The sequence below is a fragment of the Cupressus sempervirens genome, chromosome 4 (assembly GCF_028749045.1).
Source record: "Cupressus sempervirens isolate cs-2001-9-10 chromosome 4, ASM2874904v1, whole genome shotgun sequence".
In the NCBI taxonomy this organism is placed as follows: domain Eukaryota; kingdom Viridiplantae; phylum Streptophyta; class Pinopsida; order Cupressales; family Cupressaceae; genus Cupressus; species Cupressus sempervirens.
In genome coordinates, this window is record NC_143121.1 from 281358419 (window position 1) to 281502597 (window position 144179).

Here is a 144179-nt window from a genome sequence, read left to right on the forward strand (position 1 = left end):
TTATAACTCCAAAATACATAAAAACAAACATATATACTAAGATCAAACATATATTTTCCCCCTTTTTACGATTATGTCAAAAGAACTCTTTGCATAGAAAAATACATACTTTGTAGATAATCCAAAATGATCCAAGAAATCGTTTTTATTCTTCAATATTATCTCTAGAGTATTTTCCCAGTTGGACCGTATCGCTCTAGAATCTTCTTTTCAACTCTAATCTTAGTCACAAGATCAATCATGTGATCAGCTATAGAAAGACTCAAGGTGGCTATGAGCACCTTGACATCTCTAATATTAGTTTGTATAACCTTCAAATGAGGTAGTAGCAAAAATATTAAATCCTATTTATCTTGGTTCTCGTATTACTCTCCTCCAATAGCAACTCATGTTGAAGTCCTATGAGAAATATCACTTGGGTATATTGCAATGATGATGTGCTCAGATCGATTTTTAACTCATCTACGTTGGACTTCATGTCTTCATTTATTTTCTATTGTTGGATACAATTAAGTAATTGTGTATTGTCTTTGATGTTACACAAATGCCATATCAGTTATCAGACAGAGTCTACCGAGTTTTGTCGGTCAGGAAAACAGTTTACAGAGTCTACCGAGCTCAGTCGGTCAGTAAAGCCTTTTGCAGTGTATACCGAGCGTTCCTGTATGTCACACGGTGAGTTAGTGTTAACCGAGTTCGCACGGTAAGCTAAGGAAAGTTTAGTTCTTACCGAGATCACTCGGGTATCAAAGGATTTTGTAGCGGACGGTTAGTGTTAACCGAGTTCGCACAGTAAGCTAAGAAAAGCTTAGTTTTCACCGAGCTCACTCGGTAGTCGAAGACAGTTTTTACCGAGTTCTGCCGGTTAACACAGGAAGCAGTTTTTTTTTTTTTTTTTGTTCTGTATTGACCGAGCAGCGTCGGCCAGTGAAGAATTTTGTTTTGATTGTTAGTTCAAGCCGACTTTGGAATATGTTTTGTCAAGTTGGTTGGGCCGACCTGGTATTATGTATAGTATATAAAGAGGTGCTCAAGATGCGGAAAAGTGTGGAATAGAGAGTGTATACGGATAGTGCAAGGAAGTGCAAGGAAGAGACTTGTGTGTGCCTAAGCAGAGTTGAGCAGAGGGAAATCTTGGAGCTGCAAAGATATATTTAATCACTAAGGATCTTGTGGAGCTAAACTGAGATCTGTATTCAGCAAGATAAGTTGCATGTATTTTCAGATCATTCATTGTTGCTTTCTAACCATTGTAACAGTGATTCCAAAATCTCCTAACAGAGTTGGTTTAACAGCCATTCCATAAATCCTTTAACAGGGTGGCAATTCAGTTGAATTGTTCTAAAGACCTCTTACAAGGCCACTCCTAACAGGGTGATTAAATCTTCTAACAGGGTCACACCTAACAGTGTGTTTTGTAACCTTTAACAAGGTTGGCTCCTAACAGGGCTCACTTCAGAAGAGTGAAAATTGGTGACTAGTTGCTGGTGGTTTTTCCCATATTGGGTTTCCACATAAATCTGGTGTCTACTGTGTTCATGATTACTTTTTTTTGCATGGTCGCTTATTTCAGTAAATGCTTAATAAATTAACTAAACATCTATCAAATTTTAAGCAGTAATTTATGTGTTTACCGAGTAGCAGCAGCAACTAAGTTTAAGGCATCTTTGGGACTGTTGAATTTGTTTTTGTGGTAACTGATTCACCCCTCCCCTCTCAGTTACCCCATCTTCATTTTCCAACAATTGGTATCAGAGCTTTTGGTGCTTGCAGGAGGAGATTTCAAAGATCTAAGCCAAAGATCAAGATGTCTTACAAGAGGGAAATCCCAAGGCTTAACCGAAACAACTTCTCAGCATGGCAGGGATTAATGAGACTTCATCTAGCTTCCATTAGTGACACTGGTCTGAAATATCTTGATGAGAAATATGTAGAACCATCAGGTACATTATCAGTCAATGACATTGCTATAAAGAAGACTCATAACATTATGATGATTGATATTGCATCTGCCTTGAGTTATGAAGAGTTTGATGATGTCAAGGACTGCACTACTGCCTATGAAATGTGGGAAAGACTGAAAGAGATCTATGGTGGAGATGACAATGTCAGAAGAGCCAAAGCTGAAAGTCTGAGAGGACAGTTCGATCAGATGAAAATGAAAGAAGATGAAAACATTGCCAAATATGTTGAAAGAATTAAAGCATGTGTCAGTGCTATCAAAGCTTCTGGAGGAAGTATCAGTGAAGAGACAGTCATAAGTAAAGTTCTTAGAACTCTACTTCCAGTTTATGCCATCAGGGTATCAGCCATTCAAGAAAGAAGGTGTGAGGCCAATCACAAGATAAACCTAGAGGCCATAGTTGGAAGATTGACAGCATTTGAACTAGATAATTTTGATAATTATGTTCCGGCTGCAAAGAACATTGAGTCTGCATTTGAAGCCAGGCTTTCACTCAAGGACAAAGGCAAGAAGAAGAAGGAATCTCAATCAGAGAGTGAAGATCAATCAGATCAGAGTTCTGATAGCGACCTTGAAGTAATTGAAGCTCTACTTGCAAGGAAATATTCAAGAGGAAGAGGTAAATACAAAGGTAAAGTACCCCTAGTCTGCTTTTCATGTGAAGAAGTCGGTCATATTGCTGCAAGGTGTCCAAACAAGAAAGATAAAGATGAAAAGAAAGATAATAAATGGAACAGTAAGAAAGATCTCAAATCATTTAAGGATAAAAGTAAGAAATCATGTTTTATGGCTAAAGATTCTAATGATTCTAATGATGAAGAAGAGGATGAGATTGTTTACATTGCTGTAAAAGATGAATCTGACAATGAAGAAATGGCACTCATCTCTCACATAAGTAAGAATGATACATGGATCATTGATAGTGGCTGCTCACATCATATGACTGGAGATAAAACAAAGTTTGATCAATTTGAAGAGTATGATGGTGGCAGTGTAAGATTTGGAAACAATGAACCTTGTTGCATCAAAGGAAAAGGAAGAATCACTCTAACCCAGGAACTTGTATGTGATAATGCTTATTGGGTAGAAGGCCTAAAGCACAATTTGTTGAGTGTGGCACAGTTACTCAACAATGGACTCAAAGTAGAATTCATCCAAGGCAAAGCAAGACTGCTGAACGGTAAAGGAAAGCTGATTGGATCTGGTACTCAAACTAAAGGTAACTTGTTCTATCTTGAACTTGATGAACATTCATGTTTTATTGCTCAAGTAGAAGAGAATTGGTTATGGCATAAAAGGTTATGTCATGTGAATTTTGACAATTTGGTAAAGATAAGCAAATTCAAGAAAGTGAGAGGCATTCCTGATTTAAAGAAACCAGAGGTCGGTTTATGCAAGAATTGTCAAATTGGAAAGATGGGTAAGTCTAGTTTCAAAAGCAAAAATTATCAGTCTGAAGATTTATTAGAAATTGTGCATACTGACTTATGTGGACCTATTGGAACTGAAAGCTATACTGGGGAAAAATATTTTATTCTTTTTGTTGATGATTATTCAAGAATGATGACCGTCATGTACCTAAGGAACAAATCAGAAGCATTTGAAAAGTTCAAATGGTATTTGGCAAGAGTAGAAAAAGAAACAGGGAAAAGATTGAAATGCCTAAGGTCAGACAGAGGTGGTGAATTTATTTCACATGAATTCAATAACTTTTGTATTGAAAGAGGAATCAAAAGACAGGTTTCAGCACCAGGTACTCCTGAACAAAATGGCATAGCTGAAAGAAGGAACAGATCCATCATGGATTGTGCAAGAACCTTGATGATAGAAAAGAATGTTGCTATCAAATACTGGAAGGAGGCTATCAGTACAACAGTTCATACCTTAAACCGAGTACAGTTGAAAAAAGACTCATTCAAAACTCCCTATGAATTATAGTATGGCTATAAACCCAATGTAAGTTATCTGAAAGTATTTGGAAGTAAATGTTATATCTTGAAAGAATCTAGAAAAGGTAAATTTGATGTAAAAGGTGATGAAGGTATATTTCTTGGATACTCATGCAAGAGTAAAGCATATAGATGCTTGAACTTATCTACTCACAAAGTCATAGAAAGTATACATGTGAAAGTTGATGAGTTTGCAGAAAAGACTGAAGAAGAAAGCAGAAGAGAACCAGAAGATTACAAAAGATTCGTCTTCAGTGAACCGGATATAATATCAACTGCATCTGAGAATCAGAAACCTTCTTCTACCGAGTCGTCACTAACCGAGTTGCAGGAAACATCTACCGAGCCAACATCTACCGAGCCAACGTCTACCGAGTCAGAGAATACCGAGTTAGAGATTACTGAGCCAGAGGTAACCGAGCATGTGCATACCGAGCCAGTTGATACCGAGCCAGACCAAACCGAGCATGAAGGTGAAATGCAAGAAGATAACGACAAGATTCATCCAAAAGGAAAAGAAACTGTCCTAGCCAAGTATGTCAGGAGACATCATTCAGCAGATCAGATCATTGGAAATCAATCTGAAGGAACCATCACAAGAAGTAAGTTGAAAGGTACTTGTTTATTTGCTGATTTTGAACCTAGAACTGTCAAAGATGCATTAGAAAATGATAATTGGATTGAAGCAATGAATGAAGAAATAGAGCAGATAGAGAAAAACAAGACATGGACTCTTGTACCCAGGCCTAAAGACAAAAATGTAATCGGTACAAAGTGAGTTTTCAGAAATAAGTTGGATGAAAATGGTAAAGTATCAAGAAACAAAGCTAGATTAGTGTGCAAAGGATATTCTCAAGAGGAAGGCATAGATTATGGAGAAACTTTTGCTCCCATTGCTAGATTGGAAGGTGTTAGAACCTTATTAGCATATGCTGCTTACAAAGGATTTAAAGTTTATCAGATGGATGTCAAGTCAGCATTTCTAAATGGTATACTGGATGAAGAGGTCTACATTGAACAACCTAAAGGTTTTATAGATCCAGATAAAAAGAACATGGTTTGCAAATTGCACAAGGCACTGTATGGTCTGAAACAAGCCCCTAGAGCATGGTATGAAAGATTGTATAGCTATCTTATTCAAATTGGATTTCAAAGAAATAATGATAACAGTAGTTTGTATATCAAGGAAGGACCAGAAAATAAGATTGTCATGGCAGAAATATTTGTAGATGATACTATTTTCACAGGGAATGATGATCTTTGCAAAGAATTTTCAGAACAAATGAGCAAGGAATTTGAAATGTCAATGTTCAGTGAAATCAAATTCTTTGTTGGACTTCAAATTCAGTAGAACAAGAATGGCATCTACATCACTCAAGCAAAATACATCAAAGAGATATTGAAAAAGTTCGGTATGGAAGACTGTAAACCAGTTGGAACTCCCATGTGTACTGGACTAAAACTTACCAAAGAAGATGATTCAAAGGAAATAGATCAGACATTGTACAGATCTATGATTGGAAAGTTGCAATATGTAGTTCATACTAGGCCAGATATTGCTCTTGCAGTTGGAATTGTGGCAAGATTTTCAGCCAAACCAAGAGAAAATCACATGATGGCAATCAAGAGGATAATGAGATATCTGAAAGGAACTGAAGATTATGGATTATGGTATAAATTTGGAGGAAACCTAGACTTAAAAGTGTTTACTGATGCTGATTGGGTAGGAAACCTTGACGACAGAAAAAGAACAAGTGGAGGTGCATTCTTTCTTGGAAAGAGGTTGGTTTCTTGGACAAGCAAAAAGCAAAATTGTACATCTCAATCAACAGCAGAGGCAGAGTATGTTGTTGCAGCAGTAAATTGTTCTAATATTGTTTGGTTCAAGCAATTGCTACAAGGCATGAAGATGGAAATCAAGGAACCAGTTGTCATGTTTTGTGATAATACAAGTGCAATCAACATATCTAAGAATCCAGTAATGCATTCTAAGACTAAGCACATTGCAATCAAGTATCACTTTGTCAGAGAATTGGTGCAGGACAAGGAAATCAGATTGGAATATGTCCATACAAAGGAACAGATTGCTGACATATTCACAAAGCCTTTACCTAAGGATGCATTTTTGTATCTCAGAGGTAAGTTAGGGGTCATTCCCCTATCTGAAGTTCACTAAAAATAAGTTTTAGTGATGCATCAGCTCTTACAAAATTGAACAATCATCAGTTGATGCAGCAAATCAAGGAAATATTGCATATGAATCAGTACTAAAGGTACAATGAAATTCATTGAAATTGGATTGTCTTTGGCATGTGTTGTCAAAGAGGGAGAGTTTTACTGTCATATCTTTCCGAAATTTGATTATGTAATTCCTTCACAGAGGGAGATTACTATAAGAGGGAGAGTTCTCTATCTTAGAGGGAGAATTGTTAATTGTGTTGTGTTGCTGTAGACTTGCTTTCAAATTTCACTTCTGCTATGACATGTTGTGTTGCCATCAATGCCAAAGAGGGAGATTGTTGGATACAATTAAGTAATTGTGTATTGTCTTTGATGTTACACAAATGCCATATCAGTTATCAGACAGAGTCTACCGAGTTCTGTCGGTCAGGAAAACAGTTTACAGAGTCTACCGAGCTCAATCGGTCAGTAAAGCCTTTTGCAGTGTATACCGAGCATTCCTGTATGTCACACGGTGAGTTAGTGTTAACCGAGTTCGCACGGTAAGCTAAGGAAAGTTTAGTTCTTACCGAGATCACTCGAGTATCAAAGGATTTTGTAGCGGACGGTTAGTGTTAACCGTGTTCGCACGGTAAGCTAAGGAAAGCTTAGTTTTCACCGAGCTCACTCGGTAGTCGAAGACAGTTTTTACCGAGTTCTGCCGGTTAACACAGGAAGCAGTTTTTTTTTTTTTTTTTTGTTCTGTATTGACCGAGCAGCGTCAGCCAGTGAAGAATTTTGTTTTGATTGTTAGTTCAAGCCAACTTTGGAATATGTTTTGTCAAGTTGGTTGGGCCGACCTGGTATTATGTATAGTATATAAAGAGGTGCTCAAGATGCGGAAAAGTGTGGAATAGAGAGTGTATACGGATAGTGCAAGGAAGTGCAAGGAAGAGACTTGTGTGTGCCTAAGCAGAGTTGAGCAGAGGGAAATCTTGGAGCTGCAAAGATATATTTAATCAGTAAGGATCTTGTGGAGCTAAACTGAGATCTGTATTCAGCAAGATAAGTTGCATGTATTTTCAGATCATTCATTGTTGCTTTCTAACCATTGTAACAGTGATTCCAAAATCTCCTAACCGAGTTGGTTTAACAGCCATTCCATAAATCCTTTAACAGGGTGGCAATTCAGTTGAATTGTTCTAAAGACCTCTTACAAGGCCACTCCTAACAGGGTGATTGAATCCTCTAACAGGGTCACACCTAACAGTGTGTTTTGTAACCTTTAACAGGGTTGGCTCCTAACAGGGCTCACTTCAGAAGAGTGAAAATTGGTGACTAGTTGCTGGTGGTTTTTCCCATATTGGGTTTCCACGTAAATCTGGTGTCTACTGTGTTCATGATTACTTTCTTTTGCATGGTCGCTTATTTCAGTAAATGCTTAATAAATTAACTAAACATCTATCAAATTTTAAGCAGTAATTTATGTGTTTACCGAGTAGCAGCAGCAACTAAGTTTAAGGCATCTTTGGGACTGTTGAATTTGTTTTTGTGGTAACTGATTCACCCCTCCCCTCTCAGTTACCCCATCTTCATTTTCCAACATCTATAATTTATTCTTGGCCTCTTTTGTGATGAATGGAATGTCACACAATTTTTGAAACAATAATATAAAAAATTGTACAACGGTCTCTAATGCAATAATAGAAGTTGATAAAGCCTTTTGTTCATTAGCAATCTTGGTAGAGACTTTCTCTAATACCTTGCATTCAAATTTATTTTCATTTCTTCTTAGAAACATTGACTAGGTATCTATATCTAGATCATTATTCAACAAATTGTACAAGTTGATCCAAGATAGATGCTTTATCATTTAGTCCAGTCTCTAGCATTGTGTCAAGGAATATATCTTTCACATCATGTAATACCTATTGTTTCTTGGGCTCTTTTCTCAATCTTCTTGTTCTTTCTTTCTCTTGCATAGCTTAGTATAAATTTCCATTTGGTCATCATCCAATGTACTTAAATCCCAACTTGGTATAAAAGATTCCTCTTCTAAAGTAATTGGGTTTGACCTAAATGCATGTGACTCCTTCCTCTTGAGCTTATTTACTTTACTAGAATATTATTTTTTGGTTCTTCTTCATGTTTTCCTAGTTCAACATTAGATATAGAAATTTGTTATAGAAATGGTACAATTTCCATGATCAATGATGTATTCTCTTCTTTATTAATATTTTTCTCATCACTTGGTAGCTTCTATATTCTGACTTTAGGTAATCTTAAAATTGATGTTTGTAAAAAAATTAGATTAATAGGAAAATTTGATAAATGACTAAGAAATATAAGTCCTCTAGTAGATTGTTCCTTTTCAATGGTTAATTATCCTTGCCCAATAATTGCCTCACTCAGAGGTCCATGGGTTGGTGCTTCATCACTTATAGAAGATGTGTCTACATTGTGCTCTATAAAGTCTCCTCCAATTTGAGCATGTTTAGCATTAGTGTTTTCATTTCCACTATTATCTTTTACATTCCCCTTATATATGTTGAGCATGTTTCTTAGTATCTTTAGTCATTTGTTATCTATTAATACTCACAGAAGTATCTTCTAACATATGTAAGGAACCAATAGGTATATCATTTATATTTTATTCCTTTGGCTTGGGAAACTTTTTGATCTATTGAATGACTGGCGCAAATCCAAGTATGTGGGCATGTGTTGGCTTGGTAGTTATTGTGATGTCTTCATCCTTCCTTGTTTTCTTGGCAATAACCATATCTATTTGATCTTCAATTGCTACACTTTCCTAATTTCCTATTATGTCTCCAACCATTTCATGCACTAAGTCTAAAAACTCTTCTAGGTTATGTTGATATAATCATCTTCTTTATTATCAGTTTCAACATCTTTCTTTGTTTGAGTATTGTCAACATCATACTTTTATTTGGCTCTTTGATATTATAAAGTTGTTTCCATATCATCTTAGAATCTCCAGCTAACAATTTCAAATTATTGGATAATGCATAAATAGTTATGTGCTATTGTACAAATTTGTTCTTATGTTTCTCCAAAGCTTTAGTAATATCGTCCAGACCAAATTTTGGTATAATATTTTCCAATGATCTACTTCTCATTTCCTTCTATATTTTAAGAGCATATTTCCACTAACTATTAGTCCTTTGAAATAATTCATTAGGTATTTGATCTATAATTTCCAATGGTGTGTGCTTGAATTTTTCATCATGACAATTAGAGCATCTTCAATTTTTTAAATTTTTCCTCATCATTCATCATTTCATACTTTTAATATTTAAAAGTTCCCAAACCATTACCCTCACTAATAACATGTGCAATCTCATCTATTATTTTAGGCCTTTTGAATGCAAAAACTTGGGTATTTTTTATCTCTCTTGACTCAATTCATTCATTGTCATCAGCATCATCATCATCTTTCATTATAAGTTTTCTTCCCCTTCTCTTAATATATTTTCTTGTTGTCTATTAGCCATATTTTCCCTCCCACCAAATATGTGAGTTTAAATGCCTAAGCCCACCTAATAGTCACTTTCAAATATTTAAATGTTAAATAATGCCAAATGGAAATACGAAACAAATGAAATAAAACTTTAAATATTTCTATATTTTCCTAAGTTTATTTCTTGAGCCCCGCATATTTCTCAACCATCGTATCCTTCAAGATCTACGATTATCACTTTCCTACTTTTCAAAGATGCAAGTTCTTTAGATAATTCGAGGAAGCAACCATGCTCCACATGGATGCTATGGGACCGGTCTTAGTCGTGGGTTGTGATGATGTTGAAATGTGTCAAAGTTTTGACATGTGGTGTGATCTTGTTGGTCGAGGACATTGTGCTATATGTGTAGCTTTGGATTTTGATCTAGGTCATTAGATCTTACATGATCAAGGTTTGTTGCTTTACCTCATTTTAAAGATGCAATTTATTTAGATAATGTAGGGAAGTGACATGTCGATGCATGGACATGTGGGACCTATTTTCGTTGTCAAGTGCAGGAAGAGAGTTGTCAGATGAGTTGGTATATGGTAGGTATCTAATTGGCTAAGGTACTGAGATAAGTCATAAGTGGTTACATTTTCCTTGAGTCGGCAGATCTTGATCAGTCAATGGTTGTCACTTTTTTGCATTTTGAAGATGAGTGAACTTAAGATAATGCAAGGAAGTGACATATTGACACATGGCTTGGTGGGCCATTTCTCTTTTGTGGCTAGTGGTTGTCAAGAAGGGGATGCCAAGTGATGTTGAGATGGACTTCATGCTAGTTGTTTTATTCTAATTTATTGAGGGTCTACGTGCCTATGGAGGTGGATACTAAGTGTTTAGTGGGTCTAAAAGTTTTAAAGGTAGGCATCATAATAACTAGTGTCTTTCATGATTGTCGATCATTTAGTGATTGACAATTGTCACTTTCTTGCATTATGAAGTTACAATAATTTTAGACAATGTGGGAAAGTGACATGAGGACACATGTCCTTGTGAGCCCTGGTGCTAAGTAGTGATAACTTTTGTGGTAACAGTCATGGTTAAGTCCATGGTTTCATACGGCAGATGGTTAGTAAAGCTAACAAGGTAGTCAAACACTAAAATACTTCATGATGTGGCAAAATGGAAAAAAACTATTGGTCCACATGGCTCATCCTGTTTGCTTGACCTAATTGACCTACTGATTTTGATGACTTGTCAAGCCAGGGATGATAGAAAGATGGTTTTTTTGCATGATCCAATCTCTATGATCGATCCCAACCACTCCTAAATGAATTCCATGCTTGGTAAACAAAGGAAACACTCCAACACCATAATTTTATCCATCTACCCAGTCAAAGTGTTAATGGACACCACTTCTCAAGGTTTTGTTGGTGAAATATTTGATTTTCTTGCATCTGGTTGTGTACCAAAGATCTAATTTTCTTGATTTGTAGTGATTGCTCTCTATAATCTTAATGGTGGTATTTGTGCTATGCCTTAGGGTAGAAGCTATCTAAGTTATTCTTGAACTATAAAAGCACATTCTATAATCTTTGTTAGGGTCGATCCTTATCTATTTCTTTGGCATTTCTTTGGCATGCATATTGTAGATTACAATTCTTGTTCCCTTTTAAGTGATTTGAACTACTCAATAAGACTATGGTTTTTCTCCAATAGATCAACTATATCAGCATTAGATTCATTAGACATTTCTTCAACAAATTTCTCTTGGCAGGTTGTCTCATTTATTTTTTGGGCAATTTCTTTCCTTCTATTCAAGGGTTTCTTCAGGTTGTTCTTTATTTCATTGATTTGATTCATGGCTATCCTCAACTCTAGTATCTGATACAATAGCCCTATCTAGCCTATATTTCTCCATGACTCACATCTTTTACTCTTAGATAGTAAATCCATCAATCAAGATCATTGGACATCTATTCTTGTAGCAATTTGTCTCTTGTATTCATCCATCATTTGTGTGTCATCCTCGGCTTTTCTCTTTTGTTCCATTAATTCACACATCCTAGTAGACTATAATTCTAGTTCCCTTTTTAGTGATTTTAACTGCTTGATAAAAGTGTGGTTTTTCACCAATAGATCAGCTATTTCAGCATTAGATTCATCAAACATTTCTTCAATAAATTGCTCCAAGTATGTTGTTTCGTTTATTTCCTAGGCAATTTCTTTTCTTCTATTCATGGATTTCTTTAGGTTTTTCTTTAGTTTGTTGATTTGATTCATGGCTATCCTCAACTCTAGTATCTGATACAATAGTCCTACCCAACCTATATTTCTCCATGACTCTCATCTTTTACTCTTAGACGGTAAATCCATCAATCAAGATAATTGGACTCTAATACCAATTTTTGGAATAGTTAGGATAGATATGATGCTGAGAGGGAGGGATGAACCAGTATCCTCTAAAACTTTTACCTCCAAAAAAAATAGAACCTTGCCTTTCTACCTTTTGTATCTCGGTAATCACTATTCTATTATTACAATACTTATTTAATGAAAATAGCATAACTAGCTCAAGATTTACCAAATTAAAAATATTCTCATGAAACATAACACATTCATTTGGTATTGCAGAAACTATTGGTTAGAGGAAAATACATGGTAGAGATGGTACCCACAAATCCATCACTACTACAATAAGAGGGTGCCTTGATAGGGCTATAATGTTTGTCACATTTGATGACTTTCTCCATTACGAGTATACTATAAGGCATGTAAGGATCTACCTTTTGCAATAATTTTATAACACTCTTCAACTGCATCCTCAATAAAGAGATTTATATATAAGACTATTAAGTCCATCTTTTCCAAGGATTGAGAAAAACTAATACAGTGGTTAAGAAATAGTATCAATGATCTTTTAGTTGCAACTTACTTTTCTTGATTATATCCCTCTTCTACTCTATAATTATCACCTTTTGTGATAGATATGAAAATCCTCTCTATTATGTCCTTAAGCCTAATCTTTGACCTTTGTATAGTATTTCTTGCTTCAATCCCTTATTTAGCAGCAACACAACTCTTCCATAACTCCTTAACAGCAATACTTCTCTCAAAAATAGTGATCATCCAACCTTCTAAGCTCTAAACAAATTAGGGTTTTTTAACTTTCCATATTTGTTCTCTAATTGCAATTAACAGTTAGAATTACATACCCTTTCATTCCTCTTTCACCAACTATTGTCATTGGTTCTTCCAACCATGAATATAGTAACAATCAATTCATGTCTTTCAAGAAAATCATTTCAAATCTTTACCTCAATCATTGTAAATTGTTTCACCTACTTGGTATAATTGTTTCACCTCAATCTCTTAGTAAATATAATTTTCTAATGTATTATTGCTCGATGAACATTTGTTTGATGTCCTTTGTATAGATTGATTTCATGTGTGCTTGGTTTACCCTAACTACTCAATGTTCTCTTACCTGACTCTCATGCTAGATATAAGTACTAGCACTTGCACCTAAAAGGTGTTGCAAGGATTGCACCGATAGAAAATAATTTGTAGTTTGAAATATAATAGATTTATAAATTGTGTTTGTATTTTGTTGATATGATTATAAAATAATTTATTTTGTGATGCATTAGAAAATTATTTGAATTCTATATCTATCTATAGTTAATTAAAGAAAAGATTTCAAACATTTCCAATAGTGAAAAGAAAAATATTTAAAATAGTAAAAGAAACAATTTTTTTTTTTTTTTTAAAGTAAGTTTAGTATATTGATACATGATTTGCCCCACAAAGTAACATGTTTTCAAAGCAAGATATTTGAAGTATTTGCATAATCGTAAATTTTTTCTTCTATTAGATATAAGAGTTTCAGAAAATACAAAGCAACCAAAGTACCACCACAAAAATCAAAAAAGGAGGCCAAGCCTCACAAAGGAAGAATAGAAGCAATTGTACAACATAACAAAAGGAGAAGAAGGACTATCCAACTACGAACATCATAGTAATTGACCATCCAAGTAGTCCAACCTAAGGGACCCTCCATCCAAACGATGCTTTTATGTTCTTGAATCTGCATCAGCCTGAATAAAAAAAAATTTCTAGCATTCACTTTCTTACTGATTTCTCTATTCAGCCTAATGCAAGCTTGCTCAAAAACTTGCAGATCATCCAGAGATCTACACCATTGGTATCCATGCTTCAACTCATAGTAGAAAAAAGCAGCATGTCCATCATTAAGGAACCTTCTCATCTTGTCCCACTCAATTAGCATTGTAGCCTACACCTACAAAGAAATTTGAAAATAAGTGAGTTTTCAAAAAGACTCAATAAGATACCTCAGCTTACATTGGTACCTTTCCTCATTCATGCACTTCCAGATTTGCCAGAGAACGATATATTCCAAAATAAATTGGTATCTTTAAGAAGACCATTAATATGACCAATGATAATATCAAGAATATTAGCATCAATAGGATAAACAATGCCAAACATTCTCCATATTTCTTTAGCAAAAGTACAATCTAAAAGAATATGTCTACCAGTTTTAGGAACTCTACATAAATTACAAATATCAAAATTAGATAAATCTCTCTTAATAGGTAGCTTGTCCAACATGACTAACCATCTAAAGCATCTAATTTTAGGCTCAACAGAATTCTTCCACAAGATATCAAAGTATTTTTTCCAAACATCAGCATCATAAGAAGAGTACTAAACAGCATTGACATGATCAATAATATTTGTATTACAATCAAGGATTTTGTATATATTTTTGGCCTTACGTAGATTCGTGACAACTCCACCAGACCAGTTATATTTAAGGTGCCTTTGAGAATCAACATGGCATATAGTGGGAAGACCATTAATAGCTTGCATAATTTTGTTATAAGTTCTTTTATGGGAATTGGGAATATCATATTTATTTTTAAGCTCATCCCAAGGAGTGATTTAATTCTTCTCAAAGAGATCTATGAACTATTTAATACCTTTCTTAGCCCACAGTCAGGTAGAACACCCTTGGGTAAGGGCTAGAGGTTTACCATTTAGGTGAAGATTCCACCAAATGGATCTTTCATCATGGAGTTGATTATTATAATGAAAATCCTTGTTAGTGATAAATTTCCTAACATGGTCCCAAGCCTTCCAAATAGATCTGAAAACCACGAAACCTTGGACCATGATAGGAAAATTACCAATACTGAGGTCGCAAAAGGGGAGATTAGTCCAAGATTTGGCTTTCTTAGGCACATCCCTCTCAATGTTGTTTCTAACCAACACTTTCCAAGGATAGTCACCCTCCATGGATTGAAAAATCCATTTGGCAGATAGGGCAATACCCTAAATTCTTAAGTCCTTTAGCCCAAGTCCCCCAAGGGCCTTGTCAGTGTGGCACCAAGCCCACTTAACAAAATGAATTTTATTATTACCCTTTCCATTAGACCAAAGAAATTGTCCAATGAACTTCTGAATTTCAGCAATATGATAATTGTTAAAAAACTAGGCAAAGGAATAGTAAATGGTGTAAGAGGACAACATCTTTTGGCAAACTTGAATTCTACCTACCAAATATAATGCCCTATTATTCCATTTGTTAAGCTTCTTATCAATCTTCTCTTTAACCCATGACCACATGTCTTTGAGGGTAGGTTCCACCGAAAAAGGGATACCAAGATATCTAGTGATCTTATTAGGGTCTCCCTGTTGAAAATTGTATTGAGCAAACCAATCTGGGGGCCGCACATCCCACCCCAAACAAACTAATTTGGCTTGAGATATTTTATCCCCAGATATAGAACAAAAAAAACTGAGTTTATATTGCAAAGCCTTAAAATTACTTTCTGAAAGCTCAAAGAATAGCGCGGTATCATCCACAAACTGGCAATTGATGAGCTCTTCATCATTAGGCAAATAGATACCTCTAACATCAGGAGATAAAGAATTATCTCTGAGAATGTAAGAAAGAGCCTCTGAAGCAATCACAAAAAGAGATGGTGCCAAAGGGCACCCTTGTCTAATGGATCTCCCTAGAGAAAAAGGAGCAAAGACAACACTATTAACTTCAACCTAAGTAGAAGCATTACAAAGAAGCACCTAAACAGTATTACAAAAGGAGGGAGGGAAACCGAAGGCCTCTAACATCAGAAGAATAAACCTCCATTCAACCCTATCATAACCCTTCTCAAAATCCAAAAGAAGCATGGCTAAGTTTAGGTGTGAGCATTTAGACCACTCCATTGCTTCCCAACTAGTTATGAGATTCTCAAGAATATATCTACCCTTGATGAAACTAGTTTGGGTAGAGTTAACAAATTTAGTAAGAATATTGACTAACCTAAGAGCTATAATTTTAGCCAAAATCTTATATGACACATTAAGAAGGGTAATTGGCCTCCAATTCCTAATGAGGGTCTTATCTCCATCCTTGGGGAGGAGCTTAATGATCCCTCTATTAACATCTTGTCCCAAGAAGCCAATAGACAAAGCTTCAGAGTATAAGTCATAGAGATCCTTACATATCCAACTGATATTAGATTTATAGAACTCAATAGGAAAACCATCAGGGCCCGGGGCCTTATCATTATTAAGAGCCTTGATAGCTCCCTCAATCTCCTCAATAGGGATATCTTTAGCAAGCACAACAATATCATCCGAGTCCAATTTTTTAGGAATAAGCATTTTGCATTTATTTCTTAAAGACTCAACCTCAAAGGAGTCCTTTGAAGTAAAAAGAGTCTTTTAATAATCAGCAAAAGCTTGAATGATAACCTCAGGGTCTAAAATGTCTTGATTATCAATCAAGAGTCTATCAATGGACTCTTTAATATGTTTATGTTTAAGAAGATTGAAGAAAAATTTCAAGCACCTGTCCCCATGTTGGAGCTAGTGGGCTCTAGATCTAATCTTGGCTCCATGAATCCTAACTTTTTGATGCTTCCTAGGAGCATCTTTGGTAAACATAACCCGGGAGAGAAGATCCATATTGGAGGAATCTCTTTGGATGTTTCTTTCCACTATTTGAAATTCAAAAGATAATTGTTTTTCAACAAACCTATAATCCTTGGCCTTTTTTTGACCAATGGTTTCAAGAAAAATCCTCCATGAAGAAAGGTTAGATTTCCATCTATCAAGATGGGACAAGTGCTAAAGGTTAATTTTATTGATACCCCTAATAATCTGCACAGCAGCAAGAACATCCTCATCCATGAGGAGACTGGTGTTTAAGATGAATTTATTGCTTCTAGACTTGTGTTGAAGGGGACTACTATTAAAATTAACCTTAGTCAAAATAGGGTGATGATTAGACAAAGTGGTGGCAATAACTCAAACAATATTTCTAGTGATGTAAGGAGGAAAAGAGAAAAAATACTTATTGGCATAAAACTTGTCAAGCTTGGAATAAATCCTAGCATTGCCCTGCTGAAAATTGCACCAGGTGTGCCATAATCTGGGGTTGGTTTTCATGTTACCAGCAATAGGATCAAAAAGATAGTTAGAATTTAAAAATCTATTCCAATAGAATTTTTCATTATCCTTCCAATGAAGGGGAATGCCCCCCGACTTGTCATCCTGAGATTCGATCATGTTGAAATGTCCACTGAAAAGCCAAGGCATATCTGGGAGGCCTATAAGCCATTTCCAAAGCTCAATTCTTTCCTTAGGGTCATTTAAAGCATACATAGCACAAACCCAAAAGGTCTTGTCATCATACTGCAAAGTAACTAACACTACTCTTTGTCAAGGAGAACATCCATTATTAGTAATATGTTTTTCCCATTTATTACTAATAAGCAGGGGAATTCCTCCTCTACCTCTCTCATGGTTAGTGCAAAACTTAATAGCACCTTTCCAAATAAAATTGAGATTGGAATCCAAAGTGAATCCCATAGACTTAACATCCTACATCATAAAGAAGTCTATAGAATGCAAAGAGTTTAAAAATTGCTTAGTAACAAATTTTATATTAGGGGACTCTAAACCCCTCACATTCCAAGATAGGCAATTCTTAATCGTAAATTTTTAGAATATTTGCATGCTATTGAATAAAGTTTACAAAGAAGAATAATGGTTCTACTATAAGGGACTTCATTGATGTAATATATATTCTTTTTATAAAATCTAAAGTATCCTATTTTAAGAAAGTATAATCATAATCGTATTAACAAAAATACTACATCTAATAGAATAATAAATATAATACATACAATACATATAATAGTAACAAATATAATAAAGTATAATGTTAAATATAATTGTATATTAAATTTATAATTATAACATTTAACTTTTAGTTTTTTAGTAAATAAAAGACTTCAAAATTTTAATTAAAATTTTATAAAAGTCTAAAAAATATTTTAACTTGGTTATATCCTTGAACCCCTTCCTAGCCCTTGTGATATCTTCGCCTCGGTATCCCCCATAAGCCCACCTTACTCCGACATCGGCCACATGTGATCTCAACTCCCACGAGTCTCTTGACCACCTCCAGACCCTCTTGATCACCCACGCCACTCTTGGAATGCACCAAGCTCCACCAGCTCCCCTTGTTCAACTCTACCTGACTCCCCGAGCCCAACGCTACACCATTTCAACCCTGCATTGAGAACCACCCTGACTCCCTTGCTGAACACTGCATCCACACTGGCTGACTTAGACCCCATGAGTACTCCCTAGCTCATATGCATACTTCCAAAGTATACTCAACACCTCCTTGGCACCTCTCTAAACCTTCTAGCTCAATACGCATACTCCCAGAATATACTCGACACCTTCACGGTACCTCTCTGAACTTCCTGGCTCGTACGCACACTGACACAGTATACTCGACACCCTTATGGCACTTCTCTGAACTTCCTAGAGTCCTCCAGTCCAATCCTGCATGCTACCTCCACATGACTATGCCTCCTCAGCATTCCACTTCTTGTTGGTCTTCCTAGCTCCCCATTGAACCCCTAAAGCCCAACCCTTGTTCCCCATGAAACTACTGACTGCCTTAGTCAAACTCTGGATCCTCCACAATGAGCCCCAATTGCTTCGACACTAAGTCTATGTCTACATGCCCTCGTTGGTGAACACTATGTTCTCGTGCACCCAGTGCACTCGAACCAACCCCTACATGCATCCATGCCGCCTCATACCCAATCCACGGATCCCTTTGCATTGCACAACCTACTTGAGTTCCACGCCTTAGCTCCATGATCCACCCAACCCTGTTGGACGCTGACTTCCAAAGCCAACTCGGCTAACGCATCGTAGCTTCACCTCTGAACCACTTCACTCATGGCCATAAATGCTCAGACAACACTACAGCCAAGTAAAAATTAAATAATATATTCAATGTTCATGAATCTAGATTCTAAACTTAAATTTGATTATATAATGCATTAATTTTAGAATTGTAATCTGTAAATGAGACTAATTGTTTTTGTTTTTTCCTTATTTCAGATAGATGGTGGCAAATGTTTGGGGCCACAACACCAAACCTTCAAAAAATTGCCATCCGCATTCTGAGTCAGCCGAGCAGCGCTTCTGGATGTGAGCACAGTTGGTCCATGTTCGAGCACATCAACTCGAAGAGGAGAAACAGGTTGATAGTGCAGAGGTTGAATGATTTTGTCTTTGTTCATTACAACCTTCGTCTTAGGATCAGACAAATTTTGGACGCTGACTCCTCTCCGATCATTCTAGAGGAGATTGATCCAGAATCAGAGTGGATCACAGAGACCGTGGACCCAGTCTTCACTAAGGAAGACCGTGCGTGGGTTGACCAAGTGGATGTAGAGGCTAAGGTTGTGGCCAGGGCAGAGGAGGCAGCTAGAGCACGTTCAGGCATTGGTAGACGCACACGCGCACGCACAGACGCAGGCCCTAGCGACGTTATTCATGAGCCCATTGCCCATGCAGGGGACATGGCTCGACGGTCCTCTAGGACCTACCTTACATGCCTTTCTCATAGGCAAACTGGATACTCAGAGGCTGAGGTTGAGGCTGCAGCAGAGCTAGAGGATGATGATGAGGATGATGAGGCTTGAGCTGGAGCCTTGCTTTTATATTTTGTTTACACTGTATAGATATTGATAGTGATACTGAATCACTGATAGACATATGTTTCAAACTTTCATGGATCTTCATCTTAGATTTATACATACATTTATGATTTGATGTCTTATAGATCTTCATGATTTCATCTTACTGATTCTATGATTTGAATCATTATGATCATTTGATTTTTATTTACTTCAGCTAGCATACAATTTACATTTTAGTACATAATGATAACATAGTTACGTATGTGATGGATTTTATGTTTTATGTTTATGTATGTTAGATTCTATTTGATGATGTTATAGTGTTTTTAAGTTATATTCAATATAGGGTGCATGAAATAAGTCTTAAATTGTTAAAATCTTTACATTTAAAGGGTTTTTTCAAATTTGCCGATTCATCGCCGATTCACCGGCGATTCACCCCTGATTCACGATTCGATTCGGCCGTGCCGATTCCGATTCACGTTACTATGATTTGAATCCAAGAGACAAGGCATTGAAATTAATAAATGCTCTTCCTTATTTGGAATTCTCATATTATACTTTGATATTCACTATTTTTTAATATTAAATATACCTTTCATACATTCAAACAGTCACATTTTAACAATGCCGATTCGAGATTTGGGTTTGAAATTTGTCCCATTTTTTTTAGGGTGGGGTTCCGTTCATTTTGGGTTCATCCGTACAAAAATAAATGTTTTTATTAAGTATGTCAACAAATAAGTCCTTACATCACTATGCTAATAGTAAAGTAACATAGCAAAATACACCACCGTATCTATGTTTCAGTTCAATAGGATATTAATTGCACCATTTAGTCGTACATACAACATGATTCACTTGCTTGGTCACATGCATGAAACATATTTCCATATCAATGGGACAGTTTTAGAATGAAAAAGAATTGTCAAAAGATAAGTGCAGTTATCTGAATTTTTATTTTGTATGGGTTACAGGATTTCTAACCACGCTAGATCAAAAGTTGACAATCAAATTTTAAGCCTTGGATTCAAAGATATCATATCTTTTTTAAAGAAATTCCTCTATAATTGTCAATTCTAATGCCACCTGTTGTTGATTTGGATTTCCTCTAGCAAGTTTTCATTTTGATTCAGAAATGCATAAATGACATACAAACCATCTTTTTTAGTCTTTTGAGTGGTCACTATAGGGTTGGGAGGATCCAATAGACCAAAGTATGCAAGACCAGATTCAGTCTAGGTTCGGCCGTTGGCAGATAATTCTTCAAAATTCACTGCAAATTCTACCCAGATTCCTCTTACAGAATTTGCAGCGAATTCGTAGCTCTATAGGCAAAGTTGGGAGACTGTGACAAGGACCAGACTTTGCACAGAATCGAACTAGACTTTGAGGGTTGCTAGAGAGAATCTGGTAACCTAGGATTTCAGAGATCATTGAGAGCCCAAAAATTGTATCTAGTGTCTCTCTCAATGAAGGCAAGTTCACATGTACTGATATTAATTACAACACATAAAAAAATGGATGCATTGCTCATGGCATGTCCATTTTCTATTGGGATTTTATGCTATGAGAAAAAAAAATTAAGTAATTCTTTGAGTGTGAATTACAGATTGACTCCACTTAAGTGAAAGGTCTAGTTGTTTGGTACTAGAAAATAAATCATTTTTTAAACTAACCCAATAGTTTAGGATGAGCATGAAAACTGGAGAATCATAAAGGAAACTACAACTAAATCATAGAATTTTAAAAGTACCCATAAAGCATTCAAATTTTTTTATCCAATGGACACATTGTTGAGAATGGCCAGAATTACCGCAATGATATTGGGATCTACACGACCAATGACCTGCATATCAAAAATATTTATCGAAATGATCATTAATGAACAGATAAACAACTCTGTATTATTAAAAAAATTATAGATGCTACATGAGAAACCCTATGCTAATAAACTACTAGAAAACAAGCAGGACTAAAGAATATGTATACTAACTATAATAGTACTCTGTACCAATGGTCGTCTTTTATCATTGTGATTATTCAACTCAGAGCCTTTAGTACTTCTTATATAGGCTAGCAAGCAATAATTTATATCAGGAAATCACATCCACTAGCAATGGAAAACTATATTTTCTCTTGTCCTATAAAAAAGATTAATGATAAATAATCACATAGTGGTATAATAGTAAATCAAGATTAAATCCACAAGGTGAACCATTTGAGAAACACAGAACAAAGTAATTTTTTTGTAACCAAGGTAGCAAATTGTAAAATGATTACTATTCTGAAATAAATACTAAAAAAATGTTAAGATGGATTTGACAGTCAAAAAAGAATAGAAGACATGGAGAAGAAAGGTATTTGCCCGGTCTAGAACATACTCATTAAAACAAGAGAAAGAAAAGGGAAACTATTATATTAGAACAAAATATGTGACGAAATTGTAGTCTCTGGATTAGAAAAGTGATGCAATGTTTACAAAAATGTAAGATGTTTCCTGCAAAAAAATATCAAAATGAAATCTTGTAGAGAAAAATATATTCTAGAAGACTGATGTCTGAAAAGTTTACTGTTATTTAAGATAATAGGTACTTGTCCTCAATGAAAAAACTAAATTTTCTGTCAAAGGATGTGCACCACTTTTCTGTGTTAAGAATTTCTGGCTGTCACAAAATAAACCTTGCTCCATTTACCTCTAGGAAATTAGGTTTTGCGGAGATTCATGCACATGTTTCTCACATTAAAGAACTACAATACTAGGGTCTCGAGAGTTGACAATTATCTAAAATCATAGCTACTTGTCTCCTTCGTTGCACATACCTTCCTTGTCTGTCAAAGAATGTGCACCACAATTCTATATTCAGAATCTGTATATATCATAATACAGAAAACCAAGTTTTGAGGATGTTCATTCCAAAAAAAATCACAACATATAAATGGAACTAAAGATATCTAATTGTACATTTCAAACTCAGTATTATTTGTCAGCTGCATTACATTTGTTCAGTGATATCCAAGTTTTGAAGGGTACAGAGACTGATCTTCCATGGAAAAAAATGACATTGAAGTGCATGAGTGGAGATGATATTTTGGGACACCAACATGTGTCTGAGTTACGTGTGCATTGCAAGGTCAAATGCATTCTCAACTGCCTCGACATAATTTTTGCCTCCTTACAATGAATCCAAACATGTTCAATGTGAAAGAATATCACATTACCTATGAACAACCAGTGCAAGTACTTTACAAATAAGCATCCGAAATCCTTTCAGATCAAGAAAAAAGGAAAGAAAATCCTGTAATAGGTTCTTCCAATTCATATTTCCAATGCATTGCACAATTCTGGGTACATTAAGCAGAAAAGATGCTTCACAACATAGCACACAGCCAGGAAATGTTTCCATTAACATGCATTTGTTAAGTGCTTCTGAAAAACAATACACAAAGCATCCTATCGCTAATGAATGGAATAACATACCAGTCAGCATGGAGCACATTAACATAAGACACTAAATGACAGGCATTCCTAACAACTTCAGACTATGTATGACCATGACTAGGGAAACATTATCATCAGAAGAGTGATAGCATCATAAGTGATTTCACTGCAGGAATAAGCAACTCACATTAACATACCTTGTACAAACTATTACAACAGAGACCCAGTCAATGTTGAAATGCTAATGATCCCTTCATGAAACTGCAAACTTCAAGGATCAAACAAGAAAGATACCTTCAACAAAAGTGCTGCAACAAGAGCTTGCATCAGTATTGAGAAGACATAATGAATTAATAATTGGATATATTACAATGTACAAGCACCTCAATTATATAGGCAAGGTGTGATGAGGTATGACAACTACCCATGATACAAACATTAAATACTCAATACAAAATCATAAATCCCTAAGACAAATTCTAAAAATCTGAATGACTAAAAATATATAATGAGACATGGCCCCATAATAACTAACTTCTAGAAATGACACCAAGGATGTAAGAAAAACTAACTAAGCTCCTAGGTAACTTAACATTATAGATTCCTACTAATAACTAGATGGGAAACATAATTTATACTAACACCCCTCAAGCGCAACTTAGGGAGTGAAATTATGCAAATAATGCAAGACCCTAAATGATGATGCAATATGGGTCCCTGCAACTAAGCAACGTCAAGTACCCGTGCACAACAAATCTCTCAAAAAAAGAGAGGGAGAAAACCTAGTGGGACCAAACTCCTCTCCAAAAGAGAAAATCCATAATATTTTACAAGTGGTCGACTAAGTGACCTATGGAGGTCTCAACATCGGTACCCCACAAGAACTCCATAACAAAGTATCATTGAAAACATTGAAGAGAATTTGAAGCCAAAAGAAAATCCAATGATGACAAACCAAGTGTTCCCTTTGGAAGAAAGAGTTCCAATGGTGAACTCACCCCATTAAAAAGTATCATCAAAACCATTGAAGAAAATCTGGTGCCAATGTTAAGTTTGTAGCTTCAGTCGGATTGATTTGATCATGAGATACATTGTTGATAGTAAATCATCATTTAGAAAAATATTCTTATATATATCTATATATAATAATATATATTATATTATATATATATGACTATTTATATTATTGTTAATATAATATTATTATCTAATGATGATTAACCATAAAGGCATGTCTCTTTCTCCTACTGTCATATTTATAAGTCTTCAAATCTGCATTTGGAAGACACCAATATAATGGCAGTATTATTTCATTTGTAGAAAACAATCTTATAAAACTCAACATGAAATCAGAGCCAAATCTGCAAATGTAAAGAGTTGTATGTCTTCCATCACTTGGTTGCAAGTGAATCGTTGGCAATCAAGTGAAGGTAGGAAGGTTGATGTGAACAGGTTATAGTGGATTAGAAGTTCAAATGAAGAAATGTCTTGACTTAGAGTAATCCCAATGCGAAGAATAATTTTGGAAGGGAAACAATGCTAGGACTAAGAAAGAATCCAAAATGGCCAGAATAGCACCATAGATAACAGAGCATCGAAATAATAACAATAAATTCAAAACTTATTATTCACTGTAGCAAAACTTCAAGATTGCGATCAATGACTCTTATAAGCATTATGATGGTAATATTAAATTATTATGGAGAACTTTACATTTAGCAATATTGACAAGGAAGATTAAACAGTGGAAGTGATATAGATGCTAGCAATGACAACTAGAGTAAATTAAGCGCCCTATAAAACACACACTAGTCCATGAAAGCAACCTCTCACAGAGAAGATTATGCATATGGTCAAGAGCCATGGTTCACAACATATCATATTATTTGACATGAGTCGATGTTGGGCACACCTTCAGCTCAGCAAGTTCTTCATCCATGCCTGAAAGAGAGTCGCTTTAATCAAGGAACTCCTAGGGAGTACAACAGTTTACCAGATGAATCTCTAAGGACCAAACATACTAGAAACAATGGTTCTGGAACTGATTTCATATTGCCCAACAGAGGAACGAATGGTATTTCAAGTCCAAATTACTCTTGTGAATACCCTTGGTGACACAGTTGGTGAATTCCTCAGAGGCATGTTGAATGTTAAGGCATATGCTATTATAAGAAATTACATCATACGATTTAGAGTTTCCCGTATTCCACCCTCATAATGTTTGTGAGTGAAATATTACTCTTCTGTGAAGAAATATGAGTCTGTCCAGATTTACTTCTCTCTATATAGTTATCGTGAAACAACCATTCAATAAATTTATAGATGATGGAGATAAAAAATGGCATATAGCTTATTGTATATCATGGGCAAATACTATATTGAACATCAAATGTTTTGATCAATTTATAGTTGGGTCATTAATAGAGGACTTGACATAAGCAGACAACAGAGTCTACAATAAAGTTTATATTGTTTTCTGGTTCTCATGGCAAGGGAACGATCGTGGTAATGTCTAGGAATCATAAGGAAATACTGGAATGATGTTTTGAAAACAAAATATTACTCTCGAGAATTACTGGAATCAATACGGTGCTAAGAAGTCGCAGCTCATGTCAAGCTATGTTCTGGATAGAAGAGATTAAGGTTTCTCTGAGATAATATTTAGAGGGTAAGAGTTCAATGTGTTGGCACAATGTATATAAGAGATACTATTCTAAAGTTCTTGCAAAATGATTTAAGCACAAAGTTTTTCTAGGTGAAGTGTCATGGGTTATATATATGTGTGTGTGCAGTGAAATATAAAAGGGTCCACAATGAATGTTGTAATTGGTGAAGACAAACTTGTAGTATTCAAGAGGTGTTCGGAACAGCTGAAGCTGAAGCGTCTCAAGACCTCAAATTTCTTTCTTCTTCGCTTCTGCTTTCAAAAGTATGCAAATTTGGATGAAGTTTAAATGATGTGGCCAGGCTTGATGATGTAGCTAAAATTGTCTGGTTTCCGCTACTTGCCATGCTGTTGAAAACAAAGACATAATTATTTTTTTATTGAACAAACTTGCAAACATATATATTCCTATTCACTCAGAGGCTTGAAGACAGCGTGAGTATAAAAGTGGTGATATTATACAGTGTGAAAAATGGTGCAACAAAAAAGAATCATGAAAGCAAACAAAAATTATTTTATTATCAGGATTACATCAGAAGAAGCATAATATTGGATACAGGAATATGATATTATTTCTAGAGGTCATGCACTACTAGGGGTTGTTACCAGAGAATTTCAATCTGAAATGTTGCCATTTGCAGGCAGAATATTATTCAATATTGGCATAGCAACATCTATCTGGATTGGTGAATCCTTGAGTCACTTGTGTTCATATTTGGCTGGGAAAACATTACAGTCTTACCGTTTTACTTTTAACTTCTACAATTTCAGCACATCCACACCTTTATCAGACAGAATTTTATAAAGTTTGAGCGAAATATTCAAAAATATATTCATTAGATGCCTAGTTCAAATATATGGTTGAACAATTAATGTTTTCAACATTACCACTAATGATATATTTGTGTGAGGCCAGTATCTATTTATGTGGCATATGAACATTTAGTTTTAAGGGAAAATAGTATTTGAAGGTAAAAAGATATATGCACTAAACGGATTTGGTGTTGTGTTGAATGACCCAAGTTAGAGAGTTAAATCATATCTGCATCAAAGTTGACTTTGCTAAAGAAGTATTTTTACAAAAGCAATCATATAATTGGCTGGTAGAGAGGCATTGAATCGGGATGTTGGAGATTATGACTAACTGGTCAATGCTGATTTGTAAGAAACGTCGACCAAAGAATAGGGATCTTTTAGCAGGTCGCCATTTCCAAAATTAAGGGGGAAAAAAAGTAAAAGGAAAAAAAAGAAACAATGTTAATAGAGGAGGTTCAGAAGCATGATCCCTGCTAGTGATGCTAAGTGTCGATATTTATTTTTGTACCTTGAATATGGTGCAAAATTGTTTGACAAGATAAGAGTGGGAACTTCACATTGTGTGGGGAAATAGTAATCAATGTTCCATTCCCATTGTTTGCAAACGCTTATATTGAGGCATTTTCTGACTTGACAGATATGGACCTTCATTAAAGCAACTTGTATCAAGGATACACATATAAGTATTCATTCGCTTTGAGTATTACTTTTGTCTACTCACTGTATTCTCTCTTGTAATTGTATAAGTACTATAAAAGTTATTTTATTTGATCTTTTCCTTTATGCTTGAGGATGTTCTTGCAGGAAAAGAAGGTTGGTACTTTACCAAATATTGTGCAGACTCAATCTTATGGTAGTAACTCTAAAGAAGTTGTGATATAGAATTTATTAGTTGTTTGATGATCAGGTTATATATAAAGTGAGGCTCTTAAAGCGATATCCTTAGTGATTGAGATTATGAGTATTCTTCCATGGAGAGGGAGTTCGACAGTTCGACAGTTTATCACAGGCAACCTTGGACAAAGAGAGGGAGTAGGTAGAAGATATGTTTCAATCAAACTTTTGATGATCTTGGTTGTATTGATTCAGATGGATTCTCTAGTGATCAAAAACTATAGCAGTAGAGGGCCTATGCTTCATGGGATAAAGTTTCATGTATGTTGGTTGGAAGGCCTTATGCTATCAATATACCTATTGAACGAGGAAAGCATGACACAAATTACTGCCAGGAGGTTAAAAGGATGATATCAAACTCAGAGACAGTATTGATACTTTACTAGTAACCTTGACAAGGAGGTCAAAAGGTTAGTGTTTCTTCGTGAAGAAGAATTTCCAAGTGCAATCATTTGTGAATGATTCTTCTCTATGAAGGAGAAGTTCTAAGTGAAATTCCTTGTAATGCATTCTTCTCTGTGAGAGAGAAGTTGAGGTGCAAGCCCTTGTTCCACTCTCTAACTTGGTATGGTGGTTATTATTTTGCATATGTGGATTATGTCATGAAAGATGATGCTCTTTCACTGATATATATATATAGAGAGGGTTGCTATTGTAAGGTGACAATCTTATCAATAGCTTGACCTGTTATCATGACAAACTACACTGAGTTGTCCCAGAGAGCCGGTAGTCATGATAACGAACGTATCATGATTGAACTACATTAACTTGCTGTCCCGAAGTGTCGGAGATCATGATAGAGTTACATGACACGTTGATTACTAGTTATCTAATCGGCTTCATTAAGTTGCTGTCCTGGAGTGTCGAAAATTAGTCAACTCATATCCTACTAGGACATAACATATTCTGTTGGTAGGCATCAAGAATTTGATGCTAGTGCACATACCAAAAGAATATAAGTATGATGAATATCATATGATTGATATTTCTTGTTGAAACATACTTTGGATTATATTGAAAGATAACATCTAAGTTGATGGATATATGTTGATATCCTTATTTATGTCATTCCAAGAATATCATATTGAGATGATATCTCTTCATTTACTTTAGAGCATAATGTGTTCTATAACAATCCTCCCTAGCTAAGTTGGAGTGTTAAGCTTGTAGCTTCAGTCGGATTGATTTGATCATGAGATACATTGCTGATGGTAAATCATCATTCACACAAATATTCTATATATAATATATTTTATATATATGGTTATTTATATTATTGTTAATATATTTATAAGTCTTCAAATCTGCATGACACCCATATAATGGCAACGTTATTACATTTGTAGAAAACGATCTTATTAAACTCAACAGCCAAAAGAGTCTAATGACAATAAACCACGTCTCCCTTGCAAAGAAATATATCCAATGGTCAATGCTGCAAAAACTCCATCTCCGTAAAGAAGTAAGAAGTTTCAGAAATCAAATCTTTGAAGAAGACTCAAGTGCCTTTGAAGATGTCTCATCACAAAAAACCCAATCATGGAAGAAACAAAGGAATGAAGAGACTCAAGAACACCCTCCAATGTAAAATATGCAAAGAGAGTTACCCCCTCAATCATTTCCTCCAAACCTGTAGAAAAGGAATGAGAAACCTATTTACCGTATGGGTTAAATGAATTAATGCATACAGACAATGAAACAAGAACATGTAATAGCAGTACTGCTTTTATTATTCGCATATGCCAAAGAGATTACATAATGCTTTCAATGATGATTACAACCATGATCCAAAGTTGTACATATACCATTCCGAAGGGGTTACTCAACCCCGTCAGCTACTTTATAACTTCACCAACAATATGTTAATCTACCCGTCGGCTATTTTATAATTTTATCGACAACATCATCTCCCCCAAAAAGAAAAGTCGTCTCTGGACGACAATTACAAAATATCCGAGATAGATTAACAAAACGGAATACATTAACAAGATAGACCTGTTTCCGTCACACCACTTTCACATTTGTTCCTTGCCTGCATCAAACTAGTCTCCAAAATACATTGTATCTACAACCACCTGTGCCGCTTTCTCTACTTCCAACTCCTCGGTACACTGAACCAAGTGTCGCTGAACTGCCTTCAACTGAATGATCAGCTCCTCCTGAGCTCTCTATGCATCCACCAAGACCGCTTCACATCCAACACCTACTCCAAGTGCCTCAAAGCGTATCACCACTCTCGAAAGGCTTGTGTTGTTAGCCGAGTGAAGCTTTGCAAAGGATTTTGTTGCGCACCTATTCCATACGCCATTTCCTTGCTTGTTTTGTTTTATGTTCCACATGGTCCGTACAGCCCTCCTTCAAGACTTCATGAACAGCTTTTGGCTTTTGCTATCCGCCCGTATTCGTCCAATACTGAAACGTACATGCCGTACGGACCATGTGGAACATAAAACAAAACAAGCAAGGAAATGGAGTATGGAATAGGTGCGCAACAAAATCCTCTGCAAAGCTTCACTTGGCCAATCTTCCTCTCCCAAATGGAATACTAAGAGGGTCGTACGATTCTTTATGAGTGCCTTAGATTTCCGTACCGTGTACGGTTTTTTTCATTTACTTTGGACTAATCTCCCTAAGAGAAGTCGTATGGTGCCATACTATGCAGGGTTCGTACGGTGTTTATAACACATGCACCTAAGCCATTTCCATATAGGGCAATATAAAATCCAGAAGGCAAAACTCTGTCGACTCGTCCTTGCCATACGGTGAAGGTGTCTTACTTTTCCATATAATGAAGGCACTTAAAACACGTACAGTGTCTACTGAAATTGTCGTACGGTGGCTATCTGGAATCGTCGTACAGTGGCTGCCTTAAATCGCCATACAATGGCATTAAAAAGGAAACTGTACGGTGCCAATTCATGATTCTATTTTTCCATATGGTTATGAAACTCACTTACAAGTCCGTACGGTGATCAACTTTTTTCTCTTGTTTTTCAATTTTTTTCTTTTCTTTTTTTTTCACAATGTCTTTCTTCAATTGTTCGTCGATGGGGGAGTATTCCTTTCGTGATAGATTTTTAATTTTGACCCATTCACCGTGTCCAACACTTCCTTCCTGTCGAGCGCCCATAACTTGATCGCCCCATTATCACCAACTTCTCATATCTTGTATGGTCCTGCCCATTTGACTCTAAACTTTCCAAGTTTGATTTCATTCTACCCGTTATACTTCAACCCTAACTGGCCCGGTTGAAACTTATTTAATTTTAGGTGTTTATCATGCCATGCTTTGTGCCTATTCTGTGTCACCTTTGTGGCCCATTATGCCTACAATCATCGCACATCAAGTTTATTTAAATTACACGATCTCCCTCAAGTTTTCCATATTGCCTAGTTTGTTCTCGACACTCGATACCATGAATTCCATCACCTGCCACTCCTTGCCGTCAATAACTGTATTCTTGATTTTATAACCTTCACTCTGTACTACTGAAGTTTTTATTAAACCCTTCCTCTTTGTTTCCTGTGCAGACCGTACGATGTGTTTTCCTTGCTGCTAGCACCTTTCTAGTAAATTCATGGTGCGTTATAACCTTTTCTTTCCGAACAGTTCGTTTATTATGTTCTATACGATGGAAGCTTTCCTTTTTCTCAATTCATACTATATGTTCTTCCCTTTAGCTTCAGTCATAACCGCCTTTCCTTCTTTCGCTTCTCTGTATTCCTTCGGACATTCATTTTCCTCTTCTTTCTCACCTTCGTTGAAACTTAACATATCACAACTCGGAAAGAGCTTGTAATCCTCCATCTGCCAGTGGAAAAGGCCGTTCATCAAATCCAAATCATCGTCCATCAATCCACCTTCCAACTGTAGGAATCCTTCCTCATTGGGTTCCAATCGCTGCTTTCCTTCATCCTCTTCTTCGGAATCAAATGATATGGCTTCTTTGCCCACCATTTGTGTGTGTAAATCAATAGTGAATCATCGTCCCCTACTTTCCATTGATAGTGTATTCTTCTTCCAATCATGCTTAAACTTTGCTTGTACAAGCCATCCTTGGCCCAGAATGGCGTCATATCCTCTCCTCTTCAGCAGAATGACGACGAAGTCAAGTAGGAACAGCTGTGTTCCAATAGTCACTAGTTGTGCCATCAGGATTCCCAATGGTTTGATCCCGTGCTGGTCTGCCATGAGCAACTGGAATGTAGGTGGGCACAACATCGACTATCCCAACTTCTTCCAAGTATCTTCTGGTAAGACGTTTACTCCTGAACCTCTGTCCACAATTGTGTCTGAAAGGACCGTTCTTAATATACCCATTTCTACAACCACCATATGTCATCCATATGTGAGGGCTAGTAGCATTGGGTCCACTGCACTTGCTCCGCTTCCCTTTTCCCTTCCATGTTCTCCTGATGGTTTGGCAGTTGGAGCGATGTTTATGAGTGTCGATCGAAGTTGAGGCATTATGAGCAGTAGATCGTTTATTTTGACTAGTACTTCAGTTTGTAGTATCTGCTGTACGATGTTCTGTTCTGCGCAATTCCTTGTTGAGGTACCCGTAGTGTCCTTCCAATGTGAGTTCTCTAACTACGTTGCTTTCCCAATTTGCGCCCACGCTTCTTCCAATCTCCTCTTTTCTTTCGTCGGGTCAGGGTACAATTTTGCTTGTTTCCATGTGATTGCTAGAACATCCTTGATTTCTACTAATGTTTTCTTTTGTCTATACTCATTTTTTAGTATCTCCTACTTCTTTCTCTCTAGTGCCTCTTGTTCATCTCGATGGTGATCAAATTGACTCCTGATTTCGAATGCTTGGCATCTTCATGATCTCTCGAACTGCACCATCGGCATAACAACTTTGGTACGTTTGTCGATGTACAGTTTCAGGCAAAGTGGCCCCACAAATTATATGCTCGGCATTGAACCATCAGTCGGCCATTCACATCGTACTGAATTCAGCTACGGCCCCCATTATTATTGTTGGTATTGTTGTTGGTATTGTTGTTTTGCCCTCTTCTATTATTTTTGTACCCACCTGAAGTGGCACCATCACTACTAGTGTTTCCACCCCCTCCTAACGCAAAATCCTCCTGTGTGAGGAGCACTTGTTGAGGTCCTCTCATTTTCATATTGAAGGGGCATTCTTTTGTGGAATGTCCCATAATCTGGCAGATCTCATAGAACTGGTTCTTCTGACAGGATCCCTTCGTGTGACCTTATGTCTTGCATTCGGGGCACCATAGCTCGTTTCGCTTTGCCTCTTTCTGCATATTTTTAAATTTCTCCATCATTCGGATCATATCCTTCTGGAGAGCTCAGACCTTTTTGCTGCCCTTTTCGTCATCAATGCTATCTTCTTCCCTACACGCATCATCTGAATCGGATAAGCTACTTCTTATTTTTTATTTTCTATTCACTCTCTAAGTCCATCGCCCGATTGTATGCTTTGGTGTATGATGATGGCGGCACAATCTTCATTTTCTTCCTTAACTCCGGGAGTAGTCCCTCAATGAACCATCACTTTTTCAGCCCATCTGCCGGCTTACTTTCCATTTTATTTATTAATTCTTTGAGCTTTCTAGCATATACACAGACGGTTTCATTTTTCCCTTGCTTTGTGGTATAGATTTCTACTACAATTTCATTGTCATCGCACAACAATTGAAACTTGGTGATAAACTCCTTTTTAACATCCGCCCATGTTGTTAATTTCTGGGGACCCATGTCGGCAAACCAATCAACTGCTACATCCCTTAGGATTACTAGAAATTGTCACACCCATTCATCTGTGTCAGTTATGCCATTCGTCGTCCAAATTGTTTCGCACGTCTTACAATGTCTGATTGGATCAGCCGTTTCATCACCATCAAACTTTGGCAACTTCTCCTTTGGTCCAGCCATTACTATTTGAGGTTGAGGGATTTGTTGTGTATCTGCACTGTTTTGCACTCCCATGTTGTTTCGTACTCCCACGCTATTCTGCACACCCGCCCTGTTTTGGAGAGTCGTTTTACTTCCGACAGTCATGCTATTTGGTGAAGAAGGGTTTTCGTCAAGCGAAGCTATCCGTTTCAAAAGTGTATCTCGAACAAAGAGTTCACTCCACACTCGTGCTCCCTCGGCACTCCAAACCATGCGAGTTAATTCCCTTCCGTCTGGATTCTCTTCCCTCAGCATATGCAAGTTAAGAAATTCCTCCTTTGCTTCTTCCACCAAATCCAACCGTTGTCGAGTCTCTTCCAGCAATTCCTCAGTGCTTCGGTGTCCGTCGGCAACCTATTGAAACCTTCGTCTGCATTCGGCCTATTGTGCCAAAATTAAATTCCCTTATGCTATGTATTTCATCTTTTCCCTTCAACTTATTCTTATTTTTGTTCAACTAATTCAGCATTAATCTTCATTCCTCTACCTTCATTCCAAGTCCATTAGGCAACGGCGCCAAATGTTTACCGTATGGGTTAAATGAATTAATGCATGCAGACAACGAAACAAGAACATGTAATAGCAGTACTCATTTTATTATTCGCATATGCCAAAGAGATTACATAATGCTTTCAATGATGATTACAACCATGATCCAAAGTTGTACATATACCATTCCGAAGGGGTGACTCAACCCCGTCAGCTACTTTATAACTTCATCGACAATATGTTAATCTACTCGTTGGCTATTTTATAATTTTACCAACAACAAAACCCCAAGTCTAAAACACCTTAAATGAATCTATCCTATAACCACAAATTTGGAAATTTAAATATATCCTACTCGGTTAAATTCTCGGAATCCATGTAAACTCTCAACTCTAATGAAGTGTATCATCATAAAATGGAATTACCCATCATTTAAGACCTTTTAGCTCTTGCCCTTTAGTGAATATATGCACCAAGGATGGATTTGTGCTTAATCAATTCTTTCTCATGCTCTATTCCTTCTTTTCTAGTTTCATTGATGCATTTTTTGTGACTTCAAGGTCACCCTTCCCAGGATAACCCTCATCTAGGTGTTGGGGCTAGTGGTCTCTAGGGGACTCAAATTAGAAAATTGGGTGACCCCGTCGGGTTGCTTTGTTTTTGCATCCAAAAACTAGTATAAAAAGAAGCCTAAGCACCTCATTTTGACGTCACTAGACATCACGAGACATCTATTGCATGCACAAGGACTTTCAAGCAAGAAGATTTCCTTAGGCATTTCAAGCTATCATCAAGCATTTACAGTGTTTTCAAAAATTAGAGGATCCTTTGTGAGCATTTTCACTTCCAAATCTAGCATTTTGTTGGCCATCAAGGGAGGAGATCTACATTATGGCATTCATCATCTTCTTCCTCCATTGTGCACACTTAAACCCATGGCTCCATGATTTGGTTTTGGTAGATTCATTACATTTGTAGATATTTCCTACAATATTCATTGCAAAGTCAACATTACAGCATTAAAGTATTGTAAAAAAAAATTGGACAATAGTTTCAATCAAACAAGGTGAATTTTTACATTTGACTTGCTTCCTTACATGTGTTTTACATTTCGTTTCCTTTCAAAGTTAATTCTAAAAAGGGCCTCAACCAAGTGTAAAGATCCTATGTAGCCTCTTACTGAAATGCTCACGAATGCAACTTTGTTTTTTGTATATTAATTGTTTTTTCAATTTTTTTGTGTTTTTTGGAATTTATACTTTTTTTGTCTTTTTGAAGAAATATATATCAATGCAAATAAAGGAATTAGAACATACAGATCTGACTTTATTTATTTATAATTCAAAGAAAAAAAACACAAGTAAAGTGGCATTGATTGTACATATTCAGCCAAATGTTAATCGATATAAGGGAACCTGGTTTGGTTGCTGATTGATGATTACTGCTGGCCATTCCACACATTCGCATGTCTGCCGATTCCAGAGAAATGCTAGCCACTGATAATATATGCAGTTCCCCAATTAACAATGCAGGTCCTGAGCCCCAAACTAACTGATCTGCAATCAAATTACACTCTACCTGATGATACAGGTACCTCTAGTCAAGCCGTGGCTCTTAGGAATTCCAATCGCAGCTCATATTAGCCTTGTGATTTGCAGAGAATGTAATCGCAGGTGTCAAGGAGATATCCACCCAGCCTTGTAGTGAAAAGAAAATACAATTTTGGCACCCCATGGCACCTGTGGAAGCAAAAATGGCAGGCTCCCAACCAATTTGAACCCCAATTCACAGTCATTCACAGTCACACAAAATGTAGAGAGAACTTCGATTTTCTTCACAATTCAGCCAATGTTTCAATTACCAATCTCCAAGGCACATTAAGAAACAGTAAGAGATTTGCAAATTGTTATGCCTCAACAACAATTTGCAACAATCACCTACAGCAATTCTCAGAATTTCACAAACCCTCAGCCAGATGATAAAGAAGAAAATATATAATATGCAAGATGCTTTTTCTTCCAAATGAAGTCATATTTATAACGTTTTTTTTTTGTGCAACCTAGATTCACCATGACATTATTGCTTTATAATAAAAAGTCCAATTACTTTATAATATAAAGCACAATAATAATTACGAGTGCATTAAATAATCATAGTCTCATTATAATTGAAATAAACATGACTTCACCAAAATATTTCATCCAGAGTCCAGGAGCAAAATTGCAGACAACCACCATTGCCACAACTGCCTTGCCAAAAATGAAAACTGCCCAAAAGTGACTTACTAAAAATAGTAAGTCCAATAATAACAAATCCACAACAAAGACCCCTAAAACCAAACATCAACTCACGAGGGTCGCAATGATGAGTTGACAAACCCAAACTCCAAAACTTGCTAAATTGGGGACATTACAGTCCTCCCTCCCCAAGATTGCTTGTCCCCAAACAAAATCATAATCTAGGATGTTGAAGAATATCCTCAGGCTCCCAAGTAGCATCCTCATCCAATAGGTCTTGCCACTTAACCACAAACTCTCTGATCGTCCTCCTCTGCAATTGTCTCTCTCTAGTACCAATAATCGCCTCTGGAATCAACTCAAGTCTTCCCTCATCATCTATGAGAGACAACTCAAGAGATGGCACACATGTCTGTCCAAAGCCTTCTTATGACACAAAACATGAAACACATTATGAACCCTGCTATCCTCAAGCAAATTCAACTCATATACTACCTCACCAACACGCTTCACTATACATAAAGGACCATAATAATGTGGCTTAAGTTTCTCTGATCCACTCTTCTTAGAAGACTGTCGATACGGCTACAATTGCAAGTAAACCATGTCACTCACCTGAAAAGTACGAGTTGTCCTCCGCTGATCGGCATACTACTTCTGCTGATTATGTGACCTCTGTATGTTGTCCCTCAAAGATCTCACAATATCCTAACTATCCTATAACAAATCCCCTGCACTCTGCTATCACCGCATAAGAAATCCATAAAGCTAGGAGGATCATATCCAAATTGCTCTAAAAGGAGACATCTGGATGGTCATATGATGAGTGGAATTATAACAATACTCACACAAATAGATCCACTTCACCCAAGCCCTCTATTGGGATGAAACGTAGCTTTACAAATAACCTTCAACCCATTTGTTCACAATTTCAGTTTGGCCCTCTGTCTACAGGTGATAACTGATAGTAGGACTCAACTCTATCCCGCACACTAAAAATCTCCTACCAAAAGTGACTCATAAACCTTCTATCATGATCACTTACTATAGTCTCGGTTAGACCATGCAACTTGAATATCTTTGGGAAGAACAACTCAGCTAGTTGCACAACCGAATAGGTAGTGGTAATAGGAAAGAAATGAGCATACTTCATGAACCTGTCCACTAGCACATAAATGCAGTCCTTGCCTTAGGCTTTAGGTAAGCTCACAATAAAGTTTATGGAGATACTCTACCACTTCCAGTGAGGAATATGAAGTGGCTCTCACTAACCAGCAGAATAAGTGTGCTCTTGTTTTTTCTTCTGACAAACTAAACACTCTCAAACATAGCATTGAACATCAATCTTCAACCCCTTCCAAGTGAATCTCTCTCATACCTATCTATATGCCTTGATGATGACCAACCATAGGAGAGTCATGGAATGCTCGCAGGATAATCTCACAGAAACTTGACCCTAGAATCAAATATATCCTCCCCTTGTAGATGATCAACTAATCTACAACAAAATAACTATCATCTTGAACACTGTCATCAATAATACTTGAAGCCCACTGATCCCTAGCATACTCAACAATGATCAAGTGTCTCCAGTCATTTGAAATCTCAGTAACTACACATAAATGAGACCTCCTCGAAAGAGCATCTGCAACAACATTCTAAGTCCCCTTGATAAAGATGTCAAAATCATATGAGTGTACCTTGTTGACCCACTCTGCTGCCTCTCATTCAAGTTCCTCTATCCAAGAAAATGTCTCAAGCTAACATGAACAGTCTTAATGTAAAACTTGTTGCCTACTAAATACTGCCTGAACTTGGCCAAACCATGCATGATGACCAACATCTCCTTATCGCAAATAATGAACAATCTCTCAGGTCCCCATAGTTTCCTTCTCTCAAAGGCTATCGGATATTGATACTGGGGAAAGACTACACTAATATCCTCTCCAAAAGCATCACAATGCAAATCAAAGGATCTCAAAAAATCAGGTAGGGCTAACACCAAGAATGATGTCTTAGTAGTCTTAAACCTTTCAAAACACTCTATAATGGGAGTCGCATGTCGAGAGAAACCTGTTGAGTAACATGGAACGTCTTCTACTAATGTGATATGTTCCAAATGAAAATTTGAATCTCATATAAATGAGGAGACATGTCTCATGAAAAGACATGTCTCTAAGGTTTAATCATCATTTAATTAATATATTAAAAATATATACATACATATATGTATGTATGTATATATATAAATATATATATATGTATTATATATAATAATATATATATATATATATATATACTATAATATATATATAATATATACTATAATATATAATATATGATATACTATAATATAATATAATATATATATATAACATGAATAAGTATATATAGGAAATGATGATTTACCAATAACAACAATGTATTTTAGATCAAGTTAATCCAAATGAAGCTACAACTTTAACACTCCCTCTTAGCTAGGGAGGATTTATAGAACACATTATGCTCCTGCTCTCAAGCATATGGAGAGATATCATCTCAATATGATATTTATTTTATTTTATGTTTTTCGGAATAGCATATCAACATATATCCATCAACTTAGAAGTTATCTTTCAATATAATCAGAAGCGTAATTCAACATGAAATGTCAATGATATGATGTTTCTCATGCTTATATTCTTTTGGGATGTGCACTAACACCAAATCCTTGATGCCTACCAAAAGAATATATTATGTCCTAGTAGGATATGATTTATCTGATTTTTGGCACTTCGGGACAACTTAATGAAGTCGATTGGATAACTAGAAATCACTATGTCATGAACTCTATCATGACAAGTATCATGATATCCGACACTCCAGGAAAACAACTTAATAAAGTTTGATCGTGATACATTTATTATCATGACTTCCAGCACTCTAGGACAACTTAATGAAGTCTATCATGATAACAGGTCTACCATTTATAATATCATCACCTTACAATGGTTACCTTATGGTTATATATGTCAATGAAAGATCGTCACCTTTCATTACATATCATATGCAAAATAGACTACCATGAAACAAGTCAGGGTGGTACAAGGGCTTTCACCTCAATTATTTTTCACAGAAAAGAATGCATTGCAAGGAATTTCACTTCGAACTTCTCACTCGTAGGGAAGATATTATTCACAAAGGATTGCATGTCAAAATTATCCCTCTAATACAATGATCCTGGGAAGTCAAATCCGGTAGTTACTCCCTTAGAGGCTCTCTTCCCCCAAGGACACCTATCAAACTCACTCTGAATCTTATATCGATCTTTCAACTTTTTAGTGATAAGTCAATACTTCCTCATGATGCACACAAACGTAGGCTCATCAAAATCATGCAATCACACACATGTATTTGTAGACTCCCTTTGAGTATCAATCTTCTAAGCTCCTACGTTGCCTTGAAAAGGTGTCCGAGTCACTCTTAATATAGAATAATACTCAAAATCTCAATCATCAAAGATGTTTTCTTCAAGAACCTCATTTTATCCAGCCTTATCATTAGATGACTAATGAATTCTAGATCACAGCTTCTTTGGAACTACTATCATAAGACTATGTTTTGCACACTATGCCTAGTGTGTCATTCTTTTGTTCCTACAAGATCATCTTCAGATACAAAGGAAAAGTTCAAGGAAAAGAACTTATATAGTATGTATAGAATTACAAATAAGAGAGAGACTACAGTGAGTAGATAATTGTAAACAATAAGAATACTTATCTGCCCGTGAAGGTTCCAAAATTGTCTTCTTAGATTATTTGTGAATGCAACATTTCCCCTCTAAAGATGGTTTGAGTGGGAATGAAGCATTGAATATTATTCCCCCCACAATGTAAAATTCCCACTCATTCTTATATTGTTGAACAATTTTGTATCAACTTTCTTTCGCTTAATGGATCTCAGAACTTTAGTCTATTTACAATATGAGCAATTTCATCAGATGATCTATCTCATATGATAATAGATATTCTGAAACATGACCATTATTGATTTGAAAACCGACAAATTCGGTTTATTAGATTACTGGCACATGATGTGACTGCTCTATGCAAAAAGACTTTGAGGTACTACCATCACTTTTATTGTTCTTTTGTGATCTACTACCTCTCCAAGTAACGAACCTTCAAATTCCTTATAGGATTCTCTTACTTCAACATATGCCTATGTACCAAACTTTGTTATTGGGTATCTCACTTATAACACCTTAATGTCTTCAAGGATCTTCTATTGTACCATCCAAAACCGTAAATTTTCCCAATATTAGAGTATTGGACTGATTAATATAAGAGCATCGAATATAGTAGTTTGACCATCAAATGCACAATGGTAGATCCTTCCATCTCCAATCCTTGAAAACTATAGGCACCCATTATATTATTTTCATAATTAACAAAAATATCGTCATCCTAAATCCAACATCTTCAAACTCGCTGAAATATTCAGTAAAATTAATTCTCATTTTAATGTAGATTGTCTCTCATTTCTTGAAATTCACAGCTTCTGTGATTATGAAATCACAGTTTCCTTATTTATTCTCATAATCGATATTCCTATCATATTAACATTTCACTTAGATTGCTACTAATCAGGACTGCTAATAATCCATTTGACCAATGCAAATAGTCTCTTAACAGCTTAATCACAGTTATCAATGACATCAATGATATACTTCCACTGTTATTCCACCAAAAATGTTGATATGTTTTATTCTTATGGAGACCCTTATAATGATTGGTCGACTATAATGATGTGTCCTATTTCACAAGCTTTCAAATCTTTGAAGGCTTTGCAACGTATTCCACTGGAATGAAATCATCATGTTCAGAGTTATGGCAGCCTCTCTTTAAATACTTCCCCTATTTTCTTTGAAGACGTGAGGAAATGTGTGTTCATTGATTTGGATGCTTACGGGGCTTCCTATTGCTGATTCTTCAATATCTCGTGCCTTCCTACCTTCAACTGATTTATCCCAAAATGAATACGTATATACATATATATATGTGTGTGTGTGTGTTTTAGTGTGGTGGCCCGCAAGAGCATATGGATCAGAGTGTAACTGATTTGAAAATATAATTTATGTTGAGCACCTTTGTTATCTCTCTCATGTGGCGGTCGGACAAATTGAATATCTTCTACTCCACGTCACCTTTGGTATGAATATATTGCAATAAGGGATTTAACGCATGTCCATCCAAACATCATTTTTCTTTATCAGTAGTAAAAGATATCTAGTAATATGTTTGACATTATGATGCAAGATAATTGTTATATGATGCTTAATGTGGCTCGTGGATTTCCAAGATAGTACTAATATTGCTTTAAGTATCGATCCACCAATCTCCTCTGAACTGAAATGTTCTTAAACGCCTTCACATAAATTGTGGATGAGAATGGAAAGTCGTGTTTATTAATTGTTGAATTCTTTCAAATGCTAATCACACCAATTCATATGTGATTGGTGTTGTCCTCTATTCACTGGCTTCATATCGTGCCACTTCAAATAGTAATTAGTTGTTTGGATAATATTTTTCCCTTAATTGATCTTTGTATAGAACACTTTAGCCATACTTGTGTGGGTCTAAATATCAATCTGTCATCATCTGTTGATTCTGTAATTCCTCCTTCCACTATACCAATGACCAAATTTTTTTAATTTTCATTCTATTTTCTTGTCTAATCTCCTGATCATCTCCTTTTTATCATTGATATCTTCTCTAGGAATTCATGCTTGACTGAAAAGGCATCGACTACAATTCTTAAGTATCGTATAATCTTTAATATAACTAATACATATCAATGTCTCTTTTATGTTCGATGCTAAGGATATATTCCAGCTTGCGTAGATACCTCTCCCTGTGTCCTTTCTTTTGTTCGAAGGAGTACTTTTCTTTGTATGCCCTCCATGTTTCAAATGATTCCTCCTATAATACCAATTCTGTCTCTATAGATATTAATGGCAATACTCAAAAATTAATAAAAAATATACTTATATACATATGTTGGCATTAGCAACCTGATTACAAGCGACATTTTCACAATCACAAATCCTGAAATCTTTTTTTATGCTAGTCATTGTTGACAGTTGATACTATCCTTGTCCTTCTCAATCATACTTTGATTGTGACTTTCAATCTTTATCTCTTTCTAGTTGGAAATTACATATAAGGAAATGGGTGTTAAATATGTCACTAACGCTATGGGAGAGAGAAATGGACAAACTCTTAACATGAAAGAATATCCAACTAGTTCAATGTGATCACAAGTTGCAATAATGACATTTTTCAGCACTCTAAGGAAATACATAATCTGGGATTGTACAAATCCCAAAACTCGATAATATGTCAATAGATATACATGGATATGTAATCAGTAGTAATATTGAATTGCTGACCATATTGTTGTTTGGAGATTAAAGGATTTTTCGAAGGTTCTATTTGTTTAGAAAGATTGCAGAATCGTTGTTCAATCAATCAATAATTGAGTATCGTTTCTCAAGTGTGTGCAGTGTTCCCAATTATTACATAAGTTTGAATATGATTGATACCGGTTATCACACAGAATTTTATGAAAATTGTTGAATGAATTATATTATCCGATACATTCGCAGTTTGGCTCTAATACCTTGTTGAGTAACATGGATCGATTTCTACAAATGTACTAACATGGCCATTGTAATTGATATGTTGCAAATAAACATATTTCTCTCTATTTAAATTTTAATAAACTACTATATCCTAGATCGTTTGATAGGAATCCAAAGATAAAGAGAGAAACAAAAAATATCACTACTGTTTAAACGAACAGCTTAAGAGTGAGCATTATGTAATCTCTCGGATTCATCTTATTAGAAAACAGAATAAATCATCAATTTTTGTATCATGTATTGGCATTGGCTGAGCAAAGAGAAAAAGCAGATTCAAAATTGAATCTATTTTGTTTCTCTTATCTTCTTTGCTCGGAATTGAATAGGATAAATAGGAATTTGAATAGTAATTAAACTATCCTAAACTTGTTTAAGATTATCACAATCAACAAACTGATCATATTAACAAAACAATAGAAACAAGTACAGTCTATGTCTAAAATAGAAGAAAAATTGGAATAGATAAATTATCATCCTTACTCGTTCTTTAAATATAATATTTAAAGATATGTTATTAGAAAATAACATATTCTAATCACTGGCTAATCACCCAAACAGCAACTGTGATGCCGTTGATATTGACTAAAGCTATTTTGATCTGTTGAGAATAGATGTATCACAAAATAAACAGCAGAACAAGGAAAAAGACTGTTACATCAATTTAGTTAATGAAAATGATCCAATTATAGTTAAATTGTAACAACTAACTAATAATAAAATGATACAAAAAAAATATGTTTATATATACATACATATATATGTATATACATTATAGACTAATATATATATATATATAGATAACATGAATAAGTATATATAGGAAATGATGATTTACCAATAACAACAATGTATCTTAGGTTGAATTAATCTGACTAAAGCTACAACTTTAACAAAACCTACCACAAATCTACGATAAAAGGCACAAAGACCAATGAACCCTCTAAGCTGTGCTAGGTTCTCAGGGGTGGGTCACTCCATAATAGCATGAATCTTGTCAAAATCCATGCGAACTCCATCAGCACTAATGATATGTCCCAAATAAAGTAACTTTGTCATGCCCAGAGCACAATTGGACTCCTTGGCATACAAGGAAGCCTTATCCAATATACCCAAAACAATATCCAAATGAGCAACATGGGCATCCCAAGTCTTGTTATAAATCAAGATGTTGTCAAAGAATACCAACACAAATCTCTAGAGCTGATTGTTAAACACCCTGTTCATAGTAGATTGTGAAGTAAAAGGCGCATTTGTCAAGCCAAAAGGCATGACCAGAAACTCAAAATGTCCACAAGGACATCAGAATGCAGTCTTCTCTATATCCTACTCTCTACCTCGAATTTGATATCTGGACCTCAAGTCAATCTTCGAAAAATACTTTGCCCCACGCAACTCATCAATCGATGGAATCAGGTACCGTTTCTTAATAATGTTTTCATTCAGCATCTGGTAATCTCTACACATCTGCAAGATACCATCCTTCTTCTTTACCAAAACAATTGAAGAAGGAAATGGGGACTTACTAGGCCTTATATGCCCCGTGTCAAGAAGCTCTTGCATGGTCTTCTCAATCTCATTTTTGAGCTGCTTCGAATGCCAATAGGGTAAAATCATGATGGGCGTAGTGCCCTCCTCCAACTCTATAATATGCTCAGTGCCTCTATTCGGAGGTCTACCAAGAGGTAAATCACTAAACACCTTAGATTGTGTAGTTCTCAACTATTGAATATCTAGGTGATAATCTGGCTACTCAGAACTCTTCAAGGTAGGCATGATCGTCCACTCAACCACCCAATCTATAGCATCCTCATGTCATACCAGATGTTGCATGCATCTAAGTGATATTTGCTTAAGCTCTTCATTTCTGATAGCCTTAAGGATTTTTGCCTGCCCATCCTTGATGAATCTTATCTCTATCTTTCTAGTGCTCAAGTAGATGTCCTTGAGTGCATATAACCATGTCATGCCCAAGTCTATATCATTAGCACCCATGTCTACCACATAAAAATTTGCATAAAAGGCATATGTATTAAGCCTAACTGGAAGATCTGAAATCATCTTGTTACACCTTAAGGTGTAGCCATCAGCCACATGTACTTGCAAGCTCAAAATCCTCTATCTGCATATCCCTCCTAGTAACCAAATGGGTATCAATAAAATTATGCGTTGCTCCAGTATCAAACAATGCAATCATATGATGTCCGGCTATAAGTCCATGCATCCTAAGCACTCCCTCTTTCCTCATGTTGTAAAGATAAGCTAGCTTGAGGTTGAAATCATCCACCTCAACCTCATCATCAAAATCCCTATGCTTGTCTTGCTCATAATCCGCTAGCTGCCTTGGAGAATCAGCACTGTACTTGTCATCATATAACCACTCCATCATCTTATTTTTGCCCTTAGGCTTCATTGGATAGTCATGGTCAACATCATAGGGACCCCTGCACTAGAAACATAACTTCTTCCTCCTCAAACCATTAATCATATCCTAATCCAGAGGAGCCGTCACAGGTTGCTTACTCTCACATTTCTCCTCTCTCCTAGGAGTTGTCCTATCATAAGATGAAGTGGAAGGCTTTGAGGCAAATTTTCCCCTGGGTGTAGAAACCTCTAAGTTCCAAGCCTTCTTCATAGCTTCCTGTAGTGAGGGCAAGTCTAATGACTTAACCCAACCCCTGAGTGGCTCAACGAGACCCTCAATAAAGAGCATAACTCTCCTTTCTAATATCTCATAAACCATCACCAACAATCTCTAGAACTCACTGATAAATGCCTCCAAACTAATTGGTTTTCGTAACTAAGTCAACTCTTTGAAATAAACCTTAGGATCCTTATTGTCAAAACGCTCTATAAGCCTATCAACAAACTCCTGATATGATGTGATCTAATCATGATGGAGGGATACTAAACTGTGGTACCACCAGTCATGGGCAACTCCATCAAGGTGGACTACGAATCTAATGGCATCCTCCAAAGTCATAGGGCACAAGGCTACGTAGGTGTCGAGCTTGTGAACCTAAGCTCTAGCAGTCACTCTACCACTCCCGTCAAAATGAACCAATGTCATCTTACTAGCCACCTGCTAAAGCTCAATTTGTCAATGTCGTTGTCTGTCAAGGGCGGGCCTTCCTGTGGAATGCTCATGCTTCTATGTCAAGTACCTGTCAAAGTTCAAATTATCCATCAAAGCCTGAGGTAGAGCGACCCACTCAATGAAGTGCACTACAACATCATCAACAAAAGGTGCAACCTCAGAAGTAGTGCTAACTGCATCCAACTCTAGTCTCAAGAAAGTGGCTCTTTGGGATCTATCATGGGCTCCAATATAACCTGTCCTATCCACCCCATCATCAATCTTAATATGGTCCTCAACCCTGCGTCTGTCACCAATCCTAGAGCCATCATCCACTCGTAATCTATGGGAACCAACTGAAGCATCATGAGCTCTCTCTCTACTCCATCTCGATGGGAGAGTTGACTGTTGCAGTGTGTCAGATAGTTGTTGTGGTACACTTGTCATCTGTTGTTATCGGGTTGCCAAATTCCTAATTGTCTACATGGCCTCTTTGTCAACCTCTGCATCAATACGTCTAAATCCAACACGGCTTGAACCACCCAAATTGCCAACAAAACCAAACTGAATCTCAGGCTCTCCTTCTCCAAGAGGAGAAGTACGACCTCTACGGGTATACTACTAAGTTGCCGATTCAGGTTCGAGGTTCAGGTTTGTGGGTTCGGGCAAATTTTTTTTCCCCATTTGGGTTCGTGGGTGCGTTCATCAATATATATATATATATATATATATATATATATATGCAAAAAAAAACTCTCATATTTGTAAAACTAAGTCATTTCATAATATGAATATATCAATGTTACTTGATTATTGATCAATGTCAAATGTCAAAGATAAATATTAAATACTCATTCATTAATCTATGTTAATGTTGTAAATAAAATCATACATTGAATTACTAAAATGCAAAATGGAATTTCAAAACATAGACTACTTCATCAAATTGATAGATAATAAATTATAATTTAATAAAGTTTGAAACATGGTGATAAATCATAAATGAGTCGATGATAAATGTTTAAACATAGTTTATTGATGATCATAGACTCATAGTATCAAAGATGTGAATGCCCTTAAAGGGTCAAATGGGTCATCAAAATATGAGGGATCAATGGCTTCATCCTCATCTATGACATTTTCCTCATCATTGGAACCCAAACCGGTTCCACTAGCCCCAGATGCAACCACATCCTCCTCCCCATCCTCCTCAACATCTAGCAAGGCAATTCTAGATATATCCTGGATGGTCATATCCAAGTCAAAAGTCTCGGGTAATACATCCCACAACTTCTCTAGTCCCTTCTTATATCTTGGATCCTTACATGATAGGAGGCACCAGTTGTTGTGAATAAATACCATGTCCTCTGCTTTCTTCGAACCCAACTAGTTACGCTTCACTGAGTGGATAAAGGAGTATGTACTCCAATTCTGCTCAGCTGCAGAAGAGCTCGCAACCTAGAGAGACAACCAACACAATTTTAAAAAATTAGAAATTGTATTTTACAATACAATAGGAATTTAAGGGTGCTAATTTGACAAGCTAAGTGACCATAAGAAAAGGAAAAAAAACTTAAAAACATATTTGTGACAAGACCGTAATGGCAAGAGGTTGGAGGTACATGTAACTTTGCCCATGTAAGTACCACCATCCAATGGCATCCATTCTACTTTGGTCAATGATTGCATTAGGGTCTGCATTTTTGCCTGAGACAACATCTACAAACTCTCTCCTAACATTCGATGCCACATCAGGATCACTAAAAAGCCTACTAAATGCCCTCTTATACCCAGTAGCAACTTCAGGATCTCTGCATGGTGCCACTCTACCAGGAATAGAAAGTATCTCCACCGCTATAATATCTAGGAGAAAGTGCATATGCCAAGAGGTATAAAGGTGTAGTCATCTTGTTCCAGCGATGTAGAACAATTTTCTTCACCTTATTGTACAAGGTATCCTCAGGATCTTGCTCTCTCCTCTAAATGACCTGGGATGTCAAATGATATACATGTGAAATTATCTTGATGTAGTGTTAATAACTTAATTAAAATATAAAATCAAAATCTCTCAATAAACAAGGATAAAGTATTGTATAAAAATTTAAACTTACCGATTTCATTCTTTCTAGCATGGAGTCCAGGCATCATATATGTCCCCCCAAAAAGGCTCATCAGTGTCGGCATACCGAAGCATAGACACGATGGGCTCAGTGAGTTCCAATGCATATTTCACCCTATTCCAAAAATCATCACTCAAGATCATATCCTTTACAATTTTAGTCCTTTATGTATTGGCTTGCTTCCATCCACCCCATTTGTTGCTAATAACCATTTGACACAATGCTTCTTTCACCCTCACAAGTCGTCTAAGGACAATTATGTGTGAAGCAAACCTTGTTTTAGCAACCTATTACCATGTTAATTCAAATTGTAAGTTAATATAATAACACATTTCAAATATCAGATATGTAAACACAAAAAAAATATGTATTCAATTATGTAAAGTATGACACAAAAATTAAAATGATAAATGAAGCTAAATAAAGTTTAAAATTTACCTTCAATAATTCCAAGCGGGAGAAAGTTATGAAAATTGCTTGTGAAATATGCTAGATTGTCACAAACATTTGGATCTACTCACCCTCCTCGTACAATTTTTTCACCCATTCAATTTGGGTGCCAATTGCTTTCATCACCAAGTTCAAGGAGTGGACGGTGCATGGTGTCCAAAAGATATGCTCATATCGTGCTTCTACCAAAGCACCTGTAGCCTTACAAAGCTTAGCATTGTCTGTTATTACTTGGACAACATTGTCAACTCCCACAGACTCTATGGATTCAATGAGAAGTTCAGCAATAAAATTTGCATCCTTTACTTGCCCTTCAAAATCAACCGCCCTCAAAAAACATTGCCCCCTTGGGGCAAACAGCAATCACATTTATTTATGGACAGTTTTTGCAATCTTTCCATCCATCAGAGACAATGCTCAACCCTGTTTGGATCCAAGAATCTCTTATTGGTTTGAGGAGGTTTTCTACATTCTTTCTCTCATTATGCAATATGGTGGTTCTCAACTTTTCATATCCAGAGGCTCAGTAACCACAAGGTGCTTCATTTATTGCTTGCACTATCTCTCTCCAATAAGGTGATCTCACTAGATTGAATGAAACACCATTCGTAATGAGGCAACGCCCAATCTTTATGTCAGCATTTTCTCACTTTTTATTTTCATATACCTTATCTAATGGGCCTCTCTTATGGGATGGGGGTGTTTCTATTTCATCTTCATCCGTAGAAGGGGTAGGTAGGAAGGGATGTGGTCTAGTGGTTGTTTGAGAGGGTGGTGTTGGTGGTTTTTGCTTTGATTTATCTTTTTTCGCCTTTGACACTAACCTATCAGCCTCTTGTTGTTCTTTTAACATGCCTGCTATTTGAGAAGCCGGCAACCCCTTTTTACCTCCCTTTGGGGGCCCCTCACACATGCTAATCCCTTGACCTGGTGGGCCTATCCAATGATGTTTAACCCGGTAATATGTGCTTCTATATTGGTTTTGGCAAAAATTGCATTTCCATATACGCCCTCCCCCTCCAACACATTGCTCAATTCTTGTTGTATACCTCCACAAACGAGAACTTTTATCAATTTTAAATCTTTGGGATCCCTCCCCGCCCACTAAACTCTGACTACTCATTCTATGATTCTTGCAATCTATAAAAAACAATTTTAAAAAATTATTTCAGAACTTATACAAAACTTGATAAAAGATTAGAACAATAAAAAAACTAAAAACAAACTATGAAAGAAGCAAAAAGAAGGATCAAATGCATACATGGAACACTCAACACTAATTATTTGAAGGATTTGATACTCCACAAAAAATCTCCACAAGCTTCTCTTCAAACTTGCAAAATGGCCACACCAAAATGAGAGAGCAAAATGAGAAAGCAAACGAGAGATTAGATGAATGAAAAGTATCTAATATGCCTTCCTTTAGGGTTTGAAAAATAAACTATAAAAAAACTCGTTTAAAAATGTTTTTATGACCACTTTATGGCCCCACATGCCGCAGGTCTTCCCGGATTCGCACTGGTCTGCATCGGGTCCAGGCAAGGTCTGTGTTTGGGCTTGTGGGTATGCTCAGGTCCGCGCAAGCGCGGATCTAGGTGGACCCACAGGCCCAAACACGAACCCTACTCGAACCCATAGCAGACCCAAGCTCAAATCCGGACATGGATGAATCTGGTCCCAGACCTGAGCTCCAAGGCCCGAACCCGGCAACTCAGGTTTTAATTCATACTCGGCACAAATCTCTTATCAACATCCATGATACTAGAACCAAACTCTGTAATCAATACTGAAAACAATTATGACAAATAATGCACTGATAAATGAGCCCAATTCCTGCAGGTTGTCAGGAAACCGCTCTGATACCACTATAAAGATCCTATGTAACCTTTGACTGAAATGTTGATGAATGCAACTTTGTTTTTTTGTATTTTTATTGTTTTTCCAATTTTTTTGCGTTTTTTGGAATTTATACTCTTGTTTTTTTGAAGAAATATATATGTATGCAAATAAAGGAATGAGAACATACAAATTTGACTTCATTTATTTCTAATTAAAAGGAAAAAAAACACAAGTATAGTGGCATTGACTATACATATTCAACCAAATGGTAATTGATATAAAGGAAACTAGTTAATTTCTTAATTGATGTTTAGTCCTGGCCAGTCCACACATTCATATGTCTGTCGATTCAATGGAAATGCTAGTCGCTGATAATATATGCAGTTCACCAATTAACAATGCAAGCCATCAGTCCCAAACTAACCGATTTTAAATCAAATTACCCTCCAACCGATGCCACAAATACCTCTAGTCAAGCCGCAGCTCCTAGGAATTCCAATCACAGCTCACAGTAGCCTTGTGATTTGCAAAGAATGTAATCGCAGGTGTCAAGGAGATATCCACTCCGAATTGTAGTGAAAAAAAAAATACAATTTAAACACCCCATGACACCTGTAGAAGCAAAAATGGCAAGCTCCCAACCAATTCAATCCCCAATTTATAGTCACACAAAATGTAGAGAGAACTTCTTTGATTTTCTTCACAATTCAGCCAATGTTTCAAATACCAATCTCCAAGGCACTAGTAAGAAACAGTAGGAGATTTGTAAACTGTTATACCTCAGCATTAATTTGTAACAATCATTCAAAACGATTCTCAAAATTTCACAAACCCTCAGTAGATGATCAAGAAGAATATATATAACAGTCAAGATGCTTTTTCTTTCAAATGAAGTCATATTTATAATGCTTTTTTTGTGCAACCTAGCTTCACCATGACACTTTCCACTTATGGATTGCTTTATAATATAAAAGTCCAATTACTTTATAATATAAAGCACAATAATAATTACAAGTGCATTATAATTGAAATAAACATGACTTCACCAAACTATTTCATCTACAGTCCAAGAACAAAAAGATAGACAACCACCATTGCCAGAACTACCTCGCCAAAAACGGAAACTGGCCAAAAGTTACTAAGAATAGTAAGCCCAAAAATAAGAAATCCACAACAAAGACCCCCGAAACCAAACGTCAACTCACAATGGTTGCAATGATGAGCTGACAAACCCAAACTCCAGGATTTGCTAAATTGGGGACATTACACCAAGGCAAGCCCCTCATCCCCAACAAAAAAAACATTTTATCTTGTGTGCAAAAGCAGGGTACTATAATTCCAAAGAACCATTTTGAGTTGGCGGTGATGTATTTAAATTCTCCCTACCTAATAGGGTGTTAAAAATGTAGTTTTAGTCGGATTATAAATTAACTATGAATCTAAATTGGATATGATATATAATATATTTATTGGTGGTTGTGTGTGTACATATATATTTATGTATATATTTATATAACATAGGTATACTTATTATAATCGATAATCACTAATATCATGATAATTTATAGCTGACAAGTTTACATAATAAATGACTTATTACATTAGATTCATAATACACATTACCGTCTATATTAACATTGCTGCAAGGCAGTAATATAATCTGAAATGTTTTCACTGATATTATTATTGGGTGTGTTAAGTGTAATAACCCCAACTGGCTCTAGCTTTGACAAATTCCAATAACTTTACTAATCAGTAGTTTGACATTTTGTCGAACACTTGGCAAGCAAACTTCGATAGATCAAATATGTTGTTCTTGGTGGTTTTGTATTTAATTTGAGAGCTATTTACATATAAACATGAAATGAAAATTCTAATTTGAAAAATAATTCTCCCAACACAAAAATAACTCTGAATTTTTATTCAATAACATTAATGGCTGCAATGAAATAAATAAATACAAGAAATGAACCTGACAATAGAATGACTCATAAAATGGTTACAGCAGACCCCATTATGCTCGCTCTATATAATTCAACAAATCTGACTTAGCAGATGCATTGCAACATTGATTCCAATAATAGTCACGTCCACAAGTTTGGGCAATAAACAATGTGTAACTACAACAGCCCGATCTGGTTGCAAACTTCATGCCAAATGGCTGACAACGATGCCAGCAGCAAGGTGAATATGCATGTTTCCAATAAACGCCCAGGTCTGCAATTACCCAAATGCTTAATTGCAGCTAACTCTGGTGCCCAGAATGCAACATCTATGATGCATATAATTCCCAATAATTGTATATGCCCAACTCAACCAAAAACTTTCAGTATTTAATGCTCTCAATTCACATATATTGGAACAATCAGCTCTCAACAATAATTTGTAGGCCAAATTTCCAATACAATTCTCAAACTTCAAACCCTCAGCCAGCAACAAAGATTTTATTATATTCAATTCGATAAATGCTCCTTAGCCACAGTTAATACAAAAAGAGGAGATGATAATAAAACTCAGAAGTTCACAATACCGCAGCTGTGGACACTGAAAATTAAATCTATAATACTTCAACTATAAATCACAAACCCTTGTACTTCAGCAAGGGCACAAAAATCAAAACTTCAGGAGTGTCACAAAGACAACAAAGAAAGATAAAATAATCAAATAATTGGATGCTTTTCTCATCAAATTTCTTTATATTTATAATCTTCAAATGGCACCAGTTTCCCAAAAGATCTTCACTTAAGAAACTTCCTCTACACAACATTAAAATATAATGAAGTATCATTAATATAATTTATTAATTGCTTTTGGCTCCAAAAATGACTTTTCCATCATAACTTAATATTCTAACACGCAAGGCCACTGTTTCTTGTTCCCACAATTTAAAACTTTTCATCCCAGTTCCAACGAGCTATGATATTGAAGTGACCAACAAACAACACCAACAAAAATAGCAACCTCAGTGTATTTAGATGAATAAAAATAATAGTTCACCCATCTTGCGAAAATAACTAAAGAAGCATTAGAAACAAAATATGACAACACCAAAGTGATCTTGACAATGAAAGATGATGAATGAACCTAATAGGGTGACTTACTAAAAATAGACGCTCCCTCCAAGATTCTTGTAGCCCAAACCAGAAGCCCAAAATAATAACTGAAAGCATCACTCAACTCCTCTAATTCAATTGAGCTCATCGGAACCAACAGATTGACTTACTATAAATAGAAAGTCCCTCAAACGCAGCCAAAACACACCATAGGTTGTTGGAAAGCCTATAACCACATAATTGAGACCCTCAAATCCCACTGCCAGCTCATGAGAGTTACGATGGTGAACTAACCTAGCCAGCAGCAGGAAGCTGCTAAAAATGGGGACATTACATTAAGGAAATGAAACTTAGTATTATCAAAGGTCAATACCCTGCGTGGCCTAAGTGATGCAGAGGAAAGGGCGATGGACCTCTTACACAAAATAAGTTGCACAAATTTGCGTACAAACCCACAACTTCCTAAAGTGCTCAAGTGGCTTTAAAAAGACTCAACCCAACCAAGGTTACTCCAGACACAAACCAATGATATCTTTGATGTACTTAAGGTATATAAAGATGGATTAAAGTGGTTTCAAGGTTTCTTGACCTATCCCTTTCTCTCAATGGCAAAAAGACTCCAACCTAGCCTAATGAGGCCTAGAAATCAGCATTTAGCCCTTTTTCTCTTCAAACACAAGACTTTCTCAAAACTTGGACAGTATCAAGAAATGTTTCAAAACCTCTAAATATAAAAGGAATTAGACTCAAAACACGTAGAACACCAAAAGCCCCAATTTAGTTGCTTCAAACCCTTGTTTTGAGGGTTTCTCCAATCTGACTCTTCCAAACCTTTCCAATATCAATTGGTGATTGGTTCACCATTAAATCCACCATATAAAACTATTCCAATCATAAAAATACCATGTCATTCAGCCCAAACTCCTGCTGCTACACTTGTGCCATCAACTTTCAATGGAACATGTCCTGCTACAGCCTGTGATCACACTTTGCATTCAATCTTCTGTAAGTTTTGCATTCAATCTTCTGTAAGTTTTAAGTTATATTAATATGGTACAAGGTTAGAAATCATCATTCCATGCATTCTAGGCCTTTGAGTCCATGGAATGTCTATTAGTTACCAAGAAAGCTTCAAAACAATCAAAGGAAAACTCAGAAATTCAAACTAATCTACCGATCATGAAAGTGCAGTCATGTAAAATGACTCTCAAACCCTCTAAAACGTGTACCAAAGCCTTCAAATAACCTATTGAAACCTTCCACAACTGTTCTATGTTAGATCTTTAATTGAAAACAAGAAAATCAATGCTAAACAATGGATTTGCTGATCCAAAAATGTATTTTATTGAATCTCAAAGTTGTCTGCACACTCCAGGCTTTCTTGCCCATATGATGGAGTTCCAAATAGAAATAACAATCAAACTTAACTTCCCCAACGTCTTCCAACCGGTTTGAGGGATTAATTAAGTGGTTAAACCACAAAAACTCCATTTCCCTCCTAAATGGCATATTTGAACATTTAAAGCATGAAAATGAACTCAAACTTATTAAATTTAACTCCCTATGACTCCTAACTAAGGATTTCGTCCTTTTAGGACTCCCAATAGCATTTCAAAACTCCTAAATTCATGTATAGACTCATCCAAACCTTCTAGTCCTAGTATGCCATGTTTTGGCAATTACATTCACTATGTGCACCAAGTGCATTATTACAAGTTATTCCATCTATCATGGATCAAGCCATTACATCCAATGGCCTAATAGCCATATTAAAATATTGAAAAGACCTTATAGATCTTGTATCACCTTCAAACTCATTAGTCACCTAAGTGACCCTTATTGTCTTCAAGAGGTGCCCTGCACCACTGAGCCACTTAGAGCCATGCCCCTATGTGGGGTGTGACTTCTCATACCATATATATATTCAAACACAGATCACTGCTGGGAACATATAGTAGTTAAAACAATATCATTACCTGCAGTGATTCCATTCTCTTATCATATTAAACTCATAATATTGAGAAAGTAAATTTGTTGCAGATTCAATACATATAGTTTGCAGATTGTAGAAAGGATAAAGTGAAAAAATTATTAGCCATCAATTAAAGCTTGCAAGTATCATATTGAAATTATTATAAATTCAGAATTAAATTTCCTGTATATCAGATCTAAATTCCGTAACATATAATAGATTGGAGATTCCTTCTCCTTAAGGCAAGGTTTGTTATATGATCATGAGGTACTTTATGCTGAAAGGGTGTTTTAAAGTTTACTATTATTACCATATGTCCCTTCTTAATCACTTAAGGAATCATGAAATCGTCTCTTTTCCTTTTATTCATGTTTAATTCTCTTGAGAACTCTGTGTTTGAGGTCAAGGATAGTATCCGTTAGGGTAAGAAACCAACTTACTTGCGCCAATGCCTCATTTTCAAGTTGTTCAATTTTCACCTAGCTTTTTGTCCTATAAAACCCATCATTGTCTATGAGGCCCTTGTGTCACAAGACCCCCCCACCAGTTGGAATTGTTGACATGCCTAACCAAACTAAGAAAAAAGGTATTAAAAACCCAAGGGAAAAGACTCATCACCATCAATCTCCAAGAGGAAAGGCTAAAACCCTCCCCCCATCCCTAGACAAAAGAGCCAATGAAAAAATCATGCCGGTCATACCTTTAACAAATACCAAATTCCTTTATAAATTAGTTTGTTTAACTTTTCATCAAACACTTGTCAAACAAGATCGGATAGATCAGCTAAGATGTTTTGGGTGGTCTTGTGTTTTCGTTAAAAAAGTTCTTCACACATAAGCATGGAATGAAAATTCTGAATTGAGATAGAATTCTGAAAAAGAAATCAAACTTACACCAGTTCTGGGAAAAAAACCGAATGGTTACAATTCACTAATTTGGCAAAAAGCATTGCTTATGGGAGAAGAAAATCTGCAATTAAATTGAAGAACCTGTTTACAACCATCTTCCAAAATTGCCACCCTGGTACAGTTTACAGTGGATGCTACAACCAAACAGCAGGTTGTGTTCGGTCGCAAAACATTAGCATCAATAATCAGGCCTGTGAATTGGTCTCAGGCTGCCTGACTGCAGTTTGAGACCAAGGGAAAATGCAGCCCAGAATTGAATGAAAATTACAGCCCTCTAGAGTGATCACTGATGCACTAAATGCTGGTCCAATGGCATACCATAAGTGTGCCCCAAATCGGTTGTTTGCTCTGTAAACTTGCACCACCAATAATCTATTGCGACGTAATTGGTAAAATACTTGCTTGTATTAAGAGAGACTGAGAGGTCTATATATACAAAAGAGTGGAACGATGTTTCCTTAGGAAATGATCGTAAAGAATAGAAACTTTCTATTCTAGCTAAAAGAAAACTAACATTTATCTACAACTAACTAAATATTAGAAGCATTCTAATATTTACAATAGATTACAAATAGATAACTATTAACTAATAATAGAAGCTTTTCTATTATTGTAATACCCTCCCTTAATAGTTAATCTATCTACAACACCAAGTTGTCCTCTGAATTTGACAAACTTATTAGGACCAAGAGGCTTCATGAAAATGTTTGAAGCCTGATCTATGGTAGAAACATTTGTGAAGTCTATTGTCTCGTCTTCAACCAGTTGTCGGATGTAATGACAGTGAACATCCACATGCTTGGTTCGTTGATGGAAGACTAGATTTTGTGCTAACTTGATAACTCCTTTGTTATCAACAAACAAAGTGGTTAGTCCTCTAAATGACATTTGCATATACCTAAACATCCGACGAAGCCGAATAGCTTCACATCTTACCATAACAATCCCTTTGTATTTAGCCTTTGTGGAGGAGAGAGAAACTACCTACTACTTACTAGTCCATGTAATGGCACCAGATCTCAAACTAAATACATATCCAAAAGTTGACTTTTTATTGTCAAGAGAGTCTACCCAATCTGAATCTATGAACCCACTGAGTCTAGGATTAGAACTTTGAGAGTAGAGAAGTCCATAATCTAAAGTGCTCTCAACATAATGAAGCACCTGCTTTGCCGCCATCCAATGATCAACCTTAGGAGCTATCATAAAGCATGAGATATAACAAACTGTGAAGCTAATATTAGGCCTAATAGTAGAGAGGTAGATGAGGCTGCCTACCAGTTGCATGTATGTAGTATCATCAACAAGAGCAGAATCAGACTTTGCTGATAACTTGAGACCTTTCTCCATGGGTGTAGATGCATGCTTGTAGTCCTACATACAGAATTTGTCTAATAGAGCCCTAGCATATTTGGATTGAGAGATGAATATACCAGAAGATTGTTGTCAAACCTCAACACCTAGGTAATAATGCATGAGCCCAAAGTCAGTAATATCAAAAGACTAGCATAAATTCTGCTTGATTCCCTGAATCAAAGATGTCAAACTACCAGTGATGATCAAATACGTTAGAATGTTTAGAATAATTGAGAGGGGGGTGAATCAGTTATTCAAGGTCCAGTTGTACCAATTGAACAAACAAACACTTAAACTACTTCATATCTTAACATTCCATAGCTTCGTCTCTATAATCAACTTTCAGTAACATCAACTAGCAGTTCACTATCCTAAATATAACAGACTTGCAAAATGTAAACATAAACTGTAAATCACCACAAATAACATCCATAAAAGTTCGACACTAGAATTTAACATAGAAACCCAATTTGGGAAAAAATACCAATAACATGTCACCGATCTTTTCACTCTTCTGAAGTGAGCTCTGTTGGGAGCCAACCATGTTAAAGGTTTACAAAACACATTGTTGAATGTGACCTTGTTAAAGGATTTAATCACCTTGTTAAAAGTGACCTTGTTAGAGGACTTAAGAACATTCCATTAGAATATCACCTTGATTAGAGGATTTACATATGACTGTTAGATCAACCTTGATTAAAGGATTTTAAATACTGATATAATGGTTAGAAAGTAACAACAGATTTGATCTGTCAAATACAACTCACTTCGCAAATCCAAATCTATAATTGACTCTAATGCTAATCCACTAACTGGCCTTCATTGTCATCTCGGTCTCTAATTCGCTAGGTAACCCTTTAAGCAATCTCTCTTCTCCTCTTCTCAACTCTTCTCAACTTTCTGCTTCAATTCGCCAATCAATAACATCAACTCACTATTCCAACTCTATTAGTTCTTCACCAGCACTTGTGCTCACACTCACTTACAAACTCAGCCCTTGTACCTCCTTAAATAGGTAATTATAATATTTTGTCATTTCCTCATAACCATAGATCTTAGGGTTTATGATTAGATTTAACACATACAATGAATGTATCTGCTTTCTTGCATATCTTCTTCTTTTCTAGAAACTTCTCTTGGAATCCATTCTTTAGGTCACTTACCTAATCCTTTCTTGGTATTAAATGATCCAAGTCATCCATCGTTATCTTCAACACACTTTCCATATTCCAAGAAATCAACTTAGTAGACTGGAAATCACGATTTCTCACAACTATTAAAATGTTGTTCCTCAGCCAACACTGTATTTTGTCACTCGATCATCACTATATAATGTTGTCGCAACTAAATCTTCTACTCAACATATATACTAGCACTCAGTCAATACTAATGCTCCATCAACACTGGTTCTGCTTAGCTTGTGCTGGCACTCGGCCAACACTAGCATCACTTGGCACATATTTCAAGTTCCTTAATCTTCTATTATATTGCTTGATCAAGCCTATGCATTTGATCTATCTTTGATCACTTCTTCAAGGCTTTAGTATAATTGTCTTCTCTACTTAGAATATGATTGGACAATCACTTTATCTTGTCAAGGTCTAACTAATCAAGTGTCCATTGTAATCTCTTCTCATAACTTCAACCTTTCCTCTAGGTACATTTGTTATGACTAACTTCTCAAATCCTCTTCATCACTCAAATAGATATGACACTCAAATTAAATAGCAAGCTATCTCATCAATAAGATTTGAGATCAATGACAACATAACAATTTTCTCAATTGTAGTTTCCAAAACAAATCATCCACATAAATAACCAGAAGGATGATGTCACTGTCAATAATCTTGATGTACAAATTTGAGTTTGAAAAACTCCTCTTAAAGCCTTGATCACTAAGGTACTTATCAATTTTCATGTACCATGCCCAGGGGACCTACTTCAAGCCATGGAGAGCTTTCGCCAATCTAAGAAACTAATGGTCTTCACCAACAACCTTGAAACCAGGAGATTGCATCATGTAGACCTCTTCATGGAGATCACCATTTAAGAAAGCACTCTTGACGTCCATCTAATGGACCTTCCAACAAGGTTGTGCTACCATGGCTAGGACTGATTTGATGGTGTTCATCTTTGCAGTAGGAGCAAAGGTCTCCTCATAATCAATGCGCTAACGCTGAGAAAAGTCCTTTGCAACTAAACAAGCTTTGTACTTATCCAAAGTACCATCAAATTTGTATTTGATTTTGTAAACCTATTTGAAGCCAATGGGTTTCTTCCCTGGTGGAAGATCATAAAAGACCTAGGTGTTATTATTCAACAGGCTCTGGTGTTCAATTGTCATGGCCTATTCCCACTCTGGAATTCCTTGGCCTCAGAATATGTTTGAGGTTCAAACACACTGTGAATGTTGGCCACGAGAGCAAAGTTAACAGACTCTGTAGGTTTGCTCTTTTTTTGAGCAGTTCTCCCATCAATGAGCTCATCATCACGAAGATCAGCAAGTGTCTTAGCCCACCACTTACGTTGGAGAGGAGAATGACCAACATTAGTATCAAGAGATGCTTGGTGATCAAGTTCCTCATCAAAAGAATCCAGATCAAACCCAAGTGAAGCATCTATAAATCAAGTTATCCTGTAGGAGAAGCTAGAGGTGTCTGTACAAGGATCACCGGTATAACTTGAGCTATAGGAGCTACTAGAGCTCTTCCATCAAGTGGACCTAATGGGAGTCTAGCTCCCAAATCATGAGCCTTCATAGGTTGGTCTGTTGGATCAAGAATAGGAGAAATAGGCATGAATGGTCCTCGTTGCTCATCAAAGACTACACCACAACTGCACAGGAGACAAGATATCTCAGTCTTAATCAAGCGGTAGGCTTTGTTAAGACTATTGTATCTAGCAAGCATGAGTTTCTGACTCTTGACATCTATCTTGGTGCGTGATGCATCAGGGATCCAAACAAAAGCAAGATAGACAAAACCTTCAGGTGACTAATTTTGGGCTTGTGACCTAACCAGGCCTCCTTCGGGTGGCAAAAACCTTACCTTTAACCGCAATAGTGGGTGACCGATTCAAAAGATAAACTCCAATGCTAATTGCTTCTACCCAGAACTGCTTCAAAACATGTTTGTGTTCGACCATGGATCGAGCCATCTCAGTAATTGTTCAATTGACATTCAACTACACTGTTCTATTGTGGTGTTTGATAACATGAGTAAAAGGCGTTAAACTCTAGTGTTCTAATGAATTGTCTAGCTTCTTGGATACTCATGAAGGCATAAAAGGCAGATTTTGTCTCCTTAGTGTGCTCTGCACTATTTTCTTTGGGCTGCAAACTTGATTCCTTAGATTAGGCAGCTAAGCGTTTTCGATATTCAACCTTCATGTGACCAAATTTGTGGCAATAGTTGCAATGAATGTTTTTCTTGCAAGAGTCTTCTAAAGCTGGAGCAGAGGACTTCTTTTGAGAAGATTGCTAAGACTTGCCTTTATCCTTTTGAAAGGATTTAGCAACAAAGGCTTCCTCTATGGAGGTGGCGCTCAAACAGCTATCGAACTATTGTTTCCACCAATCTTGCTAAAGCAAAAGTGTGCAAGGATCGGTGAACTTCAAATCAACATCAGAAGACATGATGTTGAGAGTCTCGATAAAATGCTCGTAGAACTTGGGTAAACTCTAGAGAGTGATAACCACAATGTCCTCCATCTTGCGCCCAATGGCAAGCAACCAGTGTTCCATGAGGACACGTCCCCTATGCTTTTAGGCTCGTACACGTCCTGGGGATGAAACGAGGACACAAAGACGGATTTTTGTCGTCCCCAAAGCTGTCCCCCTTTTTGCAAAATCCAGAAACATCCCCAAAACGGTAAAAAAATTTGGGCAGGAAACTTGGGGATGGCCAACAGTAAAGTTCTAGCCATCCCCTTTTTCCCAACTAGTTGGGTAAAGGCAAAATAGTAAATTTTGCTTTTCCAAATTTTACAATGCTAAAGCCCACAGCGATCAGATACTAAAATGCTTGAGAAATGCAAGCAACAATGGCATTATTTGCAGCCATCAACTATCCCAATATTGTTAGAAACCAAACCGATGAGGAGGGATTTTCATAAGTCTTAGTTTACCCACCAAGACACTCAAGGCTCTCCTACTAGCCTTCTTAGGGTCTTCTCTTCACCCTAACTCTAAGGGAATTCTTCTCCTATTCCCCCACTTCACTAATCCACTCCCATCAATTGAAACTCTTAACCAAGTCTAAGTCTATGCTTCACTCCTTATCCTCAAATCCTTCCACAAGATGAACTAAGACATTCACCAAGCTACCATGGCATGTAAGGCTTCTTCTCTAATCCATTTGATGACTTCTAGGGTGCTTGTCAAGGTTTGAGTCATCACTTTGCAAACGATCTCAAGAAGCTTGGTCCAAAGACCTAGTAGGACTAGTACCAATTAGGCCTCCTATTTGGGTTTTTGGCCTCTTAACTTCTCAACCTTACAAAAGAGTTGCCAAATAAACGGTGGATTTTGATATTCTTTTCAGAGTACTCCAAGATTTACTTTGTTTTGGGTAACCAAGGTCTCTGTACAGTGTTGCATCAAAAAAAACCTATTTTTAAGGGTTTTAAGGTCTTGTAACAGCAATCATCTAGGGTCAGTTCAAACCCCTCCAAAATGGCAACTTCAAAACTTGTCCCTTGGCCCAATGAGCCTTCATTGGATACTCTTTCCATCCATGTAACTGGATTGATCATTTCAATCCATCTGCTATGCTTCTTGACCTCTGATTTATTGTTTTTCACCTAGCTGGGTAGCCTCTACTCACCTAGGGCTTTGCCTTAAAAATAGCAAACCATTGTAAGATCACTCCAAAATGCATATATATACAATATGGACATTGCTGTTCTTGATTCCAAAGGGCCATGGAAGTTTGACAGCTGGAATTCAAGAAAGAGCCATTTCTTTTAAGGTTACTCTATTCAAAGTAGTGTACAGGTGGGTTTCAAAATAATTTACACACTCTACTTAAATTGATCTTCAAGAATCCAAATCACTATGCAAGAAACTACATTAAAAGCCCTATCTAACCATGTAACACAATAGCCACAATCAATCCATTCACATGTGGATCTTGGGCTTGGAAGATGACTTTTATAGAAATTGCTCAGTGTTTGCTATGCTTCCAAAGATGAATCCATACAATCTGAACACCAACCCTTCTCCTAGGCGTGGAATGGTGTTTTATACTTCTTTTGCACGTGTGGCAACCTCCTGTATGGATCCATAACTGAAATCTTCCAAGTTGTTTAGTTTTCACAATCTGTTGTCAATGTTGTCAAGTGCAACTTTGCAAAATGCAAAGTTGTCATGAGCAACTTTTCTCCAACTTGCTCTTTGACCACTCCTAGACCTCAAATCGCCTCAAATGGGTCTAGTATGATCCAAAATCAATTACCAACACAACTACTAGCTATGGAGTTCTAGTCAAGGTTTGGTCAACCTTTGACCAACTTAAACTATAAAAGCAACTTGAGCATGAATCTAAACTCTCACACTCAACTACCTATGTATCGTTGACCAACTTAACCCTTGGTCAACCTTTGTGACACTTATTGACTCTAAACTCTCACACACTCAACTACCTATGTAAATGAATCTACTCACACCCTTGGGGCTTCATACTTAGCCCTTATTCCCCAATGGTTGGCTAAAACCACCTACAAGCCAAAACGTTCAGGATCCCCACTATACCTCAATAGTGCAAATTTGCAAAACACCAATTAGCTCTCTTCTCAGCCACAGACAATACAATATGAGAAGACACCAAAATCTTAGTCTGAATCCATTATACTTCAGCAATGGATTGAAAATTCATGAACTCATAAACCTTCACAAGAGACAATAAAAAGAAAATAGACAATTGAATGGTGAATTCTCATAATGGGAGCCATATTTATAATCTCCATTGTGCAACATAGCTTCAACTACACACCTCACTTAAAAGCCTTTTTGCTTTATACTGAAGCACATAATATAATTTATTAATTTCTTTTTGGCTTCCAAAAACGACAATTTCAACCATATCATGGTATTGTGCCACACAAAGTCATTATTTCTTGTGCCCATAATTGCAACTTTTCAACCCAGTTCCAACAAGCTATGACACTAAGGTGGCTAATATACAATATCAACAAAAATAGCAACCTCAACATATTGAGTTGAATAATAATTATAATTCACATGTCTTGCGAAAATGACTGAAGAAGCGTCATAATCAAAATCTGACAACAAATGAGTGATCGTGATGATGAAAGACCATGAATGAACTTAATGAGGTGACTTACTAAAAATAGACACTACTTCCAAGATTCTTGGAGCCAAAACCAGAAGCCATGAATAAAAATTGAGAGCATCACTCAACTCTTCTAACTCATCTAAACTCATCGGAATCAACTATTCACTTACTATAAATAGTAAGTGCCTCAAAACGGAGCCAAAACCACCATAGGCCACTAGCGAGCATAATAACTCCACAACAAGGTCCTCTAAATACCAATATCAACCTACAAGGACCGAATAATAGATTGAACCATAAAATCTACCACAACCCAAAAATGGGGACATTACAATCTACACTCCCTAAGATTGTTTGTCCCCAAGCAATCTGAAATGTTCGTTTCCAGAAAATGACCAAGGGTGTATTTCCTCTCTGCACAGATGCACTGTCAAAATCAAAATAAACTTCTATAAGCCCCAATGTCCGTACGGAGGGAAGAGTAGAGGTCATACGGTAGCAACAAAGCAGGTCGTACGATCAGAACAAGCAATGTAGTCGTATGGTGTAGCAAGGGAAGACCATACAATCAAAGGGTGCAACCGTACGGTGTAGTAAGCCAAGGGTCATATAGTCAATGAGTGCAGTCATTCAATGTAGCAAGGCAAGGGTCGTACGGTCAATGATACAATCTACAGGGTGATTCATATGGTTGCTACTACAAGTCTATATGGTAACAAAGAAATGGGTATAGATGGTGGTTGTTGACGGGTGAGTACAGTCATTGTGGGATGGTCATATGGGAATGAATAGGAGGTCATACAATGATTGCTTGATAGTCGAGGGGCGAAAACGATTATCCACTATCTATGCCAGAAATAATCTAAATGCAATCTTGTCAGTGCACAGAACAATGATAGATATAAATGTAGTCCAAACACAAATAGATTTCAGAAATAATGTTACTTATAAACAATAATGACGCTCTAATTTGCCAGATCCAAGCCAGGAAGCTTGAACGGAATAGGGTGAAAGTTGAGCCCCACCGAAACCGGAAAGCCAAGTAGAGAAGATCTTTCACTTCCAAAATGGCGAACAATCCAAAACTCCAACAGGAATTCGCAGCAAAAAGAAATAATCCAAATTGCATGTCAACTACTACCTACATGTCATGCTTAAATACCCTTCGGGGGAACTTCCTAAGGGTTTACAAATATAGCTAACGACCAACCTACGAAAACAATAAAATAAAAAAAGGTTCGAGATATACTAAATTGATCGGCCCATTAACAAAGGTTTGATTAATTAATTCATTATTTTATGAAAGGAACATTACACAATCTAGGAGGAAAAACCATCATAGTCCACCCGTATTCCAAGGGTAAAACTGTGTAATATCCCTATTGTGCACAACTGACTCACGTAGCACCAACACCCAAATAACCAACATCAATAACAGAATCATCTGGAAACTAACTATAGGCGTCGATGGAGTAGATAACTCGTCGAAACTCAATCCAACTAAAGCACCAACTTTCTCAACACTTGCATCCCAATATAACTAACACTCATATCCAATTGCATTGCGGAGATGGTAACAACCATAGGTGCCTATAACACAACCACCATCTCCATCCTCTACAAAATTGTTGTGGATATGCTAACTCTGCAAGTAGCTTGCTACTAACTTGCAGCTACCAACCCCATCAACTGCAAATGGTACAAACCCATCCCATAGAGGATGGTATGAAAATGGAGTCAACCCACACTTGCATGAAATTGAATCTTCTACATGTGGGTTAAAAGAGAAATGATGAGTACTCATCATGTAATGTCGGTAGAAAGCTCCAATTTCTATTAGATGCTCATCAGAACTAAACTGGGAATCAAGAGACGGCTCCAATCTCTAACTTCAAACTACTGGTTGGGCAAGATCCTGAGCAACCCTCTCAGCAAACCCAACCATGAAATCCCTATGGGGAAGCATTGTAGCCAAGGTCTCTCCAATCTTACCCACCATGCATCATATACCTCAAACACTTTGAATGATCCCTCTCACAAATCCGCACTATCAATTAAATACCTTTGACATGCATTTTTGGATTGACAAATATGTATGTAGATTTGATTGTCACATTGAACCTTTGACATTTGAACCTTGAATTTTGAACCTCAAGGTTCAATGTTGTAGATTTTTCCCAAAAAACGCTTTTTTCGCTGTTACTTCCTTTCATTCATCACTTTGTCTTTGTGCTTCCACATGTAATGAATCTTAAACTTTGAACCAAAAAAGGTACAATAGTTCAAGTTGAATATATGTCAGACTACGAACCTGAACTTTTGAACCATGATTCTGAACTGTTGAACTTTTTGAACCAACTGAACCTTTTGAATTGGCTAAACCATTTGAATTGGCTGAACCATTTGAACCTTTTCAAACTCTTATTGTCTATGCTATGGCTTCGATTGTACTAGTATAGTGTTAGAAAGTGTTTTTGTTTGTTCTCTTTGACTAATAGTACTCAATAAGATGGTGCTACATTTCATGTGTATAGGTTGCTGATCTATGGCCTTGTAATAACCCCTGCCGGTTGTAGCTTTGACAAACACTAATTTCCTTCACATTTTATCAAACAATTGGCAAGCAATCTTGATATTACTGAAATGAACTAGAACCAATTCCACAACCTATGCAGATAGATTGGAAATGTATCTATCTTTCTTTCTGGCTTGTGTTTAATACTTATTAAATTTTCTCATATATGTGTATATGTAATGAGAGCGATGCTAAATTCTTAAATTAATAACACAAACAGTAAGCCAATGATAAGCAAAGTAAGCCAATGATAAGAAAATCCTTATTCAGAATGCACCTACAACATATACAGAAGTTGAAAAGACATAAACCTGTAATCTTGGACTTAGCAAACACTGGCATCCAGCTTCAAATTATAGCCCATACAAGAGTCGCAAATAGCAGCAAATAACAAGGACTTCAAATCACCCCAATGTATTCGCTGAGAGTGATTGCCCAAAATGACATCAACAGGGTTGTATTTACAAACCAAATCTGGCAATGAACTGTATCAAACTAATCACCAAAAATCAAGGAATTTGGGCCCTCAAACAAAGTCAATCCCATACTATTCCCCTCCCCTATGCAAACCCTTCCAATTGCAGATGTATATGTCACCCAATAACAAGCCTTTTCAACATTAAAAAAACAACAGGTGATCAATTATTAGGCAGCAACAAAGCCCTAGTCACAAGTGAATTTCAAGTTTGCTTGCAGGCTCATAGGATCACCGAAAATCAGTGAAAAACACCATGCCAAACACAGAATTAGTGGCTCCAATTTTTAGTGAAATGGCACCAATTAAGCACAAGCAAATCAACACCCAGTATGCAATATTCTAGCATTCCGGTTGCAAAGAAATTACATGACTTTGCAGGCACCTAACAATAAATTGGTAACAAAATTATGGACTCACCAATCCAATTACACTCTGATGCAGGAAAACATAACAAATTGCAGAGATCTTCACCACTATGTCATGCCATGAATCATCAATATAAACATCCAATGTCTGCAGCTCTTGCAAATAAAATATTCCAGAATCCACAAACAATACAGCCATCAAGATGCAAAAACAATTTCCAGTTTTCCAATATTAAATTCCTCAGCACATCAACACTTCTTAGACACAGAGAAAACAGTTAGAGACGTCACAAGCAATAATCTGAATAAAAATAAATCACTATACCTCAACGGCGATTTCTAAGAACCAGCTTAACCTCAATTCTCCAGCCTCAATAATCTTCCCAAATACAGTCGAAACATAAGGGAATTCAATTAAAACAATTTCTCAAAATTAAATCACAATACCTCAGCTGTGAATTACAATCCACTTCTCAATCTTCAAACCCTTTTACTTTAGCAAGGGCATAGAAATCAGCAACCTCGGAAATCCTCACTAAGACAACAAAAGCAAAATAGACAATCGGATATTTTTTCCTTTCACAATGAGCTCATATTTATAATCCCCAAAAGGCACCTAGTATCCCAAACGTAACTCCACTTAAGAAGCTTCATCAGCAAAACGTCATTTTATAACATTAAATATGATAAAGTGCTTTATAATAATGTAAACTTTAATAATTAACTAATAAATATGAGCTCATGCAATAAATAGCCCCATCCAATGCAGGTGATGACAGCCAATGCCACCATCTGCATTGCCAAATTGGTAACTATCCAAATTAGACTTACTAAAAATAGTAAATCCATTACTGAGACACTTTAATCTCACTGGCAGCTCACGATGATCGCTATGATGAACTAACACAAACAATTGTAGGAGCTCGCCAAAAATGGGGACATTACAGGCCTATGTTTAGCTTTTATTAGCTCTATTCTAGGCCGGTTTTTTATGTTTATTTATTGTTAGTGTGCAATGGTTGTACACCTTTAGGCTGTTGAACTGTAAGGGGTCACCATCCTAGTTTTTCCTACTTATCAATATCAAAAACAATAATTAAAGCCTATGATTTATAAAATTGTTAAGGTTTAAATTGCTAAAGGACTCTTTTGTTAAATTTGAAGGGTTTATTTTCTATGACTGGTATTAAACTGATGATTTATTTATTTACGAAAAGGATTTAATGGTTTGCCATTTATCTATTTGTTTAAGAAAAGGATTTTATTGTTTATCATTTAGGTAAAGAATGCTTTGAGGATATGATGAGATGCCTATGTTTTGTATAGACAAACTTAAAATAAATGCAATCTTTAAAAAACTTGATGAAATTAGAAACAAAACCAAAACTGTCTGCTTACATAGTAGCAAAAAGTGAAACAAGACATTTTAAATCATATTTTTTTCAGTTGACCGTCCTTGTTTAAGCTATCAACAATAGAGTTCTCGACCATGGGAATCGGTACTAATTGGGCTAGCACACCACCTTTATAACTGCGTCAAAAGTTTCTACATTTTATTGAATTTTTATAGCTGTCATACAAATCTTTTGATTTTGACATTCAGTGCTAAATCTCTTTTGCCCCTTTTGTGGTCCACGTCTCTGCTAGTACTCATGATGATCTTGTTGGCTTTATTCATTCTGATCATATGTGTGGGCTATTTTTGTTTTATGTTGTTGGATTTATCTCTCATGGTTTGTGCCTTGCTACGTAAGTGTTTATTTCATATCATCTTTTGATGACTCGACGCTATTTTCCAGGTATGCCTTGTCTTGTTCCTCAACGTCATGACTTCCTAGTGGCATGCGATTCTTTTATGTGCTTAAATAAGCAATATCCTTTGATATCAATTTTTTTATTCTCATGTGTCAATTGTAATTCGTAACTGAAAAGAATGGAAACCGAATCACATTTATTGTAACTTGAAGATCATTATCATGCAGTTTTCCAGCTCTTCCTGTAGACATTGAATTTCTTTTCTCTTTCTCTTAAAAAGGTTGTATCGTGTTTTATGGGTTCTGCAGATTGGATTTTAACAGGTTGTTGCATGCAACAACCTGTTAAACTCCAATCTGCAGAACCCATGAGTAAAACATGATACAACCTTTCTAAGAGAGAAGAACTTCAATGTCTACATGCAACAACCTGTTAAACTCCAATCTGCAGAACCCATGAGTAAAACATGATACAACCTTTCTAAGAGAGAAGAACTTCAATGTCTACAGGAAGCAGATTGGAGTTCAATTGGTTGTTGTAGCCTTCTACCTTTTGTAAGCTCATATATATATATATGAGATTCAACTAGTATTGGTTTCTGAGATTTTGTTCTGATTAGAGTTGTCTCATACAGTATCTGTGTTCGAAAGCTTTCTAAGAGTGAAGAACTAAATGTTATGATCTGAGATCGTTGTTTCTGTATACTCTGACAATTTGAAGAGAGATGTTGTATTAAGAACAATGATCAAAGTGTGATCATCATTAAGTTTTTGAAGTTTTTGACAGCTGTTGAGTGTTGCATTTGATTAAAGATATCAATAAAGGATTAATTTTGAGTTGTTTAGGTTGTTTATCTCACTGAGGAAGGTTTTTCCCAGGATATTTCCCTTGTTATTGTCTGATTGTATTGCATTTTTATTTATGATATTTTCTCCCTCTATCTCTGGCTTCAAAATTTAACATGGTATCAAAGCAGGCTGAAGATCTTTGACCCAGAACCAAAAATTCTCTCAATTTATGCCCCTTACTTCCTCTTGATGTAATCTCTCTCTGTGTAAAAATGGTAAATGGTCTGAAAGTTGAAGACAGGTTGTATGACTCTTCAAATTTTGCTTCTCGGAAGCCCATGTTCTGATTGGTCTTGAAGAAAGCAATCTTTTGAATTATATAAATACTAATGTTGTTGAGCTATCAGATGAAGCTGAAAGAACTTTGTGGAAAAAGAACAAGATTATGACTAAAAGATTATGATCGACTTTGTGATAGTTCATTTGATTCTAGTCATTTCAAAATTGGAATCGACCAAAGATATGTTCAAGACTCTTTAGGATTTGTATGAATTTAATAATACCAGTAGCGTTCTTGCCTTGAGTTAACTATTGCATGTAAAAATGGAAAAGTATTACGATAATATATAGTTTCTAGTATCTTTGTTTAGTATCTAATAGTTATCTATTGTAAACTTCTGTAAATATTAGAATGTTTCTATTATTTAGTTTTTTGTTTCTAGAATAAAATGTTTCTATTCTTTACGATTGTTTCTTAAGGAAACATCATCCAGTCTCTTGTATAAATTGATCTCTTGATCACTGTTAATAACAAGAAAATATTTTCTAATTACTTTGTAATATGGTATCGGAGTTAATACTCTAAATTTTTTCGAAAATAATTATAATTTCTTGGTTGAAATTATCTATCTTTAATTTTTGAAATTATTTACATGCATATTTGTTTCCAACTCTCTCTATAATCTGACTAGGGTTGTCATCAGATTTTTTTGGTGCCTCGATTTTGGTGCCTCAATTTTTGAGCCAGCCAATCCAAAAACCGACAACATATTCTTTCTGATTTTTTTGAGCTCTCTTTTGGGTCACCCTTCAAATTTTCAGGGTCTACTTTTTGAGGGTTGCATGTTTGTTGCACGTACTTGCCTACTATTTGCATGTGCTACTTTACCATGCAAAGTCTCATGTTTTGCCTCCCTTAAAAATTCTGGTGGGTTTTTATAATTTTTTCTCTCAAAAATAAATTTTGATGGGCTTTCATATTTTTTTCCCTTAAAAAAGATTCTTATGGGTTTCTATAAATTTTCCCATAAAAATTTCTAATTCTGTAATTCGCAAGGTTGTGTGGGATTCCTTTGTGGGTTTGTAATTTTTTCCTCAAAAATTATTTGTTAGATTTTACCATTTTCACTAAAAAACAAAGCTTTGTATTGTCAAGTTTTGATTGATTTTTCACCTCAAAAATCATGTCAGGTTTTGATTGATTTTTCACCTCAAAAATAATGTTGGGTTTTGATTAATTTTTCACCCCAAAACTCATGTGCAGTTTTTTTTATTTTCTCCTAAAAATCAAGGCTTTTTGCAGTTTGTTTTGGAGCATTATCCAAAGTACCATCAACAGTCTTCTAAGCAGACATCCTCTGCTCCAAATTCAGAAGCCTCCCAGAAGAAAAACATTTAATGCAACTATTGCCACAAGTTTGGGCACATGAAGGTTGAATGTCAGAAGCGCTTAGCTGCCCTATCTAAGCAATTGTATTATATTAATTCTAAAAATGAGCACCCTAGAAGCTACTCCCTTGTAATTAATAATTAAATTAATTAAATACAAAGTCACCTTTAAATTGAATGACTTTATAAGAAATTAATTTAATTTCTTCTTATCCTCCACTTAGACTTAAGAGAACATGAGAGCTAAAAGATGGGATCATTACAAATCCACCCTCCTTGAAATTGCTTGTCCTCAAGCAATTAACATAATGAACTCCAACCTCCACCTGGATCCCAATTGAAGTAATATGTGATATCCATATTAAACAAACTACAAATGAACATCATTAAGACCAACCACATGTCCTACAAGTTAGCTTCCAAAACTTGTGCTAATGAAGTATAAGTCTTGATGTCACCAGAAGGCGGCTCCATAGAAGATCTATGAAACCTCTTCCTTCCAACTGCTGCAACACAAAACTGAATCTTTGTAGATGGTGAAAACTAAGCCCAACTCCACTCAGGCGAATGATCAGCCTCAAACATCAAATTGTCATAAGACAATGTTGTATCCATGTTGAACATAGTACTATCCCAAGAGTGAACATTAACACTTTGTTGATCGATAGTATAATATGCCTCTGTCACTATATTGCTCACCTCATTAGCAATAACAAGTGTACTATCATCAGAGAAAACATCTACAACCGCATGCTTACTGCCAAACTCCTCGTTGGATGGTTCAACTGACATAGAAGTAGTTGTTGATATGACAGTTCTCTTGCATTCTCCTAATTCCACTATTGCTACGTCATCATCCCCTAACAAGGCTTCATATGTGGTCTCCTGACTTTGCACACATGTCTCTACTGACTCTGCCGAAATGCCCACATCACCAACATCATAGCTAGCTGGCTCTATACATGTCTCGATCCCACCTGAGAAATCGACTACCTTCTGCTCTAGAGCAACATACAAATCGTCAATGTTGATGCCCATCTGTCTAGCCATAAGCTGCAACATCATATCCATTCGCCTATTCTGCTCCTGTTGCATCCTATTATGCTCCTGTTGCATACGTTGCCCCTTCTCTAATGTACCCAATAACTGTCTAAACATCACATCTTGATTTGGACTAATATACATCTTTATCCAGCTATCAATATGATCTCCATAGGATGGCAGGACTTATAGCTCTGATACCACTGTAATGGGCACCTACTGGTTATAACTTCGTGAAACACTTTGTAAGCAAGCGCTATACCACTGTAATGGACACCCAGGAATGCCCAAAAGCTGAACCAACTACTGAAATTATATTAATTCTAAAAATGTTGCAATCAAGTACAAAGAGATGTATTCCAAAGGCCAAACCCTAAGGGAATGACGTCTAGAATGTTACAACAGAGAATGAATGTCCCCTATTGCCAAAAAAGAGTGTGATTCACACATCCAAGCTCTTATCAAATGCAAGTTATAATCATCCGATAATCAGCAATGAAACTTTCAGCCCTATTTATCCTTTTCTTCATCCTTCTGGAAGGAACTAAACATTAATTAATTGCAAGAGCTAGAAGCTTCTCCTTCCAATAATTAATGCATACCCCAGAAATTCCTCCCTGCCAATAATTAATTAAATCACGAGAGGCTTCTGTCCTTCCAATAATTAATACATACCCTAGAAACTACTCCCTTGTAAATAATAATTAAATTAATTAAATACAAAGTCACCTTTTAATTTTTAATTGAATGACTTTATAAGAAATTAATTTAATTTCTTCTTATCCTCCACTTAGACTTTGGAGAACGTGAAGGCCAAAAGATGGGATCATTACAGCAATCTAGTTCACAGCACACAGCGAACAGTGCGGAGCACCTTGAGTAGACAAACTCTGTCTTTTACGCTTTTTGACAGCTTCATGCTCTAGATAGATTAACCATTAAGGGAGGGTATTACGATAATAGATATCTTTTATTATCTCTATTTAATATCTAATGGTTATCTATTGTAATCTTCTATAAATATTAGAATGTTTCTAATATTTAGTTTTTTGTTTCTACAATAGAATGTTTCTATTCTTTATGATTGTTTCTTAAGGAAACATCATTCAGTCTCTTAGATAAATTGATCTCTTGATCACTGTTAATAACAAGCAAATATTTTCCAATTACTTCGTAATAAAAAGGGCAATTGTATAATTTATGGAAAAGGTTGACTCTATAGTTTATGAAAATTACAGAATTAAAGGATCAACTTAGTGACATTGGTGAAACATTTTCGGACAAGGATATCGTCATGCTTGCTATTAATGGACTTCATCATTCTTGGGAGTCCTTCATTCAAGGCATTAGTGAAAGAGATGAACTTCCAAAAATTGACAAGTTAAGGGCTTACTATATCCAAGGAGACTGAAGATTGGAAGCAAGAGGAAATGATCATAGAAATCACCATGATGACGATCATGTACTTGCAGCTCACACTTCTAAAGGAAAAGGTAAGAAAGAAAGAGGTTTAGAGATAAAAACTGTGAATCTGCTCCCAACTCCAAGAAAGGAAAAAGGGATTTTTCACAAATCCAATGCTTCAAGTGTGACAAGTTAGGGCACATTGTTAGAGACTATTATTCTAGATCAAAGTCTCAAGTAACTGCAACTATTGTAGAAAATTCTTCTCCTCAAAAGGAGTCGGGTGAAGATTCAAAGGGATTCTTATTTATTTGTGCTCTTTCAAGCAATATTTCTACAAACAAAGATCCTTAATTGATTGATGGCAGTGCATCTCATCATATTACTGATTACAAAGAACATCTTCTCCATTTGAAAGAAAAAGATTTTCATCTGCAAGTCATAACTGGTGATGATGCAAGTTATTCAGTAAAAGGTGTTGGTTCTACTTCTTTTAAATTAGATTCTAGAATTCCTCTTCATCTAAGTAATGTATTATTTGTACCTGGCATAACGAGGAAATTAATCTCTATATCAGCATTAGAAGACAAAGGGTATCATGTTGCTTTTGTTGATGGTAGAGTCTTGGCATGGAAAATGAATTTCAGTATTCAATCAGCTTGTGAAATTAGAGTTCAACATGATAGTCTCTACTAACTTTCAGCTCATCCTTTGCATGCTTTTGCTCTTAATACTTCAGACTCAAATGAACTTTGGCATAAGAGGTTTGGTCATTTAAATTTCAAAACTTTAGCCACTACGGAGAAGGTTGTAATTGGTCTCTTGAAGCTGAATCAAAACCATGGAGAAATCTGCAAGGGATGCACTCTAGGTATGAATATTAAAAGCACATTTCATAATAGTGAAAATAGAGACAATGATATTCTAGATTCAATTCATTCAGATTGTGGCCCCATGTCGGTTGCTTCTATTAGTGGTTTTTGGTATTATGTTACTTTCAAAGATAATTATTCTCGTATGTGTTGGCTATACTTTCTTAAGTCAAAAGAGTTTGATGAGGTGTTGACCCATTTCAAAGATTTTAAAACACTTGTTGAAAATGTTTCTAACAAAAGAATTAAGATTTTAAGGCCTAATAATGGAAGAGAATGTCTCTGGTTTATTTCATGATTACTATGTTGAAGCTGGTATTGATGCTAAAGAGTGTAGCTGAGATAGAGATATTTATCTCTGGGTGTTAACACTGTTATAGCCACCTTTAGCTGAAAAGGACATTTATAAAAAATTGCAATATCAAATATAAAGACGTGTCATACAACATGCATTAAGGCATGGAAATACGAAGAGTTGTATTTGAAAATAAGGAGTTGTGTTTTGGAAATCCAAGAAACCTTCGGTTGGAATGTGAAGAGTCTCTCCTTGTGTTATCTATATTGCATCAAGCAAAGGGCATTGTACACTTAGATATTTTATTATCATTAAAGAGATCTTTTATGGTGTGGCTGGGTTTTTCCCTTCATCTTGAAGTGTTTTCCCAAGATAATTCTGCACAACTCTTGTATCTTTTTTGGCTCCTTATTGCTGGTTTTCTTAAATTATGGGCTAAACTTAACATGGTAGCAAAGCCTAATTCTATCAAGAAAAGCAATTTCTTACCAAGAGTCGATTTTAGAGACTTCTTTTGTTGTGTAGGCATGTGTGATCATTCTCTGGCAGCAATATCTAATAGAAAAATGTTTTACGAATTATTGTCCTATGGATTCTCTGGAAGTGTGTTGTAAATAAATGACTCATCTAAAGCAGACAATTGGATTTTATCATATCAGTTCAAATCAACAAAAGTGAATTTGAAATTTATGCTTGCAGTTGGGTCGAGTATCACCATATAGAATCTATTGGGTTGATGAAGCAAAAGGATTGTGGTCTCACTGCATTGAAGATTTGGAAATTCTTACTTCTAGACACTAACAGATGTAGCAGGCCATCACCTCCATTATTATTCTTTCGAGCAATACTGGCATTCTATGTTATGAATAGTATGAGTGTTGCCAAAATTGTTCGATTGTTGATCCTCTCAATTTTTGTGTGGTTTGCAATGTTGTCTGCTTCAATTCGATCGTACGCAAGTTTTTCTTTCAATTTAAGTTTTATTATCATATCTAATTTTATGATTTGATCCCCTTTCGTATATGATCTTGGCATCTTCTAAATTTACTATTGCTAGAGCTTGCCCCTCGTCTATTTGCTCACACCCAGATTGGATGCGGTCTTCTTGTCACTTGGAGTGATGATTTTTTATTGTCGTCAGTTTTATCTTCTTCCAACCATTTTTTTTGCGTATTTATTATGTGTGTTCTTGTTAGTATGTTGTCTCGTATATTTTTGTCATCTTCTAGTTCCTGTGTCAATCGCCTTCCTTTATCGGCAATATTCCCTTTCATATGCTCTATGGCAAAGAAACGTCCTATCATATTACTTCTTGTACTTGATTGGTCACAATAAAGAATCATGTGCATGTGTAACTGGTGATGGAGAATTTGTATCGACAATTGAGCAAAGTAATGCCAGCTCAAAACGAGAGAGGAGGTATCTTCCCAGAGCAATATTATCGAAATTTTCAACTAAGAAGGCAAGCGCCCAAAGAAACTATTGCGCTGAATATAGAAGAGGATACGGAGAAGGTAAAAGTGTTGAGGAATGAAGTGATAAAGGTAGGTTCGGCGAGACTTGTTGCAATGTTCTCTGCGTAGTAAAGTCACAGAGAGGGGACATGTCCGCATAGAGAGGGAGCATGGGAGCATGTGTGTAATAAAGCAACTTGAGGATCAGACCAATCCCAACAATCTCAAGCAAATGAAAGTGATGGTCGGATTGAGCATGAAATAAGTGACAATTGTCAATTATTTCCAATGCATATTTCTCCTCGAGAAGAATCTTGTCAAGTTGTGCCTGAATGGGGATATCTTGTAATCGACGTCTCCTAATCATTTCCTCTACAAAGTATGAAGAAAGTATTCTCCCTAATTTTTAACCACAAAAGGCAGAAATTATTGGTGGTGTGCTCAAACAATGTCTAGCGGACAAGGAGAGACCTCTGCTAAAATTGTGAATGCAAGCGCAATTATGCAACCACTTTCTTAATGGACATTGTTGGAGCTTGAATTACCTGTCAATTTTCCCAAAAAGGGGAGCACCATGGTTGCATTCAATGTGCGGGAGTTCTACGTGCAAGAGAGCAAGATATCTTCAAATGTGAATAATCATCTAGAATTCATACAATTGGGAAACCTTCAAATTGAATGGGATTTCTTTTTAGTTTTTATACATGATTAAACTCCAAAGAGATAAGTATTTTATTTTAAGTATTGATCATAAATAGGTGTTATATAGTGTATGATTATAACATTGATTTCTATTATAGTTGAAGTTATCAGCTTTTAATATCTCTCTTGGGTGCAAAATCAAGATGCAACAAGAAATAATGAGATGGAGATGCTGCTTTGATGTTGCACATTAAGAGTGAGATATTCAACTTTAAAGGGAAGATACTATCACAATTTTATTGCATTGATCAAAGTAGTCCTTGATTGATCTATATGATAAGTTGATTTAATCTCTATTGGTTGCATGATGCAATAACAATGATTTTTAAGAGGGAAATGTTTTAGTTTATAAGGATGTAATGTTCCTTTGCTATGGTGTATTAGATTTCACACTGAAACCTCTATGAATGTGCCCTAGGGTGAGACCCGTACAGAGTTATAGACTAGCTTGTGGTGGCCGTACGGACCCCAAACTAGAAGTGTTGTGGCAAATGGCAACCATACAGTGTAGATAGGTGTTCGGCGTACCGTGGAAGGAAGGAGTAGACCAGACACCGTATGGTGTATAAGGCAATGGGAGGGGGGTTGCTATACAAAAGAGAAGGGGTAACCGTACAGTAATATAGAGTAGGTCGTACAGTGTCTAATACAAGCCATACGGTGGCAAAACCAAAGTCCGTACGAAAGCTATGTTTGGATGTATATGATTTCCTCTACGTGGAGTGATGATGTCCCAATGCCGTATGGTGGGTAAGATGGAAGTATGAATGTCGTACACTATTATGGAGTGATGCCAATGAGCCGTACGGTGATAATTCCAAGGCAATATGGTGAGGTAATGAATTGGAATGAAGGAGTTAGAAGTCGTACGGTCGGACTATAATGCCTACAGTAATACCAGCAGAGAGTCACATACACAATTTGCATACACAGAATCCACGAATTCATCAACAGGAACAGATGTGCAATGAAATTCAAAACTTGCCAAATACAGAAGCGATGAACGCCAACGAAATAGGGTGAGGGTTGATTCCCACCGAAACCGTGCAAGCCAAATAGGGAAGGTCTTTCACTTCCGAAATGGCGAACAATGCCAAACTCAACAGGAATCCACAGTATAGAGAGATATAATCCAAAAAGCATGCCTACAACTTTCTACAAGCCGCGCTTAAATACCCATCGGGAAAAACTTTCCAAGGGTGTACAAAGTTAGCCAACGGCGACACAAACTACGGAAACTATATAAAAATGGGTCCAAGATAAAATAAATCAATCGGCCCATTACAAAGATTAGATGAGTACATTTATTTTATGACGAGGACATTACAATCCTCTCGTCCCAAAATTTGCTTGTCCTCGAGCAAGTGTAGTGCTAGGTGCTAGAGGATGTGTTCACCTTCCCAAGTTGCGTCGTCCAGCGGTAGATGTTGCCAACGTACCAAGTACTCCCTCATGGTGTGGTTCCGCAAGACCTTTTCACACACTTCAAGAATCTTGGCCAGTTCCAGAATGAGCTTTCCTTCCTCATTGAGTGGCGGAAGGTTAGTAGTGACTGTGACGTTTTTCCCTATAGCCTTCTTCAAACAAGAAACATGGAAGACATTGTGAATGCGGCTACCCTCTGAAAGTTCCAATTCGTACGCTACCTCACTAATGCGATGGATCATGCGGTAGGGACGATAAAAATGCGACTTTAGTTTCTCCTTTCCTGTTCCCTTTAATAAAGACTATCAGTATGGCTAAAGTCGGGGATAGACCAGATCCCCCACTTCAAAGCTCCTCTCTATCTGGTGTCTATCCACGTCCACCTTCTGTCGATTTTGTGCTTGCTGCAAGTTTTCTTTGAAGCTCCTCAGAATGTCATGTCCTTCCTGAAGCCAATCCTTTGCCCTTGGAGCGTGACTATCGCCTAGAACTATGTCGATGAAGGAGAGTGGTTCGTGCTCGTACAGAGCTTTGAACGGCGCCATCTCGATCAACATGTGATACGTGGTGTTGTAGCAATACTCCCCGAGATGGATCCATTTTACCCACGCACATTGTTGAGCCGAGACGTAGTTCTGTAGGTAGCCTTCGAGCCATTTGTTCACAATTTCCATTTGACCATCCGTCTGCGGATGGTAACTCGTGCTCGGTGATAATTCAGTCCCTGCCATCTAAAACAGTTCTGTCCAAAAGATAATGACAAATCGTCCACCCCGATCACTGATGATGTTTCAGGGTAACCCGTGCAGGCGAAAGACTTCTCAGAAAAACAGTTCGGCAACTTGTATAGCCTGAAGGTCCAAGGGAATGGCAAAGAAGTGAGCATATTTTGTCAATCTGTTAACCACCACGAAGATGCTGTCCTTTCCGTTTACCTTGGTAACACCTGTTATGAAGTCCATTGATATACTTTCCCACTTATGTGCGGGAATCGGCAAAGGCTATAACAGTTCGGCAAGAAGAGTGTGTTTAAACTTGTTTTGTTGGCAAACCATACATTCTCTGACATGCTGCAACACATCCCCTTTCAATCCCTTCCATGAAAATCTATCCTGAACACTTCTGTAGGTTTTAAGGAAGCCGAGATGTCCAGCCAGAGGGGAGTCATGCACCTCCTTCAGGATCTTCTACTTCAGTTTGGATTATGATACCATGTATATCCGGTCTTTATAGTAGATGATATCATCCACCACTTTGTACCGAACATCATGGATGTGGCCATCCATTATCTCACAGGCAAATGTGTTCTTGGGATATTCTACCAACAGTTGTGCCTTCCAGTCAACTGAGATCCGGTCTAGTGAGCAAATGGTGGGTTTTCAAGACAAGGCATCTACAACAACATTGTTCTTCCTTTTTACATATTCAATGTCAAAATCAAAAGACTGAACTTTGCTTACCCACTTTTGCTGCCGTTTGTTCAAGTTCCACTGTTCCAGGAAATATCTCACGTTGTTGTGATCCGTACGGACAACAAACTTGGCACCAACCAAATACTGTCAAAACTTGGTCAATGTATGTACGATGGCCAACATTTCTTTATCATAAATAGAATACAAGCGTTCTGCTGGTGTAAGCTTCCGACTCTCATAAGCGATGGGGTGTCTGTCCTACATCAAAATCGCTCCAATGCCCTCCCCAAACGCGTCGCGTTCTAAAACAAACGGTCGGGTGAAGTTAGGCAGTGCCAAAATTGGGCAAGTGCTCATGGCCTCTTTTAGCTTATCAAATGTGAGTTGTGCTTCTTCGTTCCACTGGAAAGCCCCTTTCTTCGTCAGATTCATTAAAGGCGCACTAAGCTGAGAAAAACCTTTGACAAATCTTTTGTAGTAACTGCATAATCTAAAGAACCCTCGTAAATCTGTGAGTGATTTTGGGGGAGGCCAGTTGAGGATAGCCTGAATCTTTTCCTGATGCACTTGAACCCCGTATTGACTGACAACATGCCCCAAGTACAATATCTTTGTCATCCCAAACTCACATTTGGACTGTTTGGCGAACAGAGACTACTCCATGATACTTAGTACCTCGTTCAGATGCTTCAGGTGCTCCTCCCATGTCCTGCTATAAATAAGATCATCAAAGAATACCAATAGATACTTATGCAACTGTTTGCTGAAGATGCGGTTCATGCACGACTGAAATGTGGCAGGTGCGTTGGTCAGACCGAATGGCATGACCAGGAATTCATAGTGTCTGTAGTGGCAGCGGAAGGCCGTTTTCTCCACATCTTCTTCCCTCATTCGGATCTGATGGTATCCAAAACGGAGATCTATTTTTGAAAAATAGACCATGCCATGTAGTTCATCCAATAGCTCATCTATCTTCTAGATGGAGTACCTATTCTTTATTGTCCTTTTGTTCAGGGTGCGATAGTCCACACACATGCGCAACGTTCCATCCTTCTTCTTGACCAACACCACGGATGACGCGAACGGGCTAGAACTAAGATGGATCCATCCCTTCTCAAGCAACTCTTGAATCGTCCGTTCGATCTCATCCTTGAATTTCTTGGAGTGGCGATACGGAGTGGTTATGACTGGTTTTGCCCCTGATTCCAACTCTATTATGTGTTCAAACCCCCAATGCGGTGGTATGTCAGGTGGAATATCCATGAAAACTTTTTCATGCCTACTTAAAATATCCTGAAGTTCACCATCCTATGTAGGTGTTCAGTGCCCCTTCATAGGTTCCGCCAAGATAAAACAATGCGCAGCCCACTCAACATCATTGTGCCGCAAGACTCCCTCCATCCAATGCGCACAAACTTCCTTCGGACCTTCATTTGCCATCCCTCGCAGGACAACCTTCTTTCCGTCAACCACAAAAGTGAAGTCCATTCGCTTGAAACTCTAAGTGTACTCATCAAGCGTCTCCATCCACTGTATACCAAGAATGACTTCCATGTTAGCAAGATCCACTATGAAAAAGTCTCCGTCACCATGTGATTCGCCATCGTGATGCTCAACTGAGGAACAAGGTGCGTGCAGGGCAGGAAAGTCCCTTTGGCAACCTTGACCTGAAAGCCTGTGTGTGCTTTCGTAGAGAGACTTCTACGCTTTACCAAGGATGAATTTATGAAGTTCAAAGTAGCTCCACTATCCAACATTACCGTGACCCTTTGTCCTTGAAGGGTACCCCATATACGGAAAATTGTGCACCTCGAATTGCCCGCCAAAGCAATGGATCCCACGTGTTGTACCAAGGCGGCAATCCTCTCCATTTGGTTTAAATCGGCCATGTTGGTGTCACTGCTAGGTTGGATATCTTCCACTGGCACTTCCTCTTGTTCCTGTTCGCCCTCTTCATCAAACATTACCTCGATGTAATGGATCTTCCCCTTCCCGAGGCATCAATGGCCAGGCTCCCAAGGCCCCTTGTAATTGAAACACAACTTCTTCCTTCGGAGTTCTTGTCGGGATGCTTCATCCAATGATGGCTTCTTGGGCCGATGTTTGTCTCTCGGAAACTTTGGCGATTTCGAATGTGAGTGACTCTGGGAGGATGAGGATGATGCCGACGACGATGCCATGCTTCGTGCCTTACTGATTGCTTCCGACAAGGTTGACGGATTGAATCCCTTCACCCAACCCTTCAGTGGTTCTACCAACCCGTCCATGAAGAGCACAACCCGCCTTCTCTCGGAGATGTCTGTGACCAACACAGAAAGTCTCTGAAATTCTACAATGAACTGATCTACTGATCCAGTTTGCCTCAGTTGCGCCAGATCTTTGAAATTGAGCTCAGGGTCTTTTCCATCAAATCGTTCTATTAATCTCTCTATAAACTCTGCATAGGTCTTAATTTGATCATGCCCTAGTGTGATCGTGCCATGGTGCCACCATTCGTGTGCAATGCCCTCCAAGTGCAACACGACAAATTTGATCGCTTCTTCTTCAGGTATAGGATTTAGCTAGAAGTAGGTGTCGGCTTTCATCACCCACGCCTGTGCTGAAATGGAGCCCAAACCATCAAATGGAGATAGGTTTACCTTACTAAATTTTCTCCTGAGATCATCGTTAAAATATCCTCCTCTATTTCCGCCTCCCGAGTATCTCATCCTCAAATCTACGTAATCTTTGTAGGAAATATCCTCTTCAAGGTTTGCATTTCTCCAGTCCTCTCTTATCTCTTCGAAAGTTGGTAGTCTCTCCCCGTGATGTGTTTCCGTTCGTGGTGGGAAAGTCGGCATGGAAGGTCGAGAGCGTGCTGGCTGAGGATGTGGTTTACCCAATACTGAGTCCACGCTGTGCCCATTTTTTTCACCAGATATTTTATTCTCCACCAACTTCTTGAGGGTTTCCTCCATGAGTCGCTACGTATCCGTGATCTATGCCTGATTCCGGGCAAGTTCCCTCAGAAGTGCCACAAGTTTGGCGCCAGTTAGTTCCCGTTCGTAAGCCATTCGATCAACGGAATGTGTCCTTCTTCTCTTTCGACTATAAACTCTCATTCACCATCCCCAGGCTGGCAAGATCGGAGAGCTCTAATACCATTGTAATGTTCCTTTGCTATGGTGTATTAGATTTCACACTGAAGCCTCTGCCAATGTGCCCTAGGGTGAGACCCGTACGGAGTTTCAGACTAGTCTGTGGTGGCCGTACGGACCCCAAACTAGAAGTGCTATGGCAAATGGCAACCATACAGTGGAGATAGGTGTTCAGCGTACGGTGGAAGGAAGGAGTAGACTAGACGCCGTGCGGAGGCAATGGGAGGAGGGTTGTCGTACAAAAGAGAAGGGGTAACCGTACGATCATATAGAACAAGTCGTACGGTGTCTAATACAAGCCATACAGTGGGAGAACCAAAGTTCGTAGGGAAGCTATGTTTGGATGTATGTGATTTTTCTGTACATGGAGTGATGATGTCCCAATGTCGTACGGTGGGTAAGATAGAAGTATGAATGTCGTACACTATTCTGGAGGTATGCCAATGAGCTATACGATGATAATTCCAAGGCCGTACGATGAGGTAATGAATTGGAATGAAGGAGTTAGAAGCCATACAGTCAGACTATAATGCCTACAGTTATACCAACAGAGAGTGACATACACAATGTAGTGCCTCTCATGTTTGCAGTCTATGCCTTGTCTATTTTGATTCGAGAGATACTTGATACTCTTATTATTTTGTACCTTATGATGACCTGAGGGTCGGATGTTATACTTGGATTCAGTACCATAGATGCTTTACTGCTATACTGTTCAGTTTATCACATTTGCATGTGGATGCCATTTTGAGATGACAGTAGATCTATGATGATATCTAGTTATACGATGTATTGGACCTATTTGTTGATTATGTTATGAGATGGATTCTATGCTTTGGTTATTTACTTCATTCTTGTATCTTCACGCTTTCTGCAAATGTGAGTGATGTAAATGGATTAAATAGGTATTTTAATACATGTTGCTTCGGCTATGATATTATTTGCCATTGCACTTGATCGTGTGTTTTAGTGTGCAGGAATTATATCCTTGGCAGTGGCACATGGAGTTAGTGATTCAGCTATTCATATTTACCCATGTCGTTCCTATATGGTCGACGTACCCTTGTTATTATTGTTTAGATCAAAACCTTTCGGTGATTAGTAAATCCGAACTCATTTGCATTATGTGATTAGACCAGTGAGTGTGTCTGTGCATTTAGAAGTTCGCATTTGTCGCGAAAGTGTTAAGTGTTTTTCTATGTTTTTGGGGTTTTCGGATTTTAATCTTTTCAAATTTAATTTCTAGCAACTTTGCCTTAGGTGAAATCCCGTTGCGGATAATAACCTGTTTTCGTTTGGGTCAATTCGGAGTTTAACTACTCCAGCTAGCTATTTTCCAAAATTGACTATTCACCCAAAAAAAATGAATAAGTATTGGAAAAGTGATTTCATAAATCACTTTTCACAATTTGAAAATAGAATTGTAGAGCAAATTTGGAAATCCTCTTCTGAAGGATTCTTGTTTTGCTCGTTCTGGGAGCTGTGAGCGTGGGATCTGCGCGAGGTTGGTCTCGTTGGATTCGGCTCGAGGAGTTTATGCTTTGCCGTCATTTTCAACTGTTTTGGCGGGTGGTTTATTTTATTGTGTGGGTTTCAGTTTCTGCCTCTTTTTCCTTCAGGTAGGGCCTTCCCATTTTTTAGTTTTCACTCCATTTCAGCTTCCGTTTCTTGTAGCAATATGTTAGGAGGCTGAGAACTAGTGTTCCCCTCCGTTTCTGGTTGCTAGTTCTGCCCGGTTGGTCGGGTATGAACGTTTTTCCCTGTTTTTGAAATGGAGTTTTGGGTTTTTGGGCCGTTATGCTGGCCGTTTTTGCATACGGTGTCCATTTTCATTTATTTTTGGATTTTTGGGGTTTTTGAACCCAAGGGCCAAATGGGTTTTAATTTTGGAATTTTTCCAAAATTTGGGGTTTTTACCTCGTTTTGCGTGCCAACCTGTTTTATCAAGTTTTCTTGGCACATTGTGGTTCGTGGACCTGGGTGATCTGTTTGGATACCAGTTAGACCACTTTTGCATCTTTTGTTGCATTGGGATGCGTGTTGCATCCGTCCTCTCGATTTTGTTTACAGTTGAGGGACTTGTTGCTTTGTGTTCTCTTCCAGTCCTTTTATTTGATCTTCGTGATGGTGGTGCGCCACACACGAGTACGTGCGCGTACATAGTCGGATGTCTTGCGAGCCCCGACCTTCCGTAGCACTTTCGAAAGTTATGATCATTGGGGTTGGGTTGGGAATTTGCATGCCTACGGGCACTCATCATTGGATGAGCATGGGTAGGGTAGGGTAGCATATGGAGGGGGCTTCTATTTTGCAGCCCGACGATCATGACGTCATGGGTTGGCAAAGGAAGTTTTATATAAGTGATAATTAAAGAAAACACTGGGAGGTAATAAAATTTAAGATAATAAAATGTGTGAGCACCCGATTAAGTTCGAGGACACAATGTGTGAGCACCCAATTAAGTTTGAGGACACACGATCCGAGCTTGGGCTTGTCGATGCCAAGCGACTCTCCATGATGTCAGCCCCTACATAGTAAGCCCATTGAGGTGTCTGACCAGGACCTGTAGTTTATGCATTGTCTATGTCTTGGTTTCAGTCATCATACTGCTTGGCGTGAGTGTTAGCCATGGTTGTTGTGTTTTTGTGTGTTTGCGGTTGGATCACTATCTCCATCAGCACGGCGGGTGTGGACCTACGGGTGCCACGTGGTTGGGAGGCGTAGCTACCCTCACCACTGCTAGGGACCGGTGTACAGATACGGTCTATTGTCCTAGTACGACTGTAGCTGGATGTGTCACTTGGTACTTCGGTATACGGAGTATGCTTCTTGTGATTTATGCTGTCATTATGATGTTATCATGTTTAGATGATGTTAGTGTTAACGCATTCCTCATTATGATGATTAGCATGTAGTAGATGGTGTTATCTGATTACAGTTTTATCTTATGCCTACTACTAGCATGTTAGATTTTATTTACTTACATTGTAGCATGTTTAGTAGTGACGTCCCTATTACGACAGCACCAATGATTTGATCGGTGGCTTGGGATGTTATGCGCGGGGGATGGCTAGGGCCCACGATGGTCCTATGATGCCATTGACGGTTGAGAGGAACCGCGTACTTGGTTATTTTTGCTCATTGCAATGTTATCTATGTTATTGCGATGTTTATTTCAGTTGAATGTGATGTTTCCTTTCTGTACTTTCCCTTCCTTGTTTGATAGATGGTTAGATTTCGTTTTCTGTATTTCAGTTACTCAATTCTAGTTCGAGTGTTCTGGCCTCGAGTAGTGGATCCGGTACTCCCCGATGTGGAGTTTCTTTTGTCATTTTTTTTCCATTTTTGAGTTTCTTTAAGTGTTTTTATTTTCTATGGGCGACATTTGTTCAGCATTGTGCGACACTGATAAAGTATTGCACGCCCATAGAAATAATGTCGCACGAAACAAGAAAGTGTCGCACGCATTACTAGAGAAGTGTCGTACGACACTGGAAGAGTGTCGCACGGCTTCATGAGAAATGTCGCGCGATACTTTTCCAGTATCGCACACCTTCTTGAGAAGTGTCGCACGCAGTAAGGGAGAAGTGTCGCCCTCCCTTAGTAAAAAGTGTCGCACACCTTTTGGTTAAAACCTGCACGTGCCAATAGCGGGCATTTTTTTTAGTGTTCCGATCATTTTGAGAGTTGATCTAGATACCCTTTTGGGTGTTCTTGAAGCCTATGTTGTTGCATTTTGAATTGAGGAGGTTTCCTTTGAAATTCAATTTTTGGGTTTGTGTTGTTGTCCTCCGGGGTTTAAAATATATCGTTTAAGTATAAGTTCCTTATACTTAAGATATATTTTAATATATGCGATGATTCATTTGAGATGGGTTTCAGACCTCTACGAGCTAAGGTGTAGATTCTAGGATATATCAGGGCTTCAAAAATTCAGACTTAGCCAATTTTTCAGGGCTTCAGGATTTCAGACTTAGCCAGTTTCCAAGAGTCAGCTTATGTCTTTCAGCTTGGTAGGTCTTTGTGGTTTTCGTGGTTGTGTTCTAGTTAGTAGTGGCGTTTGGAGATCCGTTGGTGCTTGGTTGTCTTTCAGTCTTCCGTTGTGATCTTTTGGTTTGTGTAGGTTGTATCTTGTGCACTTACACTTGTAAAAAAAAAATTGTTCTGACTTGTTTTCATCCTTGTTTCCAAGGATCTCCAGGCGGGGCATCACACACAATTTGCATACACAGAATCCACGAATTCATCAACAAGAACAGATATGCAATGAAATTCACAACTTGCCAAATACAGAAGCGACGAACGCCAACGGAATAGGGTGAGGGTTGATTCCCACCAAAACTGTGCAAGCCAAACAGGGAAGGTCTTTCACTTCCGAAATGGCCAACAATGTCGAACTCCAACAGGAATCCGCAATATAGAGAAATATAATCCAAAAAGCATGCCTACAACTTTCTACAAGCTGCACTTAAATACCCATCGGGAAAAACTTTTTGAGGGTGTACAAAGTTAGCCAACAGCGACACAAACTATGAAAACTATATAAAAATGGGTCTGAGATAAAATAAATCAATCGGCCCATTACAAAGATTAAATGAGTACATTTATTTTATGATGGGGACATTACAAGGGAGGCTTCATCAACTATCTTCTTGTGATGGTTAAGAGGGAGTGTTTATGGAAGTCTTGTTATTTTTTATTATTTTTTGTTTCATCAGCAATTTTATTTCTTGTTAGATTTTGAGACACTTGTTGGAAAAGATTTTCAAGTGTGATTTTGTGAGTTATTATTAATATGAAATTAATAATAAGTTGTAAGAACAACCCTATAACTCTTTCAATTATGAGAGATTCATAGTGAAAATCATGTATAGAGATTCCATAATGTCATCACGTTAAGAGATTTCATGATGGGAGTTGGAATTCATGTTGCGAGAGTCCATGACTATATCACATTGAGATAGTTCATGATAAGCTAGTTGTAAACCTTACTAACTTGTCATATTGAGAGATTCCATGACAGTATCACATTGAGTGAGTCTGTGATAAAAGTTGAAAGTGATTTTTACAAGTTTTTCATGTTGAGTGATTCCATGATTATTAATTGAATAAATATTTCCATCTACTATGTTGACTGATTCCATGATTATTAACAATGAGTAAATTGTTCTCTAGAGTCATGTTGAGAGATTCTATGACAACATCAAATCGAGAGAATCTGTGATGAAAGATGGTTGCATTTATTGCAGGGTTTTCATGTTGAGTGATTCCATAAACTTTAGAGGATGTATGTGATTGTTCAGCGAAAGTTTCCTCTCTCCCTAAGAGGGAGTGTTGAAGATTGTAGCTGCAGTAGAGATCTTTATCTCTAGCTGTTAATACCGTTATAGTCACCTTCAGCTGAAAAGGACATTTATGATAAATTGTATTATTAATTACAAAGACATGTTTATGTTTTGGAAATTGAAGAGACCTTCAGTTGGAATGCGAAGAGTCTCTCTCCTTATATATATCGCATCAAGCAAAAGGCAATGTACACTCAAATATTTTATTATCAATAAAGAGATCTTTTGTTGTGTGGTTGGGATTTCCCCTTCATCTTGTACGGTTTTCCCAAGATAATTTTGTGTCACTCTTGTATCTTTTTTGGCTCCTTATTGTTGGTTATCTTGAATTTTGGGCTAAACTTAACAATTAAGAGGGAATTTTGTGTTCCCTATAACCCTCAACAAAACAATATAGCTGAAAGGAAGAACAGATATATTAAGGCAGCAAAGGAAATAATTCACGACCAAAGTCTTCAGATTTTTGTATGTGCTTAGGCATGCAAGACAAAAGTTCATATTTAGAGCCATAGTCCTCATCAATTTCTTGACCACATGAGTCCTAAAGAAGCTTTTGCAAGCATCAAACCAGATATTGGTCACTTCAGAATTTTGGACTGGTTTATTTTCACGTCCAAAAAGAAGAAAGATCAAAATTAGATCCTTCGGGAAAGAAAGGTATGTTTGTTGGTATATTTGTTGGATACAGTGATTCTTCAAAGGTTTTCAGGATTTATATTCCAGGACAAAGACATATTGAAATCAGCAGGAATGCCACTTTTGATGATAGTTCAGCTTGCAAAATATCTTATGAGTCCATTATTGAAAGTGAAGGAAATGATCTTGAGCATCCTCAAGACTCAGTGATGGCTGATCCGGATCCACCTTCTGAGATTCAAAGGGACAAAGTAGAATTAAATGATTCAGCTGATCTAGTTAATCATATTGATACTTCAGCAGGTCCTAGTAATACTTCAGCCAATAAGAGAAGGCCTTTGTGGGCCAGAAACATTGTGAGAGAAGGCCTTTGTGGGCCAGAAACATTGTGAGAGAAGCTGAACATTTTACAGCCCTGCATGGGACTTTTAGAGAAAGTAAAAGGCCTCATAAGTATGTTGGTTATTTAGCATTAATGAGCCACATTATTGCTTTTGAACTTTCCAGTGTTGAAGAAGCTTCTAATCAGCAAATATAGAAAGATGCCATGATAGAAGAGTATTAGTCAACCATTAAAAAAGATGTATAGAATTTTGTTCTAAGACCAAAAGGTAAATCAGCAGTTTCTTCTAAATATGTTGAGAAATGAGGATCGCTTCCAGATGTAATTGCATTGCCTGTAAGGTATATGTTTTCCAATGGCAGCGATATCACTCTCATTTATATTAAGGAAGAGACATGGGGAGACATGTCTCCTCATGAGATAGAGGAGACATGTCTATCCATTTTGTCTAATTAATATAATAACAAATGATAATTTAATTATATATATATATATGCACTTCAATCTCATAGTTTATCCAATTGAAGCTACCAAACATTAACACTCCCTCTTAGCTAGGGAGGATAAACACATGACCATATATTACCTCAATGTAATATAAAGATATTGGGAGTAATGGCCTCCAAAATGTCAACACATTGGACATTCACCATGTACTCTTTGAGCAATGGCCTCTTGAATGTTGAGTTGCAAGATATTCACCAAAACTGTGAGTAATGGCCTCTTGAATATCAACTCATTTGATATTCACCAAGTACTCTGTGTAATGGTCTCCTGAACATTAATTTGCATAACATTCACCATGTACTCAAAATGTTCATAAGGTATGTGCACGTGCATTCTCATTATGCTTACCATATGAACATCCACCATGAAAAGTATAATCTATCATGATCTTCATAGACATCATAAGATATCTATCATAATAGAAAACTAAGTTATTGTAAGGTCGTCACCTTTCAATAACTTCTACAATTACAAGTGACATCATTTGGAAGTCGTCACTTCCACGTGATGTGCACAGGGGGTAGGCCCATTAGAATAACCTGGTCACAATGTATGAGTCACGGTCCTCTTGACTACAACAATTTATTAATCACTAGAGAATCGGCCTCCCTCTCTTTCAAGGTTGTCCATAATGAAATATTGGTCTCCCTCTGAATCTCAATCCTCCTCTTTTTCCTATAATAACATTCTCGAAAGAAAAAATCAAGGCACACAGTACTTATAATTCAAATAAAAATGTTTGTAGTTTAGATCATACCTATTACTAACAACATAAATATATTTATCATTACTATTATGATTCACATTATAATTCTCTCTCTCTCTCTCTCTCTCTCTCTCTCTCTCTCTCTCTCTCTCTATATATATATATATATAAATGTTTGTAGTTTAGATCATACCTATTACTAACAACATAAATATATTTATCATTACTATTATGATTCACATTCTCTCTCTCTCTCTCTCTCTCTCTCTCTCTCTCTCTATATATATATATATAAGATACTCTCACTTCTAATATCTATATCACTTCTATATATAAATAATGTTAATTAACACAATCACAATAATAATACTTACTTCTACCCCATCCACGTGGGTAATCTTAAAGCATGGAGGATAGGTACCATACACAACATATCAATTTCCCTTATATTCCACGTCATGCTAATGTGGGTAATTGATGGGATTATATGGGTGATTTCCAGTGCAGATTCTATGTGGCAGGCCCTTTTTGCTGTCATCAACTAGAACAATGTTTGAAGAGGTGCCCCTACAACAGTCTGGATACACTATGAAGCAGCACAGATTCCTCCAATAGCATTGGTCTACATCTTGACCGTTCTGTCATACCCTCATTCAAACAGTCACGCTGAAGGATACAGGCTGGACTCCCCTTTCAATCATGGTAATACAGAAGATGTAACATCTCAGCAACCTTGTGAATACACTGTTTGTTCACCTTACACATCTTTATACAGTTTGATACCCATGCTAATATTCATGCCACTCATGATTTATGCATCCATAGCAGCAAGGACAACTGTACCATTTGTTCACTTAGAATCGTATTGTTGGTGAGTTAATATATATTGCACAGAAGGAACATGAGCTTGGTTTCTTAAAAGTCAAATTCAACTTCAAAATCCCTTAAAATGACAATATCTTCACCTTTGATAATTTTAAACTAACAGTTACAATAGTCACAAGCTCTTCAACTCAACACGCACATGAAAGCTCATAACATCTACCCACAACTTGTATACTTTCCATGTTCTCCCAAATACCAAATATCTTTCACAGTGACAGTGCTTCAACAACAGTAAACAATTGGCATTTTACATGTTAACAGGATTGTAAATTTCTCTACCCCACAATGAGTGAACTAGTCATGGGTATCGTTCTCCACCCAAACAGAGCCCAATAGTATTCATGGATGCATATGGTAGCTCTCTTCATTTTTGTGTAAATTTATTCCAATGTGAAATATATGTAACTCCAGAGTCAACCATTGTAATTCTTTAATCGTAAAAAAATTAAAGAGGCACATGGTAGAGGCCTTATTTTTTTCTTCCAATATTGTTCTTAATTTTTTTATCTGAATTTCCCATTTACACCTAAAGTTTCTAAAAGAACTTGAAAGGATTAAGAAGGCCAATCTCGTGGAAAACCCTCCTAAATTTTCTCAAGTTGCTAGATTTTAGGTCACTCCACTTCATAAGATAAGCATACCACTATTGTTAATTTATTTTTCGCATCTTGATAACTAATTGCAGAATGTAATCTCAAAGTTAGGGCAACGAAATTTACAAGCTATTTTCAAAAGCATACTAAATCGCTTTAATTGGCTGGGTAAACATCATGTATACGAACTACTTTTCAGCTTATATACAAATGAGAAGAAAGAGGTGTTACCTCTTTAACAAGCTGTGCACTTTTTGCAGCTATATAGTATGTTCCAACCAGGTAAACCTCGGCCCCGTTGACGCTGTTGCGCAGATAACTGACACTGCCTTCCTGTGGCAACCCGTGTAGCCCACGGCACCAATTCCACCCCACGCCATTCTTCCGAAGGCCACCCACAAAAGGCCTACATATCATCGGGAGTCCAGCTGCTACCATTGCCATGAAATTTTACTACTGCGACTGGCTAAACTTATGTTCCCTTGTAATTTGCCCATATATAAAAATTGAACTGTCCTATATTAGAAATTGATGTTTAGAGACTGATAATTTTGAGAAAAAATGTATACCCAGTGCACACATTGTGGTATTAGCCAGAAAAATGAAGTTAACGCCCGGTCCACAACCCAAAAAGTTTGATTAGTTCGGCCATTACGCAGAGGAAAATGCGGAGGGACTCGATTTGGTACGATAGCCATTGTAGGTAATTGGAATAGAATGATAGAATCTTTACGTACTTACCATTTTTGGTGTTATGATGCCAAATTTCGCAGAAAGCTGAATTCTCAACGGTACTCGATTTGAAAAAAGGAAAGGCAGGAAACAACACTTGAAGGTTTTCTTACCGCGTACGTGCGACTGCGACGGAGGAAAAAAATGCATTTATAGATTTCAGTATTTTTTATTTTTCGATTCGTAACATTTTTTTATAATAAAAATGGTTCAAATTTAAAGAATGGCATTGGATAACTTTTCTTTATACTATTGAAACTAGCCTTTTTCAAATCAAATAGTCATGTCTTGTTGATGTTAATGAAATTTTTTAATAGTTATTGTATTTGTAGTAGGCAATATATTATTGCAATTATTTATATTTAAGTAGTGATTATTTCTTTTAATGCAACCAACATAATAAATATTATTCTTTTTAATTTGAAGTTTTGATTTTTTTAATATTTATTTTGTAAAAAATTTTATTTTTTAAATTAGTTTAATTGGTTCATATATTTGAGTTTTTATAACGGATTTTAGCAAGTACTATTGGATATTTTAGTGTGTTTCACTAAATAAATGAAAAAAATAACATAGTATAAAATTTTATTTTTTTTATTTGTATATATTTTAGCATGGATCACGATAGTATTTATCATTTTAACTTCGATAATACTTAATTCTATTAACTATTATATACATAAACAAATGAAAAGGTAAAAAATTCGTTATTAATTAAAAATGTAACTATCAATTCACTATAGTACAACTAATTAATATTACCAAAGGATGGATCACGATAGTACTTATCTTTTAACTTTGATAATACTTAATGCTATTAACTATTATATACATAAACAAATGAAAAGGTAAAAAGAATTAGTTATTAGATAAGTGAGAGATAATTTCCATTACAAGTCAAATTGTGATATTGCTATCAGGATTTAACTGTGTAGTTCTTGAGTCAAACTCATCAACCCATGTTTCATGAGTAGTGATTCAACATGAATCCATCTCTCATGATAATAAATGGAACACTTAGCACTCATTAGATCTAGGTGATGCTCATAGAGGTGAAGCACCAAAACTTCTCGAGAGGTCACCCACCCTAGTACTACTCCAACTCAAACACGCTTAACTACAAAGTTCCTTCTATGGTTAAACCCAATCTTATTACAACCTCATTTGCAAAACCTTCACCAAGTGTTGTGCCTTATGAACCATTCACTAGAAAGCTCCTTAAGCTAATCAATTGATAAGTGGGAGATAATTTCCATAGCAAGTCAAATTATGATATTACTATCAGGATGTAACTATGTAGTTTTGAGTCAAACTCATTGACCCATGTTTTATGAGTAGTGAATCAACATGAATCCATCTCTCATAATAATAATTGGAACACTTAGCACTCATTGGATCTAGGTGATGCTCACAAAGATGAAGCGTTGGGACTTCCTAAGAGGTCACCCATCCTAATATTACTCCATAAACTATAGCTTACGACAAATACAAGCCACTATGTGACACTTGTTTCTAAATTGTCTTTGTCTACTTATGTACATTCATATTTATATTTATATTTCTCATCACACATACATACTCTCCTTTTGCCCTCCTTATCCCTATCTTATCTTACATCTCTTTATGTTTTGCTCCTATGCATCTATATTCTATTTCCTCTATACAGTGTCTCTCCTTATGCTTCCCTATTTTATTTTTTATCTCCAGCAATCTTTTCACGTCTCTACCTTTTTTTCTTTATATTTTTCATCATACTCACTCTCCCCTATCGCCCTCACCCCTCTCCTTATTATTCATTATAATTATATCCCTCTAAGAGTAGGTCCTCATGTTGTTGCTTAGCTTATAGGTGACCTCGTGAATGCAACTTATATTTAAGAAACCTATTAGATATTATTTTTGAATAAAATTTTGAATATATTTGTTATAAATATATTTGTAAACAATAATATAAGCAATTTTAAAATTATGATGATGACACTGGTAGCTTTTCATAGTCCCTACATATTTCCCACAACTTATTTTCAATTCCTAGATAATAGTTGCTTCACTAAAGTAGTAGAAGATTCCAATTATCATTTTCCAAGATTAAGAGTTTGCATGAGAGCACTCACGTTGAAATTGCACTTAACCAATTGAATGGGGACATGGGGTAATAATTTAAAATTGGCTATATCTCATCATCTCTACTTCTTCATCTTACTTCATATTTCTATATATTTAAAACTAGCAATTGCACTCTTTTGTGCTTGCAACGATAAGTCGATAGGTGCTCAATAATAAAATTACTTTTTAAAATATAATTTTATGTGAACAAAATAGATTATTAATAATTTTTAATTTGAATAACATAATATTTATTAAAATATTTTAAATAGATTAATAAATATTATTTTATTAAATTTATTTTATCAAATATGAAAAAAAATCATCTAGAAAAAACCCCATCAAAAAATCTATTATGATAAAATAATAAGAGAAATACAAAAAAAAAATGAAAAACAACATCTCTAACAAATATTCTATTGACTAAATAAAGTATAGAAACTAAAAAACAATATTTAAAGAAAAACTAAACTAATATAAAAATAATTTCAAAACTAAGACCTAAATCAATTTTAAAAATCAAAACTTAAATAAATAGAGATCACAACACAAATAAGTAATTATTTTTTAAATAAATAAAAAAAGAAAAATAATAGTTAAAAGTGGAGATTTAAAATATAATCTTATGTGAACAAATTAGATTATTAATAATTTCAATTTAAATAAAATAATATTTATTAAATTTTTTTAAATAGATTAATACATATTACTTATTTAAATTCAATTTATCAAATATGAAAATAATAATCATTTTTTTTAAATCATAGAAAAATCTATTATGAAAATTAATAAGAGGAATTCAAAAAAATAATATGAAAAAATTTTAGTGTCTCTAATAAATATTCTATTGACTTGTCCCATCTTGATAGATGGAAAACTAACATTTCTTCATGGAGGATTTTTCTTCAAACCATTGGTCAAAAAAAGGCTAAGGATTACAGGTTTGTTGAAAAACAATTATCCTCTGAATTGCAAATAGCGGAGACCAACATCCAAAGAGATTCCTCCAATTTGGATCTTCTCTCCCGAGTTATAGCTGCCAAGGATGCTCTTAGGAAGCATCAACAGGTTAGGATTCGTGGAGCTAGGATTAGATCTAGAGCCCATTGGCTCCAACATGGGGATAGGGGTTCGAAATTTTTCTTCAATCTTCTTAAACATAAACATATTAAAGAGTCCATTGATAGACTCTCGATTGATAATCAAGACATTTCAGACCTTGAGATTATTATTTAGGCTTTTGTTAATTATTGCAAGACTCTTTTTACTTCAGAGGACTCCTCTGAGGCTGAATCTTTAAGAAATAAATGCAAAATGCTTATTCCTAAAAAGTTGGACTCAGATGATATTGTTGTGCTTGCTAAAGATATCTCTATTGAGGAGATTGAGGGAGCTATCAAGGCTCTCAATAATGATAAGGCCCCGGGCCCTGATGGTTTTCCTATTGAGTTCTATAAATCTAATATCAGTTGGATATGTAAGGATCTCCATGACTTATACTCTGAAGCTTTGTCTATTGGCTCCTTGGGATAGGATGTTAATAAAGGGATCATTAAGCTCCTCCCCAAGGATGGAGATAAGACCCTCATTAGGAATTGGAGGCTGATTACCCTTCTTAATGTGTCATATAAGATTTTGGCTAAAATTATGGCTCTTGGGTTAGTCAATATTCTTCCTAAATTTGTTAACTCCACCCAAACTGGTTTCATCAAGGGTAGATATATTCTCGAGAATCTCATAACTAGTTGGGAAGCCATGGAGTGGTCTAAATGTTCACACCAAAACTCAGCCATGCTTCTTTTGGATTTTGAGAAGGCTTATGACAAGGTGGAATGGAGGTTTATTCTTATGATGTTAGAGGCCTTCAGTTTCCCTCCCTCCTTTTGTAATACTATGCAGGTTCTTCTTAGTGATGCTTTTGCTCAGGTTGAAGTTAATGGTGCTCTCTCTACTCCTTTTTCTCTAGGTAGATCCATTAGATAAGGGTGCCCTCTAGCACCATCTCTTTTTGTGATTGCTTCAGAGGCTCTTTTCTATATTCTTAGAGATAATTCTTTATCTCCTGATGTCAGAGGTATCTATTTGCCTAATGATGAAGAGCTCATCAACTGCCAGTTTGTGGATGATACCACGTTGTTCTTTGAGCTTTCAGAAAGCAATTTTAAGGCTTTGCATTATAAACTCGATTTTTTTTGTTCTATATCTGGGGCTAAAATATCTAATGCTAAATCAGTTTGTTTGGGGTGGGATGTGCAGCCCCCGAATTGGTTTTCCCAATACAATTTTCAATGGGGAGGTCCCAATAAGATCACTAGATATCTTGGTATCCCTTTCTCGGTGGAACCTGCCCTCAAGGACATGTGGTCATGGGTTAAAGAGAAGATTGGTAAGAAGCTTAACAAATGGCATAATAGGGCGCTATCTTTGGCAGGCAAAATTCAAGTTTGCTAGAAGATGTTGTCCTCTTACACCATTTACTATTCCTCTGCTTGGTTTTTTAGCAATTATCAGATTGCTGAAACTCAGAAGTTCATCAGCCAATTTCTTTGGTCGGATGCAAAAGGTAACAATAAAATTCGTTCTGTTAAGTGGGCTTGGTGCTACACTGACAAGGCCCTTGGGGGACTTGGGCTAAAGGACTTAAGAATTCAGGGTTTTGCCCTATCTGCCAAATGGATTTTTCAATCCATGGAGGGTGACTGTCCTTGGAAAGTGTTGGTTAGAAACAACATTGAGAGGGGTGTGCCTAAGAAAGCCAAATCCTGGACTAATCTCCCCTTTTGCGACCTCATTATTGGTAACTTTCCTGTCATGGTCCAAGGCTTTATGGTTTTCAGATCTATTTGGAAGGCTTGGGACCATGTTAGGAAATTCATCACTAACAAGGATTTTCATTGTAATGATCAACTCCATGGTGAAAGATCCATTTGGTGGAATCTTCACCTAAATGGTAAACTTTTGGCCCTTGCCCAAGGGTGTTCTCTCAGACTGTGGGCTAAGAAAGGTATTAAACAGTTCATAGATCTCTTTGAGTAGAATCAAATCACTCCTTGGGATGAGCTTAAAAATAAATATAATATCCCTGATTCCCATAAAAGAACTTATAACATGATTGTTCAAGCTGTTAATGGTCTTCCCACTATATGCCATGTTGATTTTCAAAGGAACCTTAATTGTAAATGGCCTGGTGGAGTTGTCACAAATCTTCTTAAGGCAAATAATATATACAGAATCCTTGATAGTAATACTGATATTATTGATCATGTCAATGTTGTTTGGTACTCTTCTTATGATGTTGATGTTTGGAAAAAGTTCTTTGATATCTTGTGGAAGAATTCTGTTGAGCCTAAAATTAGATGCTTTAGATGGTTAGTCATGTTGGACAAGTTGCCTATTAAGAGAGATTTATCTAATTTTGATTTTTGTAATTTATGTAGAGTTCCTGAAACTGGTAGACATATTCTTTTAGATTTTACTTTTGCTAAAGAAATATGGAGAATGTTTGGCATTGTTTATCCTATTGATGTTAATATTCTTGATATTATCACTGGTCATATTAATGGTCTTCCTAAAGATACCAATTTATTTTTGAACATATTGTCATCTAACATTCTTTGGTAGATCTGGAAGTGCAGGAACGAGGAAAGGTACCAAGGTAAGCCAAGGGATCTTACTGAGTTTTTTCGAAAACTCACTTATTTTAAAATTTCTTTGCAGGTGTAGGCTACTATGCTGATCGAGCGGGACAAGATGAGAAGGTTCCTTCATGATGGGCATGCTACTTTTTTCTACTATGAGCTGAAGCATGGATACCAATGGCGTAGAACCCTAGATGATCTGTAAGCTTTTGAGCAAGCTTGTATTAGGCTGAATAGAGAAATCTGTAAGAAAGTGAATGCTAGAAAAGAAGATTTATTCAGGCTGATGCAGATTCAAGAACGTAAAAGTGTTGTTTGGATGGACGGTCCCTTAGGTTGGACTACTTGGGTGATCAATTACTATGATGTTCTTAGTTAGATAGTCCTCCTCTTTTTTATGTTGTACAGCTGAGTCTGTTCTTCCTTGGTGAGGCTTGGCCTCCTTGTTGATTTTTGTGGTAGTACTTTGGTTGCTTTGTATTTTTTGAAACTCTTATATCTAATAGAAAAAAAAAAAAATTATAGAAACTAAAAAACAATATTTAAAGAAAAAATTAAACTAATATAAAAAATAAATTAAAACAATTTAAAAAACTAAAATCTACATCAATTTTTAAAATCAAAAGTTAAATAAATAGATCACAAGTTAACATGAGCTAATGTAGATCACAAGTAATTAGTTTTTTAAATAAATAGAAAAAGAAAAATAATAGTTAAAAGTGGAGATAACAACTAATAAATATCCTATTAATATTTTATTGTGCCTAACCAAAAATTAAAATAAAGTTTCTAATATACGATTTGTATACTTACTCTCTTTCTATGTTAATAACCTATTAAAAGAGAAAAATAGAGAAAATAAAACTTAAAAAACATAATGTAATTATGTATATATATGTTTTAAAAATATTCATTAAAAATTCAAATTATAGATCTCATTTTATAATAAAATAAAATAATAAATAATTAAATATAAAAATTTGACAAAAATAATACATATAATAATAATGAGGATTTAGTTATTTTAATATTTTATATTATTAAAAATACATTGATAATTTAGAAATGGAAGAGTAAGATAATTTATAAACTAGTAGTTGCATGCTTTTGTGTTTGCAACAATAAGTCGATAGGTGCTCGATAATAAAATTATTTTTAAAAATATAATCTTATGTGGGCAAATTAGATTATTAATAATTTTTAACTTAAATAACATAATATTTACTAAAATCTTTTAAATGGATTAATAAACATTATTTATTTAAATTCAATTTATCAAATATAAAAAATATCATTAAAAAAACCCATCAAAAAATCTATTATGAAAAATTAATAAGAGAAATACAAAAAAATAATATGAAAAAATAATGTCTCTAACAAATATTCTATTGACTAAATAAATTATAGAAAATAAAAAACAACATTTAAAGAAAAAATTAAGCTAATATAAAAATAATAATTTTAAAACTAAAACCTAAATCAATTTTAAAAATCAAAAGTTAAATAAATAGAGATTGCAAGATGAGCTAATGTGGAGATCATGAGTAATTATTTTTTAAATAAATAGGAAAATAAAAATAATAGTTAAAAGTGGAGGCTCAATTCCATATCATAAGTATTCATGAAGTTATTGCAGATTTTTGGTATATAATATTGGTAGAAAACTTCAGGCTTAGTTTTGAACACCTAAGAGGACTTAGATAGGCTCCAAACCAGTGCCAATTAGAGCTTTCACAAGTTAGACCCTATGGATCAGAAGTCGAGGATTTTGGAATGGGGTTATGACAACCAATCAAAGCAATGGTTCGCAATTTATGGTCTTTCAAAGCTGGGCCAACCAAAATTTCCAAAATAAATGTTATAATTGGTTTGAGTCGACTCTATATGTGGGTTGGTCGGCCTCAATGGTGTGTAAAATTGCCTATATAAGGAACACCCATAGATTTTCTAAGACAACTCTGGGTGATAGTTTGCAGCTCTGTCTTAAAATTATTTTAAGGAAGGTTCCCATGTGGGTTTTCATATTGTATTTCAATATTTAGTAATTCTGTATTTGTGGCAATAATAAGAAGTCCATATTTTGCTCTTGCAATTTGTTGTTATTTCTTTTTTTGTTATGTATTTTTGGTATGAAGGGAAGCACCCTTCATCAAGTGGTATCGGAGAAGGATTTCCTAAGTGTGTAAACGGATCACCAACTATGAAGCAATTTACACTAGGGTCATGGTTTAGGTTGTGTGTGTAGATAGATCATCGATTGTGAGGCAATTTGCACTAAGGTTTTAATGAAAGCACAAAAAATGCCTCCATAAAGAGAGCATGGTTGAAGAGTTGTAGGTGTTACTCATGGGGGTTTTAATGCCCTCCAGAGGCAAATGCAAGCATTAGAAGAACAAATGTGCAAAGGGATTAATCTTGTCGCAAGAGATGAAAGTGAGGATGAAGGAAAAGAAGAAGAAAATGTTGAATAAGAGGTGGTTTTGAACCCTAAGGAAGAAAAGCTTTCTAGGGCCATTTTCAAGATTGGAAAAATATATAAGTTTGAGGTTCCCACATTTTTCAAAAAATAAATATTGACCAAAAGGAATTGATCGATTGGATCAATGAATTAGAGGGATACTTTGAGTATGAAGATATTGAAGATTTGGATAGGGTAAAATTTGCAAAGGCTAAATTGAAGGGTCATTTAAAGATCTAGTGGCATGTCGTACATGATGGGTGTGCAAATATCTACACTTTGACAAAGGATGGAGCAAAACATAAGTTGAAGCCATTGAAGGATACAAATGAAAAGGTGTGTAGAGTTTCTAGAGTATGTTTTGTTGATAGAAAGTAGTCCTTAGAGGATTTGAGGCACAAGCATATGTACTTTTCTATAAATTCAAAAGATAGTAAATAAGAATTAGAGGAGGTGATTGTAAAAGTTGCAAATTTGTTTGAAAAGTTTCTAGATATTATTTATGATATCTAGAAACTCCTCCAACAAATTTGAAACTTATGCAGAAACCTCTTCTATACTTGGTGGATTACCACCAATAAGGAAGACTAGTCATCAAATGGACTTGATTCTAGGAGCCATTTTCTAAACAAGGCAACACATTGAATAACACCAACAAAAATTGAGGAGTTGAACATACAAGTGAATAAGTTGTTGCAGAAGTGGTTGATTTGAGAGAGACTTAGTCCATGTGATGTACCATTTGTATTAGCACCAAAGGAGAATGGAGAATGGAAGTTATGCACAAATTCTCAAACTATCAACAATATCAAAATCAAGAACATATTTCCATTATCACATATGGATGATATTATGGACTATTTGAGTGGAGTTGTGTATTTCACAAAGATAGATTTGAAGAGTGGATACCATCATATTCGCATCAGAGAAGGAGATGAGTAGAAGATTGCCTTCAAGCTAAGGGAACAAAGATAGATTTGAAGAGTGAATACCATCATATTCACATCAAAGAAGGAGATGAGTGGAAGATTGCCTTCAAGCCAAGAGAAGGATTGCATGAGTGGTTAGTCATGCCTTTTGGGCTAACCAATCCACTAAGAACTTTCATACGACTCATGAATGAGGTACTAAAGGAGTTTTTGGGTAAGTTTGTCATTGTTTTCCTAGATGGTGTTTTCATATTTAGTAAGGCATTGGAGGAGAATTTGTTGTTTATTCATAAGGTGTTTGATAAGTTGAGGTAAGAAAATTTGCAAATAAATTTGAAGAAATGTAGTTTTGTGAAGGAGTTGGTATTCCTAGGATTTATAGTTTCAATAGAAGGTCTAAGAGTAAACACTAAGAAAGTGAAGGCTATCCTTCAATGGCCTACTCCAAGGAGTGAAATTGAGGTAAGATCTTTTCAAGTACTGGTTAGTTTTTATAGAAATTTTATCAGATGTTTTAATTGTATGTTTGGACCCTTGGCTGAAACAATGAGAGGAGAGAATTTAAGTGGACTATAGAAGCTTATAAGAGTTTTAATTTGTTGAAATGAAAAGTTAGAGAGAAACCTATTTTAGTACTTCCAAATTTTAACAAGGTGTTTCAAGTAAATTGTGATGCTATGTTACTACAATAGGAGTTGTTTTGAGCCAAGAAGGTAGACTTGTTTCTTATTTTAGTGAGAAGTTGAATGATGCCAAAAGAAATTTTTTTTTTTTATTAGGAATTTTATGTTATAGTTCAAGAATTGAAGAACTGGAGACACTATCTTCTTCCTAAGGAGTTTTTTTTGTATACTAATCATCAAGCTTTGCAATATTTGAATAATTAAAGAAAATTAAATTAAAGACATTTGAAATGGATTGAGTTTTTATAGAGTTATACATTTGTTTCAAAAGATATGAGTGGGAAGTCTAATGGAGTTGTAAATGCTCTTAGTAGGAGATAAATTTTGTTGACAAAGATGCAGATTGAAGTGGTTGGGTTCAAGGAACTGAAAAATTTGTATTCAAAGTATTTTGATTTTGTTAAAGCCTGGAAAGCTTGTATAGAACTAGTTACACTTGACAGGATGAAGTGGTTGCATTTCATAATCCAAGATGGTATGTTGTTCAAAGGAAATCAGTTGTGCATTCCAAGAAGTTCTATGAGGCAAAATCTCATCAAGGAGAAGCATAATAGAGGATTGGTTGGATTTTGGTATAGATATTACCATTTTTTTGGTTGCTAAGAATTATTATTTGCCATAGTTGAGAAAGATGTTAAGAGTTCTGTATAGAGTTATAGAGTATGTTAGATGGTGAAAGGAGTGAAGAAAAATACGAGGTTGTATCAGTCATTAAGTGTACCAAAGAAGTCATGGGAGGATGTCAACATGGATTTTTTTCTTGGTTTACCAAGGACTTAGTGAGTGCATGATTCAATTTCAGTAGTGGTTGATAGATTTTCAAAGATGACACATTTTATTCCCTACAAGAAGACTAGTGATGTTGTTGATGTGGTAGATATATAATTTTTTAGAATTCTTTGGAATAACTGAGAGGGGGGGGGGGGGGGGGGGGGGGGGGGTTGAATCAGTTATCTAAGGTCTAAATGCCCTAATAATACTTTTTCACAAATTATAGTGAGCCCATTAAACTATTCATCCATCCAAGCTTAAAATATCCATCTTAGCAAGTTATAGCAAATCAACATGCAGGAATAAAACATGCAAGATTAACACATGACATAATGATTTACGTGGAAACCCAATTTGGGAAAAACCACCAATAACATGCTACTCAATTCTCACTCTTCTGAACTGATGCCTTGTTAAAGGCTTACAACACACTGTTAAATGTGACCTTGTTAGAGGATTTCACCATACTGTTAGGAATGGGCCTGGTCAAAGGACTTTGGAACATTCACTTGGAATGTCACCCTGTTAAAGGATTTATAACATGGCTATTAAACCAACCTAAGTCCATAGGATTTATACTAACTGTTATAATTGCTAGAGAGTAACAATAATAGCTTTTGATCTAATACAACTTACAACATATCTTGCAGATTATAGATCACACTTTAGTTCAATCCTTTGCTTGGCTTTAATCACTACGGCTCTGATAGCTTGTCTTCCTCTCAAGCTTCGTCTCCTTGAGTCTTCTTGCTCATCATACCAATGCAATCATCCTTGTGGTCATCTATCAAAACATAGTTTCTATGATTTCTTCCCCCTTAGCACCTTCTTTAGCACTTCATGCTTTCATGCTTGACCAACTTACTTGTTTTGTGACCTGATGACTCCTTAAATAGAGATCTGGAAAACTTTTTCCGCTCTATTCTCCCTCTCCAACTTTAGGGTTTCAATAGATTAGGTAGGATACAATGTATCTGTTCCCATATCTCATCTTCATCTAGAAACTTTCATCTAGAAATTTTTTTACATAGAGTTTTGTGCCACCAGCTCATCATTCTTAACTTCTATTTGGTTCACAAAATTCTAGGTAACAACCTTGTCGGCTCAGATCTGGCAAATCTTCGACTTTCAAAATAATGTAGCAACTCGGCACTATTGGTTTATTGATGCTCGACTTTTTCTGTGTTACTCAGCACTTGTATCATGCTCGACACCTATATCTTCACTCAGCATCTGATCTTCACTCGGCATCTGATCTTCACTCAGCACTTGAAGATCACTCGACACATACTAAAGTTAAACTTTCTCTGCTTCAACTAAGAATTTGTTTGGCACTAACTAGCTTGCTCAGCTCTCTCTAATGAACTTAGTTAGGCTTTACGAATGACTTAGCTAAACCTTACATCTTTGATGTGTTTTAGTGTGTCCATTCTCTGTGTCTTAGAGTATGTCATCAATACATTATTTCATCAATGGCTTAGCTGATCCTTGTACTTCATTACAGCATCATAACTTCAACCTTTCTCTAGGTGTTCTAGTTACATCTTATTGATTGCCACCTGCTTGTCAATCAACCAATTGATAGTATTTGGACCACTAAAGCAATTGTCATTCCTGCAAGTAGCAAGTTTGACATCAATGACAAAACAATCATTGAAAACATTATTTACCCGTTCCATTACTTCATTCATGATCTTATTCAATCATTTCCAACAATCTCCCTCTTTGGCATTGATGGCAAACCAAACTGATCAATTGATCAACTTAGTTACCACCAAAATTACATATGTTTTCTATTACTTTCTGCTTCTCTTGTTTACTACTGCATCCTTACTACTGATCTCATATATTTCCCTCTTTCATATATATATCTCCCTCTTTCATATATATATCTCCCTCTTACTTTGTATTGATCAGTTTTCTACATATATCTTCCTCTTTGACATAAATGCCAAAGATGTAGCATCTTTAACATGCAAAATATAAGCTTTGCATCTCATGTTTTCTCCCTCTGTCACCATGCTTGTGACTGATCTAGATTTTCTGCTCCTTTTGTCATCCTCTGCATCATTCTTCTGATATTTCAATGATTTGTTCTTGTGATGCAGGGCAGCTTCTTTGTTGCTTTAAACTGCTTGAGTTAGGGGCATTACCCCCAACTTGCCTCTAAGATAGTCAAAAGCATCCTTGGGCAATGGTTTGGTGAAGATATCAGCAGTTTGTTCTTTTGTGTTAATGTACTCCATCTTCACTTGTTTGTCTTCTACCAATTCTCTGACATAATGATATTTGATTGAAATATGCTTGGTTTTTGCATGCATTACTGGATTCTTGGATATGTTTATAGCACTTGTATTATCACAATATAGTATCACAGGTTTGGTTACTTCTTCTTTCATTCCTTTCAATAGATGTGTGAGCCACACAATGTTTGTACAGTTGACTACTGCTGCCACTAATTCTGATTTTGCAGTGGACTGAGATGTGCATGTTTGTTTCTTGCTAGTCCAAGTAACTAGCCTTTTTTATAAGAATAATGCACCTCCACTTGTGCTTTTCCTATCATCAATGTTACCTCCCCAGTCTGTGTTTGTGTATGCATTGAGCTCAAACTTCTCATTCTTTTTGTAATATAGGCCAAAATTATCAGTTCCTTCGAGATACCTCATTATTCTTTTTACTACCATGAGATGATTTTCTTTAGGATCAGCAGAGAATCTAGCCACTATTCCAACTACTAATGCTATATTTGGTCTGCTATGTACAACATATTGTAGTTTTCTAATCATGAATTTGTACTTTGTTTGATTGACTGCAGCTGATTCATCATTTTTGGATAGCTTTTGTCCAGTTGCCATTGGTGTGCTGACTAGTTTGGAGTCTTCCAATCCAAACGTTTTAAGTATCTCTTTGATATACTTTGATTGTGTCACAAATATACCATGTTTTAGTTGATGTACTTGCAATCCAACAAAAAATTTGATCTCTCCAAACATAGACATCTCAAACTCATGTTTCATTTTGTCAACAAAACTTTTGCAAAGCACTTCCTTTCCTCCAAAACCTATGTCATCCACAAAGATTTCAGATACAAGAATATCCTTACCTTCTTTTGATTTGATGTACATGTTCCTGTTATCATTAGTTCTTTCAAATCCTATTTGCACTAGATACTTGTGAAGTCTCTCATACCATGCTCTAGGTGCTTGTTTCAGACCATAGAGTGCTTTATGTAGTTTACAAACCATATCCCTATTGTTCTCATCAAAAAATCCTTTTGGTTGTTCAATATAGATTTCCTCTTCCAATATACCATTCAAAAAAGCAGACTTTACATCCATTTGATAGACTTTAAAACCTTTATATACAGCATATGCAAGTAAAGTTCTTACTCCTTCCATTCTAACAACAAGGGCAAATGTTTCCCCATAGTCTATTTCTTCTTCTTGAGCATAACCCTTACATACTAGTCTAGCTTTGTTTCTAGTAATCTCACCATTCTCATCTAGCTTGTTTCTGAATACCCACTTGGTGCCAATTACATTCTTCTCAGCTGGTCTGGGAACTAAACTCTAGGTTTTTTTTTTCTTTATTTGATCAATCTCTTCTTCCATAGCTTAATACCAGTCACCATCTTGCAACACATCATACACTGTCTTAGGTTCTAATTTGCTTAACAGACATGATTCATTTCTTAGTCTATTCCTTGTCATTGGTCTTGCATCTTTGCCACCAATTATCTGTTCAGCAAGGTGATGTCTCTTCACATGTTTGGATAATCTTGGTTTTGTCCTTGTTTCCATGTTTGATCTTTCAGATTCAGGGTCACTATGTACTTTGTTGTCAGGTAGTTCTACATCTCTTTCATGTGTACTGACTTCAGAGCCAGAATGTGCATTTTCTCCATTCTGCTGCTCAGCTTCTGAATGTAACTCGGCATTCATTGGTTGTGACTCAACTGAAATTGAAACTTGCTGTTGAATCCCAATTTGATTGACAACAATCTCTTCAACATGCATTCCTTCATAAGAATACACAAAGGTTTTGTATTCATCCATTCTCTTTGGTTCTTCAACTTGGACTTCTGTATACCCATCAAAGTTTACATTTGCACTTTTCATAATTTTGTTAGTGTTAGTATTTAAACACTTATAAGCCTTACTTCTAGTGGAGTAACCAAGGAATATACCTTCATCACTTTTTGCATCAAATTTTCCATTTCTAGCATCTTTAAAGATAAAGCAATTGTAACCAAATACTTTGAAATGCTTAACATTGGGTGAGTGACCATACCATAATTCAAAAGGTGTTGCACTTGTACCTTTCTTGACTTGTACTTGGTTCAGTGTATGAACAACCACACTTACAGCTTCTCTCTAATGTTTTAGAGCAATAGTCTTTTCCATCATTAGTGTTATGGCACAGTCAATCACAAATCTATTTCTTCTCTCAAAAATTTCATTCTTTGGGGGAGTTCTAGGAGCTGATGTCTGTCTCTTGATTCCATTGTCATTGCAAAATGTCTCAAATTCATTTGATGTGAATTCACCACCTCTGTCTGATCTCAGGCATTTCAAACTCTTTCCTATTTCCTTTTCAACTCTAGCCACATACCACTTAAACATTTGAAAAGCATCAGATTTTTGATTTAAGAACATAACAGTCATAATCCTGGAATTTTCATCAACAAACAACATTATATATTTATCTCCTTTGTAGCTTTGTACTTCTATTGGACCACATAAGTCAGTATGGACTAACTCAAGTACTTCTTTAGATTTATAGTTTTTACTCTTGAAACTTGACTTAGTCATCTTTCCTAACTGACATTGTTTGCACATGATGTTGTCAGGTTTCTTCAGTTTAGGTAAACCCCTGACTTTCTTCATTTTACTGATATTGATCAGATTATCAAAGTTGACATGACATAGTCTTTTATGCCATAACCACACATCATCAAATTTTGCAACAAAACAAGAAACATTTTCCATATCAAGATAAAACAAATTATTTCTTGTTTGATCTCCTTTTCCTATCAGTTTACCATCAGTATCATAGATTTTTGCAGTTTTGTTTCCAAATTCTACTTTGCATCCTACATTGCTGAACTGTGAGACACTCAGCAAATTGTAGTTTAGGCCTTTAACATAGTATGCATTGTCACATGAAATTTTCTCTATAAGTTTAATGGAGCCTTTTCCTTTGATTTGACATGGAGCATCATTTCCAAATCTAACACTATTTCCATCATACTAAGTAAAGTCAACAAACTTACTTTTGTCTCCTATCATGTGATGTGAGCATCCACTATCTATGATCCCTCTGTCATTCTTGTTCATACATGTTACTAGTGATGTAGTCTCTTCTTCATCAAACTGGTCCTTCATGGCCACATAAACAGCTTCATCATCATTATCATCGGAATCCTTTTTAGCAATATAGCACTTCTTGCCTTTGTCTTTGTAATCTCTCTTATCATCTTCTCTTTTGTATTTGTACTTGTTGCCTTCCTTGTAATCCTTTTTCTATGTACACCTTGTAGCAATATGTCCTACTTCATTACAATTGAAAAAAATGATAGGCAACTTACCTTTGAATTTTCCTTTACCTCTGTGAAATCTTCTAGCTAGTAATGCTTTCAATTGTTCCACATCTTCTTCATCAGTGCTACTGTCACTGGATACATATTTCATCTTTCTTCCCTTCTTTGATTTCACCTGTTTAGTACCTTTCAGTGATAACTTGGCCTTGAAAGTAGATTCAACATTCTCAGGTCTATAGTTGTCAAAGTTAGATAACTCAAATGCAGTGAGTCTACCCACTATTCCTTCAAAACTTAGATTGTTTCCTAGTATGCATCTTAGCTCTTGTATAGCAGATACTCTAATAGCATATATAGGAAGCAAAGTTCTTAAGAACTTACTATTAACAATATCTTCATCAAATTGACCACTCAAACATCTTATTGCACTTACCACTTCTTTTATTCTAGAGCCATACTGAGCAACGTTCTCACTTTCCTCCATTTTCATGTAATCAAACTTTCCTCTGGGGCTTTCTCTTTTTTCTCTTTGGACATTTTGATCTCCTCCATAAATATCTGACAGGGCTTTCCACATCTTGAATGCAGTGTTACATCCTTTGATATCATTGAATTCAACATAGTTGAGTGCAGACACAATCTCCAACATTGTCTGATTGTGTTCCTGTTTGTTTTTGAAGTCTTCTATAGTAAGAGTACCAGTTGGATAAATATGTTTAGTAACAAGTGAATTTCAGGCATAATCTCCTATGGATCCAAGATGTAGCTTCATCAAACTTTTCCATGCAATAAAGTTGTCTTTGTTGAGCTTGGAAACTTCTCTCTTAGGCATTGTGATCTTTTCTGCTTCTAGTCCCTTTAAACTAAATCAGCAGTAAAGCTCTGATACCAATTGTTAGAATTCTTTAAAATAACTGAGAGGGGAGGGGGTGGGGGGGTGAATTAATTATCCAAGGTTTAAATGCCCTAATAATACTTTTTCACAAATTATAGTGAGCCCATTAAACTATTCATCCATCCAAGCTTAAAATATTCATCTTAGCAAGTTACAACAAATCAACATGTAGGAATAAAACATGCAAGATTAACACATGACACAATGATTTACGTGGAAACCCAATTTGGGAAAAACCACTAGTAACATGCTACTCAATTCTCACTCTTCTGAAGTGATGCCCTGTTAAAGGCTTACAACACATTGTTTAATGTGACATTGTTAGAGGATTTCACCATACTATTAGGAATGGGCCTCGTCAAAGGACTTTGGAACATTCACTTGGAATGTCACCCTATTAAAGGATTTATAACATGGCTATTAAACCAACCTAATTCCATAGGATTTATACTAATTGTTAGAATTGCTAGAGAGACAATAATGGCTTTTGATCTGATACAACTTACAACATATCTTGCAGATTACAGATCACACATTAGTTCAATCCTTTGCTTGGCTTTAATCACTACGGCTCTGATAGCTTGTCTTCCTCTCAAGCTTCATCTCCTTGAGTCTTCTTGCTCATCATACCAATGCAATAATCCTTGTGGTCATCTATCGAAACAGAGTTTCTGTTCTTTCTTCCCCCTTAGCACCTTCTTCAACACTTCATGCTTTCATGCTTGACCAACTTACTTGTTTCATGACCTTATGACTCCTTAAATAGAGATCTGGAAAACTTTTCCCGCTCTATTCTCCCTCTCTAACTTTAGGGTTTCAATAGATTAGGTAGGATACAATGTATTTGTCCCATATCTCATCTTCATCTAGAAACTTTCATCTAGAAAATGTTTTACATAGAGTTTTGTGCCACCAGCTCATCATTCTTATCTTCTATTTGGTTCATAGAATTCTAGGTAACAACCTTGTCGGCTTAGGTCTGGTGAATCTTCAACTTTCAAAATAATGCAACAACTCAACACTATTGGTTTACTGATGCTCGGCTTCTTCTGTGTTACTCAACACTTGTATCATGCTCAATACCTATATCTTCACTCAGCATCTGATCTTCACTCGACACTTGAAGATCACTCGGCACATACTAAAGTTGAACTTGCTCAGCTTCAACTAAGAATCTGTTCAACACTAACTAGCTTGTTGGGCTCTCTCTAATGAACTTAGTTAGGCTTTACAAATGACTTAGCTAAACCTTACATTTTTGATGTATTTTAGTGTGTCCATTCTCTATGTCTTAGAGTATATCATCAATACACTATTTCATCAATGGCTTAGCTAATCCTTGTACTTCATTACAGCATCATAACTTCAACCTTTCTCTAGGTGTTCTAGTTACATCTTATTGATTGCCACCTCCTTGTCAATCAACCAATTGATAGTATTTGGATCACTAAAGCAATTTTCATTCCTGCAAGTAGCAAGTTTGACATCAATGACAAAACAATGATTGAAAATATTCTTTACCAGTTCCATTAATTCATTCATGATCTTATTCAATCATTTCCAACAATATTTTTTTGAGAAGTGGTGAGATTATATGGTTTGCCAAAGAGTATAGTTTCTAATCGAGATACCAAGTTTGAATTTTAGTTCATCCCATCATTCACATATTGATGGATGAATAGAAGTTGTGAATCATAGTTTGGGGAATTTGTTGAGATGCTTGGTTGGAGATAAGCCAAAAGTTTGAGATCTAATTTTGCCATAGGTAGAATTTGCATAAAATAATCATGCCAATAGGAGTATTAGTAAATCACCATTCTAGATTGTATATGGGATTATTTTCATAAATTCATTTGAATTGAGGTAGTTGGATAAAGGATAAATAAGTTGTGTTGGAGTGGAGGATTTTGTTGAACATTTGAAGAACATCCATGAGGAGGTGAGAAAGAATATTACAAAGATAAATACACAATACAAGGCTAAGGAAGATGTGAAAAGAAGGTATAAGGAATTTTAGATTGGAGATGAATTCATGGTTCATTTGATGAAGGACAAATTTCTAATGGCTATGTATAATAAACTAAAAATGAAGAACTTTTGACTATGTAAAATACTAAAAAGGCATTTTTCTGGAAGTGCTTGTGAAGTAGAGTTTCCTATTAAACTAATTATTTCACTAGTATTTAACATTTTAAATTTGACAGAATATTATGGAGGTGATGGAGATGATGTTGGAGAAGCACAGTGGAGTATTCCAGCAACTACTTAAGCTATAAAGGAGATTAAGGAGATATTAGATAGTTGTGTTGGAAGAAGCACAAGGAATAAAACATATGAAGAGTATATGGTCAAATGGAAAGGGAGGAAAATGGAGGACTCATCATGGCTAGCAAAGGAGGAGGTAGATCATCTTGGTTTTCTTTTGACTACCTAAGACATGATGGGGTCACTTCTCAAATTACTCCCAATGTTTGATGTAGAAGCATCCTTGGTGTAAGAGAAATCTTGCATCACCCAAAAATATTTCTTTTATGTTTCTTGAATAATGATTATCTTAGTATAGAGTGTTGGTTTCTCTCACTATTTTTCTCTATTAGTGCAAACACTTAGTCTTCTACTAGGCAAATTCAGACGAGCATCATTGTGATCAAGCTACTCTATATAGGTTGAGTCTCAAAGATAGACTTATATATAAGCTTGTATATACTGAGCTCTACAAGAGGGAAAAAAGTATATGGTCACCAAGTATTCTCAATGTAATTTGATTCAAATGTTAACCAAGTAGTTTGAGCATATTGAAGTCGAGTTATAAAGAAGGTGTCAAGCATAGTAACAACTGAGCATCATGTGATTACATTTCATGCATGTGATCGATAGATTAGATCTATATGTTTTTAATAAAGAAAATAGGTTTTGAAGGGACCCTAAAACCCTTTATAATTCTAGAAAATAAAACATTAAAAAATCAAGCTAACAAAAAATAGAGCAAAAAAAGGATAGCAGCTAAAAAGTCCAGTGAGAAAGGCCATCAATACAAGGACAACCTGAAACAACATAAAAGAGTCAACCAGAACTAGGAATCCTTATTCATAAGGTGGTTTGCAACCACCTTCTCTAGATTGTTCATCTTCCTAGCAAACTCTTGGATATCAATGAACTCATTGTTGTACTCAAAGACTTTCTTCCTCTTGTTGGATCTAGTCCTACTCCGTGGGCCTTCCATCTCAACTCCAGTACCCCCTCCATCTGTGATGATCATTTGCTTTTCCATTCCCTTCCCCTCCAGTCTCATGATTAAAGACTTGAGGTTTTCATTGGAGGCTTTCAAGATATGGTAGCTCTGGTTAGCTATGCCCTGCAAAGTAGCTTGAGTGGCATCCACTTTGTTGGTAAGATCCAACACTTTAACTTTCATGTTGTAGAAGGAAGCAAGGTCATCATACTGGTTGGAGTCAACTATGTCCCCTTCCATAATGATATTCTTTCCTTCCATTAGACTCATTCTTTCCTTAATCTTAAAAATATGGTGGAATAACTATTTTGTCATGTCCCCTTTTCAAATAATTAAAAATAATAACTTTTGCTAAGGTACGCAGGCAGGCTCAAAAAGTGAAGTTTCAGAAAAAAGGGGCTAATATTTGGAAGCTAATGGATTAATAAATGAAAATTATTATTAATATATGTATTATTGACCCCTCTTGGTCATGAGTTAGGGTTATGCCCTCTTTTAAAAGGATTTGGAGGCATTTTAGGCTCATTCTAGAACATGATTTTTGCTCATTACTTTGTTGTTCTTCAAAGGCTGCCAAACCTGTGGAAAAGGAGACCCAAGGATGGGAGTTTATAGGTTTATATAAAGGCTAAGGATGGGAGTTTTAGGCCATTCCATGTGAAAGCTCATGCAAAGTTTTCCCTTGTGCTAAATATTGCAAATTTGTGAGTTTTCAAGTGTGTTTCTTGTAAGAGTTTGGTGTTTGCGATTGAGTATTTCATATTACTTTGGTTTTCTATTGTATTGTAGACATTTAGATGTTAAAATAGAGATGAATATATGTATTTGATTCATTTTTATATTTCTATAAAAGATTATTAGTGTTTTGTGGTGTTTTCAGGCTATTTTGTGTTGATTTTAGGAGCCTGATGAGTATTGTTTTTGTCCTCCATTTGGGAGCTATTGTGTAAACTCTATACAGATCTAGAAATGTCATTTTGTGGGATTTTATGCTGGTGAAATTTCTATAAAAATTTCTACTTTTAGATTTATTAATAATATGTGAAGCTGCGAAGTTTTTGGCACTATTTCAGGCATACCCGGTTTGGGTTTTATTGAGAAATCGGTTGATCTTTTGAAATATTGGTTGTCTGATTTTTAAAATCTGATTAGAGGCTTTAAATATCATATAAAATCAGCAAGGGGACATTTCCATGGTATCAAAGCCATGATCTTACCAGCCTAAGGGTTTGTAGAAGTTTGCATGCAACTAAGTGAAAGAGAAAAGAGATATTCACAATGAGAAAAGAATAAAGAAATTTGGATCAAACCTCCAGTTAAAAGTAAAAGTACAAAATCCAAGCAAGAAAAAAGCATGGCTGACCCAGATGAGATGGCAAATAAATTCTTCCAGGACATCCAGAATACTCAGAAGCAAACAGTGGATAGTTTGGTAGAAACTAGAGAGGCTTTGCGAATATTGACAGAACAACTACAAGGAGTTGCATCTACTAATGAGAAAGGGAGCACTTCAAAGGAGCTAGAAAATATAGGTTATAGGTAACTTGATTGCATTAAGAGCTACTTACAATGGCTTAGATGATGACTTTCACAGTTCAGTTCCTTTTAGAGAATATGTGGATATGATGAACACTTTGATACCCAAGAAAGAGTACAGGAGGGAACATGACATAAGTGGATGAGAGCTCAAAAATAAAATAAGAAAGTTTTTAGCACCTACTTTTGATGGAACAAATAAAATTTTAGTAAGAGCATGGCTATACAAATTATAGACCTTCTTCACACTTAACCCCATGAAGGAGAGTGATGCTGTTCAATTCGCAAGTCTACACTTGGAAGATGCAGCCTATGATTGGTGGTATCATGGAATGACCACTCAAGGTCATGATCAGGTAACTACAAGTGATGATTTTAGTCAAAGAGTGATAGATATATTTGACCTCAAGGATGATGAAGAGTATTTTAAAGAATTGTCAAAGTTGAAGCAAACCAAATAAGTTAATGAGTATATAGAAGAGTTTCAAAAAGTGGTTGTTATGGTACTTGATATGAGTGAAAAGAGGATTGTTTATCTTTTCTTGATGGTTTGGAAGATTCTATTAAGGGTCTAGTTAAGGCTTTATCACCCTCAACCTTACAGGAAGCTATCAAAAGAAGCTTGCAAATTGAAACTTGTGTGCCTATTAAACTAGTCACTAATAGAAAACGCCCCAAATCTTTGGCAACATAAGGGGAATTTTCAGAAAAATATTTTTCCAGCACTACCACCAAAGAATGTGATAAATGTAGCAAAAAAGAAGGTAGATGAAGAGACTAGGAGTGAATTACGAAGGAAAAAGCTTTGTTTCACTTGTAGAGAACCATGGGTTCCAGGACATAGATGTTTGGGGAAAGGTCAAGTGCACTATATTGAAGTTGCTTCAGAATCTAATTTGAATGAGCATGAGGAATTTCATGATACTAAGAAGGAGGAAGAAGAAGAAAAGGAAAAAGAAATCAGTAAGGATGGCACTTTAGCAACATTATTAGGAGTCCCAAGATACCATCCCTTTCAAATTCGAGGGGTACTAGCAGGGAAAAGGTTAACAGTTCTTTTTGATAGTGGGGCAACTCACAATTTTATTGATGAGGGATTTGTCATGAAAAGAGGGCTTAAAGAAAAAGATTTTGAGGGATTCAATGTTACTGTAGCGGATGGATTCACTATGCCTTGTACACGGTGGTGAAAGAACTCAAGATGACCTTAGGAGATTATGAGTTATGTGATGACTTCTATGTTGTTGGCACTGGGGAGACAGATCTTGTATTGGGTGTTCAATGGTTGCACTCTATTGGAGGCCATTATATGAACCATCAAACTATGGAGTTTAAATTTCATTCCAATGGGAAAGAAGTCTTATTGAGAGGCCTATCAAATGGAGCACCTAAGGTGGTCACTGCAAAGAGGATGGAGAGGACTTTTCAAAAAGGACAAGTAGCATGGGTAGTAGGAGTCATAATCCATCCAAAAATCTCTCCAAAGAATCAAGGTAATTCCATTTTGAAATTCAAAATATTATTGATAAGCATAGTACAATTTTCAATGATTTGCCTCTAGGATTACCACTAGATAGAGGTTTTGAGCATGTTATAGAGTTAGAACAAGGTGCCAAACTAGTTATAACAACTCCATACCACCATCCAAGAGGCTATAAGAAAGAAATAGAAAAAAACTATTAAGGAACTCATGGACATGGGATTCATAAGGCCTAGCTCTAGTCCATTTGCATCATCTATGGTACTTGTAAAGAAAAAGGATGGTACAATGAGAATGTATATAGACTACAGGGCTCTAAACAAGAAGACCATAAAAAATAGGTATCCCATATCACACAGAGCTGAACTCATTGATTAGTTACATGGTGTTGTATAGTTCTCAAAAATTGACTTAAGATCAGGGTACCATCAAATCCAAAAGAGGAGGGAAGATGTGGAAAAGACCACTTTCAGATGTCACTATGGGCACTTTGAATTTTTTGTTATGCCATTTGGCCTCACTAATGCACCAACAACATTCCAATCTTGTATGAATAAGGTTTTCAGCAAGCATCTTTGAAAATTTGTTTTGGTATTTTTTGATGATATCTTGATTTACAGTAAAACATGGGAAGAGAACCTAAAGCACATAGACACTATTTTGGGAATCTTGGAGTAGCAATCCTTCTATGCTAAGCTATCTAAATATGAGTTTGGTTTGACAGAGATCCTATATTTGGGACACATTATAAGTTCTAAAGGAGTACAGGTTGATCAACAAAAAATTCAAGCAATTTTGGATTGGCCTCCACCCACTAATCTTGTACAGTTGAGAGGTTTCTTTGGGTTGTGTAGCTACTATAGGAGATTTTCCAAGGACTTTTCTCAACTTGCTACCCCCTTGACTGATTTGACAAAGAAAAGAGCTTTTGTTTAGACAAAAGAGGCACAAAAAACATTTGATTAGCTTAAGGAGGTAATGAGTTCATGCCCTATGCTTGCAATTCCATATTTCTCTTTACCTTTTGTTGTTGAATGTGATGCTTCTGGAGAAGGTATAATATCTATCCTAATTCAAAGGGGAAATCCAATAGCATTTGAGAGTAGAAAATTAAATCAATCAGAGAAAGGTTACTCCATCTATGATAAGGAAATGTTAGCAATCATACATGCACTTCATAAGTTTAGACAATATTTGTTATGTGGGAGGTTCATTGTAAAGACAGACCATAATAGCCTCAGGTTCTTCTTAAACCAAAAGGATTTGAGTGATCGTCAACAAAAATAGGTAAGAAATTTGCAAGCTTATGATTTTGATATTAAATACATGAAAGGAAAGACTAATGTGGTTGATGATGCTCTCTCAAGAAAGCCCACTTTATGTTCCTTAACATCTATCTCTGTTGATTGGAAAGTCTCCATAATTTCAAAGTATGCTAAAGATTCCTTTGCCACCAAGATTTTGGATAATTTAGTGGATGATAATAGGTACACGGTTGTTGATGAATTGATTTATTACAAGAATAGGATCTTCTTAGTGCCAGGATCAAAGATTAAGGAGAGGATATTGAGGGCCTTTCATGACACACTTGTGGCTAGTAATCAAGGATACTTCAAGAAATACATGCAACTTTGAGAGTGGTTTGCATGGAAGGGTATGAAGGAGGATGTCCTTAAACACATTAAGGAATGTATGGTATGCCAACAAAACAAGAGTGAACAAATTTTTCCTACAGGGTTGTTGCAACCACTTCATATTCCTAAACAAAAATGGGAAAGTATTTCCATGGACTTCATCACTGGGTTGCCCAAGGTTCAAGGTAAGGACTACATATATGTGGTGGTAGATAGACTAAATAAGTATGCACATTTCTTTCCCATCACATCTAATTTCAAGGCATCACAAGTGGCTGAATTGTTCTTCAAGGAAATATTTAGATTACATGGATTTCCTAGAAACATCGTAGATTCCTCAGCTCTTTTTGGAAGGAGCTCTTTCATTTGGTAGGAACTAAACTCACTCCCAGTACTAGCTATCACCCTCAAACAAATGGACAAACAAAGATAGTTAAAAAATGGATAGAGGGATATTTGATGAACTATGTTTTAAATCAATAACATACTTGGGTGAAATGGTTGCACCTAAGGGAGTATTGTTACAATACATCTCATCACATGTCTATTGGTATGCCTACTTTTCATGCTCTTTATGGTTATGATTCCCCTTTTCTTTGTTGATCTAGTAATTTTAGATAGCAGAGTACCTGTAGCAAGTGATTTCGTCAAGCAAAACCAAGACATAATAAGGTCCCTCAAGGATAATCTACAACATGCACAGAACCAACAAAAGTTGTATGTTGATAGGAAAAGGACTAAAAGATCTTTTGAGGTGGGAGATTTGGTATTCTTTAGGTTGTAACCATATAAGCAAAGCACTTTGAAGAGGAGTGGGGCAGAGAAGCTCAAGCCAAGGTTCTACGGGCCTTATAAGATCATCAAGAAGGTAGGAGAGGTAGCTTATGAATTGGAACTCCCACCAAATAGAAAAATACAATATATTTTCCATGTCTCTTGCCTAAAGAAGGTTTTAGGCTAGCAAACCACAGCATCTACAAAATTACCACCTCTTGATAATGAAGGGAAATTAGTTTTGATACTAGAAGAGGTTTTGGATACAAGTGAGAAAAGATTGAGAAATAGGAGCATCATAGAGCATTTGGTCAAATGAAAAGGATTACCATTGAAGGATGCAACTTGGGAAGGAACACATATTCTTGAGCATCCCAACCTTCATTTCTTGAGGATAAACAATATTTGGGAGGGGAGGACTTGTCATGTCCCCTTTTCAAATAATTAAAAATAATAACTTTTGCTAAGGCAGGCAGGCTCAAAAAGTGAAGTTTCAACAAAAGGGGCTAATCTTTGGAAACCAATGGATTAATAAATGAAAATTATTATTAAAATATGTATTATTGACCCCTCTTTTTCATGAGTTATGGTTATGCCCTCTTTTAAAGGAATTTGGAGGCATTTTGGGCTCATTCTAGAGCTTGATTTTTGCTCATTGCTTTGTTGTTCTTCAGAGGCTACCAAACCTATGGAGAAGGAGACTGAAGAATGGGAGTTTGTATTTTCCAAGAAGGCTAAGGATTGGAGTTTGAGGCCATTCCATGTGCAAGCTCATGTAGAGTTTTCCCTTGCACTAAATAGTGCAAATTTGTGAGTTTTCGGTGTGTTTCTTATAAGAGTTTGGTGTTTCTAGTTGAGTATTTCATATAAGTTTGGTTTTCTGCTGTATTGAAAAAATTTAGATGTTAAAATAGAGCTGAATACATGCATTTGGGTCATGGTTATACTTTTGTAATAGATTATTAGTGTTTTGTGGTGTTTCTGGGCTATTTTGTGTTGATTTTGGGAGCCCAATGAGCATTGTTTTTGTCCTCCTTTTGGGAGCTATTGTGTAAACTCTATATAGATATGTAAATATCATTTTGTGGGCCATTATGATGGTGAAATTTCTATAAAAATTTCCACTTTCATATTTATTAATAATATGTGAAGCTGTGAAGTTGTTGGCACTATTTCAGGCATACTCGATTTGGATTTTATTGAGAAATTGGTTGATCTTTTGAAATATTGGTTGTTTGATTTTTAAAATCTGATTAGAGGCTTTAAATATCATATAAAATCAGCAAGGGGGCATTGTATATTTAATGGACTTGAAGTTGTCCATCATGCCGTTCTTAGCATTGTTGAGAAAATTGAAGTTATCTTTCTTGCTAAAGTCACTCATGATCAACATCATTGGGTTGATGAGCTTCTAGAGTTCCACCTTCTCTTTTAGGTCCTCATGAATTTGTAGGTTGATAGTTTCTCTAGCTATCCCTAGGAGAATTTTGTCCATATTCATGGTTTTTCAAGTTGTCACCCTCCCTTTAGTAGAGGTTGTAATCGTCACATTTTTATCTTTAATCTATTCTTCCACAAGGTTAGTGGGAGTCTCAAACCCCTGCTAGTCTCCTAGGTCCATATTGTTGATATGGATATGCTCCCTGTCCTATGCATATCCCATAGTCTCATCTTGAAATGGTCACTTCTTATTTTCCTTGGGGGTCTTTCTGACAACCTCTTTATCCGCTTCTGTTTCCATGTCCTCAGTTTCCTCCTCATCATTCTTAGAAGATGTCTCCCTTCCTTTATTTGTCTAGAGATTCTCAAGATTTGTATACTTCCTCTATCTCTTAGTTGTGCTAGTCTTCCCAACCATGTATAGTACCTCAATATCCGTGTCCATTTCATCCTCACTAGGACTAAGATCATCTTCAAAATCAGTAGGGTTGCCCAAGGGATGTTTGTTAACCCTTTTTTGTAGCTAATCTCTGGAAGTTTTCCTTTTGGCATTTTTATTCTTACTCTTTCTCAGCTTAAAGTCCTCATCAGAGTTAAGGCCATCATTTTCCTCCTCATCTGCGAAATCTTCATACTCATTAGAATCATCTCCTTCATGCTTCGTAGTCTTGGTTTTGATGAACTTCCCTACATTGTTAGCTTTAATATCCTCATAAATGAGAAGCATGAGGCCATCATGAAGAGGGGGATTGGTAATACTATGATCTCTTACCCCATTGATGTTATTGTTCAATGAGGAGTACAAATAAAAAGGAATAGAAATCTTAACATTATGCCTAAAAAGATTTAGCATAACAAAATGATACATATAAACCCTAGAGCTTACCGTTAAGGGTAATATAGAAAAAAATATCCCTAAGAATAAAATTTCAGGAATTCTTCAAAGACTTGGGTTGAAAGTAGGTAATACTTTTTTTCTTCACGAGTTTCTTCTTCTCCTTGGGCATCTTCGGGAATGTTTCCATTGCAAAGTTAGATATCTTCCTATCTCTATAAAACTTCTTGCAAACAATTGGGATGTACGTGACCTTGGAGATATACTCCTCAGTGATAGAGTAATTCTTTTCATTCACACTCAAGCAACGCTCATTCCAATTCTGTAGAAACAACTAGGTAACTTGGGGATTTCCCCCATGCAATTTCTCTCGGAAACTAGCAATACCCCCTTTTCTCAACACTTCCCAAATTCACATTATCTTCCCCCATTTATCACATATAGTAGGCTCGCAGCGTCTTCTTTGGCCTCTTATTCTCTTCATAGTGTTAGCAGAGCTAATGCAAGAGATGTAGGGAAAAGTAATAGATAACAAAAAGACCTCGAATTTGTGTGAAAATAATAGCTTAATGATGAGTACCACTGCCACCTCTACCACTCATAATTAAAAACATATCCTTATTAGCATACATCACTATATTTAATGATGAGCCCTTCAAATCCTACCACCACATCATGATTGATTCTCAAGATGACTGGATCATGAAGATTTTCATTCCATTTTTGAAAGCTTTGACATGTCACAGCTTAATTAGCCATGGTGTCAACAACCCCATTGGCTTCTTGATAAGTATGACTAATAAAGTAGTCCTCAAAGGTATCGAGAATAGAAATATTTTCTTTTATAATATTGTCTATGGTCTAAGAGGGATCAAATTGGTCTTTAAGGCATTTCACAATGTTGAGTGAATCTCCCTCTAGCCAAAGTTTAGAAACACCCCTCTCTTTAGCTAGTTTAGTAGTTTGGAGGGAATCCATGGCTTCAGCAACATGGTTAGTCTGAACACCCAAAGGGAGTGCCACTCCTGCCCAACCATGACCAACAAAATCTCTAACTACTCCCCCACACCCAACCAACCCAGGATTGCCCTTGGCTACCCCATCAAAATTTTATTTGCTCCACCCAATAGGGGGGAGGGTCTAATGATAGTTAGCTCTTCCCTTAGTAGGATCTTTCCCTTTTTGCTTCTCTTGGAGGATCTCTTGCCAACCTAAGCATGAGATCTTTTCCAATTCGACAATTTTCAAAATGGCACTTAGAACCTTAGAGAACACCACACCTAGGGGGAGGGGAAATCTTGAAAGATCCTATTGTTTCTTTCTTTCCAAGGACCCCAAATAATTTGAGGAAAATCAAGACCCCATCAAAGGTGAGTAGGGGTGAAACAAAAGGGTGGGTTTCCATTGGACAAAACAATTAGATATAATCCTTGGGAAAGAGTAGAGCACCCCAAATTTTGTCAAGATCTCCACCATAATTTATGAAGCAAAAAGATATTGAATGAATAGGTGGTGAACATATTCCACGTCAGCTTTGCAAAGATAACACATATTAGGAATCATGACCCTTCTTGTTGAAATTATCCATAGTAAGAATTATATTCTGCAGTGCTAGCCAAAGGAAAGAATTTATCTTTGGAATGAGAATGGAGTTCCAAACTTTTTTCCAATTAAATGAATCACTCTTCTCTCCTAGATTAGCAAGATGAGCTAAGGTCATTGAGAATAATCTTAAAGTATTACCATCCCAAATGGTTGTGTCTAGTTCCATGCTTAAAGAAGTAGAGTTCAAGAGCAACATAATCTAGTTGAGGGAGGGGTCAATAGCTATCAAATTTATCTAGACCCCATCCATCCAATAGTCCTCCACTTTCATTCCAAATCTGGCTTTACATAAGTTCTTCCACACATCTCCTTGCATTGTTTTAGCCTAGGGTCCACACATACTGTTAAAACATCTGATTAAATTTCAGTAAAAACTAGCTAGTACTTAAAAAGATCTTACCACAGTTGCACTCCTTGGAGTAGGCCAAAAATCTTGATGGGTACAGAGCCCCCATCTTGTCCCAGGTCAAAAATTTGTAAACAATGGACCCCATCCAAATCTATCTCCCTTGGATTTTTTGGCTCTGAAGTTATTGAGATTCCATCTTGAGACCTACCTTCTTACTCTTGCACACCTTTCTTGCCCACAGAGGAAATTAAAAATCCTTCCACCATTCTATACGAAATAATTGTAAGTTGTGAGTGGAAGATTCACTTAAAAAAGAATATATTATATTGTGTAAATCAATTAGATCTAGATGTTATTATAGTTTGATTATATAAGTTATGCATGCATAAGAAATTGGATATGAGATGGTCAATGTGGTGAATACATTATAAAATTGTTGAAAAGGTTAAAGTGTTATAGTTTTCCAATTAAGACTTCCAACAATTGGTATGAGAGATAAGCTCTCTTGGAGAAGTTTAAGAACTTGGAATTAAGATCTTGGAGATGGAGGCTTATAAATTGGAGAAATTTATTAACAAGCAGGTGATTGACATCTAGCTCATACTATAGAAACTTGAGACAACAAGACAAGATCTGAAGAAATCCCTAAAAAGGAGAAAGAAATTTGCTATTCAGGACAAATAATTTTCTTATGAAGAAGTTGAAACTAAAGTACTATTTGAAACAATAAATTCAAATGACACAACATCGACAGATCTACCAGAAAATAACAAACTCCTAGATAAAGAAGTCAGAGGACTAAAAAGGGAACATGAGATTCTATTAGTAAGGATATGTGAAGTAACTAAGAAAAAGAAGAAAGCTAAGAAAGACAAAATGATAATGGCAACTACACTTGAAGAAAGGATATTTGATGTACAAAAGGTAACAAACACTCAACCTGACATGATGAATCAATTGATGCTTGCAAATCAAGAGTTGAATATGAAGAATGTCAAAATAGAAAATTCGATATCACAAAAGGACTTATTGAAGAATGAACTAAAAATTGAAAAAGAACTTGTGGAAAGATTCAATACACCAAATGAAGCAATGAAATCTTTAAAGAGCTTATGAGGTCATCTAACAACACTACTAGATTAGGACATTCATCAGCCAAGCAAGGAGAATCATTTAGGAATGGAGAACTAAGAAATGCAAATTCAAAGGGTAAACCCACATGTTATCACTATGGAAAACTTGGTCATACTGCAAACATCTGTCAAAGAAAAAATGGTATGCAAAATCCTAAACATTAGTTTACTAGTTATTGTTTTTACTACAATAAGCAAGGACATAAAATACATGAGTGTAGGTCAAGAATGAAGAATGTATCTACTACACCTAGATTTGAAGGTTGTTGTTACCATTTCAAAAGTATGAACATAGTGTTGATCTCTAAGCCTATGTTGTCGATTAGTGTCCAAAAACTTAGTCATTTGCAAGTCATTTACTAGGAAAGATTACAAGGTCATCATTGTGACAGAGTTATCTAGTAAAGGTCGATTATTGAAAACTTATACTGAGTGAGATAATGATTGCCAAGTATTTAGTATAGATTGAGCAAATATGAAAACTAGGGAATTTGGTATGAGCTAAGCAATTTAATGAAGATTGAGCATATTGAAAAGTTATGAAGAGATGAGCAAATAGTTATATAGAAGATGACATAAAGGTTTATGCATGACCAAGCATCAGAGCATTCAAGTGCTAAGTAATTTAGTTTTGATATGAGAGTTTGCAATGGCACAAACTCACATGTAAACGATTTTGACCAATATTTCTATGACATTTAATATTTGAAGAAACAACTCAAATCTTGATTATGCATCATTGCAAAAGGTAATTATCCCTAGGCATACAATTCAATCAATCAGAAAAAGGGATGTAAATGACAAAATATGATGAAGTTTAAGTCATCAATCAAGATCTAGAAACTTCACAAAACGTCTATTTAAGGAGGATTCTAATCCTAGAATCAATATGACAAGAATGCATAAGGAGCATGCATATGTGATGGAGTGAAGGAAAAGTTTTAGAGAAGATCTAGTAGAGAGAAATCAAAGTAGTGAAGGACTGAACATAGATATTAGATTAGGAGAGTCAGATCAGAGATATAGGAAAGAGGAGACCCAAGATCAGCTTGCAAAGAAAACCAAGGGTTAGGTATTGAATCAGTTATTCTGTAAGTGAGATAGGGTAAATCTCTTAATAGAGTCATCCTAACAAGCCTATGTAAATCTCCTAATAGAGTCTTTACTTTATTGTGAGTGTAAAATCATTTAACAAAGTAAGACCTAATAGTCTCTTAGGATTTTAACATTGTAGACCCCTCATAGGGTAGATCATATTTAATGGTCAAACATACTTTATTTTTGCAATAGTGAAGATTTGTGGGTTTCATCCCTACCCCAGTTTTACCTTCATCTTGAAGTGTTTCTAGGTAACCAAATCATTGTGTTATGTGTTGAAATTTAATGGATGTGATGTATTTCATTAATGTTTCAACATTACAGTTTTATTGATTATTTTATGAGATGAATTACGTATGAATTAATGGAATTGGTTTTGAAGTCAAAAGTTTAAGATCCTAATCACCCCCCTCCCCCCTCTCTCTCAGTATCTTGTTTCCCATATACTTATTCTATCACATAGAGCATATGAATGTAGATCACAAATGAAACCCTATTGGACTAATCAAAGGTAGAACCATGCACCTAACAATGCGTGTTCCAAATGCCGCAAGTTTGGAAATTCAAGAAAATATTGCAAAACTCAAGTACCAACAACAAATCACAACAACACCAAGGGTAAAGGTAAAATGGACATTGATCAAACAAAGAAGAAGATGAATCAAACATGGAAGAAAAAGATAGAAGATGGAAGTAGTGGAACAAATGGAGTTAAGCTCACCCAATCTAATGGAGAAGGTGATCATATCATCTCAAGCTAAGTAATAAAGGTATGTATGGAACTATATATCTAATAATATATCTTACATCAGTTCCTAACATAAAGTGTGCTAAAGTTCATATTTGCATAAGTAAAGATGCATAAGAATAGATCTATGAAAGGACAAGTGCAAAATAATAATTTATATAGACAGTGTCAAACATCAATAAAATTGTCTATATTGACCGAGCATTGTACTATGGACCCCATATTTCTGAAGCAACTGATGTATAAGATGAGTTAGATGGAAGATATTGAGTTGTATAGTGTGTTGGGACTCAAAATCAAAGCCCCGATTTTGAGTACCATTGAGAAAATCAAGCCCTATAAACACTATTTGATGCATATGTACCTGACTGTACTTGAGAAGCCTAAGAATTGTTTAATGTTTCTAAAATCTTGCATTTAGTGCATCTATGTGTCCCATAATGATGAATTATCATTTTGAGCCATTTCATAAAGTCCTATTTTGTGCAAATTCCAAATCTTCATTTTTGCTTAAGTGTCAAATAGTGATAGGAGGCTGTGTTAGCAATTGAATATCTCACACCCAATAATTTTTCATGGCTTGCTGCTTTGGGAATGTCTAGAGTCTATACTAGAGAGCCCCTATGTTTCAGATTTTGAGTTTTTTTGAATCCATTTGACTAGGTTTTGAATCCCTCAAAGTTGGTCATTTATTGATGTCATGCTGATGCAAAATGTTTAGAATTCTGACAGGCCCTATTTGACTTGCCATAACTTTGACTTAGTTGACCAAAATGAGAAAATTTATTTTACATTGCATTTTAGAGGTTAGAGACTTGCTATTTTTCAAGTTTGAACTTATGAAAAATCCATTTGATAAGTTTTCAAACACAATTCCAAATGTAATTTCTAGCTTTTTACTAGTGTTATAAAATGCAGATTTGTTAGAACCCCTGTTCATGATGTTATAACTTGAGATCCATGAAAGGTGAGATCGAATGGATTGTACCACTATGTTTTACTCTAAAAATTCTTTAAGTGTGTCAATTTTCAAGTCTTGATGAATCCACTTGCACACTTCCCCAAGTCAATTCCATTTGCAAAAAAGCTTTTTTTGCCATTGTTCCAATCTGCAAAATTTGAGTAGCCCACTTTGACCGCTTGCCATTTGTGTCCTGTTATTTGTCATGAGCCCAAATCATAGATTTATACTCCCCTCATAACAGTGAACCAATGTCCTAGTTTTTGTGCCCCCAATATCTATTTACCCAGTTTTCAAAACCAAATCCAAATGCAATTTAGTGTTTTCTAACATGTTTACTTGTAGGTGATTTTGAGAGCGCAACTTTGATAGTCAATATCATTTGTCTGAGAATTCATTGTGAGGCAAGATTAAATAGGTTGCAAGAGTGTGGAGCAGAGAATCAGTATGTTAGATTTTAGAGCCTGATCAGGTGTTTTGGTTAGTTTTTAAGGCCAGTCAAAGGACCTCCTGACACAAAATTGACAGTTTGCAAAAAGATGTAAAATGAGCTTCAAATTCACTTTTAGTGGTCGAATTTGTTTCAAAAATAGTGCTAGAGGGTGAATGAGTTAGTTTTGTAGTTCAGGTGTTTGAAAACAAAAAAAAATTTAGCGGGACCTACTTTAGGGCTCGACTGATTCCAAGATTGATAGAAGTACTCTATAGTTTTGAAAATGTCGAAAGATGTTGTTGTGGTTCCAAAAATTACAGTATTTCGTTGCATACAAGATCACTCAAATTTAGTGAAAAAGAGGAATACCATGGGCAAGACATATTGCAATCACCTTTGCACAAGTTTGGGTATTAATTGCCTCTAGTTGCAGTTTGATAGTGACCATGCCTGAAATTGGGAGATGTAGTTGGGTGGGATTAACCAGGTGTTCATCCATCAATTAATAATAGCATTTTACCACTACTACCTCCTAGCACTCAAAGGGTCTTTCCATATATTGAGGCATTCTTTTTTGTAACATGTGAAATGTTGCAATCTGGTCAAACAATGTTTGGTTAGTTATAGTACTCGAGGGTAATCTGTGAGAAGAATGCTTTGCTATTTGCTACCATTGGAAATGAAGCTACATTCTAGCCCAATCCAAATTCTTGTTACCAAACTGAGCACCTTGCTTACTTCAAGTTTGTTGGAAGAGTGGTTGCAAACATGTTGTATGATGGATATTTTTTGGATATTCATTTTACTTCATCTTTTTAGAAACACATTTTTGGATCCAAGGTTACTTACCATGATACTGAGGCCAGGAATCTTGATTATTATGAAAATATTAAGTGGATGCTTGAGAATGATATAAGGGACATGCTTGATCTCCTTACATTAGCATGGATGCAGATGAGGAAAAGTTCTTGCTTTATAAAAGGAAAGCCATGTGAAAAGAGGAGGCAACAAACTTTGTAGCAGAGAAGCCACTGAGGGGAGATGTTGGAATCATCTTGTGTAACTTTTCTATTCCTAGTGGCCAGGACACCCATGCTAGATAGAAAGTAGTGTAGCCTTATAGTTGACCCAGGTTCTTGGTGAATTGTGTCCATTATTCAAGATAGCTACCCATAGATGCAATCTTGCCTTTCATACATGGTTATTCAAAATCTGTTAAATCAGGAGCTAACAAAATGGCAACTCTATTGGGGAGTCCATGAAGAAATTCATTGTTAAAAAGTACTAGAATCTCTGGTATAAATAGCATTTTTAGAATCTGTATGATTGGCAAACCTTGAGAATTTGAAAAAATTTAATACAATAAGAAGAATTTGCTACAACAACAATGTCATGAAGTGTTTTCCATTTCTTTGTTGAAGATTCATGTTCCCAAGTTAAGTTTTATCCATTTGTAGCAGTGACTTTGAGGTTGAATGTAAATTGTGTTGTTAAGAGTGTTCATCTTCAATTAATTTAGTCGGTTGTTATTTTCAAAGTACTGTTGTAATTTCAAAGTCAAAATTGTGTAATGGTGGTTTCTCACTTCTAACTGTTTAAAGATTTGCAAAGTTCTACATGTTGAAAATCCAGTTCAGATTTGTCATGTTATGAATTATGTTTTAAAACTTCCTCACAATTGTGAGTGGTGACTCTTTAAAGGATCTCTGTACTAGTGTAGATTAGTTATATATAAATGTTTTCAAAGAGTTTTCAGCTTGGTAATGTAGATCTGAAGGTTATGTTAAGTTTTAGATATGAAGAGAGAATATATAAGTTCTTAACTAAATGAGTTTTGAAGTGTTGTATGTGATATGTTGTCATAAGAATTTTTGAATGTTAAAAATGAATCACAGTAGTGATTTCATTTGGTTCTCCTCAAGGAGATGGCAACTCTACAAGGATTTGATCAGTGGTGTGAAGAATTGAAAGCAACACCTATGTCAATCAGTAGATCAATGTTTTCATGCATCAACACTAAAGGTATTTTCCACTTTCATGTGATTTCATTTCCATGAAAGTAAGCTCCACAAAGGTTTCTCCATCAAGTGATAATTTCAGCACTAAGTAGGAGAATGGTTTAATACATTTCAGCATACTTTGTGAAGAATAGATTCAGCAAAAGTGTTTTTACATTTTGAAGTATGTTCAAGGTTTTGAATTGGTAGAAAGAATTCTAGACTTGCTGCAAGTAATGAATTTTGAAAATAATGGTGAATGAGTTTTAAGTTTGAAGAATGTCAAGTTTCTTTTCATCAAGTATGTAATCGGTTAATGAGAATTATAGATCTATTTCTACTAAGAAATATATGCCATTAGTTTTTTATAGAATTTATGGTTTCCCAAACCCTATGCCATATAACCTCAAAAAGTATTTGCCTAAATTCAGTGGGAACCATGAAAATTCAGCTAGTCATCATGTTAAGTTATTCAGTGACTTGGTTGGTGATTTTGAAATTGCTCATGAAGATGTTCATATGAAGTTGTTTTTTTAGACTTTAGAAGGTGATGCTAGGGATTGGTTTTCCTTTTTGCCAGCATGCTCAATTTCATCTTGGGATGAATTACTTTCAGCCTTCATGAAGCAATTCAAGGAAAGAGTAAGCATCTCTGATTATTTTGATAAGTTCTTGAAAATCCAAATTAGGAATGGTGAGTTAGTTCCTAAATTTAATATCAAATTGCAAAAGTTTTGAATGACATTCCTAAAAATTATAAGTCGGATGATCAAGTGTGTCTAGGAATGTTTGCCGACAAGATGAGGTGCAAAGGAAAACTCAATGTCAAAAGGAGTGTTTAATTTGAGATCAGCAAATAGGTACCCCTACTATTGTAGATAATCTTATTGAAAATTTAGAATAAAAAACATGTGATGTTGAAGTTGAAGTCTCTTTGTCTCAAAGGGGAGATAGTATTGTTCTTACTAAACATAGTGCATATGTTTGCAGTACTTTAGCAGTAGTTGTTAAGATTAATTCACTTGATAAGTTATATGTAGAAGATTTAATTTTAGTTGTCACTTCTCCTATTAGTGATTCACTCTCTATTGAAAACATAACTGATCATGAAGTTGCAATGCATTCATCTCAGTTTTATTTGGATGAAGAAGTTGAAAATTGTGTTTCAAGTGATGTGAACAATGTTGATGATCTAGTATATAATCAAGAAATTTCATATGAAGTAGATGATGAGAGTGGTTACTCGAATCAAAGTGAGGAAAATGATATTACATGTTCATCTTCATGTGAATTAGATGCAAATTGGGAAGAAGAAAGCAATGACGAAAGTGAGTGCTCTTATGCAAGTAAAGGTATGAGTATTATTTCTAAATCTGAAAGTGAAATTCCATTTCAAAATTGTATAAATCAGTTTGAGGTTGAAACTTGTGAAGATGATTTGTCTACACCATATGAGGACAAAGGGATTATTTATAAGGATGGATTACCTAATTGCGTAGATGAATGTCTTAAGGATGCATGCAATGATAATTAGTATACAAATGCTTTTGAGGTTAATGAATTACCACTTGAAGATAGTTGGTTTGCAAGACATTTGAATCACCTTCATGAAGACTATGCAACTAATATTGATCTATTTTCTACATGCTTCATTGATGGAGTGGATGGTGAGTTTTCATGTAGTTCTGATTTTTCTTCACATGCTAAAAGTCTCCATGAAGATGAAATGGGTAATGGTTTTAAAATTTATACTAATGCTTTATATGATGAAGACCTGAATGATGATCAGCATATATTTTGTCAAGATATTCAAAAAGGATCAATACATGGAGTTATCAACCCATTGTCTGAAGGAGACATGGAATTTTTAAATTTGATTGAGGATGGGTTTAATGATGATACATTATCCTGTTGCTGTAAGAGGTCAAATTGTTCTTCTTCTAAATTTGACAGTGATTATGATGATGTTGCATCCAATAATGTGGATAACAAGGTGTTTGACGAAGTCATTAGTGAAAATCAGCATGCATCTTGTACTAGGTTTTATGATGACTACTTTAATGTGACAACAAATCCATTTACTAATTGTGAAGAATCATTGAAGGACTCTGGATTAGTTTTGGATTATAACATTGATGATATATGTAACTACAAATTTGATAGCTCATTTGAGTATCATCTAGTTATACATAAGGATACACAATTTCAAGGTATGTGTGATTCTTTTTTCCAAGTTGAGTATGAAGCCTTCATGTTCAAAGTTGATAGCATGCATGATTCATTAAATGAAGGAGAGTTTTAGTTTGAGTATGATAGTTATAAGCATGTTGATCAGAACTTTCATAATGAGCAAGTTGTAGAAAATGTAGCTGGTTGTTATATGCATTATGAAAGTGAAGTTGTAGATTTAGTTTTGCCAAGTGAGTTGATTTAGAATGTTGATCTGATTGGTGAAATTGATAGAAATAATATTTCAAGCTTACCTCATGCACATTCGAATGAAAATTAGGTTTATGACAGAGGTAAAATTTTTTTGTTGAAGTTTGATGGCCCGGGGCCATCACTTGTACATAGTAGAAGTAGTTGATTTTGCTTTCAATAAAGCTATTCGAGAGAAGTTTTTGCTATTTCGGGAATGGTCTACTTCTTCTAGAGATCTGAATCCTTTCCATGCCTATAAGGGACATGCATCCCTATACAGAGTCACTGTTGGGACTCAAAATCAAAGCCCCGATTTTGAGTACCATTGAGAAAATTAAGCCCTGTAAATACTTTTTTGATGCATGTGTACCAAGCTATACTTGAGAAGCCCAAGAGGTGTTTAATATTTCTAACACCTTGCATTTAGTGAATCTATGTGTTTGATAATGATAAATTTTCATTTCGAGCCATTTCATAAAGTCCTATTTTGAGCAAATTCCAAATCTACATTTTTGCTTAAATGTCAAATAGCGACAAGAGGCTATGTTTGCAATTGAATACCTCGCACCCAGTAAATTTTCATGACTCTCTGCTTTGGGAATACTTAGTGTCCACACCAGAGAGCCTATTTTTTATATTTTGAGTCATTTCAAATCTATTTGACTAGGTTTTGAATCCCTCAAAGTTGGTCATTTATTGATATCATGCTAATGCAAAATGTTTAGAATTCTAGAAGGTCCTATTTGACTTGTCATAACTTTGACCCAGTTGACCAAAATGAGAAAATTTATTTTGCATTGTATTTTAGAGGTTAGAGAATTGCTATGTTTCAAGTTTTAACTTATGAAGAATCCATTTGATCAGTTTTCAAACGCAATTCCAAATGCAATTTCTAGCTTTTTACTGGTGTTATAAAGTGCAGATTTGTTAGAACCCTTGTTCATGACATTATAACTTGAGATCCATGATAGGTGAGATCAAATGGATTGTACCACTATGTTGTAATCTAAAAATGCTTTAAGTGTGCCAATTTTTAAGTCTTGACAAATCTGTTTGCACACTTTCCTAGGTCAATTCCATTTGCAAAAAAGCTTTTTCTGCCATTGTTCCAATCTGCAAAATTTGAGTAGCCCACTTTGACCACTTTCCATTTGCATCCTATTATTTTTCATGATCCCAAATCATAGATTTATACTCTCCTTGTGACAGTGAACCAACATTCCATTTTTTGTGCCCCCAAGTATCCGTTTACCCAGTTTTCAAAACCAAATTTCAATGCAATTTAGTGTTTTCTGACATGTTTACTTGCAGGTGATTCTGAGAGGGAAAATTTGATAGTCAATATCTTTTGACTTAATTTTTCATGAGACAAGATTCAACAAGGTGTAAGAGTGTGCAGTAGAGAATCAGTATTTCAGATTTCAGAGCTCGATCAGTTGTTTTGGTTAGTTTTTAAGGCCAGTCAAAGGACCTCTTGACGCAAAATTGATAGTTTGTAAAAAGATGTAAAATGAGCTTCAAATTCACTTTCAGTGGTCAAATTTATTTCAAAAGTAGTTCTAGAGGGTGAATGAGTCAATTTTTTAGTTTAGGTGTTTGAAAATGAATTTTTTTTTAGCCAGACCTACTTTGGGGCCCAACTGATTCAAAGATTGATAGAAGTACTCTATAGTTTTGAAAATGTCAAAAGATGTTGCTATGGTTCCAACAATTACAATATTTCATTGCATATAAGATCACTCAAATTTAGTGAATAAGAGGAACACCATGGGCAAGACAGATTACAATCACCTTTGCACAAGTTTGGGTATCAATTGCCTCTAGTTGCCATTTGATAGTGACCATGTCTGAAATTGGGAGATGTAGTTGGATGGGATTAACCAGGTGTTCATCCATCAATTAATAATAGAATTTTACCACTACTACCTCCTAGCACTCAAAGGGTCTTGCCATATATTGAGGCATTCTTTTTTGTAACATGTGAAATGTTGCAATCTGGTCAAACAATGTCTAGTCAGTTATAGTACTCGCGGGTAATCTATGATAAGAATGCTTTGCTATTTGCAACCATTGGAAATGAAGCTACATTCTAGCCCAATCTAAATTCTTGTTACCAAAATGAACACCTTGCTTACTTCAAGTTTTTTGGAAGAGTGGTTACAAACGTGTTGTGTGATGGATAGTTTTTGGATGTTCATTTTACTTCATCTTTTTACAAATATATTTTTGGAGCCAAGATTACTTACCATGATACTGAGGTCAAGAATCCTGATTATTATGAAAATCTTAAGTGGATGCTTGAGAATGATATAAGGGACATGCCTGATCTCCTTACATCAGCATGGATGCAGATGAGGAAAATATTTTTTTTTATAAAAGGAAAGTCACGTGAAAAGAGGAGGCAACCAACTTTGTAGCAGAGAAGCCACCTAGGGGAGATGTTGGAATCATCTTGTGTAAATTTTCCATTCCCAGTGACTAGGATGCCCACGCCAGATAGAAACGAGTGTAGCCTTATAGTTGGCCCAAGTTCTTGGTGAATTGTGTCCATTATTGGAGATAGGTACCCATAGATGCAATCTTGCCTTGCATACTTGGTTATTCAAAATCTATTAAATCAGGAGCCAACATAGTGAAGACCTAGTTTGAAGGCACAATGTCAATCAAGATAGTTAGCTTCCACCTACTTGAGTACAGCTACTTGAGTACACAACATTAATGGGGACCCTAAATCAAGAAAAAATAAGTTTATATCAAAATTTGAAGGCATTATTTCATACCTTGCATATAGAATTCAAGAGCACAGATTGGTTTGAGCAAAAAAGAAGATCCTAAGGTGATTTAAGAACAAATCTGAGACAAGAAGATTGATTGAGTGAAAATATGAGTTGTGATGAGTGATTGTGAAGAAGAAATGTTTTGAACCCTAACAAAGAGAAAAATGGCAACTTCATCATCCACATGAAAGAGTCAAGGAGTAGAGGTTAGTAAGATCTAATTGGTGATAAGTGATTCTTGTTTTCCACCCAAATTTTGTGTTATTTTTGAAATTGCAATGAAAGATGACTTGATGGGTGTGTTATCTTTGATACCACCCAAGGTAATCATGATACATGATGTGCAGAGTTGCTACATGTGTAAGATTAGAGAAGTAGGAGATTATAAAATTTGGGAAGCATATGAGATATTATGTGATGAAGCAGTTTTGAAGGATGAATTCAAAATTGTTGAGAGGAAAGGGTTAACTCATTCCCTAGAATTCTCAAAGAATTTCAAGATCAAATGGATTAAGGTTGTGTTGAGAAGGTTCCATGATATGAAGTTTTGGCTACACAATGGACCAACTGAAATAACCAAGATGATGATTCACAAGGTTACTAGCTAACCTACATTGAACAAGAAGAAGACAATGAGAAGTCTTAGTAAAGAAAAAGTTGAAGCAAAAATAGGTGCCAAGTGGAATGGATGAGGGTTGACCATTACAAACATTTCTAATCCATTGATTAAATTTGTAGTGAGAGTTATTTCTCACAAATTCTATCAATCTAGCAGATTGAACAGTGTGCCATATTTGGTTGTGGATCAAGCATGGAAGATAGTCATGAAAGATCATGAATATGATCTTAGTGAGTTGCAAAGAATGCAGTTAGTAAAAAACCTAACAACTATCAGGACGACAAAGAACTCAATGTGTAAGTTCAGTTCACTTATAATGTGCATTTTCTTTTACATTCAAAAGTGTTTTCTTGGTATTGGAAACATAGTTTGGGAGTGAGGAAAACCAATAATAAGGCAAATAAATGAGTATATAACTCAATTACGAGATAATTTTGAGAATTTCATGGATACATATTTTTAGGAATTCAAACCGAAAATGAGAATAAGGATGAGAGGATGAGGATACTAGAAGATTTTGTAATGAAGCATTATAATGATGTATGTTTCTTGGTAGACACATATAACATATATGTGTAAGTAGTTAAGCTAAGGAAGGCATAGCTAACAACATTTTATTATGATATTAATAGTAATACGGTCAATGCAAACATTGTTATTGAAAGAAGATATTGATATATAAGTTAAATCTTTTGGGAAGTATGAAGAAGATAAGGAAAGAACTACTACAAATATCAAGATAGATTCCAAGGAAAAGAAAAGGAAGAAAATGATTGAATACCTAGAGTCAAAGCTAGGAACTTGAGGCAAGAGAAATGAACCTTTGCAGATTACACAAGGTCTTGGAGAAGATGAAGAAAAGGGTAGTGGTGATGAGGAAGAGGAAGAGGAAGGAATCAAGGGTAAAGCCTTAGTTGTTGTCACACCACCTAGTAAAAAGGCTAAAGGAACTTAAAAGAAGCCAATGATGACACCCCTCTCTCCTCCACCACCTACTAAACCAAGGACCATAGCAACAACTAGTGCCAAGCAATTTGCAAAACAAAGAGTAGTAGATGCCACTGAGTCCAATGGATCAATACTATAGAGAAGAAGATTGGTTAAAGGACCACCCATAGGGAGAACAAAATCAATTGATGAGGTATGTGCTGACCTAAGAAAATCTTCAAGCTTATCTAGTTTCAAATTCATGAAATATGACACATTGGATAATACTAATAGAAGAAAAGTTGAGGAGGCCATGATAGATATGATGGAAAACTATAAGTTATCTCCAAATAAAGTAGACAAGAATATACCTATATATTTGTACAATAGACTTGTTAGAAGGTGGGAACATGCATTAAAAAAAGAGAAAAGCATTAGAACTGGCACAATAGCCAAGGTTATATTTGATTTTTCACAAGAACAGAAGGATACAACTTTGGAGAGATATAGGAACATATTCATTCCTAAATTTAGAATCTTTATGTTATTACAAAATAAGACTGATTTTGTTATTCAACAAAATGAGTTACTCTAGAAGAGTATTTTTTGTTTCATAATAAGAGAAGAAACACAAGAGAAAGATACTAAAATAGAAAATATTCAAGATAATGACAGTGATGAATTGAGTTTAGGTGTGCCAAGTCGACAAGGAAACATGTCACCTTTTTGTGTTGTGTTGCAATTTTTGTGTGTTTTCAGGTGCTTCAAGTTGATTAGCAAGTAGCTAAGGATGACTGTTGAGATTATTTCTAGAATTAGTTTTTAATTAATTGTAAGGTCCATATGTTGGACATTAGAGATTAAGAAGAATGTCGTATTTCATTATTGTACTGAACTCAATATGTATTAGCATCATAATGGAAATATAAATGGATGATATCATATTTCATCTTGAGTATTTTGGATTAAGAGTGACTCAATCATTGTATTTGTACTTGTATTAAGTTGATTTAATAAAAAAAAAAAATTCGTTCTTTGTTCTTGTTCTTGGTTTATTATCTTTTGGCTTTTGTTAAGTGGTAGTATTACATTTGGTATTTGAGCACGGTTAAAATAACTAGGACTCTTGGGTTATAGGGTTTAACTCGTCATCGATGCATTATTAATAGTTAGTTATTTTTAGGTTGCTATCATGCCTCCCATCACTAGAGGAACTCGAGGACATGGCATTCCTGAGGATAACCTTGCTGGCAGAGGCAGAGGTAGAGGCAGTGACAAAGGCCGTGGTAGAGGTCCTAGGCACCAAAATTTTGTTGGGAATGATCAGTTTGATCAGAATACTAGGTTTGGAAACAACTAGGATAACCAAGCAGACAAAGCTATGGTACTTCAGAGGATTCTAGAATGTCTCGATAATATTGAGACTAACAACTAGATTTCTAGTGGGAAAGCGAATGATAGGAGACCTCTTGTGCAGGGTATTAACCTTCCTATAGAAGAAGATCTAGTGGCAAGAGCTTAGCTCAAGGATCTTTCCAAGATGAAAGGGCCATTATTTTATGGTACAGAACAGGGTACAGCGGTAGAAGCTTGGCTATTGAATATTGAGCGATGCTTTGTTTTACATCGTTACTTGAGTAACGTGAAGGTAAGATGGATGGTTATGCATTTGAGGGGATTTGGTTCTTTGTGGTGGGATCAGGAGTTGGAAAAGCTAGGCATTGATATTTCTCTAGTTGCTTGGGAGCTCTTTGTAGAGTGATTCAAGGAGAGGTTTATGTCTGAATATTGGTGACAGGCTCGTGCAGAGGAGTTCTTTCAGATTATGCAGTCTGGCTCTACAGTGGAAGCTTATGAACATAGGTTCTATGAGCTTAAGAAGTTTTTTGGGTGGGCTAAAAATGATAAGGCCATGATACAACACTTCATAAGAGGGCTTATGCCCAAGATTGGGGAGGAAGTGAGAACTTTCCAACCTTTGACTATGCAAGAAGCTTCTGAGCGAGCAAAGCTGATTGAGATGAAGTCTGGTTATCATGGGGCTTCATACAAAACCAGCATAAATCCACCTACTCTGAATGTTAGTAAGAGTTAAAAGCCTCCACAGAGTAGTGTGAAATCAAGATTTTCAGGTGGTGGATTTGGACTATCATTGTACTCGGTCCTGCAGTTGAATTTAATGCATTTTTATGAGGTATTATGACATTAAGGGTTTAGTCAATCATTTCATTTTGTGAGTTGGGTTTCTTGTTAAGATAGGGCTAGAAACTTGGCCGCATTGCTTTGTTTGATGAACACCTGTGACCCTTGTTGCTGTGGAATCGGTATCATGGAGGAGTTTGTTGTATGTAAATGCATGCTTATGAGGCTGAGTATCGTGGAGTTGCTTACAGCTAGTCAATTTGACACATTTCCCTCTGGTTTTGTTGGTCAGTGTTCAATTTGGGAAGCGTGGTTTGGATTTTTGTATTTGGGGCTTCAACATCGAGCTGCAGTGCAAAGCTTATGTTGAGCATTCTCCATTTTGTGTATTACACGTAGGGGCATTCTTTATCCCTACTCTTTCTTACTATTGTTTTCTTTGGTATGAAATAAAAATGTTAAATGATGTATAAAACTATGCTGCATCTTGACCCCCGAGTCTGGAAGTGGGCAGGGCTCGACACGGGTTGTTGAGTGTTGTCGATTCCCATGCTCGAGTGTGGATTTATAGATTTTTCTTGGTAATTTAGAATATATTTGGGTTTTGGTTGATGTTTTTTTTAAAATGAGAAATAGAATATTATGTTCGGTTTGAGAATGTAGATTTCTTTTGAACATGTGGTTTTCAATTCGAGTTTTCCTATATATTTTGGCATTATGTAATAGTATTTTGGTCATGGTTAACAAGCCGAGTTCTGTATGGATATACCTGTGTGAGTATGGTTGTTAGTTTTTATGTTATAAAGACGACATTCGTTTTAGGGCTTAGTCAATATATGAAACAAATTCATAAGCTTAGGTCCAGGTTTTAAGTTAAACAGTTTGTATACTACCATATATGCTAAGGTATGTTGTGTTATCGATTGGTTATCCATAGGCAAGGTCATCAGTAGTTGTTGTATTACAAACTAAGGCTCGGCTATTATACAGACTGTCGGCTTTAGCAGACTTGGGAAGTCTAGGCCCAAACATTATAATGATTCACAACCAATACTATTGAATCGAAATCGGTATGGTATCGATTTTGTTACATGAACATATAATTATGTTAATAGTCAGCAGTAGATACATGTCATAAACATTTTGTTAAACAGTTAGCTTGGTTCTAAAATGATGTTGAATTTATAGGCAACAACAATTTGTAATATAACTTTGAAATAGAGGTACAACTGATGTCTGGTTTGAATATGCATGTGAAATGGTTTCATTTATAGTTGTATAAGGTTTCTTAAGATGTTTGGAATCTTGTAATCACTGTTATTTGATTTCCAATCATTTACTTTTTGTCAAACAATTCAATAACAGTCGGACTCAATCATTGTTGGGTTGTGGAAAATCAAAACAGAGACAGAGTATTAAAATAGTTCTTCTATAGATAACAATAGGTATTGTTTTGCTGTGGTTAAATAATGTATATAGTTAATGTATCGAATAGTGTATTTGAGACCATGCGTAGTTGTGTTGTGTTGAACATAGCTAAGGTATTGAACAACTTAATGAAATTGCAGCATCGGCATTTTGTCATACAAATGTCATGAAACTTAAAAACATATATTTGGCATCGACATTTTGGTAATTAGTTAGTAGGAATTTGCGAATTCATGGATTTTTTATGAATAGTCATATTTTAATTGATTTGTGAAGTTAAATAATGTTGTTGTAGCTTAAACAGGGAATATTTTTATAATGAGGAAACTTATTGTGGGTAGAACTGTAATCACAGTGATTTAGATGTATAGTTGAACACGAATGACAACATTGTAATTGATCCTCTGTTCAAACATTGATTGAATCTGATTATGGGAAAATTGTTAGTGGTGTTAAATTTTGTTTTGAAGTATTTCATTGCATTTTAAGATGTTCGAAATGAAATAGAATTCTTTTGTTCTACAGATGCAATCTGTTATTTATTTGGATTCAGAAATGTTTGCAATTTATGATTAAATTGGACTGTTGATTTCAAATAAAGAATCGGTTATGATATATGTTTTAAAACGAAAGCATCATATGTACTTTGATCTTACTATCTTTCTATTTCAAAGGATAAATATAGATTGTTATGACAACAGGGTTAAATAGTATAGTACTAAGATAAGTAAATATCATTAAATTAATGTGTCAGTTTAATTGTATTTACGAGTTCTTACTATTATAGCATTTGTTTCTGTTGTTACAGTAATCTAAATATACCTTTGAAATAGGCAGAATAAGATGTATTCAAGTAGATTAAAGGATGTAGTATCATGTTGAATACTGGTTTTATATCTGTTGCATGAACATTCTTAGTATACCTGTTTGATGTGTTTTTTTTTTTAAGAATAGTTGTGATGAACATATATCGGGGTGGCTGAATTTGGTTTATCCTATTCAGTTAATTAATTCAATGATAACTTTAAAAGGAATTGGGTGGGTTAATTACATATAAAAGATAATTGGCCTTACCTATGACTTAAACCGATAAGGTTAAGTATGGAGTACAAGGCAAATCTCTATTCTGTCATTGACAAGTATAATAGAGAATTTCATTATGTGTTGACTATGAGCATATCATACATGGATGCAGAATCTTAGTGCCATAACGATGACACCTCAATATATATATGATTCATTTACGGGTTATTCTTAGTGCAAGTTTAATTTTGCATTGTTAAGTAAATAATTACTTCTTGCATATTAATTTTGGAACTGCACTATGTTAAAGTGGATCAGATATTTGCATTATGGTTATATATATGTTTATTCTAACATGTATACAGGTGGATTACGCTTTTCAACTCAGTGTGTACTGAGCCCCCTTTTTGTGTTGTGTTGCAATTTTTGTGTGTTTTCAGGTGCTTCAAGTTGATTAGCAAGTAGCTAAGGATGACTGTTGAGATTATTTCTAGAATTAGTTTTTAATTAATTGTAAGGTCCATATGTTGGACATTCGAGATTAAGAAGAATGTCATATTTCATTATTGTACTGAACTCAATATGTATTAGCATCATAATGGAAATATAAATGGATGATATCATATTTCATCTTGAGTATTTTGGATTGAGAGTGACTCAATCATTGTATTTGTACTTGTATTAAGTTGATTTAATAAAAAAAATATTGCGTTCTTTGTTCTAGTTCTTGGTTTATTATCTTTTGGCTTTTGTTAAGTGGTAGTGTTACACCCTACCTGTCAACACAAACCTCATATGAGTTTTGGCATGTTAAAATGGAAGAATGGAAGTTCTTGAATTATAGCCCTGATTAGGCACCTATTTTGGTGTTGTGTCTGACATCTCCTGTTGGAAAAATCCACCTTTCCCTAGTTTTGATTCAATGTTAAATCTTGTTGTGAAAACCTAGTATCGATATGAATGTTTGATTTTGTCTCTTTGTTATGCTTGTTTGTCACCCGATCAGATTCTGTTCCCTCCATGATCTTAGCAATGTGTTGCAGAAAATGATATGGACCCCTTTATAAGGGTCACAAAGGAAATTTATTTGGATTGCTGTAATTTTGGGATTGAAATCCTATGTAAATTGTATTTCAAAACTTTGTTGTAATGGCAATGACGTCGGGTTTTCTTCCTGGTTCTTTCCCAACTGAGCCTTTGAATCAAGTTTGCCAATAAAATGATGATTGAGTATTATTGATTCTCATGAGATTTTTGGTATCTTTCGGTTATATGGATGCACATCAAAAATAAGATGAAATGATGATGTTCACTTAAGCAAAATTTTAAGTTTCTTATATGTTGAAAAACGAAAGATTATGTGATGAACGTAGGTTTAGTTTTCGTGATTATTGGAAACAAAAATAATTTTGCATTGTTGTTAAATGGATTTTGTATTGTTAACAATACTATTAAACTTTATGTTAAACCCATCAAAAAAATAATACCCCTTTTTTCAAAAAAAAAATAGTTGCTTGTAAATCTATACTTAGCATAAATTAAGACTTCAAATTTTTTTTATGTCCCAAGAGAGTAAAAACTCTCTGGTTTTTGTATGGGGAACCAATTTAATTCTCCTCTTAGTAACAAAGAATCTTTAAAAGATTCCCCTATATATCTTGGTTGAATAATATAAATAAATTAAATAAACTATAAATAAATACAATAATTCAAAAAAAAAAATTTAAACATATTAAACTATCCTAAATATCTATCTCCCACCAAATAAACTTTATTGCATTTAATCCTCTTTGTTAGGCACCAGCTTCTTGTATGGGCTTGAAAAGATGGTTTTTAACAAAAACATAGTCAAAAGTTGTTTTGGGTGAGATCACCCTATACCTCCATCTTACCTTGTGCAGTGGTCAATTTCATTTGGAATCCGCTGGAGTTTCTTTGTTTTGTGTTGAAACTAAATTAAATGTGTAAACATCCCCCCTTGTCCTTGGGCACCACCTTACCTTTTGGGTCAGCACATGCTTTTTGGGGCAGGGTGCCTTGGGAAGCACTTGGAAGCACTGAGTTTATGTAGTAGAGGTATTTAATGTAGTGGGCGCCACATGGGTGGTAAGGGGGTAGTGAGTTGTGTTAGGGTTTTGGGGTTAGTGGTAGGTGAGTTATGGTTGAGTTATGTTAAGTAGTTTAGTTTAAGTATCATGTTTTTTTTAATTTAATTTATTCTAGTTTAAGATTTAGTTAGTTTTAGTGTTAGGGATTTTGGGTTGGGAATCACATGGGTAAGTTTAGTACAGATTAGTTTATGTTAATGTTAGTTACATTTGTTTTGTTAGTAGTATTGTTATTTAAAAAGTTAGTGATTAATTATGTTAGGTTAGTTGTTATTGTTTAAAGATTGTAAATTTATATATATATATATTTTAGTAGTTTTAATTTAGTTAGTTTGTATATAAACTAGTTTTTTATATATTAAAAATTAGTGGATTAGTTTATATGTGTTAATATTAGCATATCTTATTATTAAATAGTTAAACATTAGTTATCAATTTGTTCTATTAAGTGGTGATTAAAAAGGGTTCTTTTGCTGTCTTGTTTTAAACATACTTGTTCAAATATGTTTTAAATTAATTAATTTAAGGTATGATTATTAAATTTATGTTTTGGTGTTAGGATATTGAGTTAATTGTATAAAATAGTATTAGTAAGAAGTGTTTAGTTTATAAGATGAAGTTAGAAATTAGTTCTATTTTAGTAAAATTTTATCAATATATTTAGAGGTGTTAGTAAATTTCGTGTGAGCTAGTATCTTGCCTTCTCATGTTAGTATATGATAGACTATTAGATAACGTTTGTTAGTTTTGTTTAGTTAAAACTTAAGTTCAATTGCATTGTCATTCAATTAATTTATATATATATATTGTTTTATCTTAATATAATAAAAAATCTAATGTCGATATCATTTTAATAACTAAAGTTCAAATGTAACGATTGATTTAGTCCTCATGATTACAAACTTAAGAGGAAATGTAGTGAATCTATTCTTGCACTTGCATATTCAACTCTTCAACCTTAGTGACCTTTATTATTATTATTAAAATTTAAAAAAAAATTGTGTGTTTTTGCCCTCATATTTTGGGCATGACACTAAGTTAATGAAAACCCTCCAAGAAACCAAAAAATACTATGTTTGTTTAATAAAATAACATCTTTAGAGCTCGATTTGACCCACAAAAACCAAATTTGACACCTTTCCAAGAACACTAAATAATTTTGGTCACAAAAGTGCCTTCAATATGAATGGCATATGGAATTATTAAAATTATTTTAAAGCCATTTCCCTTATAAGAAGACCTATTTACTATATATCCTATAGAAAGAGATTGTTAGTGAAGGATTTTCCAAGCCTTATTGCCAAAAAAGACATAGTCAATCAATCTAACACATAAGGTTAAACTCTACTTCATGGTAGAAAGAAGCCCCACGTAACGAAAGTCATGTGGGAGACACAAAAACTAATAAACTATTGGTTCTTCACTAGCTAGGAAATATCAATCACCCATGTTCATATTGGGGGATATTATATCCCAAAAGTCTAATGTAATATATTAAGATTGTAATAGGGATACTAGCACTTTTAAAATTTGATATAGGAATAC

At 35.7% G+C, this 144179-nt stretch overlaps 1 long non-coding RNA gene across 7 annotated transcripts; it reads right to left on the reverse strand.

Moving 5' to 3' along the window:
• Positions 1 to 13384: 13384 nt before the first annotated feature.
• On the reverse strand, positions 13385 to 93051 carry LOC149561094 (uncharacterized). 7 transcript variants are annotated; one of them, XR_016363758.1, is made up of 3 exons: positions 92750 to 92915; positions 92412 to 92586; positions 13385 to 13836 (listed from the first exon to the last, which is right to left on the reverse strand). It is a non-coding gene; the product is annotated as an uncharacterized LOC149561094 (long non-coding RNA). The 7 variants fall into 7 exon arrangements; XR_016363762.1 differs by adding an exon at positions 21396 to 21428 and having other exon boundaries at positions 92412 to 92912; XR_016363759.1 differs by lacking the exons at positions 13385 to 13836; positions 92750 to 92915 and adding exons at positions 21296 to 21428; positions 92922 to 93051 and having other exon boundaries at positions 92412 to 92696.
• Between the last annotated feature and the right edge of the window lie 51128 nt (positions 93052 to 144179).